Source organism: Plectropomus leopardus, chromosome 16 (genome assembly GCF_026936395.1).
Source record: "Plectropomus leopardus strain MGB_pleo_1.0 chromosome 16, ASM2693639v1, whole genome shotgun sequence".
In the NCBI taxonomy this organism is placed as follows: domain Eukaryota; kingdom Metazoa; phylum Chordata; class Actinopteri; order Perciformes; family Serranidae; genus Plectropomus; species Plectropomus leopardus.
Genome location: NC_142191.1, coordinates 12,247,813 through 12,391,991, shown reverse-complemented (window position 1 = coordinate 12,391,991; position 144,179 = coordinate 12,247,813). Strand labels below are relative to the sequence as shown.

General features: G+C 40.0%; 4 protein-coding genes across 7 annotated transcripts; 1 reads left to right on the top strand and 3 right to left on the bottom strand.

Annotated features, from left to right (window-relative positions):
• Positions 1–55,244: 55,244 nt before the first annotated feature.
• rps6kc1 (ribosomal protein S6 kinase B1) lies at positions 55,245–89,476 on the bottom strand. The gene is made up of 16 exons (XM_042503254.2): positions 89,290–89,476; positions 87,611–87,646; positions 85,726–85,846; positions 85,294–85,409; positions 85,118–85,211; positions 84,962–85,015; positions 84,460–84,882; positions 82,733–82,857; positions 82,201–82,299; positions 79,473–79,520; positions 78,673–78,805; positions 74,196–75,845; positions 71,579–71,668; positions 62,959–63,041; positions 60,297–60,392; positions 55,245–58,500 (listed from the first exon to the last, which is right to left on the bottom strand). Exons 1-16 carry the CDS (start codon positions 89,389–89,391, stop codon positions 58,399–58,401), a joined length of 3,372 nt encoding a protein of 1,123 aa, XP_042359188.1. The 5' UTR covers positions 89,392–89,476; the 3' UTR covers positions 55,245–58,398.
• A 281-nt stretch (positions 89,477–89,757) lies between these two features.
• moxd1l (monooxygenase, DBH-like 1, like) lies at positions 89,758–98,731 on the bottom strand. The gene is made up of 13 exons (XM_088089419.1): positions 98,447–98,731; positions 97,814–97,960; positions 96,179–96,331; positions 94,900–94,983; positions 94,539–94,694; positions 94,302–94,401; positions 93,172–93,341; positions 92,994–93,082; positions 92,530–92,626; positions 92,329–92,388; positions 91,773–91,867; positions 91,576–91,684; positions 89,758–91,143 (listed from the first exon to the last, which is right to left on the bottom strand). The coding sequence occupies exons 1-13, from the start codon at positions 98,714–98,716 to the stop codon at positions 90,985–90,987; spliced, it is 1,689 nt and encodes a 562-aa protein (XP_087945545.1). The 5' UTR covers positions 98,717–98,731; the 3' UTR covers positions 89,758–90,984.
• A 1,823-nt stretch (positions 98,732–100,554) lies between these two features.
• snx9b (sorting nexin 9b) lies at positions 100,555–120,715 on the top strand. Of its 4 annotated transcripts, XM_088089324.1 has the most exons (20): positions 100,555–100,863; positions 103,441–103,527; positions 105,704–105,778; positions 107,543–107,665; positions 108,341–108,418; positions 110,182–110,344; positions 111,794–111,829; positions 112,639–112,777; positions 113,246–113,330; positions 113,572–113,697; positions 113,811–113,928; positions 114,024–114,154; positions 114,251–114,354; positions 114,761–114,864; positions 115,046–115,123; positions 115,322–115,398; positions 116,402–116,491; positions 117,777–117,891; positions 117,982–118,073; positions 118,180–120,715. In XM_088089324.1, the coding sequence occupies exons 1-20, from the start codon at positions 100,852–100,854 to the stop codon at positions 118,225–118,227; spliced, it is 1,881 nt and encodes a 626-aa protein (XP_087945450.1). In that variant the 5' UTR covers positions 100,555–100,851; the 3' UTR covers positions 118,228–120,715. The 4 variants fall into 4 exon arrangements, with proteins under 4 accessions (XP_087945450.1, XP_087945451.1, XP_042359165.1 ...); XM_088089325.1 differs by lacking the exon at positions 108,341–108,418 and having other exon boundaries at positions 100,556–100,863; XM_042503231.2 differs by lacking the exon at positions 111,794–111,829 and having other exon boundaries at positions 100,556–100,863.
• Positions 120,716–124,784: 4,069 nt separating this feature from the next.
• LOC121955101 (techylectin-5B) lies at positions 124,785–132,887 on the bottom strand. The gene is made up of 9 exons (XM_042502902.2): positions 132,736–132,887; positions 131,074–131,326; positions 129,388–129,603; positions 127,337–127,456; positions 127,118–127,232; positions 126,874–127,011; positions 126,441–126,657; positions 126,123–126,318; positions 124,785–126,043 (listed from the first exon to the last, which is right to left on the bottom strand). The coding sequence occupies exons 2-9, from the start codon at positions 131,227–131,229 to the stop codon at positions 125,897–125,899; spliced, it is 1,305 nt and encodes a 434-aa protein (XP_042358836.1). The 5' UTR covers positions 131,230–131,326; positions 132,736–132,887; the 3' UTR covers positions 124,785–125,896.
• Between the last annotated feature and the right edge of the window lie 11,292 nt (positions 132,888–144,179).

Here is a 144,179-nt window from a genome sequence, read left to right as displayed (position 1 = left end):
GTTCTCTCCCCGACACTTCGTCTCTCGTCAGTGTCATCGTGATCTCTTCCTTTTCATATGAAGGTGCATCATATCATTCGTGTCTGAAAGTGGCAACGCTTGGCATCTGCTTGCGCCATGGGCACGAGCAGATGACAAGCATCCACTTCCTGTGTTGAAAACACACATTGTACACTGCACTCCCTGTTTAAAACCAGTTATTTAATGTGATTAAAGGGGCCCTCCTCTGATACCCAACTCAGAGTTATGCCAACAGCATCGGATTTGGCTGTTCAATATGAATATTTGCTGATTTTTTTCTTCCCATATAAAATTTTAAAGTTTGAACGGGGTTCAATGTGACAGCGGCATTCATGTAATATAGTATATAGTAAACAAGCTAATGGCGCTAACAACAGATCACAAATGCAGGACTTTTTTTTTTTTTTTTTTTTTTTTCTAACACTAGATATCAAACAAAAGCCAGAGAATGTGTCCCATTAAGATGCTATGAACTGTAAATTCACCACTTTTAGGCGGAAGAGGAGATAATGTTATCTCAGAGCCTTAAATTACAGAGTTTCTCTTCCTCTGTGCCGCTGCATTGCGTCTTCTACCAAAGAGAAGTGTGACAGTCAAGAGCGCTCACTCTGCAGCAAAGTCTGGGGAACAAAACATCTTCAGAAGCAACAAAAAGCACTATCTTTAGTCAAAGCTATGTCAGTCAACTGAGGGGTCTCCGACTGATTATTAGAATCTCTGAATCTCAAGGGGCATCCTTAAACTTGACCCAAGCTAGCAACTGAGAGTTAGCTTTTGGTGTACCAATTATAACCACCACAAAGAGTAAGTATGCTTCAAACAAAGTGGCAATTTTATTAATTTTACAAAACTGACAACTTGAAAAATATGTCCGTTGAATTCAATTGGCCAGGTGTGTGAAGGTGTGACAGTAAGCACGGTTATGCTGTAAAAGAAGTAGTTGGTCCAGCCACTCTCTCAAAGAAGATATTCACAATGTTGAACTTGTGAATACATTGAACAATGAACAATGTTTGCACTCATGAAAAGTGACAGAAAAAGTTACATAAAGAATAAAGAGAGTAAACTTCAGTTGAAAATTCAAACTCCGCAAACTGCGGACTTTCATGCACACCTGCCAACTGCAGTGTGAAGTGGGCGTGAAGCAGTATTGTAGTCAAGACCACCTAAACTAAGACCAATCCCTAAACCAAGACCCGTATACTGTGAGTCAAGACTAAGGCCAAACAAGTGCAAGACCGACTTACGATAAAATGTGGAACATGTAAATCATAGGCACTCAAACTGATTTGAAAAATTCACATTACCATGAAAATACCCACAGAACACAAACGAAAATGAATCTTCCGTCATCTCCTTTATTGCCACATACATATGTGTTTATGTACCAATGCCATGAGAAATCTCTTGATAAAATAATTAAATGGCATTACAGAATCTTCCTTTGTGTTCTCTGAGCAACGTAATAATCTTTATTGCACACAACACTTTTTTTTCACTGATATCCCTACAGTTGTGGACTTGAAAAAAAATCCTGAGTCCTATTTGTCCAAGACCAAGACAAGACCGAGAAAAACTACGGCCAAGTTGGAGAGGAAACCAAGGCCTTCACACAAACTACATCTAGCACATGGACGGGGGACATGCTCCTGCTTTTGAGGACACACTGTCTTAAAGTGTCCACCACTTTCCCCAAATGGAAACCATTTTCACATTTTTGCCTCTCTGTACGACAGCAGGCATTTGAACTTTTGGAACAGCCATAAACACTTTTGCCTTTCAACATGTTCAGACAACAAAAAGTACAAACCAACTTTTTTCAAACATATTCCAGCCTTCACAGGTCTCTCAGCTTTTGAAAATGCGGCACTAAATCACCAGGGTGCCCAAAAAGCAAAACGAGAGAACTGGACTTTCTGAACCTTGGCGGCAGCTGATCGGAGCTGCACAAGTTAAATTCAGTAAACCAAAAATGGCTCGCATCCTCCACACTGAGCACCTTTATAAATCCTAAAGCCTAATTATTGTGTACAGTTTCTCTCTCTGCCTTTCTTTCTGTTTTTATTTTGTTTTACCGGCTTTGTTTACCTATGCTTTCTTGAAACGCAAGGAGCATTGAGTCATTTTCTGGCAGCCGCAGGAGATGAGGGCTGAAATTGCAGGAGCAGACACTTCCATAGCCAAGTCTCATACGGCAGCACAGCTAGAAATTAATTAAAACAGGAGATGAGAGTGAGAGAGGACAAGAGAGAAAGAGAGGGGGGGTAAGAGAGAGAGCGAGAGAGCGAGAGTGACGGGGGTGGGCAGACGGGAAGGGATCACAAGAAAAATACAGACACACACAGTAAAAGGATGTTGTGCAAAAGCATTGTTACTTGTGTGTGTCTGCGTGCTGGCTTGCATGTGAACACCAGTTGTCCTCTCTCGACTCTGCCACAGACAGGCGAGGGGAACAGTGCGATCCTGACACAAATCCTTGGTAAGGGTCCTTTTTCTGCCCTCCCTCCCTCGCCCTTTTCTCTTTGCCATCAGTAAATCCGGGTTTCACTACAACTTAAGCACTTAGCTGTAATCCCCATGAAGAGGCGATAGCCCTGCACAAGTCACTTTTCCACCATTAAAGGCATACAATAGGGGCGTGTTAGGGACTCACTTAAATGGATTGAGCACAAAGCCTGTGCTTGATAAGTTTTTAGCTGGGAAGAATCCGCCGTTTACACCCCTCCTTTTGTGCATTCTCTTAGATGTACTTGTCTCAACAGTCTAAGCCGATTTTATCCCTTTTTTGCGTTTGTTTAATTCCTGCAACACAGAAAGGCTTTAGAATATGTCCTATTTCTTTCTTTCTCCCTCTGCCTTTTTTTTCTCCAAACAAATGTCACAGTGAAAGATTTACAATGGAGGATATCTCTGTCCACTTCCTACAAACAAAACACAAGGGATGATGGCCTCTTCTTGATATTTCCAAAGCTCTCCCTTCAAATTAAGCCGCTGTTTCTAATCTTTTAACATGGCACATCAGCCCGGACTGAGGGGAAGTGTTTTGATACGCTTCTTGTCTCCCTTGGACGAGGAGGAAGTGGACTCCAGACTCTTCAGAAAACACTAATACCCATCATCCTATGGGAGCGAGGAAGAATGTGCTCCGATACTGCTTATCAAAGCAAGAACACTGAAACACAAGCAGCCGAGAAAAGAGGCCAGGGACAAAACGGGGCATTGTCGCTGCTTGTCATTTGCACACTGGCCATTGAGGAACATTTCGGAAAGACAATCCACAGTTGTTGCATGTGAAATCAATTAAGGAAAGAGCCCGTGGAAAACCAGGGTGGAGGATCGCTCGGATGGGGAATCAACATAAACTAGTTCCAAATCTTTGGAGAGTGGGAATTTTGTATGTTCAAGGACATATGAGTTAGTTTTTTGGATAAACAGAGGTCATTAGTTAGGACAAGTTCTTGATTTCATGTCCAAAAACACCTACACATCTCACTTTTTGCAGTGAAGCAGGACTCAGGTGTAGTTTTGTGGTGGTCCAGGTTTTAAAAAGTTATCTGAATTAAGTTGTTGCTCAATAATCCCGCTTCTCTGTGGAAAAATCTGATGCTATACATCTGTTTGCACTAGCATTTACCTTAAGACTCTTTTAAAAGGCCTCTAAAGAAAGTGCTTTTAGTCCGACAGACAGATAAAGCCTGGCAGAGAGCAGGGAGAGAGAAAGCGAGAGGGACGCCGCTAAGTCGTTGAGAGCCGATCTAATCCAGAGGTTTGAGTGTTTGCCACTGCCACCATGTCTTAAAGCAGATCTCAGTAGGAGGTGGTGAGATGCTCCTCAGGGCTCAGGACTCTAATGGTTTGATTAAGCTCATCCAGCCAGGCCTGCGCAGCAAAGACTAAACCTCCATTTAAAGGACCAGACAAAGACAGGACCGCCGGGACGGATAAGAGTATTAAATCTGACTGCCAGGCTCACAAACACACAGATGTAGATTGAACACAATGTAAACACACACACACACACACACACACACATTGCCAGTAATGGTAAGTGTATATGTGCATCACACACAGCAGCAACTATAGTGTTGGTTAGTTTTTACTAAGTTCTGAGACGGGGTTGCTAGTTATATCCAATATATATCCGATATATATATCCAATATATATATCGTCACATTAAAGTTCAGGATTTGTTGTGAAGATGTTTTGGCTTCACTTTTGGACAGATTCATCTTCCATCTTGTGGGCCTCCACGACTAAAAGTAAACTCAAAAGGAAACAAAGCATTACTCGCTCAGTCGTGATTGGGCTTGTCACTCTACCCGTGGCTTCCAGCCGTGGATGAGGGTTTCGTTTCAACATTATAGATAGACACATATGAAATGGGGGTTTTGGGGTCCTCCCCCAAGAAATTGTAAGTATCACACACTTATTTTCCTGCATTCTGTTGAATTCCATGCACCATTTTGTGCCTATTCTGCATCAATTCATGGTGGAAATGTCTTTAATTTCATTAAAATAAAAGTCCTGCAAACCCGACGCCAATGTTTTCACATCTGCAGCTCTGAACTGTATTTGGAGACCTTATGTTTTAGGCTTTTTTTAGTTGACACTTAAATGCCATTTGCTAACTCCCTCTTCCCAATCTGGACAAACTTCAGAAAACTGTACTAATGTTAGTTAAATAGTTTTTTTTTCCTCTTCTGTTGCAGCAATTACAGAACAGTCTTTCAGTAACTATTTAACCACAGCGTGAGTTTATCTACACACTTTATAGCTGACTAAAGTAACTACCTTGAACAGCATGAACTGTTACGTGACTGCGGCAACGTGCTGCTACTTCGCTCATAAACTGGGAAAGACTTTCACATCAAACCTGCGAGACTCCTTCACACACACTGACAAGGTCACCTTCCATAAAAAGGGGCAGGCTCGGCCAGTAACACACAGGTGCAGTTAGACTGTGAGTGTGCTAACCAGAGGTGGAAGAAGTATTCAGGTTCATTCCCTCAGCAAAAGTACAATTAGTAAAATCTAGAACTTACTGAGGTAAAAGTATGTAAGTATTACAGAAAGACTTACTTAAAGTTTTCATAGTGAAGTAAAAGGTTGTGTTTTAGTACATGATGTTTTTAGATTAAGGAAACAGCTGCATTAATGTGTATGGTGAATTTTTACAGCTGTTGACATTTCAGGTTGTGCTTATTTTAACTCATAATATACTGTTGGGTAGTTTAATCTACAGCAATGCATCATATTATGTAAAATCATTATATGTTTGAAGGATCACTGTCCTATGAGAAACTCAAATCCTAAAAAGAATCACTATTTAAGAATTTATGGTATGTTCAGTCAGAGAAAATGTGTACATAGATTTAAATAGCCAATAAAATAGCCTAAATTCTCAAGATATTATTTATAAGCCATATCACCCAGCCCTGGTTCTGAGATATTCACATTAAGGTTAGATTACTTTTTGAAGTATTGAATTGTAAGTACATTGCTGAAGCATTATAATTTGTTCTGTCATGTAGGTTGTGAGATGTGTGTGGTTTTAAAATGCAATCCACAGCCACTACTGTAGACTGAAAACAGAAATCAATTACAAGCTGTATAGTCTTATTTTCTTCTATTTACGTGATTTCTAATAGTGTGTTCACACCCGATGCAAAGCAAGCATTTTGCACAGCACAATTACACACAAAATGAATGCAGAGACGTGAAAGAGCTGGGCCACTCTTGTATTTGCAGGAGTTAAAAAAAATTGACTTGTGCAAGAAATTTGTGAGGGGACAAACTTATGTGGGCACCCTGAGCTCTTCCATTCAACTTCAGGACTGTATAGGGATAAAACAAAAAAGGAGAGGGCTCTGTGATTTGTGAGCGGAGCCAAAGCACCACACGGTACGTTTTGAAAATATGTGTTTGTGAATTGTGTAGGCTATTTCTTGAGTTGCTTCTTAATGCTGTGAGTAATTTAAGTACTTAAGTACTTAAGTACTTAAGTAAAGTCTTTTGTTGTTGAAAGTAAAGAACGGAAAGAGTAAAACAGTAATGATCTGCTGGTTCAGAGCATGGAGCCTCCGTTATTATCATGTTCAAATCACTTGATTTCAGCCATGAGTTGTACTTTACTACGAACCAGATTAGCCTTTAGCTGCCTTCCAAAAGTTAGATAGCACAAACGTGAGCACAGCTGTTGCAAAATCTCCCAAAAAACACCCCAGTAGCCATAATGCAAGGTGTAAACTTGTTTGGTGTGAACGCAGTAAAAAAAAAAAAAACAATAACAAGAAAAACAGAGACATATTAATGTAAAATGATATAGTAATTTTTAAAAAGTTACATCCTATATGATACTGATCCAACACTGGAATCACCCACACACAGTATAAAACTCAACGACACCTACACACACAGCTACAAAGAAAACGCGTGTTTAAATCCCTAGTTTACTGCCGTACATTGAGAAAAGTAATACTGAAAAGACACATCAGCAGGCATGAGAATAATGGTACACACACACATACACACACACGAAATCACACATGTCTACACATGCCAGTGTATTGTCCATGTTTAGCATTGTTTTGGAACATAAAGGGTTAAGTCCGCCAGCTCACTCTCCCTGACTTTGCTGGCTGGGCTGTAAGGCTACTAAGTAGCAGCTGTCCACCTGGCGAAGGAAGACCCTTCTACTGACACACACACACACACACACACACACACACACAAAGCCAAACACAAACACACAAACATAGACATACACATATATGCCCTCTTGAGGAGAAACTGCTCTCAAACTCTCGCTCACACACGCGCCTGTCTGCATGTGCGCGCGCACACACGGATACAAATACACACACACGCACACACACTTACACACACTCACACTCACTTTCGTGGAGGAGAGGCCCAGATGGTCAGGGAGGGGAGCAGTGCCCAGTGTCAGTGAGAGAGAGAAAGAGAGAAATGGAAAGAGAGTGAGAGAAAAGGGAGAAAGCGAGATAGGGAGAGAGTGAGATCGTTGGAAAGAGAGAGACGAGGGACGGCAGCCAGCGACGAGTGGAGGAGCTGAAACAGGAAGACAACATCACACCAGCTCAGCAGCCAGAGCTGCAGACAGACAGAAAAAGGGGCCATCTCTGTTACCAAACACACACAGTCTGTAATCACATGCCTCCACTGAACTGTAGTCTCCACCAGCACTTCAAGGTCTCAGTGGCAACACTGAGTCATTTAAAGGAATAGTTCAACATTTTGGAAGAGTTTTTCAGAGACTTACATGTAGTTAAATGTAGAGTTAGACAGTACTGACCGGGAGGAGACTACCTTCGCTTTGTAAACAGACCTAGCCAAGCTCAGTCTATAGTAAATTATACCTACCAGACTGCATTTTTTAGGGAGAACTATGTAGTAAGGCAGGGAATCCTGATACCAGTAGAGCACTTCATTCGATACCCATAATGTGAATAGTATGATGTGCAGTACAGCAATACTTTCTAACGTTTTGGTGGCATGTTGGCATGCTGAACTGCCAAACTCTGTCAAATACACCACAGTTAACTTCAGAGAGGGGTGTAGGAACAGTCCTGGATCAAGTCCCATGCACAAAATTAAATCAAATGCAAGTATTTTTTGACTGGAGGAGTTTCAGTACTTCTTGGTCCTGGGTTATTTCGGTCAATAACTTGAGGTACTGTGTACGGATAACCAGCTGTAGCGCACCTATCTCTTGATGAACAACAGTTCATCCATCTGCCGAACATTTCTCTGCAGCAACATCACACTTTTCTTTTTGGATTTTCTGTTAAAAGCTTCAGAGGGGCTCAAGATCCATTCCATGAAAAATAAATCCTCTTCAGAGGTGTTGGTACACATGTTTTTCAACTTTGGACAGAGCGAAGCTAACCATTTCCCCATGCGTCCAGTCTTTATGATAAGCTAAGATAAGCATGTCCTGACTCCAGCTCCGTACTTAAAAGAATACCTCACAAAATAACCATTTCTAGGTCAATTACTTACTGCATGTTACTTTGAATTTGTAAAGAAAACTTTATTTTTTCTGGCATGTCTCCATAGTGAACCAAGAATCCATCAAACTTTCTTTATTAATTTAAATCATATGTGACAGCAAAACTATATTAAAACATTCATCTACAAACTCTCACACAACTAGCACAGTATGATCCTAGTCTTATTTACCCAGTGGTATGTTCTTTAAAACTCATGCATTTTTACTAAAATGTTACAATATAAAACACTGCCTGTGAAAAGCGCACCCTGAGCATCTGTGTGGAAATGAACTCTGCAGAGTTCAAATGCTCAAACTAGCAGGAGACTGTTTTTTCTCACCTTTTAAACCCTAATAGTCTAGCAAAATGCTTCTGTTTGGGGAGTACGGAGGATGTGACTGGATAAATGAGTCTTGGATTATTCTGCATGAGTTGTGTGAGAGTTTGTAAACAAATGTTTTGATATAGTTTTCACATTGTTCAACATGGTCCCCATTTACTTCAAGTCATAAAGAACATCAGACTTTTTTGGATTCCCGTTCACCGTGAAAAACAATCTCATCTTCACAACTTAAAGGTAAAACTCGTATTTAAATGATCATTCAGTGAGTGAAGTATTCCTTAAAGCACACAAGACTGTAGTAAATAAATGTTTATCCTAAAGGTTGAACCACTCTACTGTTGATTGTTTAAACTGAAATCATTTTATCCATGAAAGCAACAGACAGCAAAACAATTTCAAACAATGAGAAAAACAAACTCGGGCAATTGTTGAATCTAGTTTAGCCTACATACCGTAGAAATATTCAGCTGATGGTAAAAAAAAAAAAAAAAAAAAAAAAGAAAAAAAGGGGAAAAAAACAAAACAAAGGCAGGCATCTGAGCAGTGAGTTGTTTCTGGGATGTGAAACCCTTCGTCCAGATGGCGATATTTTTTTCCAGCTTTAATTCATTTATTTCATGTCACAGTTGTGCTTTGATCGCTCCTCTCTAATAATTAATGTGGTTTTGCTGCGCACTGCTCTTGAAGTCATTGTTCCAGTCTCCGCTGTACCAACGCGAGCTGGCTTTGACTTCTACACCTGATGGGAAAAGCGGCGCCCCCCCCAGCTCCTCCTCCTTCCCCCTGTCTATTTATCTATCTCTGTAGTACTTCTCTCTTTCTCTGCGCTTTGAATCGTCTCGAAGGGAGTCTCACTGCTGCTTTCACACATTTGTACTGACACACACACACACACTGGACTGTCTGGTGTCTCTCCAGAGTGGTTGGGATACAGTGGTTGGCATGTGTCACTCATCCATTATTGATTAGATCCAGCTGCCATCATCTACAGATCACTTTGAGATATGCCATTGTCTCTGTCTCACTCACACCCAAGCAAACTTGATCGCTCACTAACTCATCTATTTATCTTCGCTCAGCTCATTGCCTCGTTATCATCTCAAAATTCATAATTTGTCTTTACTTTTAAGTAATCCTCCACTTACTTTTGATTACTTTACATTATCCACACAAGAAAATGGGATTGCTTTCCCATCCCCACCCCCCAAAAAACACAGGATGTAGTAATTTAATGAAGTTAAGTCAAGTAAAGTAAGCAAGAAAATAAAGTACTTTAATGAAATGTTTTTATTATTATGGTCACTTGATTAAAAACCAAACCTCAATCACACTTTTTTGCACAGTCACACTCACGTCATTACGTCTGTAACTGCTCAATAAATTATGTCAAAGATAGCACTAACCAAAACATATGTCTCTGTCTCAGTGAAGTGGAGGACGGGCTTTCTCACACAAAGGGGTATATAAATCATACATTATTGATGGTTAATAAATTCTTTATTGGTGCTTTATAGATCAATAATAAGTCATTATTAAAGACAACTTTTGGGTTGCCATGTTGTGAAAATACCCTTTGGCTGGTGTTTCATCTCCCCCAGCATGACAATTATTTTATATTTTTAACTCTTTTATTCATCAGAGAGAGTTTTTTTTCTGCACTTTTATATATTAAAAAAATAAAGATTATCAGGCTAAATTTTCTCAAAGGACCATTTGTCTAGTTACCTTTAAAAAAATATGTTGAGAATCTAGAAAAATAATTGCCTATATAATGGCCGAACTATACAGCATTATGAATGATTAGCCAATAAAGATACAGTTGGTAACTTTTATGAAAATATTATTTTAAACTGTCATTATTTCGACACAGCTGTACATGAGACAGAAAGTCTGTGAAAAAAATCATGTTACTCTGCCTCGTAGTGCTTCCAATGGCATTACCACAGGTGAAAAAAAAAATCTCCATTTCTAGTGGGGGACACTAGAAATGGAGATTTTTTTTTAATTCAGCTTTTTGTAGTCTTTCTAATTACGTACTTACGTATACAGAAAAAAAATGTATACATACATTTTTTTCCAAGTTTCAGCACTTTTTTTCTGGTAATTTTCTTGTTTGTTTCTGTTTTAACTTCTCTGTTTTTGTCTTTACTTCTTACTAGTTTCATTGTACTTTTGGGCCACTTCTTGTTCAGTTGTCCATTGCCCTCTACCCATGTTTTCAGAAGAAATCAAACTAATTTACTCAAGTTTCAAAGGGTTGAAGATGCTAGAGAAGCTCGCAGAAAAAAAACCTACAACTTGATACAAGAATTCAATGTAAGTATTGACAAGTAAAGGTGCCCCATGGAGAAAACTTAAATGGATTAATGTCAAATCCGAGTAGTGCTTCTCCCATTGTTTTTCATTACTTTACATTTTGTTTGCTTTTTGTGCGCTTTGTACACTCGCCCCACGAGGGAGGGAGGGAGAGTGAGAGAGACAGAGAAAGAGGGGGACAGAGAGAGACATGCACTTGTTGGTTGAAGGTTTAGGGGCGTAAGAAGAGGGGGTCTGAGAGAGACACGGAGGGGAGGAGGGAGCTTTTGCCCTCTGCAACATATCCACTCAACCATGTCTGTTCTCAACACCCCCTCTCACTCCTCTCTGACTCTCTTTTCTTTTTTTCCAAATGCAAGTCACCGTGAAAAATGTGCTGGTCCAATATTTGCACAGAAGTGGTGCTGGGACAGGCAGATAACCTATCAGTATTTGAGTTTGGCTTCCCATGCTCCAAATAGCCATCCTCCGCCTGTTTAGCTTATTGATTGGCTTGGCAAGAAACTAGGTCCCCTCAGCAGTGACCAAGGTCATACAACACATGGACTCTGTGCCACCCATCCGCCCCCCCCCCAACACGACTACCACCACCCCTTCAACACCCACCACAATCTCTTCATCCTCCTCATTTCTCTCTCTGTCACACACATGATGTGCACACATGCATGTATGAGTGTGTCAATGCATTCAGTCTATCACATACTTGCACAAAGGGGACGGTATTAACAATGTAATGAAGATTTAAATGTGGAAGCTATAGAAATGAGACGCGGCATAAGAACACTGTGGGCGGTTCTGGGAATGGTTGAAAAAATAGTGTGTATTTTTTTATTTGCAGACATTTTAACTCAACATGTTTACTTTGGTCAAAAAAACTGTGTGGGGAAAAAAAGTCCTTTTTATGCAGAATTTTCACATTGCATCTATTACGAGAAAAAGCCTGAAATGCATAAATGTAATGAATGGTGCCCCGCTACTGTACTGTATTTTGTGTGTGTGTGTGTGTGTGTGTGTGTGTGTGTGTGCATGTGTGTGTAATGACTCAGGGTATGGACCAGAGGCAGCGTCCTCCACTCCTCTGTGGGAATCAATGAGATTGAATTCTGAAGGTTTTCTCAGGGGCATCAGTCCTGCTTGTCAATACAGCTCTGTGTCACAAGTGCATTTTCTACACACACATACACACACATGCATAGACACACACACTTCCAGTTCACTGTCCCAAGCCAGACCTCTCCCTCCTCTTCACTTCATCTCCCGCTCTCCAGTCCTAAATTAAACTTGCCCCATTTTTTCCCCATTTTCACATCCCCACCTTTATCTGCATCACCACATCTTCACACTATGTTTTTACCTCAACCCTTTTGGTTTCAGTGCTTTTTCCCCTTTCTACTTAATACCAGGAATGTTATAGTTAAACATCAGTTGAAATTCTTTAGTTGTATGTCCCATATGGCTAATTTCAACTCACTAGTGCTTCTATGAGCTGCATTTACTTATGAAATTCAACTTGAGTTATTTTCCTAATTTCACAATTGTAAAGTTAGTGGGATAAAATATTTGACATGTTGATTGGAAAGTTCATACTTAACTTTTAAATAGTGGTTTTACCAAAAAGAAAAAAAAACATAACTCAAGGTCCACTTATCTATTATCTCCATGACAACTGCGCAAACACCATCTGCTGATGAAGACCAGTCAAAAGTTCTTGAAAAAAACAGCAAGTGGAGCTTAAGTTCAAACCCTCTGTGTTTTCATTGTGATCTTATCAGTAGTTAAGTTTTGTTTAACTTTCTTAGTCATACTGCCTGTAGTTAAACACGGAGTCAGCAGTACGATGAAATGTATTGGATGAGAGAATGGGTGAGCTCAGCAATAAACCACAAGTCGCAATAAAGATGAAAAATTACTTAAATAAAATATAATGTAAAATGTAGCACTACATTAAGATAAAGATTGTGTGTAAAAGTATGTCACTAAACAAATGTAATGAGAAAAGAAAATGAGATATGAATTGAGCACTTTAGGGCCTGCACACATGCCACGTTTTTTGGGCTCTTAAATTAATTGTTTTTTTGGAGAAAACACATGGAAGACGCATTCAAAAGCAAGAGCGATGCTGTTGCAGCATACAAGAATTCCCTATGATAAACAAAGTTCAACAGTGCAGCAACTCACACTGCATGTCGTGTGACGAGGATCGACTAGAAAATGAAGCCAACGTTGGAGTGCAAAAAAATGCAGTTCCTCGAATGGCCACTTGAGGCTGACACCAAAAGTGAGTCAATTCCCATAAACCACCAAGTTAAAATGTTCAACTTTACATCAGAAATACACACGTTTATGGCCTGGTACAAAAGATTTTTTGGTGACGGCCAAAATGTTGAACTCAAAACGTGAATCCACAAACCAATGGGTGGCATCACAGTTGCTACGTCCATTATATTTATAGAGTCTACATTTTCAACCTTGGGCTCATAATAGTGGCCTTTTCTGACAGCGAGTATGCCACCTTGCATGTGCCAGTCCTGCCATACAAACACATACTGAAAAAAAAAAGCCTTTTTAAAAGCTCTAAAATAACCTTAACTTTCACAAACACCACTGCAAAGCAAGTTTGATAAAAATGAAGAAATATTTAAAAAAGTAAGGTGGCAACTTGCTGAATAAACAAATAAAAAACACTACATTTTGTTTAAATGTCTGGCTCCTTGCATGAAGGTCAAAGGTCAGTTGAAGAACAGCATCTCTAAAATTGACAGATATTCAGGGCCTTGCTCATAAATGATTGAAAACAACAGGATATTAGTTACTTAAACCTGATTGCTGCAGTGCAACATCAGTCTCCCTTTTATATTCTATTGTATTCTATTTGTGATTTGTCGTCACGTAAAACTCAGACGGTGTAACCTGTGGTCGGTGGATGATGAGCGGGACAAGCTGTGTGATTTATGGCCGCTGCTGTGATGTTCTGCCGTTTTCCACTGTGACAGATATTCCTGATATTCCCAGAGTCCTTGCTCGGAAACCCACAGGGCTCGGAGGGGAATTGGCCAAACCCCTCCCTCCTGCCCCGTTTCTAATTTGAAAGGGCCCTTGAATACCTGCTGGCTGCAGGCTAAAAGTCACACACAGACACACAGATACAGTTGATACACACACATAATCACTTCGTGTTGCACTTAAATATGGCTCTGGGGAGTTTGAGTGTCATTCTCCGGGAGGAGTGAAGGCCCCTGGGCCACAGCTGTGTGTGTCTGAGTCCGATCTGGTATCCTGCCACACGGAGGGAGGCCTTGGAGCCCGAGGCTTGCCTGGAGGCTACAGCCAGGCCTTGAAGGACATGAGATACAGAGAGAGGAGACGCTGCCTCTTTTCTGTGCCGGGCCAACAGATTTTGACAAGCTACTAACAAAAAAACAGACTCGTCTACAGTGGAAGGATGAAGAAGATTCTTTTTTGATTTCTGATTTTTAAAATCCTTTATATTCACTCTATCATAAATACATATTCACAGGTTTTTTCACCTGTCTTGCAGAACCACATTGCAGCCCCCTCCACGTATGCATCCCCTGCACCCTCCACACACACACAGACACACACACACACAGACACAGACACACACACTTAGAGTGTTAGCCCCCGTCGTTAAACAGCTGTCTGAGATGTGGCAGTGTGGCGCACCCATGCTTCATCATTGTCATCTCCCCATCACCTGCGTTCTTTCTCCTCCTTCGCCTTCTCCTCTCCATCCCTCCATCCATCAGCATTTTCAGACACAGGGCTCTGACAAGGGCACATCCATCCGCTGGTCATACATCACCTTTATAGGGGGATGGTGGAGGAAGGGTGGAGGGGGGTTAGCTGTCCCAAACTCCTTCACAAGTTGGGACGGAGCCAAGTGTGTGTTTGTCCCTTTCCCTTTTTCGTTTGTGTCTGAGGAGTGGGTTTCTTTGTTTAGTGACACCCTAATCATTTTTCTGTTGGGTTTTTTTCTGCTTCAACTTTTGTTTTCATGTCTCCCCAAATCCCCCAAAATGTTATTATTATTATGAACATCTCTCAAGGTCTTAATTTAGGTTTAACATTAGATGTTAAACTATCCATCAGGCTTGCAAATAGTGCAGCAGTAGCATTAATGGCTCTTCACATCAGCATTTAAAAATGTAAAATTTCATGGGGAAATCAATTATTTTATACTGGATTCACAGTAATCAGTGGATTTCAAGGCCAGATTTTGTTAACTTTGACCCACAAGTATCCAACATTGACCCACAGCAAGCCCACTTTTCAGCCCTGACAATTAAGTTAGCTGGAAAGCCAAAAATGGAGGAAGCTATCATAACTCATTTGCTGTGTTCAAACATCCACTTTACCTACCCTCCTCTGTCAGAGTATAAACTGCTGCACAAAGGAGTTTGTAAAAAGTTATACACAGAAGTCGATGCTACAAATACATCTGCAAAACAAACCGTAAGAAGTAATAGTCCTGTTTGTGACCGAGCTAACAAGCGCGCTACTCATTGAAAGTTGAAACAGAAATCAGTCCCTATTAGTCCCTATCCAACAAGATTGCTATCAGAAATTAACAAGCAGTCAGTCATGTCATTATTTATTCTATTATTATTATTTATTATACTCTTTTTCAAAAGAAATTATGTACAGTCCTATGAACCTAAATGCCAGGGGTGAGAAAACAACAGTTTAGAGACAGCAACAAGTAGATGTGAAGTTATTATGACGAGCGTATTCCTGGCTGCCGTGTTGGCGGTTAGCTCGCCAGCTACAGAGGGAAGTTCACCAACTAACCCTGTGAGTAATCACTACATTCACATTACAGGGCTTAATGCTCAGTTATTATTGGTTATTTCCCCAGATCCGATCTTTCTGTATATTCTGCCTTGACTGAAGTGACCACAGCTCACATCAGCGTAAATTCGTCTCTGCCAGGAAACACCTCACATGCAACCATTAAAGTCACACTCAGGGTGGGGGGACGACATAGGGGTGCAAGCTTCACCTCGGAGGGATCGCCATAGTAGGAACGTCCGGTGAAATCATTCTGCATAATAATAAGCTATGTGCTCCTTTTTGGGAGAGCGTGGAACAAATTTTCGGAGGCCTTTTGGAGGCCAAAGGCTGTCATAAAAATGGACTTTGGGTCTAGAGGAGTCAGGAGTATTGGGGCCACAATGTAGACGGTTTCAAGGAGGAACAGTTCCTCAAAACCTTAGGATGTCTGGTAAAACATTCCAATATTTCTATCTGCACCCCACAACAACGCTGTCACTACATGTCTGCACGCTGTCCCAATCACAACGCGTCTGGCCGTCAGGCTCTATTGGCTGGCGACTACACAACAGAGATGCAACCACCGCAACACAGTACGGTGCGTGATCTGCACTGGCACAAGTATGACATGAAAAAACTGTGGATGTATGGGAAAAACACACATTCATTCTGATATGACCCTTCTCACAGCAGTCCCTTAACCAGTGTTTGGATATGTATCAGATAGGACCACATACGAAAGTGGCCCAGATCTGATTGGAAAAAATTAAATTTCCGCATCCCCCCCTTCTCTAAAAGAAACAGGTCTGTTTCACATGAGAGAAACAAAAAAAAAAAGAAGCAGAATGAGGCCACATTTGCTTGCTATTTCATCAAGCCTCCAAAAAACTATTTTGCAAAGAGGAATAGATAAAAATTGCTGTGCCACTTTCTGATGTGACCAGTATAAAGCACTAAGAGAGGACCACTATGAAAGGCACTTTTTCAAAATATTACTTTTAAACACAGTCCTATGGTAGCTCTTTGTCTGAGGAAAAAAATCACATCTAAATTTTCCATAAATGTTAAGATTTGCTAAGCTGATAGCTGATGCTAAGCTGTAGGGCATACCGTTTCTGACTTCAACTTCCATTACTGCTCGTTGCACAGCATCAGCATCGTTCGTTGTTTCAATGATTTTCTAAATCTTAAGAATCAGACAGTAAATCTCTAAATTTCTCTACACCTATTGTTTTCTTTCAGTCTGCTGCACGGTTTTAACTTGGAGGACACCTCCTGCCGACCCTGCTTCGCTCCTCCTTCAGCGCTCTCCTCTATCACGTCCTCTCTCTCCCTGCCTCCCTCACCTGTTTCTTCACTTTTCACACCTGGACTCTATTCTTGGCTGTTTGTTTACTGCTTCTGTTTTCCAAAGTCCCGTCCTCCCTTACTTCCTCTATTTCCCCTCTCCCGCTGCACCATCTATCACTCACTCCCTCCTTCTCACCTCTCCCTCTCCCTGCTACCTTCTCTCTGTCTGTCCTTGCTCTGTTTCTCCTCTGGCTCACCTCTCATTAAGCCCCTGTGCCTATTGCCACCATGCCCAGTGTCCACCCACACGTCTCACACCTCTCTTTCTCGCTTTGTGTCTCTTATCGCTGTCCTTCTTTCTCTTTCCATATTTCCATTACACCCTCGTGCAACCTTCCTCGTACTCATGCTCGATCTCCTTCTGTTGTGTGATTACTTTATACCTTGAAGTGATATCTCAAATCTCGACAGATGGTGGTGGATAACATAAAATTGACATTAAAATGCAGATATGATATTTCTTGCTCCAGCGACAAACTGCAAATTGTCACTGAGGTATATGCTGGTTTATAATATTTACATCATTAAAAAGTGTCAGTAAACACCTCATCTCTCCTCTGAAGGGGAAAACAGTCCTGTAAATAATGTGAGAGTGCACTTCTTTAAAATCACACGGGAGCCGCTATTACATTTAGACTACTTTAGATAACATTAATTAAACTTACTATAATATCAGTGCCCTACAGCCATTAATGATATGATGTAATAGATTAGCATATTTTAGTGAATTTCATGCATGTTTTGAGACAGTATAGCAGCACTAATGTTCCTGAACGCCTTCAGCAGTGCATGTTTTGACTGTGTGCTATAACATTATCATGCAGGGATTTCCAAACTCCAAAACTACAGGTTCTTATAGAGGCTAACAACTTTATTTATCTTTTTTTTTTTTTTTTTTAACCAAACACTGTTTGAATAGTGTTGCATCCTTTTTGTTTACCCCAAAAACAGCCCCAAAATCGCTGTCTCCAAATCAACCAGATTCCATTTAAATAAAGTTGTTTTAGCCTGTATACAGACCCATTTTTAATTATTATTTTCATGGCTAACTGGGATAATTTAGGGTTTATTTTGACCATCCCAGAGTTGATGATTGTTGGAACAGTGGAAAGAAAAGACGGAAACCAAGATGGTTTCTGTGAGTTTTGCTTCTGTTAACTTTAAATGAAGTGTTTTTTACGATAATGAAATGACAGTATTTAAATGGAGTCTGGTGGGTTTGATGATAGCGATTTTGGGGCTGTTTTTTGTTTTAAAAAAAAAAAAGATCTGACTCTTTAACAAAAAAGTCTATCTCTGTAGGGATCCTTTCAATAATGTTGCCAGACACTTAAAATAACATGCTTAGACCAGTTTTCTTCAAATTGTGATCTATATTTTATATTTTAAATTTAACTTTGTTATCATTTTAACCCACGGTACCATACGGTTAACCCATCATAATAAACTTGTGATGAAGCACCAAACAATGTTTCTACAGTTTCCTATCTTAATCTGTTAACAGAATTTGAAGAGTCGTGTAACAGGATTTTAACGGACACCTGCCAACCAATCAGAAGCAAGTATTCTCCCTTGTCGGGCTATTCTCAGCCTTTATGCATACAATAGATCATACATTAGTATCTTACTCACAGCAGCCCTCATCTCCCTTCCATGAACGTATGCGTTTAGATCACCCGGCAGCCTTACCTTGACCGCACGGCTCCTCCATTGATTACTGCCTGTACTTCTTCGCTCAAAAACACAATGCATCACAAAGACCAAACTGTCCGTGAAGGGCTAAAATAATTGTTTATAATAGACCCTCCACTTGCAATGACAAGAGTGCTATGATGTGTTTTAGGGTGTAGACAAGAGCTCCCGCTTTGTGCTCAGGTAATTTTCTTTCCAGGCGTAAGTGGTCAAGGTCTGGCGTTTTTAAACGCATGTGAGTGATGTGGTGTGGGGGAACCGTATTGTTTCAGGAGATGCGCCAATGTCCATTTGGAGAGCAGCAACACTCGTCTCCCCACTTGAGGAACAATGGAATACACTTCAGAGATGCTGTGTATGAAGTATGTTTATGAGTGCGCTCGGACAATGGCGGACGATGTTACACAACACAAGAAATGGGTTTTGGCTCCGAGAGAAATGAGGTGGACCCGGCAGACATCCTTGACATTCACCGCTAATTAAAACCCGTTGACATGGTGAGAAAAAGACTGATTCACTGGCAGTGTTTACAGTAGCATATGATTGCAGAAAGAGCCGCGACCACTTTGAGAGCAGGAGAAAGTGGGCTGGAGTCATTTGAGGGTGGGGAATTGTTGAGGTACAGTGAGAGAGAACACAATGTGTTGGTGTTTTGTTTGACATAAAAGCCTGCTAACAGCTACTGTAAACCAGGAGCTCTGCCAAGGCTCACAGGTGTCATCAGGGATCTGGCTACGTGCCACAGAGAGTAGACCCAAAGGCCCCAAGGCTTGCCTGGAGGTGTCACCCTGCTGCAAGATGTAGCAAAACACCATGGTGATGGGAAGAGGTCAGGGGAGGATGGAAAGTGTGAGCAGGATACTGGGTGTTTATTTGTCACTGTATCTAATGCTTAGAGAGGTGAAAAGAATACGGGAAGGAATTTTTCACCCTAATTTAGGATGATATAATGACATGTTAATGATCCCAGCATCTGGCCATTCCATCAAAGGTGTATATATTTATACTGAGAAAAAGAGGGTAAAAAAATACAGCATGCAGAACAAATGCCTTTGGTTAGGTCAGAGTGTCTTCTAATGACCTCATTTACTAACAACAAACCCTGCAACCAAGCAGGCAAACACACAGCACAGCAAGACCTCTCCTTTATCCCTGTGTGACAGTGGACGGAGGGAAAGAAGGATGGAGAGAAGGGAAGAGGAGGCCAAGTGGGAATAAGGAAACATGGAGACAAGGGAGGGAGAGCAGGAGAGGAGATAGAGGTGGAGAAAGTGTTGGCTGAGAGGGAATAAAAAGAAAGTGGAGAGAGGAGAGATGGAGACAGCAAGGTAAGAGAGCCTAAAGGAGCAATGCAATCAAACACCACAAACACAGTCTCCTGCGTGTGACTGCTCAACCTTGCCAAAGAAAATAGGTTACCTCTGTTTCTCCTGGTGCCCAGGGGAGACACAAACTGGCAAGAGTTGTGCCCCCTGTGTCATCCTGTAAACATTTAACCACAAAAAACTGCCCCGCAACACCACTGACAACACTCCACAATAACACAGGACAACATATAACGTGTAATGTAAAATGTGTTGCACACAATGACAAACTGAAAAGACATGCCTCTTTTAGCCAAAAATTTTAACCACACAATCTGGGCGGAGCGTCACTTTCACAAAAAAAAACTGATGATAAATACTCATTGACATACTTTTTTTCCAAAATGAAAATCAGACTAAAACTAGATAAAGTAATGTAAGTAGTATGTTGTGTTACTACAGGGGGATCTGCTCAGTGTGCGTGTCGACAACCACTGTTGAATATAAACAAGCAAATGGTACCTTGTCTGTTAACCTTGTGGTCGACTACACCTGCAGTCTGCACCATACAAGGCTACAGCCAGCAGCTGGTTAGCTTAGCTTAGCATAAACATAGAAAACAAGGGGAAACAGCAAGCTTAGCTTTAGCTCAGTCTAAGAGTAACAAAATCAAACATCACTAATGAAACCAAGATATCTTGTTAAATATTTTCAAGAAATTGTCCTGCACATTAACCTATGAACAGTCGATTTCACATTTTTGTTTTTTACTGCTAAAACGAACAGGCTATGACGTGTTAACTTTTTTTTGTTTTTTTTATATTTTTTTGACATCACCAAATGCTGTTTTTTTCTTTAAAATGTGTATGTGTCCCTTTGTATCACTCTGTGTCCCCTCTCTAACTTAGGCATTTTTCAGGTCCGTAAACGCAGCTCCGACAGAGCCCTAAATTAGTTTTTTTTTTTTCCTGAGCAGCAGTTTGTAATCACAGGGTGGATAACTCATCTGTCAATCCCTTCAGGGCTGATCAGATCAGATCGATGGATGAAAGGAGCAGCTGCTGCAAGTGAATGCAAGTTTCACCTTCAATGCGCCTGGCGTTCTGCTGCTCCATCTGTGCCCAGAGTACACTCTGTGCTCTGAGAGTGTGGTACAATGCATAACCGATTATGTATATATATATTTCAACAACACTCCTAATGAACAGTCAAGCTTCAAAAATAGTAAATCTATTTGTGGCAGCAGATTTTTATAATTTTGGTTGGCCGCCACAAATAAATTAATGTGTGAAAATACCTTAAGTTCCAGAGATGACGTGGATACTCCAAATAATAATATAGATTTTGTTGTGAGCATTTTCATGTAGGAACTATTTTACACTACATCCACCAACTATGCAGAAAGAAACATACATCTTCTCACAGATGAGAGGCTCATGCTGGAGACATCGCCAGATGTAAAAATTAATGGCATCCTTCTTAAATGAGCTTTAATTTTAGCTTGCTCAGCAGTGCTAGTCGAGCTAGCAGTAGATGCACACTTGGTTCTGCCTGGTGATATGGTTGGTGGGTGTAGTTCAGCAGCAAGAACATAGTTCCTACAGGAAACTGCTCACGACAAATATGTGGATTATCTTGAGTAACCGGGTTATGATTTCTGGAAAGACGCATTTCTGTTAAGTTTGAAATGCATTTTTCACACTCAGAAACTCACACCTAAACAATCTAGACTGATAAACAGCACTGAAGGTTTTGATTTGAGGGTGAACTGTCCCTTTAGATATGACCACAGCTGTAGCCTCAGATTGCTTAGAATAAAAATGAGACTAAAATTTCATCGTTGAAAACTAACTGAACTCTAATTAATTGCCACACTGGCTGGATGCAGTTCCACTCGGCTCAAATGGAATAGAGGAACAGATTCAACTGCAAAGGTTCACTTCTTTTCTTGACAGTAAGCATAAGTGCATCCAGCCGTCCCTCCATCCCTCTCTCCTTCCATCCATCTGAGCATCACTAAAGCCCATCTTAATCTCCCTCTTCCACAATCACGGAACAAAGAGCAGAGTGCTGGCAGATCCTTGTTTTTCTAACTAATGTCGATTGCATATTTGATAAACATGCATTTGCATTAGCATTAGCCGAGGTCAGGATTAGCAGCGTTCATCCTCAAACTGCTCTGTCTCTATGCTTCGCCTGTTTGTTGATCTTTTTTTCTGGTGGTGACATTTTTTTTCCTCCTGTTGTTTGTGGCCATCTCAAATCCTAAAGGACACGACTCCACACAAGCGACGGCACAAATATTTGAAAGGGTGATTAAAAATCGTTTGGGAAAACAGATTATTGACTGTTTCTTTTTTTTTTTTAAATCAATCTGTAAACACAAACAGGGTGCTTTAAGGAGTCAAAGGGGGTCAGAAACAGTTAACATTTTATCTGTTCGTTCACATTTCGCCTCACTTTAAAAGTCATGAATAACGTTAGTCATCATTTTGTGTTTTATATCTCAGATTTATTTGATCCCTCCGTATCATGGATCCCTTGATATGTAACATTTTTGCAGCTAAATGCACCAACAAGTGTTCAGGCACAAAAAAAAGAGATTTGTAAGTATTTCATAAAGTCTTTTCCTCATCTCTGAACAAAAGCACTAAAAAAAGAATTAGCTCCAGACAGCTGGGGCTCACGAAAAGTTTCAAGTGCCTCTGTTGACCGCACACAAAGACACTGATCTGCTTAGCAGGCTTAAAACTCTCCCTCTCTCCCTCTGTCCTTTCTTATGTCAGGCTCTTCCTAAAACCCCTCTCATACCCCCCGTACACACCACACAGACACACACACTCTGAGATGCCTCGAACACCGCGGCGGCGCCAGATCGCTCGTCCTGAATGAGGATCTTAAAGACCTCTTCCCAACCACCTATTAAACAGCTTAGAGGCATATAATTGTCAGCCAAACGCTTCTCTCCAAAATGGGTTTTTAAAAGCCACATTGTTCCTCTCTGCCACCAAAGGTTGAGTAATCCCGAGGCTTAAGCAGCCGAGAAATGGTCCGTCTCATTCTGTTTTCCTCCAGCTAATAAGATCCTTCCCTTTATGAATACTCCTGCTTTAATTGTTTGACATGAATGCTAATCAAGCTTTTGTCTTTCTTTAACTTCTCCGCCAGACTTACAAGTCTGTCACATTTCCCCTCTGTTCTGCTTGATAATTCTTAGCGCATTTTACTTTTAGGATTTATTTTAGAGAAATATTTCTTTTGAGAAAAAGAGGGCAATAGTAATTGGAAGTAATTACGGAACATTTAGTAAAGAATATGTGGATGCTGTAGTGATGAAACGAGGAGCTGCATCCACAGATGGACCTAATTACATTTGCGGAAAACAATGTCGGACAAGAATCAATCAAGGAGTCCTGTGGCCGCTGCTAATCTGATTCTATTAGTGTCCTTATTGCTCACTCATGGATCTCAAACGGAAAAAAGAAAATTAGCCGACGACTTTCTCCGACGGTCTTTTTAATTGGAGAAATGACAAAACAACTGCTCTGGAAGTCTTGACATCTGGAAGATAAATTAAGGGCTGGAGAAACCAAGTGAGGAGAGGGAAAAAAAGGATCCTTAATTAAAACATTTTTGGTCTCCTTCCTCCCTGACCAGACAATTAGAGACCTATTAACTGTATCAATGCAGGCAGAAAGAGTTAGAAGATTCAGCCTCTGATAAAGCAGGATTATGAGCCCCAACGAAGATATTTGGTTGATTACACAACATGGATGCAACCGTGTCTTGGTTAGTGGACTCATTAGTCTCTGTGCAAAACACTGGGTTTTCTGAGGGCGCATTATATTTAAATTCAATATGTGATCACATTTTTTTCCAGTTTTATTCAAGTCATTTGGTGCAAAAACTAAAGCAAGTTGACCGTTTTTATTCCTCCCTAAGAATCAAAGCAGTCCGTTTGCTCCGGACGACTCAACAATGACATTTTTTTTCTTCTATTTCCATAAAGGCAAGTGCACCTCCAACGCTGTTATTTCTGTCACCGAGAACTTAAACCAAATAAAACGATTGGAGAGATTAGAATTGTTCAATTAGCTTTCATTGAAGCCAAGTGATTGGTGGAAATGAAATCAGGGCTCTCCTGCTGGATCTCCGGGGTCGAGGATTCGTAGAGAACGTGATTGGTTGCTCGTCCCTCCGAGAGTCGTCCAAGTGCTGGTCCATGCAGACCCCTCTGACCCCTCCAGCCTCTTCATACTCCCAACTCCATGGCTCCATTTAGCAAACAGAAGCTGCTAAAGGACTGCTAAGTTGTACTTCAGCGGTCCTCCAGTCCAATCACTCATTTACCTGAAGTGATTTTATCACTCTCCAGAGATAATCATGGAGAGTCCGACACAAAGTGCTGGGTTATTGAACTGACAACGAACAATTAACAAAGTTACAAACCTTGTCCGTGTTCAGGCTCTGTGTTAGAAGCATCTTAATAAGATATTACTGGGGTGAGTTTGGGGCATAAAAATGTGCTTTATTTAGATGCTATGATGTAAATAAATATTGCTGAGTTAAAACTAGACATTAGTCTCTAAGTAATGGATGGTGGATATCCTCTCCAGATGGATTTCTCTCTGTCAAGTAGCTCTAAAAGGTTTTGGGATTTGTGGAGTGGGCATGGCCACTGGTTTTTTTGCATTTTGGGTCCTGCACTCGCAGTGGTTGGTCTGAGGGGAGATTTTAAGAGGGGAATTATCTGGGAATGGAGAGGGAGGAATGAAGGCGATTTGTGTGTATCTTTGTGTGTGAGTGTGTATGAGAGAGAGAGAGAGAGAGAGAGAGCATGCTTCAGTGGTCCCTTTGGTCAGTGTGCAAAAAAACCCACAGAGGGGCCTGAACGCATGGACCGTTTTTTGAGAAGGCTGCCTGCATCAGCTTTGCTCAGATCTCCCTAATCCTTCCCACTTGAACCTTAGTCCACCACAATCTGCATGCCAACAGATTAACACAATACGCAAAGATAATTCAGCCGGCCCGCGACTGACAGTGATCTCGCAAATCTCTGAACGGCCAAGGGAAGATACCTTCCCAAAACCCAGATTAAGTCCACAGATCTGAAGCCTTAGACCCTCTTAGGGCATATATTAGCATTACTGCTGGATGCTTTATTTATATATTTATCTGATTTTAAAAAGAGATAATGCTGCCCGGTCAGCTTGAGTGTCACAAAATCTGCCTTGGGTAGGATGGAAGGATGAGATCATATCCCAGATTGAGGGAGGAAGAGTGGGAGGTGGGGAGAGAAAGAGAGCGCTCTGTAATCCATATTATATGATGCAGAGAGCGAGGGAATTATTTAAGAAGCTCTTTGTTGTACTCTTTTTGGATGTGTCACTTGGGGATGGGACGAGGGCGGCCGTTTCTATTCTGTGGCAGATTATGTGATTTCAATTAAGAGGCTGAAGATTGAAGATTGGAGAATTATGATTTCCATTTTCAAAAGATTGAAAATTGAGAGATTTAGAGGAGAGAACAAGTGGCAGGGAGAGGAAGACAGAGGAAATGTGAGTCTGGATGCAACACTGTCGTATGTAGGTTGAATGAGTTCTTGGTAGGGATGCACCGATTTGTCATCTGAACATCGGTATCAGCTATTCAGTAGAAATGAGTGTTTGGCAAAGGTAAATTATAATGCTCTCATGATGTGTTCAATTAAATCTTGAATAATTACTTTTTTGGCAGGAAACTTCAATAAATGCAGCTGTTTAAAAGAGTAATTGTTTTTCAGTAAGATAAGATAAATATTAGAAAAAGAATTGTGATATATTATATATAGTTAAAAGGCTTTTGAAGTAGGTTTTTGTTGAAAATATTTTTCATGGGAAAGAAGGTTAAATTCTATGGTTGTTTCATAAATGTATATGGTTGTGTTTTAGCTTATTTACAGACAGTGCTATGGAGGACTAACTGACTGCTGTTATTTTTTCAAAATTGAAGATTTCTTTGTTTTGCTGGCACAAAAGGGGAATAAATGACAACAAAAAGAACATAAACTACAACAACAACAAAAACCACTGGTATCAGTTATCAGAAAAATTGGCATTTTAAACATTGGTATTCGCAATAGGTTCATCTATAGTCTTTGGCCACTGTAATCACTCCTCCTCTCCAAAGGGTTTCAAAAACATCAGTCCTGATAGTTGCATGTAGGTTTGTTGCTGAAACAAAGCTGGCAATAACCCGTCACACCAGGATGAAGATACCGTCCTATTTGTTCAAATCACAGTAGCTGTGCCTTAAAGGTATGATATGTGAACATTTAACGTTATTGCCAGACTAGACCACTGATGCTGAGTGATTCTACAAAACCCTGGACTACACATTGAGTGACATTCCCTGCTACAATGTGTGCACATTTCAAGTCAATTTTATTTATAAAGCCCACACATCACAATTATCCTCAGGTGGCTTTACAGCATAAGACATCTCTATGTGTCGTGATCTGTAGTTCTGAAACATCAGCTTTTCTCAAATCAACATGGCCTAGTTCAAAATTTTGTTTCAAATGTTAATTCCAGGTCTGTGACAGGAAGTACATTTAACATTCAGACTGACTTTAGTCCTGTGGAAATCATTTAATAAGACAAGTCCACCAACACAGCTAAAGCCAATGCAGAGGACTCCTACTAACTACTGTTTCACCTTCAGCCTTATTCATCTGTTACTCAAACCGGCATCCTGAAAGATGTTATGTCTTAGCAATATCTAAAATAACATGTCTCCTGCAGCACTGGAGTGTTAAGAATAAATTATATTGCAATTACTTAAAAATAGCATTGCAACTGAAAAATGCATATTTTTGCTTCAAGATCAGTGACAAAAGAACTGCAAAGCCACAGCATGTTAACAGGCCAAATAATACAAAGAAAAAGGAAATAAAATAGTTGTTTTATTGAAAAAAAAAAACTGCCACTCTATGGCAGGAAGTGGCACATCGAAAAAGCTATGTGCCAAAAATTCAAAGTATTTCCCAAAAGTGTGTTTTTTACAAATTTGACATGTTTGTGATTTATTTGTGGTCTATTCAATATGAGATCACGACCCACTTTTGGACCACAATCCACCAGTTGGGAATCACTGCAGTATATGACTCCCTGCATTGGAAACATTGGCAGTTTACTTAAATTGTGATGCTGCATCGTTCAGTGTGGACATATTTGGAAGGACTGAATATTATATTTAGACAGATGTGAAAAAAATAATACCTCTCCTTAAAAGAAATTCAAAAGTATGTCTGGGATTCATTCTGCATATGAGCTAAATAGACAACATCCAATTTGAGCAGCCCTGATTTGCATCTCCACTCCCTCAACTCATAACTTTTTTTTAATTTTTGGGGGAGAGGGTGGGGTGGGGGGACGAAGTTGCCAAACTCCTTCCCCATTGTGTTTTTCCCAGTGCGGTGCTGGGATAGTTTGGAGAGCTCGCTGTGTTCCCGCGGCGACAGACTGCGGCCCCTCTCTGCCGCGCTCAAGGGCCCTTGAGGCGGCCATTATCTGGACGCCCGCCTCGCTGAGGCATATGGGTAATTACTGAGCTAATAGAGTGATGGAGGGAGAGGCAGAGGCAGGAGCCTAGGCCAATTAGATGATGCATTAGTGCTCTGTCTTTTGTAAGCACCTAATGTGTGGGGAAAGGATGGGGTAGATAGAGAAAACGTGTCATTTCTGAAGGGTCAGGATCCTTGAGCAAATGCAAACAGTCTCTCTCCCTCCCTCACACACATGCACACACACTTACGGGCCTCACTCGTGCACACACATTCACACAAGCGCATGTGCGTGCAAACACATGCAGACACTGAGACCACATTTGCACAATTGCACTTAGAATGTACCAAACCCCACACACACACACACACACAAACACACACTGATTACTGCGCTTTGTTTTGCTCTTTTCTCTAAGTGTCTGAAGAGTGTGAAGTCGTAATTATTGCACACTCTGGCTCTACCTCATGCCTGCATGCGCACATACACACATAAACACACACACACACACACACAGACCAAATGCAGATGAGTCCAAATAAACGAGGAGACCCTGCCCAGTCTATTGAGGTCTGCTATGAGAATCCACTCCATCAATTACATTAAAGAGGCTGCCTAATGATGGCCACAGCTGTAATCACGCTCAGCTGAAGCATTTTACACCCCGCTTCTTTGTTTTCACCTATTATCATCCATCCCACAAAGGAGAGAAATTCTATCTCAAGCATCGGCACAGTGTTTTGAGTTAAGAATGTGCTTTTTGTCATCATCCGGTTTTGTCAGATTGTGAATCAGTGTTTTGGCAGTTGCAGCTGGAGTCATTGAGGTTGGCAGGAAAAGGGAGCAGCAGAAAGTTGTCAATTCGTTGCAGAGTTTTAATCTTTTAGTTTTAACTCACACAGGTTGCAGCATGAAATCAAAAAGGCCTGAGTGTAGATTAACTATCAGGGTGTTTCTAATACAGTTTCTGCTAGAACTTATTTTGCTTAAAAGTCAAGCGTGTAACATTTAGGGGAATTTAGAGACATCTACCCATGAGGACTGTAGATTGTGACTGGCTGAACCGTCTCCCAATTAGAATTCGTTCAGTGTTCATAGTTCAGGAGGGAGCTGAATTATTCTCAAAGGTCTTTTCTCTCTAAAACAAACAAACAAACCCAGTGATTTAAACCTGTAAAAACACAGAATAAAGCAGTTTCACATTACAAATCAGTGTCTCTCCAGCGCTGTTTGGCATGTTGGAGGCAGGCTGCCAGCCAAGTACCTGCTACTGTGTGCTAACCTGTTTCCTCTGATAACTTAAGATCCAGATGTTTGAGAGGTTTTTACCAGGAGCCAAATTATCTTAAGAGGTCTCCTCCTCTCTAAAACAAATGGATCCAGTGATTAAAACTGGTAAAAACACTGAATTAAGGCTGGACAATATGGCTTTAAAATGATATCGCAATATATCATATCACAATCTGTTTTTTGTTTTTTTGTTAGATGTCTGAAATAAGGTTATTAATTATTGAACTAAAATATTCCAAACTCTGTCTGAAGATTTACAGATGCGACTTGTACCAGACCCAGTTCTAGCACTGCTGTGAGAGAAGCTATGATCGAGCTGACAGATAGCCAATATAACATGATAGTCTTGGTTATATTTTTGGTACAAAGACTGATTTTGTTATTGAAAGCAGAAAAACCCACCAGCCTACCTAACTTTACTTAACGGAAAAAATACATTTTCATTGCGAGGAAGTGTGAATTTGCTCTCCCTGACATGGCAACCCTTTACGACTTTCAATAAGATAAACCCATGACCAACACTTGATAACACTGTGTTACCTACAATGACATCTCTGACGTCCTTTTTTTTAAAAATTTATTTATTCATTTTTTATCTATTATTTTTTACATTTCTTTTTCTTGTTTACCTGTTTGTTCTTTTATGTGTGTATATAGTATGTATAAGTATACGTATGCTCTTTGCACTAATGTACATTTATTCAGAAGGAGATTCTGTATGTGTATTTTGACCCCCCCCCCCCCAGAAGTTTTTAGATAAATCACAAAAGCGGTGTTCATTCTAAAGCCTCTTGCTGAACAAAACATATCATAAACATTTGTTTGCCACAGAGCTTATTTTCTGCAATTATCCAAAATCCAATGGAAAAATCCCATAAGCTTTTTCAGGAGAGAGCCATTACAATGCTAACTTTTGCATTGGCCTATAGAAAAACGTCATCCCCAGGGAACTCTATTATATTACATTTCTGCCAATACATCTACCTTAATCCTACAAATTGGACCTTTAATGTCCCTATTGCAAGATTTACACTATAATTATGACAGTGAATTGCGATCTCGACCTCTGCCGACTTTTGTAAACAGTGAGGACTGAGTCACTCATTACAAGTACCAGTCTTTCTCAGCACCGCAAACATGTTCTCCTAAATGTTCATGTCATTAACTTAATTATTATTCCACAGTACAATTAGCATGAAAACAGTCCCATCAAAGGGTGAACACAGCCAGGACTTTATTGCTGGACTAAAGCATATGATTAACACTCCTAATCGACTTCATTGTTACACCTGTAACAATAACTCCAAGGACCTTTGCTTTCCTCTCCGTGTTGCCTGACCAAGGTGGCTGGCCACTTCAGTATCAACCCCATAATTACAGACGTACAGAATGTGTGTTTGAGTGTGACGCAGAGTATTGCACGAAGCATTGTTATTCATTCAATCCCAACAGATGAAACTGTAATAGCCATGTATTATTATTCTCTATCAGAAATAGCAGCTCTCATTATCAAACAAAAGACTCTATTACTGATATCATTATCAAAAGGGGAAATGGAGAAAGAGGTCTATAGCTTTCAGCGTTCGAATGACTTTGTTTCACAGCCCCTTAGTGGGATTTTACTGTTGTCGTGATTGGCATGTACGTTTTTTAAAAAACAGGTCCACTCCACATCTTTGACCTTGTTGCTGCTGAGTGACAATGTGTGAAGTTAGTGGGCGATTATTGGTAATGGTGAAGCCTGCGCTCTCCTATCATGTGGTTTTTGTTTTATGGTGGCTGTGGAAATACCTTAATTGCACCTAATTCAAGCTCATCTTTGATGAGTGGAAGAAGGGAGGGGGGCGTGGGGGGTAAACTCAACTGTGCTTGCATTTTAGCAGACGCATTGATCTTTTGTGCAGGCAGGCGTAGCTTCAGGGAGGTTCAAAGACATTCCCAATCTGAATCACCTTGAGGAGCTTGCTTCAGGCGGTCTTAGCTCCGCTGACTCACAAATGAAAGTGGCTCATGGATGGGAGCTGGCATGAAAATATGTTTTAAAGACCCTTGAAAAGATATTGTGACCGCTGAACACAACCTCAGCCACCAAGGCATGTCTCACTCATGCAAATTAGGCTCGGGCGGTATTTATTTTTTCATACTCTCCTGACATTTCACCGCGCTATAAGGTATATCATGGTGTTTTTGTAAAATTAATTATATATTTTTTTTGAAAGACAAAAGCTGAGCGATTGAAGTCATTGTTGCATATTGACACTGGCTACAGTTACGTGCACATTAGTATTTCCCTATTATTCCACATATGATAATATTCTGAATTTGATGCAGGTCATATAAACAGCATATTCCTCGTGAATATTCCGGATTAGGCCACTTTCCAAATTATGCATTTTCCAATTAAGACATGGGCTGCAAAAGTTTTAGGAGTATTAATTATACATTTGGAATATGAGTCTGGGGTTTTTACAGCAGTTTGAGACACACATCATCTCATCTGTTTATAGGTAGCTCTGTGAGTTACCATGGATACATTGTACACACACCAATTTCCCAACAATTTGCAAAGCTGTGGGGTAGAGATGCATGCAAAAGAAAATCCCCCATTTCTGGTCAAAAGGAAAAACACTCCTGCTTTAAAACTTTATTAAAAACTTGGATATCAACAGGTTTTGGGATATGCAAAAATATCTCAAAACCAACTTTTTAAAGGTGAAGGGAGGAAAGAGGGAGCCCAACAAGTCTACCACTGGCGGGAAACTGTGTGATGCAAAAGAAGCAAAATTTCAAGCGGCTCCAGCTGTTCTCCTCCTCAATATTTTGATGTGATAAGCAGCATATGAGAGTATGTTAATCATAATATGCAGAACTGAGAATTTTGTGCATGTAAATGCACTCGTCTAGCCTACAATGCTGTAGTTCTAAGATGCAATTAGCCTAATTCGTCAAGTCTTACTCGCTTTGGCCCGAAGAATGGGAAAAAGTGCCCTTCTTCCATAGATTGTTGCTGTAGGACTTCATGACACAAACATTCTTGAGGCAAAGAGTGAACAAAACTTCATTTGTGCTGGCCAGCTCATATTTATCATCTGGAGTAAACACCAAAAGTACTCCAAAACAGGGTAAGAGACCTATTTCTTTTCCACTAGTCCTGTAACATTATCCCCACAACTCAGAACCAGAGGGCATCTTTCTCCACTCCGCTGTCCGTTCCAAATAACGTCGGTACTACAGATTACCATTTCTCGTTTAATCATGTTTGGGGCAAGTTTCTGTACCTAAGAGTGCACCTGTGTAAGAACACAGAGTTCAGTAAAGGTACAGAAGCATTGTAAAGTGCTCTGAAGCCGAAAAAGCTGCCTGCACAACTCCATGAGCGATTTCAGGGCACTTCCCTGCAGAGACAACGTAGCTCCATTGAGATATCGGGTTCAGAAAGGAAATAGAAGTGTCACAAAATGCCCCGAAACCAGGAAGCCAATCAAGGATCTCCATTGGTTTTCCAACGAGCTGAAACTTTCACTAACTGGTTTATTTTCTTATTTAATTTTCAGAAAAAGCCCAGTATCACTTTGTGATTGTGTTTTTTAAATTGCATACTTGTTTCATGTATTTGTCAGTTGTGTCTAAACAGAGAGTGAGAGAGACGAGTAGACACGTGCACATACACACACACACACACACACACACACACACACACACACACACACACACACACACACACACACACACACACAGAAGAAAGTAGATAGAAAAGGAGGCAAATGGCTTTTTGACTCCAACTGAAATTACACTGATGTTTTTGCAGAAAGAGTGAGTACAAAAAATAGATAACACTACTGAATTCAAGGTAGTCATTTGAGGTATAGAAGTATTGTTTTGAATGCCAGTGGCACCCAACTCAAACTACTGCACATCACCTTAATACAGCATTTCTGTATTAGTTCAGTACAAAGAGGAGCATGTATTTTTGGCAGTTTTGAAAATCAAACCTTCAGGATTTCTAAGTACCCCTAGCATACCATATTATCATGATATGGCTGAAGCCAAATGTACAATTGCACAACCCAAGTTAACTGATCTGGGGAACCAGACAGGATGTTGCAGTACTCCCTGATTATCAGTGAACAGAAATGATGGCTAAAACTTCAAAAATAAGACCCCAGTTCAAATGAACCAGGGGCCTAATCAATTAATTTCTTCAGTGTTTCTTCTTGTGCTTGTGCAGGATATATAAACTACAAATATTCCAGACCAGGCATACCAAAAATCCCCTGGTGATTCACAAGTGTAATCACAGTTCAATTACAGACACAAAATCCCCAATACTGTCAACCATGCAAGCCTAATTTATGGATTATTGTCTACTACCTTCCCTGAAGATGAAACAGTTCTTCTCATGTGAAATGATGCTGCTAATGCCTTTGTTTGTTTGATTTGTTTGTTTCTGAGTCTGAGTTTGATGCATAACGTTTAAGACATCTAGAGGATCTGCCAATGATATTCAATTTCAGTTGATCTGCATTATTTATGAACTTTACATTGTGGTAGCATACATTTTGTGATTTAATGTTATAATACTTAATATTACACAGAAAATGATGCAGCGTGTAATACAGCACAGTTTTATTAAATTGATTACTGGGATGTCCCTGTATCAAGTTTTCATGCTACCATTATTAAGGCCGGAAATAACATGGTAAATGGTATTATCGTGACAATCGTCAAACTTGTCTTTACAGTTTAGTTAAGATGGATTATATTTAGTGCAATGGTGGTTGCAACTACAAAAGTGTTACCAGAGACAAAGTATGACATCATACAGTATATTTATAGATCACAATGGGGTAGAAACATTTTAACCAATCCCCTGTTTGCGCGGTATAAATGTGTGTAAGAAAGATTTACATACTTTACATAAGCCTAACACGCTGTGCAAATACTGCTCAGCAAACAAGACAGCGGCTTTACCCTCCTCTACATCCCCCTGGTTGTTAGTGATACAACTGAGTAACGGACTCTGGGACAGCCGAGCCGAAAACAAAACACATGCTAATGCGTGACCTGGCTCTCCAGTCTCACCTCCTGCGATAGAGAACCATAGTTCTCAAGTACAGCCAACCTGGTCCTTAATCTATCAATGGGAGGCCCTCCTCTCCCAACATTCAGACACATAACCATCCTTCCATCCTCCAGACAGAGAGCCCTCTCCTTTCCTCCTGAGCCACCACCTCTCCCTCCCACACCCACACAGTGGCCCCTGCCCGGGGTAAGACCATTCCCCATCTCCTCTGGGCTGAAGGGCCCTTCAGACGTCTACTGAGAAAGAGCAGAGGGGTGGGAAAGAGAGGCAGAGGAGACAAGCAAAGAACAGAAAAGACTGGAGAGAGGGGAGAAAGTGTAGAAAAAAAGAAATGACAGAGAGGTGTGAAAAGAGAAAGATTGAAGGAGGAGATAGAGGAGATGAATATTGCATTGGGCCCCTGAGGGTTATGGCTATAGTTCATGTTGTGTATTAATGTGTGGCGCGCTAGTATTCTCTGTCATGCTAATCTCACTGTGTTTCTTTGTTGTGTTGGCTGGTGTCTGCTAGTGTCACATACACTCATCTCTCCTCTCTTCCTTTGCTTTCTTCTCTTTATGCGCTCCCCTTTTGGAGTGGACGATCAGAGGGAGTAATAGGGGGTAAACAGTGCTGTTGTCTAAAAGGATCACATTTGAATAACTAATACATTGTTAGCATTAGCATACATTAATTATTCAGCCCTGCAAAAGGTGCTAGCCATTTTCCAAATAAGCCTCAGTTGTTTTGGGTTTTTTTTTTTTCAATCGTTGTTTACAGAAGGAATGCTTCCAGGAATCAGGACACATGAAAGAAAAAAGAAAAAAGGAAACTGTTAAAAGCACCTCAGCTTGCTATCATCAGCTCTGTAGACCCTGGGGCTTAACAGTGCAACGTCCGTCCTCGTGTCACATTTTTTATGCAACAATCGAAGTGGAAAAATTTCAGTGCTGAATAGTCAGCAAGCTGTTTTTTTTCCAGTTTCCTCCTGATTACTTTATCGGTTTGAAATCTTGGATGGGAAGAGAAATTGTGAGAGCGAGCAACGCCAGAATTTCCTGGAGGTAGCATATCTCTCAAGTCTCAGTTGGTGTGGATGGAGGAGAGGAGGGGGATCTCCTCCTGCGTGTTTATCCACAGTAATCAGGAGTCTGTGGAGCAGGAGCGGAGGCTTGGCAGTGGGGGGACCCTGCCACATTAGAGAGGAATGAATAGAAATGTGCCAAGCCTGGCACACCAACACTTTAGACACAGCATCCTTTCTGATTTGGTCAAAACTTTAGGAGGGAGAGAGCGAGCGAGAGAGAGAGACGTTGAGACTGTTAATCTGGAGCAAACTGGACCAATGTTTCAGTTTTGTTGTGTTGTTTTTTTTTTTTCTTTCCCTTCTATCCGCCCATGAACTTTTGCAGCAAAGCAATGGGGAGGAACAAAAGAAGCCGTTCTGGGTTGACAAAGAGGAGAATAGATGGTATGCGAACGACAAGCCGCCATCTGCTCTGGAGGACGACCAAAATCTTGACACACTTCAGCAATCCCACAATCCCCTGCTCCAGGAGCGTTCCAGGCGCCCCATTCATACTCTCCCCTCCGCTCCCAGAGTCTGTGTGATTTCCCCCTTTTCTCTCCTCCTCAATTAAGTCATTAATTCCTTTCTTCGCCCCCCTCTTAATGACCGCAGAGGCACAAACAAGCCTTGGTTGCTTCCTATTGAGGCCCTGTGATTGGGCATAATTGCTGCGAGGGCCTAAGTATGGGGAAGCGGGAACAAGGGAGGAGGGAAGCATTGTTTTTTGGCTGAGGCTTAGAGGGGAGCAGAGATGAAGATGCACATTAGGTAGGACCCTTCCTCTCTTGACCTGCGCCACATTAGTGTCAGTGAACATTTGCTTATGTGAGACGGAGGGGCGATGACAATGAATTGAACAAATCCAGACTAAAAAAAAGGGAAAATGCTAGAATTTAGCTTCATAGAAAACACAGGGGACTGCATAAATTTCCATGTTAAACAGCAGATCCTTTGTCCACCTCCTAATTATTATGACACATCATGTCTTCATCATGCAAGTTTTAAGTCTGCCATGTGTGGAGTGCTTCAGGGGGAAAGGTGCTTTTGTTGGCAGTAAAGGAAACCATCTTTTAGAAGCAGCCCCAAGACTGAAACTTGGGCTGGGCAATAAAACGATAATTATCACAGTATATTTTTTCTGGATAGTGATATAATAAATGTTTGATAAATCCTCCATATAATTAAACCACCCATATGCTCATAGAGGGGGGCAGTAATGCACCTTAAATGCCAGTTACCACCCACCATTAACCAGAAGGGGAAGACTGAGCAGCAAAAGTAGTAGAAGAAGACAGTAGGACCAGCTGACCGTCCAATAAACAGCACGGCAACGTTACAACAACATTCAACATGTGCATGAGGTCATTTAGTTATAACATTACTTTGATTATAATAGTTTTTTTAATCTACCTCAGATTTATGAAATGTTCTGCCGGTTATAAAATGTTATGTTCTGACAATAATAGTAGTTTAATGCACATTGAACAGTATGGTTTCTTTAACATTCACTAAAATTAAAATTAATAATGATTTGATTATTTTTTTTAAATTATCGATATCAACCAATATGAAAATTTTTATTGCAATAACACTTGTAGCCATATCACCCAGACCTGACGGCACATCAATTAAAAATGTGTTAACAAGATCATCATAAAAAAGGGGGGGTTATTTTTTGCAAGATGTGTGAGGTAATCACCTGATATATGCATGGCACCCAGCATGTCTTTCTGCAATCCCACTACATTGTTTCAGGCAGGCAAGCTCTTCCTCGCCCCAGTTTTTGGACTGCAGCTCGGTCCAGTTAAGGGAAGATTCGGAATTGGTTGTGACTGGTGCTGGCTCGCTGCATACAGCTAACATCTAATGGCTTCTAGCTTGCAATGTCCACCAAGGATGCCCTCCAAGGGAGAGGGAGTCCAACATTCCACCCCGAAATCAGCCGTCTTGTTTGGCTGATTGTGCATTATGTGACCATCTGCAAAAAAGAGTGTGTATCTGTGTGTGCGTGTGTGTGTGCGTGTGTGTGTGGGTGTTGTTGTTGGGCATGGTCAGGGGGTGGGGCTGGAGTAGCTGAGGGGATGTGAGGGGAATTAGACAGTCTTTAATAACACATTTTGGGGATAAATGCATTTTTGAAATACTCACAGATTGCTCCATTTATAGATGTTGAGAAGTAGAAACAGAGAGAAAAAGAGAAACAGAGGGAGAGGGGAACAGATATAGTAAATCTCCAGATTAGAGATTAGCCATAGTAGCAGATTTAAAGGGGTGTCTGGTCCTCGGCCAGCCTGCTCAGGCATCTATCTGGCTTCTGCTGGTCGGGCCTGCCATGGCCCTTCTAAGTAGATCACTCAACCCTTACTGGGGACGCCATGTTACCACAGCTATCTCCTATGGTCTCTCTTTCTGTCTCTCTCTCTCCCTGTTGTCGCTCGGCTCTAAGAACAGGAGACAAAAGCTTCTGCCTGAATCAGACAGAGGATGGAGATGGATGGATTTTGTCCACTCGTACTGGCTTTTTGGTCGCTTTCACATGATTTTCCCTTTCAAAATAAAACTCCAAAGCCCCCCTCACTAATGTCCAGATCAGAGGAGCAGTTAAGCATCACCACCGACTGCTAGTTTCAGGAGGGGTGGAGGGGATGGAGGAAAGGCGGTAGAGGGGTATTTACTCCTTTTTAACGTGTAATAGTGTGTGTGGGTGTTTGCGTGATGCAATGAGTGATGTTCCCCTTTGGCCTAATGATTATCTTTGGACGTTTTTAGGCCCTGTAAGCAGTTCTTATTGGGAACTAATTCCTGTTTTTACATGGGTGTAAGTAATCTGCTGTAATCGGCACATTCACCCAAACACACTCACATATGTATACACAGAAAAAGCAGTGGGTCAAATAACTATTACACTCACTCTTGGTGTAAATCCCATTGAGGCTAAGCTTTACGGGTTGGGCGCAGGGGGGTGGCTCTGAAAGTTAGAGGTTAAATTTGATCTGTGGGAACTTTTACCGCCTCAGTCATTTAACCCTTTTATATCTTTTTAATCGGTTTTAGAATATGTTTAAACAGACATTTTGGGCATCTGTTTACTTCCCAAATCTCTTGAGCATACGAGCTCATTGTCAACAGCTGGACACAACTGCAAGTGCACTGATCCAGAGACTTCATTTAAATAACAACACTATATTTTAGAATTATCTGCTGTGCATCATTTTCTACAAAGAAAGTGTGTTTAATGATAGGCGCAGCAAGTGCATCCAATTTTCAAAAAAAACTTTTGAGGGGGCGAAACATCAAGAGTATTCAATTACTGTCTTTATGTGATATTTAAATATAAAACCTCTGTATTAGGGATGCACAATAATTATGTAACATCATCTGCATTGGCAGATGTTGGCTTTAAAATGAAATATCAGAACTGGCTGATTTCTGCTAATATAACAAACCAAATACACATTTGGTGAACATGTACAAAACATTGATCTTAAGTTGAAGCATTTTTTAAATAAATATTGCATACACTAAAAACCATTATAATTTATGTCACCATCTGCTGGCGGGCCATCAGGATAAGAGTATAATATGATGTGAATTCCATTACAAAAGACACTTGATGATCACTAAAATTCAATGGGGAAAAAAGTAGATATATCGATATAAGTATTGGCCACATAAGTCGTTATAGCTATCGGCATATCGGATATCAGCAAAACATACTATATTGTGCATTCCCAATCTGTATCTTAGGGATAGACAATATATTAAATATACTCAAGGTATCATGGCTTGTTCCACGAAAGACATGAAATGAATATATCACTAATATCAAGTATAAATTGTTGCGTTGTTTTTGTAAGCCACAGCACAAGACTCACTTTGGCGCTTTGGTTCTCTTGTATTTCCTACTGCACTCTCCCTCTCACAGACACACACACAAAGCAGGGCTTTTGCAGAGCTTCCAGACCATGTCTATTTAGTCACATTTTGCAACCATGTTTCCAGCTAACACTGAATGAATCCTCATGGTTAAAGATGCTGCAGTATGTGCTTAAATCTCCACTAATGTTAACATCCAACTGTTGACCAGAAGCTCAAGGGTCACAGCAAAAGCATCAATACTTTCAGCCTGAGACAAGCCAGGTCCTTCAAAATAAAAGCACCATGGGTCCAGCTTTGAGTTAGTTAACTATAACAATACTTTTAAGTCTCATTATAAAAGTACTTTATTTAACTTCCTTATCCCCATATTTAATTAAAACGTCATTATAACAGTAGTGTATTCAACTTTATTTTATGACAGCAGCTACTTTATTTAACTTGACTGTAACTGCAGTTCATTCAATCATTTTGTATTAAAGCAGTTAACACTGGTTTAAAATATCGAGATATGTATCACAATACAGCCTTAAATTAACGTTATTTTAAAGCCATATCGACCAGCCCTAGGCAGTACCTAGTTTTAAACATTATTTTACCTTCAGTTCAATTAATAATTGCACAATTTTGTAGTTAACATTAGTTTTGGGAAGATTTCAAACTATCGAGATATATATTGTGTATCGTAATATAGCTAAAAATACCACAATATTATTTCAAAGCCATATTGCCCAACCCTAGTGTATCTCACACTTTTAACAGAGCCTTAAACAAAGACTGAGCTGCTATATCTTGCCCTGCATTATTCTTCTCTAAGCTGCTTACAACCCAGTTGTGGTCTGATACAGAGATGAAATCTTGGAGAGGCGTGTCTCTGGACCCAGGAAGCGGTGGCCGCTGATTGAAGAATAGAGCTCTTGGATGGAGGATGTGCTCTGGGGGTATCACACACACCCCAAAAGACGGCGGGACACAATGAGAAATCACAGCTCTTTCACTTTCCGTCCATCTGCCCGCCATGGAGCGTGCTCAGTGTGTGCCACTTGGCTTAATTCTGTCCCATCAGCCACCACAAAAGCCCCCCCATCCAATCGCAGGGATCAGACCTGGGCCAAGACCATGAGACGGGGAGCCAAGGAACAGACCAGAATCAACAGCCCATTCTCCCAAGATCACACACACACATGCACACACACACACACACACACACACACAAATAAGGGAGCTAGAGGAGACAGAGGGAAGAATATGTAGGAGAGAGTGGCATGAAAAGTGTGGTCAGAAAAGTGAGGAATACTTCCACCTTTAATTCTTTAATTTTAAAGTTCAGCTAGCTCCAACTCTGCCTCCAGGAATGGATGAAGAGATGACAAAAGTCAAACAAAACCAGAGAGGAAAAGTTAACATATGTTACAGCTGGTACGCTACTACAAAAAAAAAAAGGGCCAGGAGATCAGGGTAGAAAGATGAGGGCAGAAAAATGCTTTTCTCAAATACCTTACATTCTCTGTACCTCCCTCTCTCTCGCTGCTTCAGCCTCTCTCACTCTCTCACTCGCTGACTGTTAATTGTGTGAGAGCAGGTCATCAGTAGCAGTGCATTAGAATAATGGAAATAGATGGCAGAGACCTACGGATGGCAACACAAGCCATCTTCCCTATTTGCATGGCTGTGTGCTCCGGGACAATTATGTCATTATCACAGACCTCTGTGTGTGTGTTGTGTGTGTTTTGTGTGTGTGTGTGTGTGTGTGTGTGTGTGTGTGTGTGTGTGTGTGTGTGTGTGTTGTGTGTGTTTGTGCGTGTGTGCTGGGTGACAGGTGGGCAAACGAAGCCACTAAGTGCCAAGGAAATCTGAACTCAAACTCTTTCACTTTCTCTGTTGCTTTTTAAAAACCACTTTAGGTGGTATGTTCTCTGTCTGTCCTAGCAGTTTCTTTTTTTTAATTATGCAGTTTCAACTCAAAAACATTTAATTCTTTTCTCTAGTTTCCTACTTTGTCTCCCAAAAAGTGGCATCCCTGCAGCGAGCATAAGCTTTTGTCTTGCTTAAAGAAATGCTTCACACAAAACAGTAATTACCTCACTGAACATGGGAGCTGCAGGTCTACCACTGTAATAGGGCTTTATTCATTACATATTTAACATTTTGATTTAAACTGGAGCACTTTCATTGTTTTATCCTTTATCTTTTATCTTCTTGTCATGGTTAATGCTGTATGTTGTCTGTGGTGTCTGACAACTGCGTCAGTGGATGCCTTGCACTTTATGCTGCAAACCAAATCTACCTATGGGTTAAATAAATAACCTGAACCTGAACCTGTACCCGACTCAGAATTATGTCAGTTGATTTGGATTTGGCTGATTCAAAGGAATATTTGACTTTTTGCTCCTTTCCATGTCGAGTTTGAGAGTTTGAACGGGGTTCAGCCGAATGTTCAGTGTGACAGCAATGCTAACTGCCCTAAAGATGGATCAGAAATGTGCAACAATATTTTTTGCAGACGCTAAATATCAAACAAAAACCGGAGAAAGTATCATATTAAATTGCAGTGTGTTGTAAAATTCACCACTTTTAAGCAAAAGGCAGAAGATAACGTTATCTTGGAGCCTGACCAGGAAAAGCCTCTCGTCCTCTACGCAGCTGCCTCCATCTCACTCAGACTCACTCTGGGTCTGGGTCCACAGCTGCCTGTTTCAGAGAGCAGCGTGAAGGTGAGGAGCACTCACTCTGAAGCTAAATCTGGGGATCAAACTTCCCCAGAAGTACATTGTACACTGACTGACAAATCACCAACACAAAAAGAACACTGCTCAAGTTGAAGGAGTCACAGTCAACTAAGAGGTCTCAGACTGATGACTACAATGTCCGACTATTAGGAGGCAGCCCAAATCGGTAGTTTGTTTGCTATTCTGTAACTTTGATGAATCCAAAGTAACGCTTTAAAACACCAAGTCTCTCAGAAATACAAACTAACTAACTGATGAAGGCAGTGATAGGCCAGCAGCTTCAATGTTCACTGAGGAAAAAATTACTGTTTTTGTCAGAGGAGTCTGGCCTTAAATAGAGCACAGAAATGCTTTACTTTTAGCTCAGAAACGGCTGTCTGTTAGTAATGTACCGAACATATGACTGAATAATGAACATTTTTGGATTATTCGTTCACCAGTTATGCAAGAAAAACATTTTCTTTAAGAATTCATTGTAACACAAGGTGAGAAATTGACTCTCATGTCTCTTAGTTACATATGAAGTTGGAGCCAGCTAGTTTAGCAAACAGACTGGTAGCAAAGCATTTCAAACATAACCCCTGGTAAACCATAATGAACTGAACCCAAATGGAGGGGAATTCCACCTAAAGTCTCTTCCACCTTGTGACCCGGTCATGCTAAATAGGGCTCCAGACATGGCCTTCCTCCGTTTCCAGGATGCTGGTAAAAAAGCCCAGAAAGGCTAAAGAAAATAGTAAAAACTCATCAATGACAGCGTTTTCCCTCCTTCCTCATGTTCCCCCTCCACCCCTGAAATGACTGAGGCCTTTTAAATGTGGCAAGACCTCATCAGGGACCCCAGACTTAAGAAAACAGTCCACAGAGAGAAGAGGGATGACCTTTGACTAAAACAAGTGTCCTCTGCCTCCGCTGTACACTGCGGACACTTCCTGTACTCATCAAGACAGGGAAGAGAGGGCCACCTGCTAACCATGCGCCGTCACCTCTGTTAAGGGCGGATGCGGTGTGTGTTTGTGTGTGTCTGTGTGTGTGTCTCTGCTCTGTTGCTACTTAGATTTGATCCCACTAAAACAAGTAATAACCTATTGAAATCACCACCAGCCGGGCGCTTTTCACTCTAGTTTCAAAACAGCGCAGAAACATACAAAGTACATGTTTTGATGGTGGCAGCCAGATCACAGCTCCGTCTGAATTTAAAAAATTAGTATTGACATGACAAATCTGAGCAGTTATGAACATGGACAACAAGAGGCCATTAAATCCATCAGCAGAGTCTTCAGGCTGTTTCGGTAGCGTCAGAGATGTTGGACAACATGCATTTATCTCACTAGCAGCAGGCATTGTGGAGAAAAGGTGCGAGGTCTTTTTTTCTGTGAAACCTCTTAGCGTCCCATAATCAGGAGTGATAATGTGTCTCATTCTATGCTAATGTGTGTGTTTTACAGCAATCAGGCGACAGGTGATGATAGCGCGCGCTGAGAGATGTTCTGCTGTGTGCATGTTGCGGCGGGTGTGTGTGCGAGCGCGCAAGTGTGGACGCAAGGCACCATTAGTGACTTCCCAGGTCCTCTTCAGGAATACAATGGGCGGCGAAATTGCTTTAATGGAAAAAGGCTAATGTGAGACGCACACACACACACGTACACATACACACACATGAACACACCGCCTTAGCAAATCACTCAAGCTGGTGAGAGGTAGAAAAAGGGAGGATATTATCACTTACACTTGAAAAAATAGAGATGGAGGAGAGAGAATAGACAGCGTGGAGAGAGTCGGTGCCGCTCTTCTTCCACTTGCACATGCTTCCACCCACTAGAGTCAGTAGTTTTCCAAAACACAGGCATACATTCTCAAGTTAAGATACAGAGGAGGTTTTTTTTCTAACCCGTCTACCATCCTTAAACATGCAGACGTGATGTATGAAGAGAAACAGGAATGGAAAGACAGAAAAGGATGGATAAAGAGGAAAAAAGGCTGTTAAATATAATAAAATCTATCCTTGCCATTGCTAACGCTGATGGTCATTGCATCCTCACATTTTCAAGTCACTTTTCCTTTTTGTTTGCAACATGAAAATATTTTGTTGTTTTAAAAGACAACTCTAGAGCAGTGGATCCCAACAGGTCCAGCCACTGCATCCCTCTTTCTCCATAGTCATTAGTTCAAGGTCCACACTTTGGATAAATTATCACATATTTGATTTTACTTAATAAAATGTAAACACTTTTGCTGAGAACACAAAAAATAGAGCATATTGCAAAAGTAAAGACAAATGGCACTTCAAAATAAAAGCTCAGTGCCAGATATTCTGTGTGTTTTACGGCTCCAAAGTCACTTAGGGTCCATTCAGAATAGACCCATGACCAATTTTTGGACTGTCACCCACCAGTTGGGAACCACTGCTCTAGAGATATAGTATATCAAATATGGATGCATTAGAGGAAAATAAGAACAGTCAGCTGACATCAGCACAATGTCAGGTCTAATTAATGTGAATGAAGTGAAATGAAACAATTAATCATCAGGCTAATTCCAGAAAACCCCAATGACGTCACTATGTTTTTTTATGAGACTTAATCAAATTCCTCAACAGCAACAGAGGACATATAATGTTTTTTTACAGATAGGTTTGTATTCCTTGTCAAGTAAGCTATATATTGATGTGTAAAATTGATGGATTGCCCCATTACAGTAATAATCTTGTAGATTCTCATTCAAAGAAATATTAAATCAGTATCTATGGCCGAATGAGGAAACTACTATGTAATTATTAAGGTATTGCAATATTTAAATATTTGCAGAATTGTGATCTTGGTGTCAAGCTAAAATTCACAGAAAAAATGCTGTATTCAGTTACTGCGATGCAAACTGAACATTTACTGCCAGGACAGCTTTACATTTAAAGCATTTGATTGGCAAAACACTGGTTGACTTTTATATGAAGGGGTCACATGAAACTTTAGTGAGCCTCTGTGAGCTTAGCACCATTCATACTCAAAAATACATCTACAAAACAAGATAATGGTCATTTGTCCTTTCTTGACAGCGGATCAGCTTGAAATATTGCAAGGAGCAACAGAGGAGAAAGGTGCAGCCACAGTGAGGCGTGAAAGGAAAAGCTGCAGGTGGCAGGCTGCACACCCCCAATTTACGAGGGTTAACCAACTTTCACTTTCATCGTGCCCTGCTGTCCATGTACTCATGCCGTGTGCAGCATAAAATCAAATCACTGTTGCTCACAAGATGATGGAAAAAGACCCCAACTTAGTGCCTGACTTCTTTATAAAAACAACAAAAGTCTGTTTTACTGCAACCAGAATTCTGTGATCTGTATTAAACTGTTAACACAGTAACTACAGGTGTTGCCAAAATCAACCACTTAAACCTCTGAGGTTTGTCCCTGTTAGTAAAAAAAAAACAGCTCCTCCTGCTTTTTTTCCCTGCTGTTTTCTTGCTGTTTACATGTCCTCCCAAAACAGAAGATGTGCATTAGCTAAGATGAATGAAGATCCATTTATCCAAATGTGGGCCAGTTTTGAGACAACAATCACACAGTTTTTTTTAAAATCTGAACCTGCTCAACCAGAACCTGCAAGGAACACTTCTTCCGTTTAGCAGCTGGGGCATCATGGTCTAAAAATCCTTTGAATATACAATCAACTGAAGACAACTGATGCGCATTAGCATAAACTCAACAAACAAATCACGCTCTCTTTACTTTGAGAGACAGGTCCAAACACACACACTCACACACACACACACACGCTCCTGCACTGCTCGGTAAGACAAGGCACGTCCCTCCTTTGCTTCTAAATGGTCTCATCTGTGCCCTGCTCAAGGCTGGCAAGGCCTGCAGCATCTGTTTGACTGCAGGCCATGCCATAAGGTGCCAGGACTCCAAGGATCCTCCACACTCCCTCAAGAACACTGCTCTACGCCCCGCTAACCCCACCCTTTCACCCGCCTCACGCCTCACCCCCAGACGTAGCTCTCTACACTGCTACCTTAGACACCAGGAAGTCCAGCTGTGGCCACTGCTTCCAAAAACTGTCCTCTCTCACCCATCACTCGTCACTTTGGTCTTACAGCTTCCTCACCACATCAAAGTTAACCTTCCACCTGGCTCGCTCTGCCCCCACCCTCCTCCTCTGCACCTCCCCGACACCCCTCCGTCCTCCCCTCATTTCCGTTTACTAACCCCCTGTCAGGATGTGTGAGATGTCATCTACCTCCCTAATCTGCTGCCCCTTTTCCCCCACCCCACCCCCTCCTCCCCTCTCCCTCTGAACCTCTTCCGTTGCTCTCTCCCCCCTGAGGGTAAGTGAGATGTCGTCTGGCTGGGACTGCAACTGTAAAGGCTGCGTGTGTGTGTGTGTGTGTGTGGTAACAGTCTCATCGCCAGAAAGATTTGCGCCTCGGAGGAACAGACAGATTAGGGGGTAGATTCTTGCTCCCAGCCTGGCGTTGAAGCTGCATTCCCAGGAACGTCTCCTTAACAAGCATCACATTCCCCTCCAGGTCGCCCGTGGCGGCCCCACGACCGCAAGGAGAGCAGAGAGTGATCTGATGGCACTCTCTCTATTATTTTTCCTTATCTGTTTTTTCTTCGCGGGTAGGCTTGGGCGGTATCACTTTTTTCATACCTTCATACCTTCCTGGAATTTCTGTGGGGTATACAGCATACGATGGTATCAGCGAACGCGAACCCCCAACCCCTCCAAACACCGCCGTCCAGCAAGTTTGCTATGTTCAGCAGGCTGTCTGTCCATTTTCGCTCTACTCAATACAAAATACACTCACGAGATGTCAACAGAAGGTAATATTCTTAAACCCACTTTTCTGACTGAAAGCAAAAAGCCCATCACACACAAAACAGAATAAAAAGCTGCACACAATAGCATATCGCAGGCGAATGCTTGTCAAATTAAAAACAAGTTATAAAGTCCAGACCATCAGTGAGTACAAAGCTAAACAGCTCTCAACCGTCTCTATACCACCTTTTACTACAGTATCAATGTATTCATCTGTCACAGACATTAGGAAATGCGAATTAATATGTATTATTTTCTGTTTCTATTTCAAAATAAAAGCCCTCTGACAATGTTTCTGTTGACAGAATCCCATCAGTTGTTGACACAAGGCATTTTACTGTGAAATATTTGCAGGACCTTGGTGTTGACAATGCAGTAGCTCGCACCGCATCATAAATGAGTGGAGTGTGTGCTTTTAATTGAAGATATACAGTAGTTATAACAGTAGGCATCTCTGCAGCAGCACCGCAACAACAAACTCTGCCAATTTAAACACACACTGCTAACACATGTAGTGCGACCCCGGCATAACCTCCTGAGCATGTGATACACACCGCATGCAAAACATCCTCAACACAGCCTCTCTAGTATGAAGTTAATAAATAGATAAAGGTCCATATTTTTGGCGGTATTTAAAATCACACAGTCAGGATTTCTGTGCCCTGGTATACCGTCATACCGAAACACCGCCCATGCCTATTAGTGGGATAGTCGAACGCCTTTGCCCCTGAGCTGCAAGCAGGAGATGTTTCTGCATGTGTGTGTGGCACAAACAGGAGCCCCCGCTGAGGCCCCTTCAAGCCTCGAGAGAGAGGATGGAGTGAGTGAGAGGGGAGGGAGAATACAGGCCTAGAAGGAGACATGATCCGGGGGAAGGGGAGGGTGGTCTTATGACAGAGGGGGTCTGCGGCTAACAAGCCGGTGTGGAGCCACAGAAGGTGTGTGTAGCCAAGCGTGAGGAAGCAGTTGAGACAGCACGAGCCCACTGAGATGACCGTGGAGCTAATGCTATGTTAGTGAGCTGCTAACGGCATGCCTGGGCCCTGGCGCACCGCCCTTCCACACAGATCACAGAGGCCCACAGCACAACGAAAGGAGACACCTCAGGTCTGGGGGGGAGGTATTACTAGTGACACGTCTTTTGGGCACCGGTTGGGACTCCTTTACCATCTGAGCCTCTCGAATCATGACTCACACGCAGGCATGTGGGTTATATAAAGAGACCCCTAAATCCAATGTGGCGGGGAAGGTGAGGTAGAACAATGCTCGGAGCGGGGAAAATAACCGGCACTTCGAATCGAGGTATACGGAGGGCACTTTATGGAGCAAGGCACCTTGGGTAATTCGACTTGAAGGTACATCTCTCAGGGTTAGCAGGCATTTAAACTGCACTTAGTCTCCCGCTCCCTTTCCCTTGAATCTGTTCTCCTTAACTGTTGTGTCAAAAACCATCCTACAGTTTAACTAGTATCACTCAAATCAAAAACACAATTCAACATATTCAAAAACGAATGATGTTCAAGCAAAAAGAGGCCTGAAGTTTCAGATTTTTAAGAACTGAAATACAGAAAATTAAGAGAAAACAATGTGTAACCTAATACATTTTGGCTTAAGTAAAAGTGGTAGTAGCAGTAGCTGTTTTAAAAGTACTGTACTGAATTTTTACTAAAGTAGAACTAAATTATTTTGGTAAAAATTAGGGGTGGAAATCACCAGAGGCCCCTTAATTTATCACAATACTTATACCGCAATTCATAATTATTGTAATTTTAAACATTTGCAACATGCTTACTACTGACATACCATATAGTGCAAGGTATTTGTTGTCATCATTTGTTATATCTTTTGCTTTTATTGTAACAAAACGTTTGTCGTGGTTTTGTTTGTTTGTTATTTCAGTTAATTTGTACCTGTAATAAAAAAAAGAAATCGTTACGTATCGACCACGTATTGATAAAAAGACAAACACAAAGTAAAGAACACATCTCGGGTGCGAAATAAAGACAATTATTGTAGTAATAATAATGTAATAAGCCTAAAACTCGGCATTTTGTGTGTGCACACTAGTCTTGCTAGCCCAGAAACAACAACACAACCCAACAACAAAAGTGACCAACAAAAAGTAACAAGTGGACACCAGCGGCGGGTGTAATCAGCATTAGCAGTTAGCCAAAAACTTAAACATCAATGCAGACAACACTGACATCAACAACACTGTCTCAACTATTAAAACAGCAACTGCGACCACAAACACACACAAAAACAGCTGCACCGTTTTTACACAATGTGAATGAGTAGTGCAAAGCAGGCATACAATGCTAACATCACGTTTCGTAGTAACAATGTCGTTAGAAATACGTTTGTTGTACTCACCTGTGTGCAGGTATCCCGTGAGTCTGCCCCAGGTTCAACAGTCCACCGGGCGTCTCTGGTCCCACGGCGCTGCTCAAAGTTTTCACACATTTTAAGCTAAATGAGCTTCAGTAGTGTCAATGCATCCTCGAGTCTCACACGGAAAAAAATCACAAACGGCAGAAAGTCCCCACACACGTCACCGGACGCAACAGTTTCTCGGTTCACGCAAACATCCCGCACCGGCGTGCTACAGCTAGCATTTTTAGCATGTTAGCTAGGCCCACAAACCACAAACGCAACGTCATGGGCGTGTTTGATTTGAGTCACGTGCTACCTGTGCGTAACACACATCCACGTGCGTAAAGGCTTCCAGCGTTAAATCAGGAGTTTTTGTGGCTTTTGTATTTCGATAATTAGGATGCTACTATAATAAATAATAAGTAGCCTACATTACTGGAGATTTTCATGGATATTTAAGTAAAAGTAAAATCCCTCTTTTTTTATAAAAAAAGTAGTTTGATATAGGAAACAATAGTAAATGCAGTTCTTTATTTTCACCCAGTCAATGCTGAATACCCAAATACAAGAAATAAAATCCCCTTAATAATAATAATAATGATAATAAAAAAAATAATAAATACAATTAATTTGTTCTGTTTACTTATATTTGGTTATTTGTTTTAAATTGTACTCCTAATTTACATTTGATTTCATTTGTTTGTTTGTTTTGTTTTTTTCTCATGTCAGTTATTAGGTGTCTAAAATGTGTTTTTCTCTCAGGTGTACAGGTGTCATTTTTTTCCTGCTGATTATTAATTGCAATTTGTGCTGTTGCTATATGTTACAAATTCCCCCTTGAGGTTGGTCAGACAGTTAAACTAAATCATCAGTAAGACATAAAGGGATTTGGAAAACAAAAACAGACTTAAAAATAGCTTCATGTAACATATTTTAAAACTTTTTTTTAAGTGACCACCAGTAATTAATTATTATGCTGCACTGAAATGGGGTCATGTTTAAATTGTTCTCAAGAAGAATCCATATGAACGCCAACGCACAACCTCATGAGTGGAATTTTTTTCTAAGAGCTCTGAGTTTACAAGTTTCATTTGAACACAGCATTATTCAAGGGTCAAAGGTCATATGTGTTAACCACAAAATCTTTAGTTTGGCTTTATATGATCTCATGTTTCCATTGACTCCTCAATGACCTCGCTGTATTGTCTTGAGGCAGGAGAGCAGAGCATCACAGTATGAAACCACACCGCTAATGAAGGCCCCTCTGCAAACGGAGGGAGTGTGGTGCACCAGCACACTGTGGGTCAATGACCTGTTTGTAAGATCCTTGGACCCTTAAGGCCAATTTGTGGTTAATTTTGGGGTTATGTTTACAGACACTGATATTTAGTGATTCTGCGACCGCACATGAAACGTCTTCTGCATTTACCTCGTCACCACTGCAGAGGAGCTGAGGTAAGAGGCTGAGCTGCTTTGCACGATCTGATCAGATTAAGGCGTGAGACAGCCCAAGGCATGAGGGCACTGACAAGTAGTATTACAGCAGTTAATTAACGGCAGACCAAGAGGAGATTTAATTAGACCTTTATTTTTATCTGGAACTCATTTTTGCCAAGATGTGCTGTGTAGCCTATTACATTTTTTTAACTCAGTAATGTCTGCATGTTGTTGTGTAAGGACTCTTATTCAGAGTCACTATATTATCAAAGGTATAGAAGATATTTATGTTTTGATTTATTTTTGTATTTTTAGATATAGGCCCTTTTCTTACAAGTGGCAGTAGATTTTATGATATATTCGGAAAAGACACATTTTTGCTGTGTGTGGTGGTTGGGTTTTGTTTATGGCTCTGTTTTTCTTCTTTTATGATATTTTTTTCCCTAAGGTGAACACTGGATGCCAGCTGCAAGTGCTTGTTAAACTACAAAACTACATTTACTGCTATAAAAAGTAGATGCAAGGGGCAGAGAAACAAAAGAATGTATTTTTTGACAGGACATTATGTGGGTGTTTTAATCATAGGAGGCCATTGTGCATTTGGTTGTGTGTGTGTATACCTGTCTGTCCGCAGATAATCCAACAAACCACTGGACCAATCAGCCTAATATTTTGTGCGCACATGAATGACAGTATGCAAAAAACAATTGGACTTACCGTCCGTTAAGAACCACAGTTTGGCCTTTGTTGTGGCTCAAAAATTGACATCCAAAGAAAAATTTGTTCTCATTTAGAAACAGAGCATCTGCAGATTAAAATGTTATTATCCACTAAAGTTAGGCGTAATACCTGATGAATTTATTACTGTTTTTGTTATCATCGCCACCATCTTGACTATAAGGGAGCCAGGAGGGACAAATCCACTGACTGTCCTGTCCACTGCTCTACCACAAGTGTTTCCAAAAGCGGCCCAAATTTGTAGATTGGTTGAGTTTAATAGATTTTGGTCATTTTTCCTTGATATTTGTGCTTGTGTGTAAGTAAGTAGGCTACGTTTGTTAAATTGATTGTTTTTTTTGGTCTGTTTTCACTGTGTTTATTGATAATTCCTACTTTGTTGTGCTATAGGCTATAGACAAAAGTCCCTTTTACACTGCCTGTTCAACGTGGAAATATCGTGCCATTATGCTGCCTGTATTTGAGGTACGATCGCAGCATGGAGTGAAGGAGTTGTCTCACCTTTAGGCCAACATAGTAACAGCGCCAAAACATTGCCTGTATAAACAGGACAGCCAGCAGGATGGGACCATGGGCAGGACATCTGTGATGTTTCGACAACACGTCCTGTGTGCGACCCACCACAAGTGATTTAAAAAACAGCAGTTAGCAGCATACTCAGAGATAAAGAAAAACAGCTGTAAATGTCCGAAACCGGGAAAACAATGAGATTCAGGAGCTCCTCACCCTCTGAGGAGCAGACATGACCAGCCACCATATAACACAGAAGGTTAATGATTGTTATTGACATGTTATGCCATTGTTATTGTTTATTAAGCCCTGCCTACACACATATTTTATGTCACATGAGAGGCCAACATGGTTGTGTAAAAGGTCATGCCTGTCAAGCCTCTTTTGGTTCTGCAATGCCAGCATGCTGTCTAAAATCACACACTAGAGTAGCATGATGCCGTGATTTTTTGGTTCTGTGTAAAAAAGCAAAGGAGGCATAAAAAAGGACTTAATACGACCTATAGCACAATCTCTCTGTAGAAAGGACCACGGTTTATACCATTAAAAGTCTTGTTATATGACAAGAGTCAAAGATTTTCATTTGTGTTTTATTATAACAAATACAGTAGTTTTGTTAACTACTTTGTAGACTATATGTTGTGTTATTGAGACACAACATCTTGCAATTAATAGAACTTTTTTTTTTACACCTTTACCTGTTTTATAGTGCTGCTCCTAATACTGTGGACCATGTAGCTTGTGTGTGTGTGTGTGTGTGTGTGTGTGTGTGTGTTTGTGTATTTGGGGGGGCGGGTAATGAAGAGGCATTGTGTCTCTTCATAATGACATCATGGCTCTGACAGAAGCTGGAGAAGACGCCTGGGGTCTCAGAGCGGAACTCTTCAGCTTGGCGCAAGTGTGTGTGTGTGTTTGTGAGAGTGTGTGTGTGTCCGTCCCTGGGCTATAGGAGTCCTCCTGGGCTTTGTGAACGAAAGTCAAACCGTCAAAGACAAAAACAAAACCTGACCAACAGCAATATGAAGCAGAGGGCAGGCCATTTGGCTGCTGCCCGCTCGCTGGTGCCTCAGTGTGAAAGCGATGGGTGCGAGGGCTGAGGGGAGGCGCGGTTGAGGAGAGAGGGAGAGGTGGGAAAAGACTACAGAGAAAGAGAGAGGGAGGTCCAGGAAGTTGCAGATGGGGTTCAGGGGTCAATTCAGCCTGCAGGCCTGAGTGACGCTTTAAGGGCTCTGGCCTGTATTGCATCATGGGAGTCCTTGGCGTGTCCTCTTAATCTTGCCTCTGACCAGACGGATCCTTCCCTGTGGCTTTGCACACACACAAAGACACACACATATACAACACATGCACCTTGGTTCTTTGTGTGTGTGGAGACAAATAGACAATGGTGGGAGAAGTACTCAATTACTTTACTTTCAGGACTTTCAGGACTTCACCTGAAAAATGAGTGTATCAGTGTCTCACCCCATGTTACCTTGAATTGGTGAAGAAGCCTATTTTTCTCACATGCCTCCACAGTGAACGGAAAATCTAAAAATGGCACTGGTGTTTAACGACAGCAAAACTAGATCAAAACATCAGTTTACAAACTCTCACACAACTCGGGGAGTACAACCCAAATCTCATTTATCCACTCGTGTGCTCATCACTTCCCACAAACATGCATTTTGCTTAAACATTATGATTTAAACATGTCAGTACAAACAGTCTTGTGCACTGCTCAGGGCTCCCCACTCTTTATATTCTAACATAACGGTGAAGACCATGTGTTTGGGACATAGACTGTAAAAATGATGGACTGTAAGCATGTTTATTTCTGCTAAAAAGTGGGGCATTTTAACACGGGGGTCTATGAGGAATTGCTCTGTTTCTGAGCCAGCCTCAAGTGGCCGTAAGAGGAACTGCAGTTTTTGGCACTTCTGCAGTGGCTTTATTTTTCAGCGTCGGAGGTTGTTGCTTGGTTTGGAACATACTTTGCATACATCTGGAGAAATGACACTTGGATTACACTGCACAAGTTGTGTGTGAGAGTTTGTGAAACAGATTTTTTTAATGTAGCGATGAAACGTGGTTTACTTCAATACATGCACTTTTTTTGGATTCTCCGTTCACCGTGGAGCTCGCAAGAAAAGTTTTAGAATTCGATGTGACTCATGGCGAGTGATTACAATACAGATGGTCAGTTTGCAGGTGAAGTATTCTTTTAAGTAAAAGTGCTGGGACAACAAAGTACAAATATTCCATTACAAATTAAAATCCTTTATTCAGAATCCTACCAAAGTAATAGTACAGTATTATTATTATTATTATCAAATAATATCAAAAATAAAAGTACTTGTTTTGCAGATGGATACCCCGTAACGGGATTTGTTACAACATTACATCGCAAATATTGATGCATCAGTAGCATTTTACATTATAACTGATCAAAGCGGAGCTAGTTTTAAAAGAATACTTTAGCTTTTAAGTACATGCTTATTCACTTTCTGGCGAAGAATGAGATGAGATGATTAATACTATTATCAGACAGTGGAAATACTGAAGTAAAGTGCAAGTACCACAAAATGGTATATAAGTGCAGTTCTTGAGAAAATGTACTTTCCACCTCTGTAAACAGTCCGTTTTGTTAGAGATATTACAACTGTAGGGCATCATGTTGTGCTGAACCACATTACACAGGAATTTGGATTTTAGGTTTTTCATGCTTGCCGTTTTAAGCCCATATCGGATCAGTCTGAAGCATGAGTGGAAGAACTTCTTCATGCACTGCAGCATTAAAATATGCTTGGAGGGATTTTGCGTCTATTGTGGACACACTGAAGGCACATCTCGTATCTGCGCTGAGTAAGATTGACAGGTTTCTTCTCTGAGCTGAAGTGAACCTCTCGCCCTGAGTGTGTGTGTAATGAGAGACAGGTCTTATGACAAGCACTAATCAGCCCAGACTCTTGACCCTGTGGCAGTGAGGCTGACACCAAGGGGATACACCCCGACACCGCTAACAACTCCCTCGACCCGTGTGTGCGTGTATGTGTAGATAAGCGTGTGTCATTTCAGGTAATAGAGGACTTACTTCGTGTTGCAGATCATATTCAGTTGAATCATGCACTGGTGTAAATTTTCTTCAAAATGGAAAAATATTTTAATAATGAAAAGTTACTAAATCGCTTTTAAAGCGATTAGTGAAAAGAAAACATGTTTGGTGATCTTATTTAAAGTTAATTTATTTTTTAAGTGTTTAAAAAGCCAGAGCCCTTACAAAATCAGTAATGTTGCTAAAACTAGTTACTATCAGTTAACCACACACTACACACTGAAGGTAAGTCTGTCAGTACTCAGTACTTCCCAGTACATGCATTTTTGCTAAAAAACAAACAAACAGAAAAAACTGTACTGGAGTCTAGCTTTGAGGGGGGCACAGATAAGTTTCACTTTTAGATCAGTTTTAAACAGAAATGTTTTTATTCTGAAGGTGAAGTACTCCTTTAATTACACCTGTACTTCAAGCTGGCCTGGGTATCACAAAGATGCAACATTAGGGGAGTCAACTGTTGTCAAGAAAAATGAAAAATGTCATCAGTAAAAATAAAGACACTCTGCTTAATGTGAAAATGGAAATATGGTTTTCAAGAAGTTTGTTGCATACTGCACTTGTTTGCCACATTTTCCAAACAGAATTTCAAACAAACCAAGACATTTTTAAGACCTGAATCTGATAATACCACAACGGCACCAGTTAAGGTCCCATGTGTATCAAAGAGTGGTCTGGATTTACCATGTTTAGTGTGTGTGTGTGTGTGTGTGTGGGCTCATACTGTATTACCGTCACGGTGACACTCAGCAGGAGTGACAGCAGCTTTCTATGAGTATCATCCGTCCTGCTGATAAGAGGGGCCGTAGCCTCAGAACAAACACGACACACTCCGAGCTCCTTACACGTAATCTGTGAATCTATAAAAGAAGCATCACTTAATGTTCTCATCCAGGTAAGTTTATTGTTATCCAGAGTGCACTGACAGACCAGTAAAAGATATAGGGCACAGACAAGAGTGAGCATTCAATAGAAAACAGAAAGAAACCCCACTGAGATGGTTATGTATGATAAAAACGGTTAATAGTTGAAATATGGATCTATAGTTAACATGTATCATCCCGCAGTGCAGCGGAGTACAGAGTGCAGCATCTACAGTGAAGTGATTATCTGTGTGTTGTTACAAACATGTATTAAGATGATATATGCTCTGGTAAATCTCATCTGATTATACAGAAAGAGATACATGGCATGTTATGTAAACATGGCAATGTTTACCATATAATTCAGTCATAGTTACAAAATCAGCATTAAGATCTGTGTGGTAAGTTAGCAGATGTGTTGCTCAAACATAAAACAATCAAATAAAAAGGATTTGATTGATGAGGCAGTAAGTGATTGACATGAGTAAGGAGGCTTTGAGACCTCCGTCAGTGTTCCTCTCACTCAGCACAAAGGTTTAAAAGGTATATTTACAAGACACACGTTATTTATTGATCGACAGATTTTCCATCGTATTAAATATATTAAGTAAATCATATCCTCCCATGCAGAAAATGCAGTGTTGTACAGTACAGAGTTCACTCTGTTATTTATAAAAACAATCTGTAAAAGGGCTGGTTTCAGATGTGCGGTTCAAGCCTTGTCCTTCTTTATTCTTTCTTTCCTAAATAAATGAATGAAACACACTTACTGTCCATGGAGGCTCTCGGCCCTTTTCACAGCTATTATCTATTAAATAACTCAATCTTCATCTAACTAATACTTCACTAAACAACAAAACCATCTCCGACCTCAAAATATTTTGTTCATTGACCTTGTTTAGTGTCTATCTCTATCACTGTCTGTGAGCTGGTTGGCTGTAAAAAAATGGATTGGCAAAAACCTGTAGGAAATTACATCTTTTCCTAGATCAGCAAAACACAACCCAAGCTTCAAATAAAATGCTCAACCTGTCTCACTCAAAGCTAATCTCAGTGGGCTCCGTGAGGAATGATTAAAATGTTACAGATGGCAACAAACTGAGTGTATTGCACGTGTGTTTTCAGGAAAGCTGATTTAAAGCTGGGGCAGGCAGTTTAATTTTGGCTTCACTGGGTGAAAAAAACGCGGTAAACTTTGATCGTACTGTGATGCCTCGAGCAGACTGAGAGACTTCTGCACCTTCTCTTGACTCTGTTTTCAGGCTTTAGGAAATCTACCTTGTGACGGGAGACTTTGGCCAATCACAGATCATTTCAGAGAAAGGGCGCTCCAATTGGCTGTTCCACAAATGCAGAAGCACATGCACGTCACTTCGGTGCAAGCATGATTCAATTACGGAGAATCCAACGGAGAAAGTTGCTATTCCAGCATTGGCAAAAACTGCCTACACTGCAAAGCAACCCAAAAAGGAAGATGGACTTAACAAAAAGAGAGTCTGATGATAAACCAAATAAAACCTGTGTCAGTATTGGCAAAGTGTTTCAGAGATGCAGTGCATGAGTAAATGTTACCAACAGTTTAGCCTTCTCCTAACTGAGGCGAGAAGCTCATGGCTGTGGCATCAAGTTCACCTTCATGTAACTAACGTTGGACAGAGCCTTGAATCAGCGCGTCATTCGCACATAGATTTTAATGCATCATTCGCACATAGATTTTAATAATATCTTGACATCAGGCCAAAGATGGCGCCTATTCCACTCTGTGGAGCAGCTTGCCTGGCACATACATCAAAAAAGTGCTCTAGTTTCCGAGTTTACCTCCGTGGTACGAGGCCTACTGAATATGTGCAGTACTGTTTCTCACAGTGGCCTTGCCTGTGAGCTACTCAGTTCATAGACTTTACACTGTATTGAGTCAAGGATTTTCAAATTGTTTTTTTCAGGTAAGGAAAGTTTTACAAAAATATATAAAACCACTGTGGCTCAAAAATTGATAATAGAGAGATTCGTAATTGACTTTGTTTGCATTGTGAGGAGTTCTGTCAACAGATTTACAGACATGCCTCTTATAATGTTGGCTTATGTGGAAAATGTTCTCTGGGCCCCCTGGCCACCACCTTGCTGGGAGGACCACGGGCAGCAGCTCTGGAGACTGACTCCCAGTTAGCGGGCACAGCAACGTGAGTACCGTCAGCGCAAACACCAGCAGTCCAGGGGACAGAACAGTCTCGACTCCTGGCAGGATCAGCAAGCTTTCTGTTGCTGCCTTTACACAAATTAGACCTAGCACTGCCACTGGCCACCAACCCCCTGTGACAACCAGCACTTTGGGGTTTGCACTGTCCAAATTCAGCTCACAACAATTGTTATTTGGAGGTCTGTCTCATGAGGTCTGTGTCTCTCCTCTCATGGGACTAATTCACAGTGGTGGAGAGCGAGGCGGAGGAGTGGTAGGGTGGCTAACTAGCTAATTCTTGACTTATTTGTGGGAGAGGGAGAGAGAGTGAGGCAAGCTGTGAGCAACTGCAAAATGAAAAAAGATTAAATAAAACACTGGGTTACTGCATGAAGCTCGTGCAAAAGCCCGTGGTCGTACTGTGAGAGGAGCTTAGGACAAAGAGGGGGCGCAGCAGGAGGAGGGTGTATTTTCAAATTCCTCCATTTTTGTTGTTGTTGCCACTTCACAATTTCAGCCTACCCCACCTTTAAGTCTTTGTCAGTTTGAATGTGTAACACACACAACTTAATACATGCAGTGAAAACACAAAAATGTCCCCTTTCACTTGTGTCATTTGGCTTACAGCTAATGCATGAGGAGTGTAAAAGCAACAATGTTGTAATGGATCATCACTCGGTACCAGCACTTATACACATATAAATTATTGCACCACACATGTTGTTAAGTGTTCCCTGCACCAAAAAGTTTCCACAGTAAACCCTCTATGAGATAAAGACATGAGCAATTTACAAGGAAGGTAATACTGCTTCTTGGCAAATTTCGTACAAAAAAAGTGAAGTACGTGGGGACTGAATGGCCGTACACAAAATGAGAGGTGTGTACAGAAATGCATAATCTGTATATCTACTTGTGTGTCCAGAGGAATTAATTCAGGGCAGCCAGTCTCCCAGCACGCAGCTCAGGTTCCCGCAGTCCCACAGTGCACAGCGCCTATTTGGGCCAGTCCACACTGGCAAAGAAAGGGTGGGATTTGATATCATCCACGCCTCCCACACCTGCACCCAGTCTCTCCGTTGGGTTGTACTGGAGCAACTGCAAGACAGGACAGAGACCATATGAGACACACAAACATTTTTATTCAGCAGAATCATTAATAAGTGATGCCATAGCGTCTGCATTTCCACTCCTTTACGGCATAATTTTTACTGGATTCATGGCAGATTTGTGCCACGTTAAGCAGAGATAAATCCATGCTGACCATATTAATATACATCTAAAGATTACCCGTGTTGAGGATTTGCAATTAGCTTTAAGATATTAGCATGGTGCAAGCTCTGTTATTAAGGAAATGTGCAGCATGTCTAGGTCAGATGTGTTTATCTGTTATAATCCGTCATCATTTTAAGTGGTCTAAGTGAGGTCTGGTTTTTTGTAACGTCTTTAGAAATGCGATCTCTCAGAGATCACACACCTATCTGATAGTGTTTTCAGTACTGTGATGCGTTTTACTTGTGTGTTTTGCCAGTGAAGGCACCGTTTTGGTCACCACTGTAGTAGTGTAGTCATGATACTGGAATTTCTATGTTAAGTACAACACTTTGAAAAATATAAGTGTTTGATATCACTAATCAAAAGGAAAAATTGACATTCAGGACATACAAGTTAAAAATTATATTAAAAGAGAAAGATTAAAAGGCTTTAACATGACAATGAAGACCTCTCTTTTCTTGGTCAGTAGTAGAGAACAGCATAATGATTGTAGTGGGCACTAACAGTAAGAGCGGGTAATGGTGAATGTATCGATACTACACAGAAATTAGTATTGAAATATATATTATAGTATTAATATAATATTAATATTTAAATATTCAGATTTGATATAGATCGATAAAATATTACATTTAATAACACTACACTGTAACAGACTGTGCCGATTTCAGATCTTTTTCTGTATTTTTCTTTCTTCTTTAGGAAATTACTTATTGTGTATACTTAAATTCCTGCCAAAAACTGGGTATTTTAAAAGATCACATTTGAACACATTTTTGTCCACATTAAATTATTGTTTCTACCACCTGTGAGAAACATCCGTAACTTGAATCTACATAAAAATGCAACAGATAATTACTGTAACATTATCGTGGGACACCTCCGTATAGAAAATGCAGCAAACATGGTGTTATTTATGTTTCTTCTTTCTGCACATTTGCAGAAAGAAGAAACATAAATAACACCATGCACTTCATGACTTTTGTAAAGAAATGTGAACACAGAATTACAACTAAAAAAATGCTCTTAGAAGAATGCAGATCTACGCCGGCTACCTGAGCTGATCACAGCCACTCTAGAAAATTTCTGGTGTTTACAGCAGACACAGCGGGCCAGTTCACAAGCGTCCCACGAGTTTACCAGGAACTAATAAAAATACATGCATTTTCAGTTTTTTCTTCTGCTATGAAGATGAATGTATTTTTGGATAACTCAAATACAGAAATCTTAAACAGTATTAATTTGGTCTGTGGGCTACAGCACCACAAATCAGACATTAAAACTATAAAAAATCAAAATAGATGATAAAAAAGAAACATTTAATTACATAGGCTTCTTACTTATAGTAGAAGCACAAACATCAAGCAAAAATAATCAAATCAAATAAAAATGGCAAATCTACAAAATTGGGCAGGCAAAACCTTACGCATTTGAGATGCACCCCGTGTATGACACTGTGTCAAGATGATGAAGATAACAAAACATGGGGATTTAGTAATCTCATATTGTATCTTTTTAGCTGGGGAAAATTTATTTGAGTGCGCCACTTAATTATATTCTGTGCACGGTATGATGAAAATCTCAGCAAACTTGATACCAGTAACACACTGGACTCTCACCTGCTCCAGCAGAGATCTGGCCTCCTCTGAAACAGACTCGGGGATGTTGAGAGTTGTGTGGCGACCAATTCCTGCTGGATGGCACCGCAGCAGAGACTGCACAGAGGGAAGGAGGGGTGGAAAGAATAGATAACTATCAATCAAAACAAAGAAAACCTGACAGACTGAGAGCTAAAGGGACAGATATACCGACACCCACAGAGCCTCGGTCAATATGAAAACACCATGATGGGACACATAGGAGGAGACCAAAGAGCCGAAGCACCTGAAACAACACTGATCACACCAACTACAACAAGGTAATGACGGAACTACTGTTGCTCTTTCTTAGAACTGCTGTGTGTGAGTCAGACACACTGCAGTGTCACAGAAAAAAATGACATGGAAAAGTTAATTGCTTTTGGTTAGTTTGTTCGTCATGTATAAAGAACATTTTTACTGGAAGAACATACAGTTAAAGGAGCAGTGCAGGGTTTCCCACACATTTATCTGTGGCAGCTCGCCATGCTTAAAACATATGCACTCTGGGCACAAACGGAGCAACAGAATGTCAGGCTCAAGTGAAACTTAACTGCTCCAAAATTCTGCATTCGCTCACCGCAGCTGCTCCTCTCATCCATCGATCCAATCAGCTTTGAACGAATCAGCATTTCAATTATCCACCCGTGAGCCACAAACTGCTGGAATAAAATAACTCATGGAGAGCTCTGCCTGAATACAGCGGTTTCGTGGTACTAATCAGTGTCTCTCTGATGCTGTTTGGCATGTTGGAGACAGTTCACTAGCCTAACACCTGCTAATGTATGCTCACCTTTTCTCAGATCCAGACAATAAGAAAGATTTTTTCCATGAGATGAATTCTCTGAAGAGGTCTCTTCTCCAAAACAAACCGACCTGATGTTATAATCCGGTAAAAACACTGAATAAAGCAGTTTTACGTTAACTAATCAGTGTTTTTCCGATGCTGCTCATTGTGGAGGGCCTGCTGACTACAGTGGCTGATGCAAAAGTGTGGAAGGCCTTATCTAGAGCCAGTGTTTGTTTTGTCTTCTGTGGGCTACTGTAGAAACACAATGGTGCAACACGGTAATCTCAGTAAATGAAGACCTGCTCCCTATGTAGATAACAACAGCTCATTTTAAGGTATGATAGATTAAATTATTTTTATCCAGTGCTTATACATAAAAAAACATACTTATTGTATTTTATTCAATTTCATCCAATATATCCCCCTAAATCCTACACAAAGGACCTTTAGGTAGCAGTAAATGTAAAGCCTTTTTATTTGTTTTTAAGAGTAAAATATAACAAGGTCAAACTGCCAATTACAAGGAACTGCTGTACTCATAGAAACTAAAAAAAAAACAGAAATAATCTCAGAAATGAGAGAAAGGGAACACAAGACCTGCAAGTGCTTTTCCAACTGCAGAATGCAGCCCCATTGTTAAAATAATTGACAATAATGACCGTAATCACTCTATGTTGCAACAGCACATCTTTCAGTGCATCTACACCCACAAACTGAAAATGCTAGAACAGAACGTGCGCAGCAAGAGAGAGCCCGTCAACTGTTTGTGTTGGGGGACCCTGTGTGTGTTTTTTCCATCAGTTAGGTCAGCTGCCTCTCTCTTGCTTTCTCTTTCCCTCCCGATACGTGCTGCAGGAGTTCTGGCTGGGTTCCTAGCTGCAGTCAAGACTGCTCCAGGCAAGATCTTATCCTGCAAGGATCAAGAGACACTATGTGTGCCTGTGTGTGTGTATCCTTGCCAGGGCTGTACCCAGACATAATCATCAAAGGAGACATCTGTGTGACTGAGTTGTTTTTTTCCAGGTAAGTGGGTGTGTATTGTTCAACATAGGAACACTAGCCTAACACCCCGACTCATGTTTGGGGCCATTGATGGGAACCGCTGATATGAAAATATGCCCACTGGCAATCAGTTAGACTTTATTCAAATTTAATAGACGATGAAAAATTGAAGGGACGCTCTGCACCTGTGCAGGGTGTCTGTGCGTGCAACTGTAGGTGCATTTGTCCTTCAAGAGAACAGCAAGTTATAATTAGCATGTGCATGTGTAACAGCTGAATGTGTACGTTGCCTTCCAAACAAAAAGGCTCTGAGATGCTCCCCTTCCTCCCAAGCCTGTCTTAAAAGACTGCACCTCAGACAGCCCCTGATTCTGGACCAGCCCAGTTGCAGCACCTTGAGAGCTGCCCCGGTCTTCACCTTCCACGCCGACCTCAGATCGGCGTGCTCCAAGCCCAGCACTGCTCCAGGAGCCAGCAAAGGGGGGCCCGGGGAGAGCTGACCCCCTGGCCCAGCAGATGGAGCTCAGGCTGGGGGAGAAAGTCACACCGACACCCCTGGCACTCCCCGAGAACCAGAGTAAGAGACGGCAGCCAAGACGCGCCTCTCTCTCTCACACACACACACACACACACACACACACACACACACACACACACACACACACACACACACACACACACACACACACACAGAGAAACAAACTCCACCTGCAAACACATGCAGACACGCGCAGAATCATACACAACCTGGCACGACCATAAAGAGTGTGTGAGAGTTGAAAGCCAAGACACCTACAGACGTCCCACAACACCTTAGCAACAAAAGTAACGCTTACACACTTTTTGACTCACCATGCTTGTCAGGAGCTCAAACAGGATGGCGCCCAAACTCCACCAATCGCACGCTGCCGTCTCCTCACTGATACCTCCCACCTCTGAAACAGGAGCGAAAAGGAAGGAACAATTAATCAGTAAATTAACAATCAGAAGAACAGCTTATGAATTTGAGAGGAATAATCATCTAGTTATAGATGAGAAGAAAGAAAATAACTAAATATGTATAATTAAAATCAATGTCTTTATCTTAGCTAAGTGCATTAAACCCCTTCAGTGATTACATCAAATAAAGCCTCAAAATTCAACAGTTTCGCACTGACATATTAGATCACTAAATATTTCATTGAATTGATACAATCAATTCAAAATGAGCACAAAAACATGGACACAGTCTCACACACGCACACAAAAAGTGTGTGTCTCATAAAAGGGTGATTTGCATAATAAAAAAGCAGTTAAATTGAGGAAACCGTCTGCTGCAACTTCACGCCATCTGCATGACCTGACCTCAAACACAAACACACACTCGTACGACATACACACACACACCAAGAAATGTAAAGCAGGACAACTGAGAACAGCGCAACATTTTCATTCAGTGTTCTTCAGCCCTGCAAGTTTTTAAGCTTCTAAAAACACGGCAGACTTAGGTTTACCAGTACTTACATCAGTGATTAATCTGCTGATTAATTGTTGTAAAATATCAGGAAATAGTGGCAAATTACTAAATCACAATTTAGTAAAGCCCAAAGCCATTTTGATCAAACGTCTTGTTTTGACTGTTGAACAGTCCAAATTCAAAAGATTTTCAATTTAAGGCAAATTTATTGCTAAAGCACCTTGTATACCCGATGGCAACCAAAAGTGAGTTGATTGCAGGTAAAAGCACAGGAAACCAGTGATAAAAACAATAAAAGCAAGCAAGCAAAAGCATAAATATTAAAACAATATAGCCACACAGACAAAAGCAGCAGAGTAAAATTAAAAGAAAATGAATTATAAACAATAGTAAACAGGTAGGTCTTTAGCATGGATTTGAAAGTGGTCAGCATTGTGTTAAGTTTTAGCTCCTCTGGCAGTTTTTTCCACATCTAAGCAGTATGGAAGCTAAAGGTAGCTTCATCTGGTTCAGTTTTGACTCTGGGAACAACAGCAAGCCTGACAAGTCTACTAGGTTCACACTGGGGTCACAGATCTGTTCACTGTTTTGTGAACAAGCAATAGAAATGGGAAATTTACAAAAGAAATTACAACGTAGCTAATCTTTACCTTGAAAAATAACTTAACTACGTCAGATTGTCGGCAACAGTTTTCAGCTGTATAGGAGCCATGTGAAGTAATTGCCAATGAAAAATCAACTTTTTCAACAATTCAACAATTTCCTTATTTTGCTGCTCCACAATAAAAGCATAGCTACCTTTTTATAAAACTCCAACCTCACCTAAGCACTATAGGGGTACACGCACATAAACATTTCCAACACAGAAAATAAAGAGAAAATAAGAAAATAAAGGCAGAGGGCAGAGTCTGCAGAAAAATACAAAATCCTGCATAGTATATCTAAAAAAGATTAATCCATCACCAGATCGGCTAATTGTTGCAGTCTTACCAAAGACCTGATGCTTTCCCAAATATTCATGCGTATAATATGTGTTTGTGGTGGCCCACCATGATTTTAAACATCTGCCGCCATAAATACATTTTCTATTTCTGGAGCTTGACCATTCATCAGGACCCTTATTTTAATATTTACAAGGTTCCTTCACATTTTCATGGACAAAATTTCAAAACTTTTCCATGACTTACCCATAATAATTTTTTGCCTTGTGATTATCAGAATCAACTCTATTCAGACATAATTTCAGCTGACAATAATGAATGCAGCAACCTAACGTAAGAATAGAATGAATGTACAAGATGGCAAACAAAACATTATTATTAGAGCTACATCACGTCAGCCAAAGAAAATCAATGTGGCTTTATGATACATTAGGACTTATCCCACCAACAACAGTTTAATTACACACACAAAAAAATTCCATGACTTTTCCAAAACTTTCAACAATTCTAACTAATTCCATGACTATGATTTTTACTATTTCAATGACTTTTTCAAAGCCTGGAAAATGTGACTGTGAAATTCCATGACTTTTCCAGGTTTTCCATGACCATATGATGCTGTCATGGAGAAGCAGACCATCAGGCGCATTGAAAGTGGAACTTAACCGTTCATTCTGCGGGATCTAAAATCTTCTTTTACTTCCAGCAGCTGCTCCTCACTTTTATCGATCTGATCAGCTGTGAACGGATAAACACATCACTTACGCAGCCCACAAGTCACACACTGCTGCTGAGGTAAGAATGAACTCATGAAGAGCTCTGCCTATGCTGCATTCACAGACCTGCAAAAAACTCAACCGTGACAACAGTCTGTATTTATGATTTTTAACTTGACCCAAACTAATCACAGGCTCTCAATAATTACAGACATCATTTACCAGCTCCTTCTTTTTTAAAATCCTTCCTCTTTAGTTAGTCGATCTTTTACGTAGACATGTATGGATTAACAAGTCCTCTTAAGACAAACATTTCATTGAAAGTCTGTGCACTATCGAGCTCATGGCCACATTCTGCAATATTCTGATCGCTAACCAGTTACACGTCAGGCTGTTAGGCCCCACAATATGTGTTAAAGTAAGACAGAGAAACTACGAGTGATACTCGTTTGCTAAAGTCAAAAGTGTACACATGAGAGTGTGTGTGTGCTAGCTCCACTGGGTACCAGATGGCCTCTTGTGCCGCTCAGCTTCCCTCTGCTCTCTCCAGAGGGCCGGGACCCAGGGTCACGGCTGCGTGTGCCCAGAGACCAGGCTCCTCAGCTGGGGGAACATAAGAGACAAAGACCCCTCATCTCCTGGAGGCTGCCGGGGACTCCAGGGGGCCAGCGCAGCTCTCTTGCAGCAAAGGTTAGAGAAGGCTATGATACGACTTCCACACACACAAACACACACACAGCCAACTGAGCAACCAGTCTTCAGGGCTCCCCAGGACTACTGTTTTGACAGCCAAGGAGAGAAGATCGTCATTGAACGGACTAGTGATACCTGCGTAGTTATGAGCTGGAAGGGAGATACTGGACACACACACACACACACAAGCACACGTCTCAGAGCAAGGTCGATGTCATCACAATGGATTAATGTCTAAGGAGCTGCAGGGAGAGTACAGTGGAGCTGGCTACACTTACCGCTCTGTCAGAGCGAGGCAGGGAGAAAGGGAGACAGAGAGAAAGAGGACGGGAGGGGAGAATTAACCGCATCCACAGGCCATGGGTCATTCAAAGCGCACTGTTACACTGTGTCATGTGTACACTTTAAAATTTTACCTCCACTAAAGCTTTTCATTCTTGAACAGCACATGAAAAACTTTAAGAATAATAATGAAAATTCAAACAAAACAAAAGGTGGGAGTTCAGATACACCAGTACAAACAATGCTGTGCATCACCTTGTGGCCTCTTCTTCTTCCCTTTCCCCTCAACAATGCAGTTACTTCTTGGTTTGTATCTTAATCACACTCCATCTCCTCTCTCTTGGGGGCCATAAGGAACTTTCTCTCTTCTCCTCTTAGACCGACTTCCCTAAAAACTTAACCGACAGTCATTGTTGAAAGGGGAAGTAAAAAGGACGTGAGTAGGAAGTAAGGAGCGATCAGGACTGAGTGTGTGTCTTCTGAGCAGGGGAGGCTCTGTTGAGTGGTGTTGATATAACCAAATAAGTTATATATTCAAAAACAAAACCATCCCATGATTCATTTTCACTGTGATGACAGAATATTTGAAAATATTCAAATAATAAAGCAGAAGTACTTTCAAGGTCTTAGTTGAAACACTTTTCAAATGAGATGAAAACTTGTGTCAAAAGAGGAACTAAATTTTATCTTCCATGAGATCAGACTATGGCTGAGCAGGTACAAAGGAACACCAAACAAATAGCTACTATGATGACGACTCACCAGTAACTGACTTGTCACCTCAGAGGGGAAGAAAACTGAATTTCCCTTTTCTTAGACACTGAAGACAATTGGTCCTGGCCTTGCTTCCCTCTCAGCAGAACAATAAACAATTCCCATTTCTGCTCAAACCAGATTGCGGCACACTGTCACTCAACAGCTTGTTTTTTTTTTCTTATTAGAGAACAAAACAATAACCATCTGATGTTTATCGGTAATGACAGAAATGGTGAGAAAGTAAATAAGCAGAAGTGCAGAATAAATAGATTAATACCCTGCTGCTGTATTTTCCGAATCCACTCCCGTGTTTTTTTGGGTGTGAATGTGTGCATTTTTTAAAAACATGTTTCCCTCCGTCTTACACACACACACACACACACACACACACACACACACACACACACACACACACACACACACACACAAACACACGCACATACGGTCACAGCAGGCCCCCTGCTAGCTTTCTGGCAAACAGTCATAAATCTGTCATCAGGAATGAAGCCATCGCTGGAGCTGACCCTGTCTGGATAAACAGCAATACATAACAAGGGCAGGAGAGACACACACTCACTAACCTCTGCTGAAGTGTGTGTGTTTGTGTGTGTGTGTGTTAACAAGCACACATATCTACACACATGCCTGTACCAAACATAGGTGTTTGCAGTTATAAAATAAAAGCATGTAAAATAAATAGTAGCTGCTCCTCAGTAATATATGTACTCTCAAATTTACAACAACAGCAGAGAAAAGTGGACATAAGAGACGCAGAAGGAAAAGAGAAAAAGTTGCCAGTGTTTGAGCTGAGTGCGACAGTCAATGATGTAGATGTGGTTCTGTGTTCAACAACAGCATAACACACCCCCTGCTGGCTGCTAATATGTATTACATCCATTGATCCACCTGGGATTCACAGTTGTGTAACTAAAAAGACCTTTCACACCTGGGCTGAGGTCACTTCAGTTCCACTTCTTTTCACTAAAGCTCCACCTTTTCTCCCCAACATTTAACTTTATTTTTAACTGAAAATTTCTCTCCTTAACACAGTTGTAATTATTTGTATGAGCTGAATAAACACCACCCACATGTGACTCAAGCAGCACTGCTCTAATGATTTTTTTTATTGTGTAAGTCTTTATATAAAGACAAGTTTCTGGTTTTATTGCCTCCTCCAGCTCCTCTGATCATCCACAAACACTGTGTCTAACACTGGTTATACTTCAAACTAAACTGCATCCACATCCAACAGTGCTGAAAAGATGCAATGATTTGTCAATGAATCATTTACATTATTGTCAACAGGGCATCGACACATAAACTAGCTAAATTTAAGACTTTTTAAGACCTTTAAAATACGTAAGTAAAATTCAAGACCAAACTTGTAATGGAAATACATGCCAAAAGTGAAAATATCAACTTTCCATCACCAAGTAAACACACTGATGTCAGTTCAAAATGTAGTTAAGATAAAATGACACTAATGACACTGTGTGCTCGCTGCTCCGCACAGAAAATTATAAAATAATAAGCTGTCTAGAGAGCAAAGCCTTCGTTTAACGATGCAAACTCATTGCATGATCTATGCACAGAGGGGGCGGAAACAGGAGCATAGCATGCACACAGTATAGGTGCTGTGTTTCAGGCTGTGTCCCTGTTGAATATTTTTCCCTCCTATTTTAATGTTTCCCCTAGCGCAAACAATGGAAATTCTTGCAAAAAAAAAGAAAACGAAAAAAAAAAAAACATCCAATCTGAACTAAAGACAATTTAATACTTTTTGAGGCCTTTCATCAGTAAATGTGAATTTAAGACTTTTTTTAGACCTCTCAATGACCTGCAGCCACCCTGGTCAAGTAAGAAAGTCAAACACTGCTTGCAGTTTTCACAGTTTCATGTCAAGTGAATACCTTACAGTTTTCCGACTAGAAAATAAGACATTTGAGGATGGAACTTTAAAAAGTAATCATTAATTTATTTGATAATTAACTGAGTAATTATTTGATAATAATCTTGATTAAAGCCCCAAACTTTAGCTTTACTGGACTGATCCAGAACTGGATTAACAGTACTTTAATAACTAAACTGTAAATCAAATTAGGGCTTTATATATAGACTCAGTGAGTGAGGTAGAGGTTCAAAGACTTGTGGAGTCATGGATAACCCTCCTTAAATTTCTATTTGGAAATCTCTGAGGTTGTGAATCTGGGAAAATGGGACATAATATCAGTTCTAGAAAAATGTCTTAATTAGTGACACTGGGTATGATTTGCTCAAACAAACATACGCTATTTACCATTCAACTTCACAGTATCTTTAATATCTTTTCTTTTTTCTCCTTTATTGACCAGTTTTGTGATTTTACTGCTTGCACGCTTTCTTGTGAAAAATTGAATAAATATATCATTAAAATAATAATAATAATAATCATGAATGCAGTATTGGATTTTCTCCACATTGCCCAGCCCTTAACAAAAACCCTTTTTTCCTTTTTTTAAAAAATTTGAATACCAAATTCATCTTTAAATAGACAGTAGATTCTTCAGCATATTACAGGTTACCTTTCAAAACTCCCACCCACACTTTTAGACAAGTCTTAAAACCTCTTGCTGCTTATATTAACAAGAAAATGACTACATTAAATACACGATGACTTAAGCGGCCAAACATGTCTCGGTTTAGCACTTAGATTTGATGCTACATTATGCATAAAGCTCCTTGCGCGGAGCTTTACTCCTGTGTGTCTTTAGGTCATCTGCTGCTGGCCACTGAACATATGCCTCTATGTGCCTCTATTACCATTAGTAAGCTGTTGCTAAGGGAATAAAAATGCACACTTTGGATATTAGATGGAGCATTTGTTGCTTTCAGATTTATTACAACAGTGGCATACTGTATGTTCTAGTCACAAGGAGGATTTAAATCTGAAGTGACCTTCCTAGCTCGAGAGAGAGGATGAATATAAGAGAATGGCTTAATATAAGTGCACGGGAGAGTGAAAAGAGGTGAGCGTCATTGCCTCGGAGTGCGTCCAGAGTTTTCAGCTAAGACTTATCTGTCCTTCGTATTTAAGAGAGGTGTACACACTGAATCTATCCAGCAGCTTAAGAAGTATGAAGCCATAGGCTTAAAGCAGCAACATAATGTAAAAGTTCTCCGTCTATAGATGTCAGATGCATGTGCACATGTGCACTTATACACACACACACAGAGACGTCCCCTCACACACAGAAGTGCTAAGTAGGGACATGGTGCTTTAGTCTAGCAGCAGTTTGTTTTAGGCAGCTTGTAAACAGCATGCCAGAGCTGCCACAAGCCTGCTGAGGGCAACACGCGGGGTTACAACACGGCTGGCTCACTGCTGCACAACAGCACACTCTACAGGACAGAGAGAGAACTACTACACGAGCCAGACTCAAAACTGAGGGCAAGAGTAAAAAACAAATATTCCTAATTCCTCCTCCAGATGTTAACCAATATGAGTGTTAATCGAAATATAAAATAGCAATGCCATGATGACTCCTTTAAAGTGCTACTTTTCCAATTTTCAATCAGTTTTGTATCTTTACAATGTGGATCGTATGTGTATCTCACCAGAGCCCAGATCTCCCTGCTCATTTCTCTCTAGGACTGTTGCTCAAACTACAAATTGTACTTCCGCATTTTTGTATGCCCACCACAATGGACACAAAGAGTATAAAAGCAAATCGAGAGAATGAGAGCAGCCCCTCTCTCTCTCAAACTGAGACCAAACTCTGATCAAACAGATAACACTGTGTTACTGCACTGCCTATTTCAAGTCTAAAATGTCTTCAGCGACGTATCTAGTGCACTGTTTGGCTGTAACAATAATAATTTATGAGACTGTATTTACTGACAGAGTTTATGTTGTAACACAAAATGTTAAAGTCTCTTTACCTTATTTCAGGCGTCTAACCAAAAGCCCATTCAAATGCCTTACTTCTCACCTAAAATGTTTTCCAAAACACATTTAAGTGCACTTTTTGGCTGCACTACAAGACTGTTTGTTACCAGCCGGCCACCATGTTGTTTCCTGTGTCAAAACAGCAATGCTCATATTACATCACTGACCAGCAGGGGCTTTTATTGGCCTAATGTGGTGCAGTGCATTTTGGCAGTTGTTGGTTTTATTTTTAAGAGAAAAAAATGCTGCAGTCCTTTTTTTCTTTTTTCTCTGGTCAAGTAGCAGCAATTTCAAAAGTACTTTCTACTGCACTGAAGTTACAGTTTTCTGAAAAGACCATCTTTTCAGCAGTGAAATACTTCTTTAATGGCAACAAAGCAAAAGAGCAGAATAAAAAGAGAACCTTTGCATATGAATATCTGTTGATTTCTGAGTCAAGAACAATCAATGTCAATCTGTTTCTACTCTCTCGAGAGGTTTGTATACACTTGGATTGTTTATTCATGTCTGGCTATGAATGAGGGTTTTGTGACCATGGGAAAGTGGCCTACTTATGGCCCTGCATGCCTGCATAGAATTAACCCCACATAAACCCCCTAACTGACATGCAAACACAAAATGAGGCTCCCAATTAATAAATATAGAATGAGGACATGTGTCACATCAGAGATGAAGTGAATCTGAATGTTTTTGTGTGTCTCACCTGGTGCACAGTACATATTGGCAATGGCCTCTTTGTCACAGGACTCCTCCACATCATTCCAGCTACAGAAGTAGGTAAACTGAACATGACCTAAAGAGACAGAAAGAGAGGTAAAGTGTTGAGCTCAAAGTGTAAGAAAAATCGAATGCTCAACCTCAGTCAAGTGTCACCCCGGCTCGCTACTTTTCAAACTGTTTACTCACCTTTAGAGCACTTCCTTCCTCCGTTCCTTTCTGCCTCTCTACATCCCTCCGCGAGCTTTTCAAGCACACAGCCCTGGCGATTACTCCTGTTTAGCGGCTACCCGTTAACGCTATCATTAGAACTAATGGTGTCATTAGGTAGCCGTGGCCATTAGCCTGGGCTAGCCAGACTGATGCACCACACTACGCCGTTGATGGGCCCTTTAGAACAATAATTACCACCAGGGAGACGAAAACAGCCACTCAGCTAATTAGACGCTTGTTGATAACGAGGTGGAGAGAGATGACTGTAGGACGACAAAGGAAGAAGTTGAGGGGGAATCTGTGACCTCCTGGTAAAACAACACTTTTGCTTCTACAAGAGCCGTCAATTTAGTGAATAGCTTACGACATGGTTGAGTGACAGAGACAGTCCTTAAGTCAAATACTATCTGCTGCTCTAAGAGACGAATAAGCAGAGATCTCTCTCTTTTTTTTGCTGGAGTACTATGTGGATTACATCCACAGTACTATGTGGATTACATCCACATAGTGGATTATATCCACATAGTACAGCAGCTCACAGTGATGTAGTGAATCACTGCTGTAAGAAAAATATGAGCAGATGTAACCAAGAGTTTATAGTATTTTCATTAGGTATTTACTGAGCTATTTACATCTGAAAACTCTCAAAAGGCCACCTGATAGGTCTTAAATTATGCTCCCGTTGCAGCCTCTTTTCAGTGCATTTCTTTGAAGTTAACAGTTAACTTTCACAATTAATAAGATTTACTTCAAGTTCCCTGGTTTCTGTTATCCATCTTTGCTTTATAAGTAATCTAAATGTTATCTCCACTAAGAAGTGACAAGAGTCATGTGTTAGAGTGTAACAATAATAAGCAGCAGAGGTTTGCATTCTCTCAGCCTATTTTAAGTTAAATGAGAGTCACAGATTTATCTCTCACTAATTTAACTTTCTGTAGCTAAAATATTTTGTAATGCTGCCCTGATATTATAGCTCACAAAAAGCAAAGTAAGTTGTTTGGCAGTATTACAGCTAAAACTGCAAGAAAGTAGTGTAAATTCGGTTGTTTTTTAAAATTCTTTTTCCCTACACTTGAAAACATATGCTGTCATCTCTGTGTGCAAAAACCTAGAGCAAGATTTAACCTCTTCCACTCTGTAGAGACGCTGGTGTTCCAGGCCAAGATGACCGTCTTTAAGATGCTGTAGTGGGCTAAGTTTTGAGGCCACAATGGAAATACTGCTATAATACCTAATCTTAGGAAACCACTGGTATCAATAACTCCATGCTAACTTATTGGGAAGGGGGTTAAATAGCCCTCCAAAGTTAGGCTAAATTTTTATGAGGGAAAAACTGGCATTGATATTTTCACAGGATCCCTTGACCTCTCAAAATGGGTTCTATGGGTACCCACAAGTCTCTCCCTTAACAGACACGATCACTTTAATATGTTAATATTCAAAGGTTTGGGTAAAAACCATACAGTTTTTACAGTACAAATGTGTTATTTTTGCCTATTGTATTTGAATATTTCTGCATACTGGTGTACCTCAACAGTCTTGAAGTTCCATAAATTTGGAAAGCTGAGACTTGTGGATTCAATTAATCCAATTTTAGTCATGTGGGATGATACTAACCCCCATACCAGCAACTTCATTGTAGTGAGACCATTTTTCTTAAACAGACATCACTGTATAAATGACCTCTGGGATAATCAGAGCCTCATGAAACTTTACAGCCACAATCTTGAGACTTTGGGTATTCAGAAAATGTGTGGCTTTCATAGGTATACTGACAACAGAAGTACTCAACTTCCAACTGATAAAAACTGTAATCTTCAAATGTCAAAAGTTTTTTTTATAGTGGTGTTCCTCAGTGTCTGTGTATCTTAATGTGGTATTGTGGAGGGATTATTGACTGCTTTTATTAAGTCATGATGGGGACAAAAACTCTTAAATTTAGCACTAAAACTGGTGAAAAAAATCATATCAACCCAAAAATTGTAGCAACAACTTATGAGACTTACTTGAGCATGTGAGGGCCGTTATAAACGTCTATCACAATGTTCTGAACCCCTAAATACACCAAACATTTAAAGTTTGGATAGGTGCCGCACCAAAACATAATGTTTATTACATATTTATGACTAATAAAACTTGACAGACAGGGATGAGCTGCATGTCAAATTTACCCTTTGGCTCCCAGCTTTCAGATGATGTACACCACTTCAATGTGACATATACTCTGACCTGCTATCTCCCCAAAAAGACCCCTCCTAAAAAAGACAAAAATGGGTCTATGGTAGGAAGGGGTGGAGTAGAAGTTAAGGGAGAAATGAGCAGATAAGAACACTGAGGGATCTTAGTGAACAAAACTTGACAATAATCTGTGTTGATAATGGATGTCTAACCTTGGTGGTCCAGCAGGATGTTGTTGGGGTTCAGGTCTCGACAGATGATGCCTTCTTGGTGCAGAGAATCCAGAGCTGTCACCATCTCCACAGCCCAGCATCGTACAAACTCCTCCGGGATGCGAGCTTGGGATGCGGCCAGCGACAGCTCGTCTAGCTCTGCAAACAGCCGTGATACTTCTTTATCAAATTCGCTGCCACCTGTATTACTAATAACTCTTGATGATTCACCATCAAGGCCTAATAAACTCTCAACTGCTGCGCAGGCCTCAGTCCCGTTTGTGGCTGGGATAGAGCCTGTGATTTTAGGTTCTGGAACCACCTCGGTACTTCCTCTTGCACTGGCTTCTAGTTTCTCCTTAAGCGTGTCAGTAACTGGAAGGTCAAAGGGAAGGTCGTCATTTTGGCATGCAGGATTAACTTCCATTTTGTCAGAGGCCTCTTGCCCAAACGCCAAGCTGCAGTCCTCCCACAGTGAGTTGAAAGGAGAGGAAGATGCAACACTGGTGTCACAAGCTGCAGAGGCTGTACAAAAAGATGAAAGCTCCTGCTCCAGTGGCTGCTCCTCCTCTTCCTCAGGCTGGCTGGGAAGCTGTAAAACATCAGGCTGGATTAACTTCTGAGGAGATGCTGTGGCCTCGAGGCCCAGACACACCCCTGAAGTGTCGAATTCCTCTTGTAAAGAGTCTACAGTCCCCCCCATCACAGGTAGGTTGACCAAAAGGTCTGGCGGATGACCCTCATCCTCCACTACTGCCTCTTTAAATGAGATAACTGGCACTGACTCGTTGGAGCCTTTATCACTACAGTCAAACCCCCAAAGCTCCGAGCTGTGGCCCCTGACCTCCTGAGCCAGCTCTGGAAGATCCTCAGTGACATCCGATCCCAAGTCAGACGTAGAAAAAAGCGGGACCTGCTTATGAGAAGCGCGCTGCTCTCCTGAGTCAATACAGGTCACCTCACTTGCACTGTCTTTACTGTCAATGCGAAAAAACTCCATTGGCGTGTGCTTGGACTGATCCAAAGACAGAGGCACTGCAGGGGAGGGCAAAGGACTGAACACGTCGCCGTGGTCCTGTCCCTCGCCACGGTATTGCTCAATGTCAAGAGTGTGGCCGCTTTTCTCGGACGACTCTGTAAAAAAGCCGAGTTCCTGAGAGCTGATAGGTGAGGAGAGGCTGTCGTTGCTGAGCAGCGAGCGGCTACGTGAGGAAGTGGTGGTCGTCGCAGCGGGTACTTCCAGCGACAGCATTTCCTGCTCGCTCCTCTCTTCCTCTTCTAGTGCATCTGGTTCTACTTTGTCTTGTTCGTACTCGTTGCAAAGTGTCAAATAACTGTTGGTGCACTCCTCCTCAGAGGTGGCTCCAGAGTCCGACTGGGCACCAATTTGTTCGATGCGCCTGGGAGGGAGAACGTTTTTCTGAGGTGATGTGCTGAGTTTCTCAGCTTTGCTCTGCAGCCCTGAGACCGCATCAGAACAAGCAACCGGCCCAGAACCAGAACTGGCTGAACCCACATCCAGCTGTGGCACAGCATGTTGTGGAGAGTGGACAGCTGCTGTGTGGCTCTTCTGGATGAAAGGAATGTCAAAGCTCTCCTCCGGGCTAGAGTTACGCAGGTACTTTCCAATGTGAGACCACAGCTTCCCACCTGAAGATGAAGGAAACAGCGCATTAAAGACAAAGAAAAAAGAAGGGTATTCAGGGCTCCTACAGCTTAAGCCAAGCTGAGTTTAAGACTCTTTAAGACTTTTTAAATGCCTTGCGGAATAAAATTCAAGACCAATTTTACAATAGACAAAATTGAAGGGTAAATAAAACATCAACCTACATCAGTAATTTAGGATTAAAGACAATTTTGCCCAAAAGTTTAGTTTAACATTTAACTATTATTATTATTATAATTTTTTTTAAAACTTTTTATTTTTTGGTTGAGTCAAAAAGTTATCCACTTCAAATGTGGAAATTTTTTAAAAAACTTCCTAGAGTGAAACACGTGGCTTTAAAAAAAAAGCTTGTTCGTTTGTAAGTTAATTGGATGTAGTAAATGATTGTGATTGTTGTTGGTTCCTTTGTCCTGATCTCCGTAACCTCAATGCGAGAGGCATTTGGTAAATTATTTTAAAAATAGATATTACCAATTTGAGATTTTACAATGCAACATCAGAAAAGAAACCAATACCCTACTTTCCATATGTTAATATTTTTTAAAGACTTTTGAAAAGACATTTTAATGCAAATTAAGGCATTATTTTAGATTAATTGATTTAATGTCTTTTAAGACTTTTTAAGAATCAGTGGGCACCCTGGTGTTAAGAGGACAAATTATGAATTACAGAGTAAGCGGTGCAATGTCTTAATAATTACAGCATTTCCACTGCATTAACTTGCAGTAATGTTTTTAGGAACCCCTGACATCAGAAATGGACTGTTCAGTGGACCGTCATGCTGAGGAGCTTGACTCATTTTGAAAAATATTAAAAGGAACAGATAGATAAATGAAATTAGATAAAACATTTGTGGCAATTAAGACCTTATAAATTCTTCACTTTTTGAAGACCTTTAAAGCCTAATACTAATAATACTAATAATAAATGAAACTGAAGACTTTTCAAGACGTTTTATGGAACTGCAGATACGCTGTGTCGCGTCGCTAAAAACAAATGTACAAAAAGAGACTTTTAGCTCTTGCTTTTAGTTTCCTCCTTAGTAACTGAGACTATTTGGCAAAAAGGGTCATTAGTTTCCACTTAGGAATGAGTAACAAAGGCAAACGAGAGCAGTAACGACTGAACCCAGTTTGGCTTAATGAGGTTGGGTGTGTGTTTTAGGTTGCTAGTGTTATTTTGGTATTTTGACTTCTCTCTGTCTTACACACACACACAGACATACAGATACACACACAGCTGTAGTGTGAGCAATTGGAAGCCAGCATCTGTTGTGTGTGATGAGAATGGATAGGGAGCTCACAGTGATGATAATGATAGTGGGGCAACTCGATGGCTTAGAAAGTAAAACCATCCACATGTTGTTTCGTCCAATGTCACTCAGGTCACTGCCTCCCCTCTGTCTGCCTGTCTGTCGTCATTCAACCCATCAGCTGCTAACAGCATACTAAAGAAGCAACAAGGAGTGACCCTGGATTTTGTGAATCACAGAGGTGGGATGTAACAGCGCTGAAACTCTGCCTTTTCTGGCATTTGATTGGCTTTATTAGATTATGTTCATATGATATTCAATACTGTCCACTAATATTAGCGCAGGGCGGTTATAGAGAGCACCAGATTGAATAGGTTACAGGGCATTAAAAAATATGGCTGCATTTCATTGTACGCACTCACCCACACACATGAGCTACGCACACATCCTAGAGTGAGTGGGATGTAAGGAGGCCCAGGTGTTGGCATAGCTAATGAAGCATGGCGCCACCTGGTATTCAGAATAATGACCTGTGACACACACCCATCTCTATCAAACATCTGTCTGGAACAAGGGCAGAGGGGGGGTGGGAGAAGAGAAGAGGAGGGATTGGGTAAAGGAGGAGAAAAGGCAGTTGGAGGTAAAAAAAAAAAAAAAAAAAAAAAGTAGAATTATTGCCTCGTGTTTGGACGCCCCTCCAAACCAGTCAAGTTTACATCCATGTCTGTCCAGAGTCATACGTAGCTTTGACAGCTGACAATGCTTCATGTATGTATGTTGCTGCAAAGAAGCTACATGTTTGAAAACATGGATGCTGCAGAGACCTCTTCAACCCTGCAGCACAAAAGATCTTAAAAATCAGCACAGTATCAAAGTGGGCCCCCAAGATTAGTGTCACCAACTCTGTATCGGATCAAATGCCTCTCCTTCTGTTCCTGAGTTATGATACTGAATAATAATTAGAAATGTGTTTTTGCAGAACATGATGAAGTTCATCATTTTATCCTATTAGATATGTGTGAATTTTTGTCATCATAAGCATATGAATTCTTGAGTTACAGCTGAAACTGTGCTTTGTGAGGTTACAGTTACCTTGACATTTGACCTCTGAACACCAAATTCTGATCAGTTCATTATTGAGTCGAAAGGGATGCTTGTGCCAAATTTGAGGAAATTCCCCCACAGTCTTCTCGAGATAACAAAAATAAGATGGGCACAAGATCACAGTGACCTTTAACCAGCAAAATCTAATCAGTTCATCATTGAAGCCAAGTGGATGTTTATGCCAAATTCCGAGAAAATCCCACAATATTGCGTCCACGAGAATCGGAGGGACCGGGTCACATTGACCTTGACCTTTGAGAAGCAAATACTTATTAGTTCATCACTGAGTCCAAGTGGATGTTTGTACCAAATTTTAAGAGATTCCCTCAAGCAGTTGTGAAGATATCATGTTCGCCAGAATGGGAGGGACAGACAGTAGGACACAACTGCCACTGGTGTGGAGGCATAAAAAGAGGGAGGATGAAACTATTGAATATGAGGTGCATGCGTCTTACCTTCAGCATACTGTAGCAAAAGAAAAACTGTGTCTTCAGAGACGATGAACTTCCTCAGCTGTACCATGTGGGGCACAGAGTGAGGCATGATTGTCCTCTTAGTCAGTCCACAGTCGCTGCTTTTCCTCAGACCCTGCAATAAGAAGGGAGGTGAAGAGGAGGTGAGTAATTAAAGCTGAAACAAGCAAGGAAATCTGCACTTAAAGGTGAGAGGAGAAAAGACAAATTAACCTAAATATGGAGGGCATGGGTGGGAGGGGGAGGAGGAGGAGAAGGAGGAGGAGGAGAAAGGTGAGTGTTTTAGTTTGTGTGAGGAATAAGGTGTAAAAAAATGAGGAACGAAGTGTGGCAAAGGAGAAACCTTCCATTAACGAGGTGCCAGCTTTGCCCCATGGCAACCCAAAGTCACTGGATTCATCAAGCCACATACAGCGCGTGACTTTAAAAGAGCCACACAAATCTATCAGCACTACACGTAAAGTTCACATTGGCTGCGTGTGTGTGTGAGTAGGGTAAGCGTGTGTGTGTGCGCACGTGTGTGTATTCATCTGTGCCTGTGCTGTGCGTTGGCATCTGGCACACGTCTCACACCTGAGAGCAGAGGAGCTGACAGGGACAGGCCCATTAGAATCAATTACACCGGTCACACACAGGGGCTTCTGGCACACTTCACACTTACACTTACAGTCAGGACGACGAGGATGCAGGGAGCGTGCGTATGCGCACACACACACACACACACACACACACACACACACACACACACACACACACACACACACAAACATATTAAAACTTACTTTGAGGATGAACGTCTCCTGTGTTCTCTTGTCCATGACCAAAAGAACCTGTGATGGAAGAGTGCCATTAATTGCCAGGTATGAATAGACATACACACGGTCTAAGATGATGTAGTGGCCGTGTCCTCCAGAGCAGTGTTTTTCAACGACTGGGTCAGGGCACACATGAGGGTCACAGCAAGATAAATGTAAGTCCCTAAATTATACCAGAAAACTGGCATTAACACATCGGATCCTGCTGTGCGGACCAAGTCAAGCCCCTGCCACATGACAATGACTTAAAGGAATCTATAGATGTCTACAGTGTAATAACAACAGAAAAAAAAGGTCTACAAATGCAATACTAGCTGCGAACCACCCCCAAAACAAAACAAAGAATGTGAAAGTGAGAATTAACACATATTTTTCTAAATACCCCTGGATCAATTAGTTCATTAATCAACTTGTCAACTGACAGAAAAGTAAACTTTTAAACTTTTAATAACAGGGCTACCACAGTTTCATGGATACAATTTTAAAACTTTTCCATGACGTTTCAAGGAACCATTAAAACTGTATATGAATATTCCAAATGTATAACACAAACAGGAGTGTATATTAAACTTGAGCGTAACTGTACATTATTCCAATGTGCGCAGCAGTGGCGGGGTTCTCCCTCTGCAGTATTTTCTTAGATATTTTTTTAAGTTAAGTGTTTGAATGTTACTGGACACAGAGCACAGGTGAGGTTGCAAAGGAGCGACTAGGTGTCAGACCATAAGTGAACATCTAATAAGAGGAAGCTAGAAAAATCATGGACACTGCACTGGAACTTACACAAATATAGAGGGGCAACATGCTAAAATGCTAAGCGGACAAAGCCAATGTGGCTTTCATTTTCGCTGGCGATACTGTTTACAAACAGAAGCAGACCATTCCTGAATAGTATACCTTCCAAAAGGGGGAAAAAATCTTTTTTCCCCCCAATCAATACTAAGAGATCACCTTTATCTTAAACATTTTAAACTTAACAATAAAAAAATATAACTGACAGATTAACAACTTTAGAAAAAAATCTCTATTTACCGTTCTAATATTCACCGTAAACTGAAATATGAGCAACCTAAAAGCCAAAGAGCTGGTTATGTAAATTTATGTCCATATGCTGGATGCAAAATGTATTTTCTTTTGCTCCTACATTTTTAAACTTTGGAGCACATGTGTTCCTTGAAAATATTTTACAGATCAATGCAGTGCTTCATGGTAGACACAATCATATCTGGCAGTGCCATCTCTAAATCCCTCTCTTCCTTCCATATCTTTGGCTAAACTCAGACAAAAAACTAGCTCCTATCTGTCATTTCACTAGCCTCTCCTTTTTCCTTGTATCTTTATTTCCTCCCTCCTTCTCTCTGACATGTCCATTGCTCTTCTGCTCCCTTAGCGTCTCAGGGGAGAGCTTGAGCATATGTGTGTGACCGGCATGTGGTTGTGCGTAGTGCAGTGCGCGTGTATGTTTTGTGGGTGCGTTCTCTCCATGTGACCCTGGCTGGGACCAAACAGGTGCAGGCTAAATGGATATGAATGGAGCTGTGAGTAAACAGAGTGGCGGTGCTAGCCAGGGCGCTAATATAATTAAGACACAAACATCAGGGAAGGGGGGAGGTGGAGAGGAGGGGCAGAGGGGGGCAGTAGGGTGAGGAGCTCTCTCCATCTGTCCCCTCTGTCCCCATTAAAAGTGAAAGGAGGAAGGAGGAGGAGACAGAGGAGAGGAAAGGCGGGTCATTTCTGAATAGCGCAGTTTGAACTTATAGCATTTTTTTTCTTTTCACTGCGCGTCTGATGCGTTTCTGACATATTGTGGACTTTGCAAGCACCTCCGTAGAGTAACACATGTAAGTATTGTGTCAACATTTTCCTTAGGGTTTTGTGTGTGCGGAGGACGAGCATCATTGATTCAATGTTGTGTGCCGCTCCCTGAGCTGCTTGCCAAGTCATTTCATGGCTGAGTGGTGAAGTTGCTTCGCCGGCAGCTGGTTGAGAGGACCAGCAACCTAAACTGACCTTGTGGTAGTCATAACTGACGCTGAACATACACACACTCAGCCCTTACCATGCCATTCAGTAAATCTATTACGCTTTATTGCTTCGGATAAAAGAGATGGTCGAAGAAGGAAAGGACAAAAGGAGGGGAAATTTGACACATTCACATTTATCTGGGGGAATTATTATATAAATGAGAGTCTGCCGGACACAAGTGTTATTAATTTCTTAGGACCTTGATTATTGTTGTCTCCTTAAAAGATGTCTCTCACCAGTGCAACGCAAAAAATGCAATGCAGGGGTATGGAAAATCCATGTGCAAATTTCAAGCTTAAAATAAAATTATGAGCATCTACATCGTTTGCCAGCTGCAGCGGAAACCAGTTATTTCGAATATTTTCCCCCCTGCACACATGTTTCGCAGCAGTACAAGCATTTATAAGAACCCAAAAATGGACTTTTTGGATCAAAGTACATCCTTGGTGTGAGATGGCTTTAAGACTTTTTCTCTTCAATATTACCAATAATATTCAGGAAGATTCTGTCATCAAATCAAATAAATGTTATTTTTAACAGATTTTTTGTCTTTTTGTGTCTTTTACTCACTTTCTTAGTGGGAAAAGATAAACTGATTGTAATTATAAATGAAGCAAAGCTAAAGTCAACTCACAAAATGTGGCTGCAACTTGCACATCAGCATACTGACCTTATCTATGACCCCCAACACCCGGTAAGCTCTCAGCTCCTCAGATGGACTCTGCTGGCCTCCTCTGCTGGTGGACGGGCAGCACTGTGCTCCCAAAGCCTTGGACAAATAATATATCATAGAGCTTCAGTGGTTTGCAATTTTATCATGAAAACATGGTCACATTCATTAGCAACAAGTAGCCCAAGTATTATGTGAGGAAAAGTAAGTCTGTGTCTCAGCTGGAAATAAAAAGAAGAACTCCAGACTTTGATCATCAGATCCAAGAAGCTTGAAGTGGCTTGTTTTAGCGCAGTTGCCTGCTTTAGCTGAAAATGATTATTTTTTTTACTATTATTGATTATTTTTGGTGCATTATAATGTTTTTCAACACAGACCTGCTTAATTTTTTCATCTGTAACTAACCCGACTGTACTGTGACATACTGCGTCTCAAGTAATTTGAGAACCCTGTTGGATGTATGCAAACAAAGCAGATGTGCATAATCTAACATACACTCTATACGGGCCAGCGGCATGTCCCTCCCACTCACCACTGTCTGCGTGGACCCTTGACCCATGCTGCTCCCCAGATGCTGACTGGATATCTGTTCTGCACGCATCAGATACTCAGCAGTCTTCTTCTTCACTGCCTCTCGTCGCGTGGGACTGGGCTCACCTGAAAAGAGGTGAGTGAGAACAATCATTTTTCTTTACGAAGCAGTTTTTGTAGTGCAGGGTTAAAAGTTTGTGTACTAGCATTGTGTTTATTGACATAACAGCATGTTATTACTGTCATAAGAGCTAGAAGCGAACTGGTCACACACCCACCCACGCTAGTGTGAGCAACCACTCTTTGCTAGCTTGCTGGTCTCCACATTGAAAAAGGTTGACAACCTCTTTTCTAGGGGATTGTTTTCAAAGTTTGTGTCATGGCCTACAGACCTTGTGGCAATGGAAGATTTTTAATGGGTCTATTTGCAGTCATGGCAAATACTACTTATCTGTGAAAAAAAGTTTTAAAATGTCCTCTGTGACTCTGGAGGAAAGTTTCATCATTTCTGAATCTGGACTTGGGCACAGAGCAGGGTTTCCTAGAAGATTTCAATGTCCTGGAAACATGGGTGGAAATAAGATAAAATATTATCTGTGTAAAATGTAGTTTCCTTTAGCTTACTTCGTCCTAACTGAAATTTGATGCGAGTGAGCATCAGGGTCAAATTAGTTTGGATTGGTTTCTATTGGAATGGCCTGATTGGCCTTGAGCGACACAGTGCTGTGCAGTGTGCTGAACTTTTGCCGGACACCATGTTTCTATGTCATCTCCAGTAAATATCACAATATAAGATATGTGTTTTCTGTTAACAAAGTACAAACGTCAGAAGATATCAAATCCTCACCTGTCTTTTATGGGGTTAAATCTATAGTCTGATCTTTTTTTTAATTTTCTTTTTAAAGATTATTTTTATGGGCTTTTTTGCCTTTATTGATAGGACAGATAGAGAGTGAAAGGGGGAGAGAGAGAGAGAGGGGATTACACATAGCAAAGGGTCGAGACCAGAATCGAACCCACGGCCGCTGTGGCGAGGACCAAGCCTCTGTGCATGGGGCACCAGCTCTACCAACTGAGCTTCTGGGCACCCCTACAGTCTGATTTTGAGCATGCAGCTGAGATGCATAGGGTTGTTTACATTACATAACAGTAGCGCATATTTAATGGATGCATCATAAACAGAGAGCGACGCTCACATGTTGTTAGGACACAGTGGGCCTATTTAGGCAAATATGTCACACTTCACATAGACTTTCCCAGGAAAAACAAAGAGGAGGAAAAAAAAATTAGCAGAAAGCCTGCATCGCAATTTGCGGGCATATAGTTTATAGTTTATAGTTTGAAAGTTTGAAAGTTGTGAGTGTTTACCAGGCATGGAGGGCCAAATGTAAAGATGTTACTGAGTTACATTATGGAACATGCACGATCCACAGTTTTTACAACTTGAACCAAACTTGCGACTAGAAATCAGGATATCTCAGCCTCTGCTGCATTGATTTTAACCAATCTCTATTAATCTGTCTTTCGTTGCCGAATCTGTCATTTGCGCTCTCATATAATATAAATGTTGTCAACTGCTGCACATGTGTAGGAAAGTTCGATAAAAAAGTCGGTATGAAGATATGAAAATAGAAGTAGCTCTGTAGAGGATTTTGGCAATTGAATAACTGTCTCTTCCCTTTTTTTTCAAACTCTGGGCAACCACAGTAAAGCCACAGAAAAACTGACCTTGCACTCCTTGCAGCAGCAGGTCCACTCCGCTGCGATAACAGGAGAAAGCTGCCTGGAAGTCCTGCTCTTTCTCCTTCTGTACTGCCAAACAGATGAGCTCACTGGCTCTGTCGAGGTAGTCTGACTTCACCTCTTTAGAATTGCCAGCAGTGGCTTTCTTCAGGCTGCCGGAGAAGAGTGGTGTTCGGCCTGGCCAGCTGACCTCTGGGTTAGGGGCTGAGGAGGCAGGGACTGGAGCTGGAGATGGGGTGCGACGATCATGCAGGGACGGTAAGCGAGGGCTGCAGCTGCTGCTAATGTTGGTGGCTCCCCCTTGTGGCTGGTTTGGGGAGGTGCGGCCTGAGGCCATGCCATCATCCAGCCCAGCCAAAGAGTCCGTATCCACAGCCAGGGAGGTCAGGTCGCTGTCACTGGACGGGCCTGGGGAGGAGTACAATGCTGGGGTCGATACACACTTTATAATGAACTTATGTATTAGCTCTAATGTAACAAACCTTACCTCCATACTCAGATGTGATAGTCAAATCATCAGCACCACTGATGTCTCTTTGGACTGAAAAACATGCGCACACATCTCTGAGCAAGTTTAAAGGAACAGTTACTGTAAATTAAAAGCAAGTTGATTCAGAGGAACAGTTAATGTGTGTAAGCTTACCGTCAGAGCTGCAGTCTGATAAACTGTCTGCCAGGAAATCAGAAAAGGGCTCAGCTGGCCCAATGAGCTCTGAGCCGTCGTGGACCTCACCTCCCTAGGAAAAAAAATTAAAAACACTGCAGTCCACAGTTTGTCTAGGAGTTTGTTTGTGTTTTTGCGTGTATATATTTAAGTACCTTGAAGAAATCTTGGATGTGTTGGCTACTATAGAGAGCAGGGATGTTAGCGGAGAACTGCAGCAGATCCTCAGAGCACTGTCTTCTTTCCTCAACTACTGAGTCATCAAAACGACCTGCGCATGCATACATGGACAGGAGGATACACACATACACACATCATTATGATATTGCCTTAGTGAAAGTGATCATGCAAGTAAGAGTAGCGCTTACAGGCACAGAGCTGCATCAAGAGGAAAGAGTCATCACTATCTCTCAAGTGGTCAGAAGATCCAGGATTTATTGTCTTGTACTACAGCAGTCTATGTTTTTTAGTTCTTCATTTAAGCAACCTTCTTTAAAGCAAAAGAGGAACAACGAAAAAGTGAAATGCAAGCAGAAAAAAGAAAGAGAATGTTTGCTACTAAGGCACCAAGGTGATTTGTTTCTTACCAAACACTTTGGCCTTGGCAAAGGGAGGAAACAGCTCTGACTGGCTACATACATTCTTGTGCAGCTGCCAGAGGTTCTGATGAAGCTTCCGGAAATCACTGTATCTCTTCCATACTGTTATCTGAAACAGGAGAGACAGATGAACCCCCACAAAACAGGATTGGATAGATACAGTAAAAATTATTTATGTTATGGAAAAGATTACTTTCTCTCTTCACCTTCAGGAAAGTGAGTTCATTGGGCTCTGGACCCAGTAGGTAAAATATGTAATAGCATTACAGTCAGATTTTGTGGAGGTACTGGATAAATGACCCTATTATGTTGTTCTATTCTGACTGCTATTCTTTTTTTCTCTCAAGTCTCCTCCTGAAATATTTTACAAAGCTTTAGTGCACTTAAGTACACTGTAGAAAGTTCTTAAATATTGGAAAATCTGAACAGCAGGAGAAACTAAACTGTCTGTCTTGAGGTATCGGTACAGAGTACAAGGTGGATTTATTGGTCTTTTTTTAAACCTTGTTTACATTTTTTTTAGATGTTACAATTTGTAATCTAGTAGTACCATAAACTGCTGTCCAGAAAAAATAAGAATTTAAGAATTAAAAAAAATAAAATAAATAAGAAATTATATATATATATATACACACAAATAATTCAAATATTAATTGCATTTTATCAAATTTAACAATGTTTAAAAGTCTTAACAGCACTCCAGAGCCTGACACTACTATGACTCAAACCTAGCCTGTCATTCTTATACCAACATATGCAACAATGAATCTCAAATGACATGTTAAATTCCTAAATAAAATATATAAAACTTAAAACACAAGAAACATATACACAAATCTTGATGAAGTATTTCCTTACTGTGTGGCATAAAGCAAGGCATAATGACCTAATGTTGAGATGAGAGTTCGCTTAAAATCCTGGCCCGCCTGCTGGTGTGCGGGAAACCAGCAAAACAGGAGCACTGCTCAGTAATGAAGGTATGTGTCCAGGCAAAACTCTTTCACTTTGTCTCTCAGACACACATGCAGTAATCGACATCATGCCTGCTTCATTAGGGCTGGTTCCAGACTAGACTGGATTCCTCAGTGTATGAGAGCACACATACAAATTTTGAGAGCATGTTTTAAGATGCATTATGAGAAAGGAGAGTAGTTACTCGCTCTACTTCCACTTTTCTAACTCAAGGACAGTTAGCTTAAAATGTAAAAAAAAAACAAAAAAAAAAACACACAATAAAAATAAGTAAATGAATGACAGCAACTCTTCACATGTAGACCTAATTCTTGGCCTTTTTTAATAAATTGTATTTCACAACTAATTTTCTGGCCAAAAAAAGCTTTGCTTTATAAAATCTCATGTAAAAGGAGGTGGATAAGGAACATAGAGCCACACACAACTTGCACAACATCTTACCACAAGTTTAACCATGTTACTTTCAACTTTTCAACTTTTTACTCTCAACATTTCTGCATTGTAAATCTCAGAAATATAGACATTATTATATTGTTCTTAGACTGTCTCAAACATCTGAGTCTGAGATAACAGATCGCTTAAACTATATAGAGCAGCAGTGCTTATCTTCAAAACCTGCAGGAAAAATGAATTCCAGAAATATTCCATTAAACTCCTGCCTAAGCTTTAAACACCCACAAAGTCCCAATCTAGGTTTAGGTTTATATTATTTAATGGACAGGAGACTATTTTTCATCCATAGTCCCTTGGCCAAGGTGTTACATAAGGCTTTCTAAAACACAAAAAAAGCAAAAGAACAAAAAATAGGGCATACAGTTTAAATGACATCTTTAAAGACATCAACGAGAGAGGGAAAAAAAGAACAAGACATGCATTTAAGAATAAAAGCTGCATGTCTTACCTCTTGGACATCCTCTGGGTTCTTTCTGGAGATTATCTGTGTGGAAACAGGAAAAGAGAGCCTTAAAACTTTAGACCCTCTCAGTGGGTGATTTCTATCTGGCTGCAGACTTTCTTGTGAGGCTGGCACAAGTATGAGCAGGGTCACAGCTCTGACAGTGACAATGAGTGCATTATATGGAAGTCTTGAGTGTAGGAACGAGACATCACCAACGATCATAACAAGCAGGATGGCAGGCAGTGAGAGACGAAGACAGCCGGCATGTTCTTTTCCTTACTTATTAAGAAGGTAACTGAAGGTCTGACAAAAGTATAGATAAATTATAGGATATGTATTCATTTCCTCATCACAGGATTTATTTTTCTTCACAAGCACTTGATCTGTGAGTTGATGTATATTATCATTGGAAACAGGAGCCCATGCTTACAAATAAAAGCCAGGGTTCCTACAACTTAAGGAAAGTTATCTTTAAAAATGTTTAAGACTTTTTTAAATGCCTCTTTGAATTAAGTTTAAGACTAGCTCTCTAACAACCAAAATTGAACAATTTTATTTTGCCCACATGTTTACTATAACAAAAACATGACATTTTTGTCCAGTGATAAAGTTAAATTATCTTCTTATATGTTTAAAAAAAATAGGTATTTTTAAAGTGAAGCACACTGAAGACAGTGAATTTATTATAGTGTGATTAAGGTGTCTTTTTAGTTTACCAACAGAAGTGGGAAATATCTGGCATTTCTGGCCTGTTTTCTGGACGATTTTGTATTTTTAAATCTCAGTAATCATGATGGGTTTAAGAAAAGGAGTTAGTTAAATTCTTCCCCAAAAAGAAATGTTCCCATTTATTTTGAGATTTTACAATGCAATGTCAGAAAAAAAATCCTACTTCCCATGTCTAAGCAATTTTAATACCAATTAACATTTTGTTTTTAGATCAATGACTTCAATGCCTTTTAAGACTTTCTAAGGAACCCTGAAAAAGCATTATGGTCAAAACCTGAAAGTGAAATTTGTCCAGGGTTTGGTCCTAGCATGAAATAGTTTCAGTGTACAGCAGCATCTTACACTGAGAGATAAATACATGAGATTTAAGTAATCGACAACTTATTGTCATGAAGTCAACCCAGGCTTTGACATTTTTTAATAAAGGTTTGGACTGATAAAAAGGGATCCCCAATGAAGTTATTATTTTTCTATTTTAAGACATTTACTCTGAGATGCTTACCTTAAAAAATGCAATGATGATATAAATCAGCTATCTGGTTATGTTTCAACTTAAAGATGCTTCATATCATCTTCTCAATGCTGGTCTATCGTAACGCTTACTACACACAACACTAAACTAGCTCCTTAGCTATTATTATTAGCGGTTAATAGCAGGTACATTGGATTCAATCAGTATGGCTAATGTTGCTAATGTAAATTAGCATCCAGATAATCCACTTGGGGTTAAAAATAAAAATAAAAACCCCATTTTAAATCACAAACATGTCTGAATGTAACTGTTGGCTACTTAGTCGGTTGTCACAAAAGCTGTTGCCACTGACAGCTAATTTTCCAGAGGTTAAAGTACCGTTTCTTGTGTTTGCATCATATTAGCTCCAAGCTATACAGCTAGCTAATAACAGCTAGCATTAGCTTTGCTGCCAGAGTGCCCATCCTCGTCCTTTACTTACCCTTGCCGTGACTTTGTACACAGTGTAGCCTTTCAGGTGCTTTTTAGGATCTGTAACAGTATAAAACCGAGCCAATTCTCCTTTGTCCCGCTGTGATATCATTCTGATAGTGACAACATTGCCAAAGCTACCAGTCGGTTAGCCTTACACATTCATTCCCTGACAGCAGCACAGTGACAGGCGGACAAATAACTGAGAGCTCCTCCCTGTGGAAAGACCGTGAAACTGCATGCCTTAAAGGGACAGTTCACCACAAAATCACAAACATATTTTTAAAACGCTTGCCTATAGTGCCCTTTATCAGTATAGATTATTTTGGTTGGGAGATGGATGTCTTCCTTTAAATATAATAAACAAGATGAATGTATTTCTTAAAGAAACTATTGTCTTTTAATGTCAGTGGAAAAATGCTGCACATGTTTTACTCTGCTTTTATTGAAAAAGTTCTGATATTCTGCAGTGACTACAGACAGTAAACTGATGGGGATTAAATAGACAAATATTGAATGTACTTACAGAGACAGAGAGTTATATAAAGGCAAACATCATGGTAGGTGACGAAAGGTACCACATGGCCTCGTTATTTAACCTGTTTCCATCTGGACGATGTTGTTGCCCCCTTCTTTTTTTTTTTTTTTTTACAAAAAACAGATCCAAACTTTCTTTACACCACAAGCTATGAAATGTGCATTGAGCATTAAGCAATATCCAGCTGGTCTGGTAAAATGTATTCCCCTGTTCTGTCTCATCAAATTCCTACTTATAGTGCAATGTACATGTACATGAAACTGCTCACAACAAGGTTGCGGTGGATTATCTTGAGTAACCGGGTCATAATTTCTGGAAAGAGACATTGCTGCTGAGTTTTTTAAATGTATTTCTTCAGCGTTTTGAGCGCCACAAGCTGAGTGCCCTCTAGTTCTTTTATATCAAGAAAGAAAGCAGACATCTCTAAGGCCGATATCTCCAACACTCTGCAGCTCACACTAAAACTATCTAGACTGATAAATAGCACAACGGGTAAGAGGGAAATGTGTTTTTAATTTAGAGGTTAACTGTCCCTTTAATGTCACTTGAATACGCTTTTCTTAAGATTTTAGCACTAGTTTTTATCTGTTATTCAGGCTGTACATATATATATTTTATTAAGTGAGAACTTGTCAAATGATTGGCATTTTTATATAACTTCATACATGTAAATATCAGCAATAAGGCTTACAGTGCTTGAAATGACCACAATCAAGTGCTTGTTCACAAACAGAGATAAGTGCATGAGGGTTACATGCCATACATAAAACATAAACATAGACTGAATGAAAAATGTAATGTAGAGTTATGCAATATAGATAAAACCTTCTATTACAGTGTTTGTAAATGTGCATAAGCACAAGTGAAAAAATTAAAAACTAGAACTAGTTTTATGGCATCATTCTATAGGTATTAAGGCATACATTTGATCATGTACAGTGAAATTAAACCAGGATAAAACTGTGTAAAACTGTGTAGTTAATTGATTTGTCTTTAGGAAGATTAGGCCTAACCTCTTGTCCTCTGACAAAAAAGTTTATTCAACTTAACAGTCTGTCCTGTTATGTTGAATATATTTAGTTGGATACAATAGATATTTTCTTTTAATCAACGGCGTCTTCCTTTCTCAAGATTGCAGTGGTTTGGATCTGTTGCTTATGCAACCATTCACATCATTACAATCCAGAGCAGCAAAAGCACGACTCCTGCTGGGTTCACAATGAAGGAAGTTCTCAGTCTGCTTGCCGTGTTGCCACTCTGACAAGTGACTTTTGGCGTCTTCGTCATCTCTCTGACAAAGCCATGCTCGTAATGACCAAAGTTGTACTGTAAAAAAAGCAAAGATGATATAACAATGAAATACCTCTGTTTATGATACACGGTGGATTATTTTAGGTCCTTTTATGCCTTTATTTTGACAGGACAGTCATAGTGTGAAAGGAGAAGAAAGATGGGATGAACCTGCTGCCTCTGCGGCAAAGACATAGCTTTTGTGCATAGGGTGCCAGCTCTACCAGTAAGGCTACTGGTCACCCCATTAGGTAATAGAAAGGTAATAGAAACACACTAATTCTTAGTTTCACATGATTATACACTAAAGAAAACATAATTGTTATATAATCCTGCATTTCTGCCAATGTATCCCCTGAAATCCTACACACTGAACCTTTATAAAGACAAAAATTTCTCAACAAAACGGTCATTATTAGACTGGAGGTAGTAAAGAAACTACAGTGAAATATTCAGACTGTTACTTACATTGTCATCCGAAACAAACTGCATTTGCTTAACACTCTTTAGGAATGTCTCCTGAGCAGCAATGTCTTCCTGCTCTGAAGTTGTGCTCACCATGGACACTCTGTTAGAGCTACTTAAAAAGAGCATATCAAGATAAATAAAGCATAACATATATAACCAGTCTCAGCAGTAATATTAAGTAGAGTCGTGCTTGCTACCTTGTATTTGGGTGGCTTTCACATAAGGTAATCTTGATTGCAGGGTAGTAGAGTAAGAAGGCCAGGCACATTTCGTCAGTGGTTGCTAACCCCATCTGAGGTAGGAAAATGTGAAACATGGCAGCAATAATTGTAATAACTAGAAAATAATTGGAAATATCTAATTATGCTAATTACACATATAGTTTTTCCCTGGCTTTTTTTCAAATTCCCTGAACATTTCTTCCTTGATTTTTTAAAATAACTTTCTAAATCTACTTATTTTTGTTTGCAATTTTTCTTGCAAACTATGTGGACTTTGAACTAAAGACTAAGGGAATATCTGGACCCATGTCTGGACCAGGAGAACACTGCTGTGAATGATACAGGTATTTATGTGAACCATCTCAATTACAATTCCAGTTTGACCAACACATATTTCATCAACCTTTCTGATCTCTCTGATCAGATCGATAAAATAATTCACTGCTCACGTCTTTTAATAAAAGTCCTTAAGGTGTTTTTTGTTCTGGGATAATTTCATTTAAAGAACACTGTATGTGTAACGTGGTCATACCCTGGTTACTTCAGTGCGGTTGGTTGTATTGTAGGTGCACTCCACTGCAATCTCATCCCCCTGTAATGGGAGAAAAGTTATGTGGTATCAGATATTATAGAGAGCACAGTTAATATTATACAGCTTTTAACAGCCAATCAGCTAATTACTCACCAAAAAAAAACACCAACATATTTGGGCATGGAGGCAATAGAGACTTACCAGCTTGATGGTTTTGATGGTTCCCAAACTTATGCTCTCCTGTCTCTGAAAGTCATAGTCCGCATCTGCGGCCAGGTGTTCGATCAGCTTTCCTCCTCTGAGACAAAGAAGTATGAAATAACATCACGTTTACAAGGAAACACTGGAACACAACCAGGGGCGAATTATGAAACAATGGACCCCGGGGCACAGAAGGCCCCACCCCCTCTCTTCCAAGACACACAGACTTTGTGTTTTGTGTCTCTTTGTGTGCATTTCATGTGTTGTTCTTTTTTTTTTTAGTTATTTTCTGTCTTCTTGTAGTTGTTTGCTATGTCTTTGTAGTCGTTCTTCCCGGTCAGTGTATGTAAACTTTAATTTTTTTTTCAGGTTTTCAAGGGTCTCCATGACTGTGGGAACCTTGTAAACTCAACTCCTCATCATAGATATTGACATAAATCAAACCCCCACTTTGTCTCTCTTACCTGTACAGAACAACTCTGACTTTTCTTCCAGCTGTGTGAGTGTGCAGCATCACAGCAAACACATGAAGGTCAGGCACAGGATTCATAAGCTGGGGGTGAAAAGGAACACCAACAGAGTAAAAAAAACATTACCTCTTTGCTTGTCTCTGTTTGAAATCCATAAAGAACCACTACAAACCTGAGAAAAGAGACTTGTGTTACACACGCCGTAGGAGTGGAATTGAGCGGCTTTTGGAGGTATGTTGTAGGCCATATGTGGAATTATCATCAAACCTGTTTGCAAGGTGGCCACATCATATTTCCGGGGGGCTGTATAGTGCAGTTTCAGTCCTGAGCTGTCTGTCCTACCTGTATGGAGAGAGACTGCACTGTGTAAAGGGAAATTTCAGCACATCACTTCACAGCCTTTTAAAACAGGCCCATAATGTCCTCAAACAGTGCTCCTTCAGCAGCCCAGTTGCGAGAAGAAAATGTGTGTCTGCAAACTACAAATACGTTACATCTGTATGTTTCATACGTATCATGTCAATGTTTGTTTTATATTATATTATTATATTTATTATCTGACTTTGTCACCGGGAGGTGGAGGGGATGGTGGAGGATGTGTCATCTTGGCAAAACACTTGCTAAGCAGCTGACCACTGCAGACCAGTGTTCCCTGTAGGTTTTTAAGCACCAAATGTGGATGTTTTTTTTTTTACAAAGACAGCACAGCTTTTACTCTTTTACAGCTTTTTTTTCATTTAGACATTGATACTTTCCTTTTGGGATTGTGGTCCAAAAAACTTCAGCAATGCTACAGAAAGCTACAGAAATGTGGCCAAAAAATATTTGTTTTTTGCTGAGGCATTACTGCTTTTCCTATTGGGACAGTGGCCCTAAAGGTGATTGTTTTTCACTGAGACATTGCTGCCTTTCTTGCTAGGACAGTGGCCTGAAAAGCAGTTGGTTGTTTTTTATTGAGACATTGCTGCTCTTCCTCCTGCAATAATTATCCAATAACCTTTTTTTTAGCATCAAATAAAGTGCAGTGTGTTTTTGGTTGTTCTTTACAGAAACATTGCTGCTTTTCCTTGAAATACCAGGAAATAAATGCTTTTACTACCAACAATATGCCCCTAAAACAGAGTATTTTCACCCAATACATGATCTTTCCTTACCATTACCAAGTGATTTTTGTGCCTAAACACACAATAACCACAGCTTTGTTAAAATGTCAAGATTCAGCTTATCCACTACACAATATGTGTAGTGGATATATGTGTGCCATATATAAATATATAAAGGGAAAGGATCTACCGCAAATACCTGCTTCAGTGCCGGGATTATTGTAGTGGATTTCCAGCCGAAAGATTTTTTCATTGTCCTCCCCAATAGGAATACCTGTATCTTTTGGAAACTCAAAGACCTGAGGTTTCAGGAATAAACTGTGGATCAGCTTAAGCACAAGCATAACATTGACACGTATGTACACACAAGAACAAACAACACAAGACAACAAAATGAATCTTAACTTTCAGAGATAGGCACTTGATTTTCCCTCACCCCTCCTCCCATTCCCCACGCAGCCACCACTCCGAAGCATACATCTCCTATGTCGCCCATGTAGCATGGCCTGTCATACAACTCCGTCACATAGGAGGGGCAGCTGTACAGCAGCATGTGATGCACAAGGTCAACGTTTTCAATCACTGGTTCAATCTGAGGAAGAGTGAGAAGAATTTGGGCACAGAAGGTTAGAAATAAATCTGGAAACTACTTGTTTTGCATTTGTAACCCCAACTTACTTAAAATCCAACAGTAGTTTGATGTGTAAATCGAACATCTCATTTAAATAAAAACCTTAAATAGCTGATTTTGATTGGCGGTGAGTGACGCGTGATGATGGTCACATGATGATGATTACCTGAAATATATGCTTTTTTGCGGTTAGGGTTGGAAACTTCATGAGCTTGCAGTGGTAGTAAGTATGAATAGGAGGGATAGCGATCTGCAACAGAAGAAAAAAAGATAAACAAAACACAATTTGTATTGGTTTGGATGACTACTTGTCTCAGAATTGTTATGAATTTTTATTTGTTTTCCATCAAATCATCCGCATATTTTAAAAATTTAGTGGATGAATGTTCCTAGGTACATTTACTCAAGTACTGTTCTTAAGCACAATTTTGAGGTACTTGTACTTTACTCGAGTCTTCCCAGTCAATGCAACTTGATAGCCCTACTCCTCTACAATTCTGAGACAATTATTTACTCTAATACATTTCTCTGACAGCTTTAGTTACTAGTTAATTTGCAAATTATATTATTGATACCATATATAAACAAACTTATTAGTTATAATACATAATTATAGATCAAACTACCTCGCTGTACACAGACAAGTTAATTTCGATCCACATAAACCATCTGCAACATTAATGAACAGATTAATGCATCAATAATTATAATTCAGTATCATTCTAAAATGAGCCATTCTGCAGAGTCATTACTGTTACTTTTGGTACTTTTGGTATATTTTAAAGGGGTGGGGGGAAAAAATCAATAAAACATTGTATCGCGATATTTTTGCCAACATTGTATTGATAAATAGACGCCATGTATCCATTTTATGTAATTTACATCATTAATATTACAAATATAAATTAAGCTTTTGATAGCTTACTAAACCAAAACTTTTAATTGCTCTTTTAGTCCACTAGATATAATAAGCTGTAGTAAGAATAATTGATGTTAGATAAAAAGGCTGAAAACTATCTTATTCGATAAAACAAAGGTTGACAAAGTTTTCTTTTGGGGACATAATTTGCAATAAAAAAGGTAAGAAATCCCAATACGTGTTATCACAAAACTCAGCATATAACAACATGTTTAAAATCATAAAGATATTGTTTCATGACTTATGTATCCTGATAGTATTGTCCTTTGGTGATTCTCTCCCTGACCTTTTGATGCCATTACTTTTGTATTTTTACTAAGTAATCCATTTTGAATGGAATACTTCTTGTATCAGAATATTTTACACTGTAGTATGGCTACTTTTACTTCTGTGAAAGACCTGATACTCTGCCTCATTAGATAATCGAGCTATGAGGTAAGATATTTGGAAAAAATGTACATTTTCCCACAAGTCCCACATATATGCATTATCTATCAGTGACATGACTGTTAGTAATGATTCCTACATTCTCCACTCTGGCACTGATGTAGTTGGGGCTGGTTATAGTCGTCTTGGGGTTAAAGTTCAGCAGGTTGATTTCCTTGGTGCCTCTTAGGGCCCCGTGGTAAACGATGTCATCTGTGTTTCCGTAGGCATAGATCACTTTAACGGATTGAGTCTAAAAGAGAGATGAATGTTGGTAAACACATATATATCTTCACTGGAGTTACTGCAGTCCAATCAGCTGTTAGTCTGACCACAAAAAGCATATTCTGTTTATAGATATTAGGGTTAAAGAGGTGTGGTGTGATTCTGTTTTCCCAAAACTGACAGATCAACTCTATATTTACTTTACAAAACTATTTATTTCTTGAATTCAAATGATAAGCAGAGAAAGTTCAATGTTCTGACGTTGCATTTTACAATACGAATGCACAGATATCAACACATACAGCCAGTGATTCTGATGAAATTTGCAAAATGTATAGTTTGCTCCTTCTTTTGTTTTTAATTTGATCTGTTAATAAATAAGTGACAACCTGAGCATCCTGGTGTGCGCTAGAACTCTAATTTCTTTGAGTCATTGTTACCCTGTACCGGCCGGCACCCCGGAGAGAGACACAGCAGTGCACAGGGCTTTGTTTTTTTTTTAAACATACAGCCAGGTTTTATAACCAGAAAACATATAGCATTTCAAGTGCTCAGCACAAAACAAAATCATGTGTGCCTCCTTCTTTTGTTCCTTTTGTCCTCATATCTGAAAACACCCAATTCAATGCATGAAGGAACATTCAGGTATGCCTAACAAATGAAACCTTACAACAGAGTTTACATGAGAACATGCAGGAAACTTGAGCTTTACTGTACATAGAAGAATCAGATCGGCTAAACAAAAGACTCTAGCGTTACAAATGATGAGCCACAACAGTGAAGAACAAGGAAAAGTTTGTGCCCGATGATTTAAAACGACAATAAAAGTTTAAGTGCAGTATAATTAGTCAATGAGGGATGTTGGCCTGTAGGCATGTGATTGTTGCCATGGATACAGTAACCTCCTAAAGGGGGTGATTTTTACCATTCATACAAAACAGTGTTATTTAACCCTTTGAAACCTGAGCAAAATGGCTTGATTTCTTTAAAAAAAAATGGAGAGCAACTTAAAAAGAAATTACCCCCAAAAAATCCCTAAAAATTACATTTTAAAAAAATCCCAACAACAATGAAAAAGTAGAAAATAAAAAAAAAAAAAAAATCATCCTCTAAAATATTATTAAAAACAAAATAATGGCCAATGTAAATACAGGGTTTCTTTTGAATTTTTTTTTCTCCAGGGAACCACCAGTTTGGACCTAAAGAGCTGTAGTTCTGGAGCTGCATGATATTGATTTCACAAGTTTGAGTTTTAGCACTCTGGTTTGGAGGATTTAGGAGTAATATTTTTTGGACTGGTACATCCAGTAGGAATTATACATAGGATTTTTGAAAATGGCCTCAGTTCCCCTTTAAATCCAAATAATGGATAAATCACTCAATACTTAAACATTTTTAGTTGTATCAGCAAAAACTGAAGTTGATACTTTACATATACATTCTCTGCATTTAATACCACACATTCAGAATATACTGTCAGAAGCTGAGAGATAACATCTGAATGTCTTACAGGTATGTAGAAGTCTTGGTCATCACACAACTGGATGGGCCTCTGAACAGTCATGATGGTCTGACCGTCACTTTCGTTCAGAGAGAGGAGAGTGTAGCTCTGCTGATCGTCCACCACGGGCATGGTGTTCCCTGTGGCGTGACGATCCTGATGGACAAAAGACAAAACCTTTAGACAGCCCCATGCAGAAATGTAATGTCTGACATATACGAATGTCTCAATATCAAGAGTGATGTTGCCATATTGTTATATATTATTATCTCAAACATAAAAAACACAAAAAATACATATATATTCTATGTATGACTAATTATATATGTAACATTTATGGCAATAAATGAATACACATATATAAAAATGCTTATTTGTAAAGTCTAGACATGCATGTCAATATATGAAATTGTTTCAATTTCTTACAGGTTTCATATATAGTCATATATAGTTTGGGCCAATGTTTTCATGTCATGTGCATATATTACATTTTTGTAAATTCAGTACATGTAAATGGATCACAAAGCCTGATATTGGCCTAACGTTGCATTACGCTTGCTGTTAATAATGAAATAATAAAACTCAAAACATTTTTGCCTTGTAATTTAAGATAATGGAGTCAACATGTTGTTTTTGTCTTACTGAGAAGTAGGTTCCACTTGATCCAACTCCCCCGATAACGATATCTGACCCCTTCATGCCTCCGTTGGGACTAAAGCCAAAGCTCACCCAGCCTGTTGTGTTGACTATCAACTTAAATGTTATGTTTCCTTGGTGGTTATCAAAGCCCCACTTCAGGCAGACCAAATGGTTCTGGTCCAGGTAGTCCATGAAGGGCAGGTTGGAGTCCACTGCTCCTGCTCCTTTTGTCCAGACCAAGAACAGGCAGAGGAGAGAGAGCAGAGAGAGCATGATGTCTGTGTGAAATTCTTCAAACTGAGCTCCCTGTCTGTGGGTTTTGTTGCCAAATACCCTCCCACCCTCCTCAGACACACCTGCGTTACTAGATGAACTCAGGTGATACAGGCAGAAATTGCACAGTCATTTCACATTTGCCTGTGTAGAACAAAACCCCCCACTATTTGTCACTTTGGCCTCGATCACACTCAGATTCAAGGATTTCTTCTAAGCTTGTTCTTTGGGCTAAATCTGCAAGTTCACCGTCTCTGAGTCAGGTCTTCACGTTTATTTTCTCTTTCTGTCTCTCTCAAAAAACTATGGTCAGAGGGGCTGCACACTTCACCTACGATATTCCTGCTCAGCTCCGCTCTCATTAATATCAACCTGTCCCACCGTTTTTTTCACAGACCACTCAAGTGTTTGATATATGAGGAGGTGACGAGAAGGGAGCAGGAATGAGAGATGCACCTTTCATTTTGGCCTGAGTCAAGATTGGCAATATGTTGCCTCAAGCCAAACCTCTAACTTAACTTCTCATATATCAAACATTAAACATTTAGACAATTTTATATTACAGGAACATAAATAGTGCAATATTTTTTTGTGTTCAGATGGGCCTACTTGGCACTGAAAGTCCAAGATAAAGCACTATTATTATAGCATTTCTATACTGTATATATATAGGTATGTATTCCGTATTTAACATCCAGAACATTAATGTAGCACAGAAATGTCCAAAGTCTGGCCTAGGGGCCAAATGTCTGGGGCTCTGACTGATTTTAAACCACTTTTGTCTTGTTCAAAATATGCTCTGTAGCCTCACACATTATTGTTTAATAAAGCCAGATCACCTCACGATGGCAGGACTATCACACAGTTTGTAGACTTACATCAAGTAGAAACTACACAGGTGGAACTAATGTGTTTTCATGAACAGACAACAAACAAGCAAATGAATGATAAGATATCAATGATAGAAGTTTCTTTTGTGGGAAAGCATCTATGAATATTTAATTTTCCCCCAGTGTTTATATATGATCACTGTGTTGCATTTTATTTTATTGCTGCCTTCTGCCTTGTTTGCTGCCTTGTTTTTATCTCCTGCTTTTCTGCAAACACTATAACCTTTTCAAGAAAAATGAAGCTTATTATTATTATTATTATTATCATTATTACTATTACTATTTTAGACCTTGCTTTGTTATAGCACACTGAGCCCAGCAGAGGTCGACTTTAGCATTAGAAACAGCTCAGGGTCACTCCCTTCCAGCCGTTGAGCCAGCTGTGAACTGTCCACAACATTTTCAGTAAACACATCACAAGATTAAAATGTTAAACCGGAACTTTGCACATTGCTGGGGCTCAAAATAAAATCAGCAAAACCTAACTGAGTCGGAACCTCTGAGTTTTATTTTGGAAAATTGCCTACAAAAAAAAAGAAAAAAAGAAAAAAAAAGCCTACAATGCATGACAGTTTGACGAATTTCTATTTCATATTGTTATCATTATTATTGTTATTATTATTATTATTATTATTATTATTACTACTCTTTACCGTTTCTTATACTGTAAAGATGTGGTCTAAAATGGTTATGAACGTTATCATAAAGTAATATTTTTGTGATTTTAAACATTTCCCATGTTAAAATGTACATAAATTATGTTTTTTCTTCCTTACATTTTATTTAGGGAAGCCAATTTGTAATTTCATATGTATATATATATATATATATATATATATATATATATATATATATATATATATATATATATATATATATGTATATATATATATATATATTGGCCATGTCTTGGAGGGCCATGTCGGACCAAGACTACCTTTCCGGTTTCTCTGCGCGGCGCAGGTCACTCCCTCCGTACTGACAGCAGCTCTACGCGGTTCAAACTTGCAGCCGCACTGAACCAAATAGTCTATCCATACCGTCTTTTTTCGTGTTTTTGAGTTTTTAAGTGACAAACTGTTTTTAAGGAATGCGTTAAAGTGTGCGTTGCGGCGGTTCTTCACCGGGAGGAATTACCCGTTTCGTCTTTTAGTTGAAAAGCAGCGGGGGAAATGTCCAGTTGAGGATTGGAAATCCTGAAAACCGCAGGGCCTGTTTTTGTAATGATTGATCAACGCTTCGACAATGGCGCTAAAGGCAAGTCTGACAACTTTTCTTCGTTGTTTTAACGTCAACATTAACGTGTATCGACTCCTCCAGTTTCCCCTGACAGCTGTATTTTTTACTAATAGTGCGGGCTGTGGACTCGCAGGAGCTCACCCAGAGTTGTGGTTTCTTGCTTTTAGGTTTACAGTTCAATCGCTAAGCTACATATTAGAGTCAAAACTATTTTAATAATCCGGTTAAGAAGCGTGTAATGGGCGTTTATGACGCATTTGTGTGCAGTTAATGTGACACGATTGTTTTTGCTATACATGGAAAATGTGCCTCATTAAGAAAGTGTCTTGTGACATTTTACTACCTTTCCAGTGCGGGTCATTCCTACCTCCGTGGAATGCTGGGAAATGTAGTCTTCAGCGCGTGTATGGTTTACTTCATTCAGTACACTATGTGAAAAGAGGGATATCAATCCTCATCACAGACTACAGTGTGAAATGCAGGTAGTTTAAGTATTATTAAAACAATCATTTCAGGGACTGTTAGTGGTAATGGTATTAACATCTTATGAGTATTACTATTATAATGACAAGTATTAAATGGGCAGATTGAGGCTTATTTTGATGATAGTTTTGCAATTGTGGTTGTATATTCCTGCCGATTTAAATTTAAAAATCCCATCCAGAAAATAAATAGAAATTTGAAGAATAAGTTAAAAGTCTAGTCTCTGAAATCTATAAATCTATTGTTGATTAATCTGTTTCACAATCATTTGATAAATCATTTAGCCTATAAAATGTCCAAATAATGTAAAAAAAAAATGCTGATCACAATTTCCAAGAGCACAAAGTGATGTGTCCTCAGTCCTCAGTCCTCGTGTGTGAAGTGTCCTCAGATTGTATCTTTGTCCAACCAACAGTCCAAAACTAAATGACTCTTTGTTTTCTGTCATAAATGACAAGGAAAAGCTGCAAAATTCTCACAATTAAGAGACTAGCACAGACAAATGCTTGACATTTCTGCTTGAAGAAAATGACTGAAACCATTCATTAATCATCGACCGATTTTCTTTTCATTGACCTGTCGATTAATCCACGAATCGTTGCAGCTTTATATGCAAATGTTCTTCATTTCAAAAGTGTTACTGCTTGACACAAGATGACTCCTGTTTGACTGAGAGCTGCATTTTCAGTGTATGTGCGCATTACACATTTCCACATTACAGTTGTTACAGTGGCATATTGGACCACAACTGGCTTCTAGATAAAAACATCCTTTTTGATGCACGTGTTAAAGTCACACTTAAGGAGATAACAGTGAAACTTGCCCCCTCCTGCAGATGAATGTGAAAACAGATTTCTAGCGTCAGTGTGTCAAAGGTCAAACATCAAAGTGAAGTAACAATAAAGCTGCACAATATACGCAAAAAAGAGATGGTATTGCAATTGCGATACGTGTTGCACTTTTAGTTGGAATGGTCATTTTTGCATTTCATTTTAGCTAAAAAATAATATAAAAATGATGCTGGCGGGATTTTTGCTGGGGTCTGTACCGAACAACATGTTCCCTTGTAGGCCAGGGCATCTCTGGTATGTTTTAACACAATTTACCTTTTTTCCAAAATTGCAGCCTCTGTGATTTGGATATTCCACTTTACCATTTCAATAATATTTCTATTAACTGTACAGCCCTAAGTCCCCAAGTTACATTTCCACCTTTTTGATTAGAGGGGGACTTTAAATTGAAGTAACAAATGTGTAAATCACATCATGCCATCAAACGAAGAAGATCTGGAGCCTCATTTTGCCAAGAAAACATCAAAACATAGAGAAACCGTTTTTAACAACATAAAAATAATAACCGAGGCTGTGTTCAGAAACATGCTTGACTCTTTCTCTTCTGTGTTTCCTGTTTCAAAAGATCGTCCAGCTTCCTTGACTCCAGGGAGGTGCAAAGCTAACACAAAAATAGACCTCTGTTCAGCCAAGAGCAAATAGCCTTGAATTCAATTCACTGGTTAATGAACACGTTAGTCAGACAGTATTGTTCACACATGGCATGCTGATTTTTTGTTGTGTGGAGAAGAACTGACAATCCGAGGTAATTTGGATAGTAAAATATATGAAAATAAAGAAGTGGGTAGGCCTAAAAAATCAGCCATGAAGTGAACTGTGAAATGCAAAGTCATATTTAAAATTGTTTTCACACTTTTATTTCTCACTGTTGTATTTATGTGTTGGGTGTGTGTGTGTGTGTGTGTGTGTGTGTGTGTCTGGGGTGAAGGGGGCAGGGCAGAGAAATGGATGTGGTTCAGTGTGAGAACAACTGCAGACTCCTGCAATAAACTGAACCAGGTAACATGATGGTTTTGGTATTGTTTTTGGTTGAAACTGGTGAGTAGCTGAGAGTCAGCAAAACACGTCTACAAGAACAAGTTTGTCCTGTTTCACTGCGCCCGAATTTAACTTCACAAGAGTTCAGATCCCGAGGGTAATTGTGGGTGTGTTGGTGTGTATATCCACGGAGACGTGAAAATATATGTTCACGTGCCATCTTTATGAAAGTGTTGATCAAACATGCACTAAGCCTTGTGTTTTTTCTCTTAATTGTGTTCAGGCACAAGTTTTATATGACTTCACTGCTGAGGCTGGAAACAACGAGCTGACGGTTAAAGAAGGCGAAACGCTTACCATCACCAATCAGGTAAATTATACCTGCATGCATCCGCCTTTCTTCTATCCATATCCACTCACAATGCTGTGCACATAAGTGCAGGATCTCAGTGTCTACTGCTTCTTTTTATTTTTGTTCGAGTTGTTTACGTGAAGTTTAAATGCCTTTGGTTTTGTGGATGGTTCCTGTTTTATGTGCATCATGAAAAATGTGCATTCAGTTTGTTGTATTATGCCTCATCTGATTATTAAGAATGAATCTGGGCTTAAGTGTCTGTCACCAGTGACACTTGCAGAAGAAAAAAGACTAAAAATCAAATTTCTTTTACATTTTAAGTAAGGGTATTTTCTGCCTAAAAGTTTGGTATTAGCTAGCTATTATATACTGGAGCTCTGTGTGTTGTACCCTCATGTTAATGTTCATGTAACTCTTCTGTAACTTTGCCATTCAAAGCAACAGTCCTACAAAGACCCAACTCACATGATCTCCGGTTGTATATAAATCAGGAGTGTCATTAACTCATACAGAGGAAGGAAACAAAGTGTACACATGATGTCATTGCAACCAGTCGCCAACAGTTCAAAGGTCACTCACTGTGTGCTGACCTACATAGTTTTCTAATCAAAGTCAGTCCTAAGCCAATCAGTACCTACTGTATCAGGAAAACAGACAGTTTTTTTTGCTCTCTAAATAAACCGACTGTGGAGGAATTTGTCCTGGGAGCTTTCAGTGTGTTTACAGATACTCATGTAACCTGGTTATTGTCAGCTTAATAAAATGCAAATGGAAGAGCTGGTGTCCTTAACTGCAAAAACAAATTGAGAGAAACAGAGTTAGAAAGCGGGTGGCACAGTGGCTTTGTTGTTAGCACTGTTGCCTCGTAGCAAGAGGGTCCCTGGTTTAAATCCCAGTTGGACCGGGGTTCAGTCCAGGCGGGGCCCTTCTGTGCAGAGTTTGCATGTTCTCCCCGTGTCTGCGTGGGTTCTCTCAGGGGTCTCCGGCTTCCTCCCACAGTCCAAAGACATGCAGCTCAGGTTGATTGGTGACTCTAAATTGCCCTTAGGTGTGACTGTGAGTGTGTATGGTTGTCTGTCTATCTGTGTCAGCCCTGCAATGGTCTGACGAACTGTCCAGGGTGTACCCCGCCTTACACCCGATGACAGCTGGGATTGGCTCCAGCCCCCCCTGCGACCCTTACAAGGACAAGCGGTTACAGAAAATGACTGACTGACAGAGTTAGAAAGCAACACAGCATCATTTTTATTCTGGAGAAAAGTGTATGTGCGCGTCAAATACTTCATTCAGTCTTTGAATGTACCGCTTTTGCAGCAGCTCAGCGGGATCAAATGGAACATCACTGCTTGTTGCAATGTGTCCATGTACAAAAGTAAATGAGATCCATGCATTTGAACTGAAAATTATGGGTTTTGGTTATTTTTGGCATCAGAACACGGTTTGCTTTTTTCATTTTCACTGTCCTCTTGCTTTTAGAACAGCAACAAATAAGTGATTAGTTGTCAACTATTAAATTATTCGTCAACTCATTTGATAATCAACTAAGCATTTGAGCAATTTTTAAAGAAAAAAAGTCAAAATTTCAGCCTCTTCAATGTAAGTATCTTCTGGTTTCTTTTCTTGCCTATTACAGTAAATTGAATATCTTTGGGATGTAGACAAAGAAAGAATTTTGCGGGCGTCATCTTGGGCCATTTTATAGATCAAACACCTGATTGATTAATTAAGGAAATAACAATGAAAATTATTGTCAGATCACCACCTTAGAATAACAAGCTTCTGTCTGGTTTGAGTGGTTTTGACATTTTGAACTTCAAAGTTTTGTATTCCAAATAGAAATAATGATATTAATCTTTTTGTTTTCTAAATAAAAAGCCCCAAAATGCATATAACTTAAAAAAAACAACAAACCTCACACAGTAATAACAAGGCACCCCAGAATAAGAATATATGGATAACTCAGTTTTGACAAAAACTTCAGGTAGAACCTTATAATACTAAGGTGACGAGATGCAGCCCTACTTGCTATCACGCAACATTTTTCACATTTTAACATTTCCTTTTAATGGGATTTTTCCCAGCAGCCTGTTTTTTTGTGTGCATGTGATGCAGACACCTACTCTCTGCTGGCCTGAGCCAGTCCTGGGTGTTTAAGCTTACATGTTGTTTTTTGGGTCTCGCTGTATTTCAGAATATTGGAGGCGGCTGGATTGAAGCGCAGAACTCCAGAGGGGAGGTTGGTCTGGTGCCAGAAGACTACATCGAGGTAAGAAAGAAAGAAAGAAAGTCACTTAGTGTGTGATGGCGAATTCACACTAGAAATTTATGCAGCAAAGCCATCTGCTATCATGCTTTGAGGTCAGGATGCACAGTATGTACTATCTATATCATAGTACAAGCAAATATTTAACATTTAATCGTCCAAATGCCTCTGAGAGTTAAATCTTTGTTGTTATAGTCAAGGATATACTTCTGTGCTCTGCAGACTGTGCTGCTGCCTGAGACTAAAATCACGACAGGATGTGCCTCCTTCAGGGTTTTTGCTGATTAGGGTGTTTATGTGTGTCCAGTAACTCTGATCTCATCATGGGGATATGATTCACTCTGAAGACATGCACAGAGAGACACAGACTGTTTGATTAAAAGTCTGTGAAGTGTGTTTAACAGTTTAGCCTCACTCTAAACAACACTCTGTGCAGCATTTAACAATGCAGAGTCTGTGTGTACAAGGGAGATTGAAATTATCCGTCCGCTTTCCTTAGAAAACAAGCTCATGTGGACGTGTGTTTGTTTGACCTTAAGTTACCTCCCCAGCTGCCCCCAGACTGTTACGGATTTGTTTCCAAATCATAAAAAAAACTTATTGATGACAGTTGCATTTGTTGCATGTAACGTCAAATGAAAAACAGCAGGACAAAAGCTGTTTCTCAGGCAATACTTTCTATTTCTGTGGACCCTACTGGTAAAAATGAGATCTGCAAAAACAAAAGTTGAGCCACAAAAATAGCCGAAAGAGTTGAAGGGATAGTTCAGATCTTGTAAAGTGGGGTTGTATGAGGGGCTTATCTATAGTCAGTGTATTACATATATTGGATGTCAGTCAGCACGCTGCAGTTAGGAGAAGCAGGAAGGAGCATTGTACTGCTGTGGAGGGGGGTTGGGGGGGCAGCAAAATGTATTTTCGCCACCTAAAAAATCTATTTTAGTTTGAGTGTATGCTACATTTAGAATATTTTCACCCCTTTCCCTTGATGGAGATAGCCCTTTCAGACAGGGAAGCCCTGAAAAGCTTCATTTCTCCATCTATGCTCTCGTCACATCCATTAGACTCCATTGAACAAAAGCTTTAGCTCACAAAACACCGGAGCTGCTGGTCTACTGCTGCTGTGATCGGTTTGTTTATTTGTTTGTGTTATTGTGTGACTTTCATGAATCTGAATGAATCCTTTTAAATGCCAAAGTCACACAATAACACAAACAAAAAAAACCTGATTGTGGCTGTGGTCGACCAGCAGCTCCTGTATTCAGCAATGTTAAATCACTGTTTTTCTTAATGGAGTCTGGCTTTGTGGGTGACAGCAAAGTAAAGCATTGAAATATTCTAAATATAGCATACACTTATACTGATGGTTTCCTCGTCCACAGCAGTACATTGCCTAGTTTTCATGTTGGTACTCCTGCCTGCCGGCCCCCATCTACTGCGTGTAATACACTGACTATGGATAAGTGCCTCATACAGCCCCACCTCAAAAGATCTGAACTGTTCCTTTAAGTGTTGTATCTTCATACTGACTACCGGTAAAGCAAAGCTAAGTGTCACCAGCAAGTGCTATCTTTTTTTTTTTTTTGTTTTATAAACTGAGAAAAAGCCAAGTTTGCAAAGCCAGGGAATGCCAGGGAGACATGATCACATTACCACAGAAGAATGTACCTTTAAAAGTCATTAAAATCACACCGGAGTATCTGGATTTATTCACCTAAAGGAACTGTTTTCTGTCTCTCTCTCTGTCTTTCATCCTTCCATTTGTAGCTCGGCAAGTCTTTACCTATATTTCCAGCTGCAGCACCTATTCCAAGTGTAGGGAATGTTGCAGCTCCAGACCTGTCCATCTTTGATTCCTATGCTCCCACAGCAGCACCTGCACAAAACCAGGTAATGCACTCACCTAAGAAAGTATTGAATTCACACTGGTGTCATATCAAATGCCCGCCCTTTTTTTCTATTTACTGACCTTTTGTTGAAGTTGTAGATTCACATACAACCTTAACTTCTCTATATTCAGCAGCCCAAACCAGTGCAGGGGAAGTGGGCATAACCTACACATTACCATGAACAATGCCTCGGTGCTGTTTTGCATTTTCTCCCACAAAACTGTGTGATGGGGTGACGCTGAAGATAAAGCAGAAAGCAGAAGTGAGCGATGACCGACTTTTTCTGACGTTTCAGCAGCCTGTGACATTCCCAGAGATGCAGAAGTGAGAGCAGCTGCTGTGGAAGATACTTACACCGCACTCATGTCATTTATAACTGACACGGATTTTAGCTCTAGTAAAATAGAACCAAGAGGAAATAAGTTCAGTTAAATCTTTTGTGCAGGGCTATCAGGAAGTTCCACAAGTATGAGCGTACTGCTGGATCAGTAGAAATTTGGGCAGAGTAAGTGGTTGAGTCAAGGCAGGAAATGTGTCAGCCATCGTCCTTCATGCTCTCTCTTTTCACCCACGCAAACGCATCCATATCCAGCATCACTTTAACCCATCCCACACTGAGTTTAAACCTTCACTGCTGCCGCTTTGTGATAATGTCACCTTTTTTTCCCCCCTCAAGGTGGATGCTGGGGGCTTAAGTCCCCAGCCGGACACCCCTGACACCCCAGTTTCCCCCTACCTTTCGTCCCCTGATGAGGTAACCGCCACTTAGGGGTGGTGGATGAGGCCAGTGGCATGAAACCAAGCCCACCACCCTCACCCATTCTCTGCCCCAAGCCCCCCTCCGCTCTGATTGGTCTGCTTTGGCAAATTCCCCCTCCCACTCTACTGCCTGCAGACAGCATGATCTCACCCTCTCTGTGCACCTTGCACTGTAGTGCACACATTCACAAGTCACCAATCAACTCCCACACTCTTATTTTCAAATGTGTCAAAACTTGAAAAGCTCAAAAATCAGAGTCAGTGTATCTCACATATAATTGACTAATCACCGGAAAATCACCACAGAACAGAAACATTTACCATGATGATCAACATTTCACAAATAGTATTCAAATTGTTATCAGTGCCCTTTTGACTGACTGTTGTATGGATTTGTATCTATTTATGTGCGATGAATGTGCTGCTAAATCTCTTAAAATGCGTCTGGGATGTCTTTTCTCATCTCACTGCTGTGTTCATTTGTCTCTGCAGCTTCTTGGTGAAACTGCTGGTTCATTAACAGAACTTCTCTGTGTGTCAGTGTGCATGATGTGGTGTTATAAGTGGCCATGCACTAGTTCTGTGTTCAGGCTCAGGACTTCATTAGCAGACATCAAAGGAATACTTCACCCCCCAAATACCCATTTGTATATCAGTTACTCACTCTGTGTTACTTTGAATTTGTAAAGAAAACGTCAGTTTTTCTAGCATGCCTGTGGTGAACAAAGAATCCGAAAACTGAGAAATGTTTGAGTTGAAGTCACAGGGGTCTGAGTTTCACGACAGCAAATCTATATCAAAACATCTGTTTACAAACCCTCACAATTCATGAAGTGTTATCCAAGTCTCATTTATGATCAGTACCTTCGATACAAACAGCCCTGTCCGACTGAGCGGATCTTGAACTTAATTGTTCTTTCTTAACAGCCAGGCTCAGTTGGCCAGAACAGTAATTTTACCTTGCTGAACATGGGAGCTGCTGGTCTACCGCTGCATCAATCGATAGAATGTTTTTGTTATTGTGCTACTTTGGTAAAACTGAGCTAACTCTTTAAAACACATAAGTCACACAATAACACCAAGTAACCGAGGCATTTGTAGACCAACAGCTCCTGTGTTCAGTGAGGTAAAACTACTGTTTTTGTCAATGGAGTCTGGCTTTGCACACAGCGTAGATTAAATTTTACTTTTAGTTCAATTCTCCATCAGTGCTGACATGCGAGTGGATAAGTGAGGCTTGAATTATACTGCGCAAGTTGTGTGCAAGTTTGTAAAGTTTCTTCACAAAGTCAGTGTAACATGAAGTGAGTAATTGGTACACAAATGGTTATTTTTTTTGGGGGGGGTGTCCTTCAAACACACTACACTCTATTGCATGCCTTTGCCCATGAGTTTTCATAGTGGTCCACACAATGTGTTGGTTCTGCAAGCACGGCATGTAGTTGCATTTTCAGCATGCAAGTACTTCAAAATGCACATTCAGCATTGTATGCAAGTGTCTTTTAAAATATGTATCATTTTGTATCATTTTGATAACTGCATGTGTTACCATTTATAAACTTCATTGTCACTGTCAAGTCTATTATCTTAACAGGTTCTCTGTCAGAGGCCGGGTCTGCGTCATGTGTTTGAGATAGCATGTTGTTTGAAGACGACTCGACTGGACTCTGTGCTCTCTCTTTCTATATATCCTCTCCCTTTCCATACGTGATCTGTTGTTCTTTTATCCCTCACATTTTCTCTTTGTGTCTCTTCCAGGCTAGTAACGGTAATGATCCCTGGTCGGTGTGGAACGCAGACCCTTCAGGGGGCTCCAACAACAACTGGGCGTCCAATCCAGAGGGCACCCAGACTGGGAAAAGTGCCGCTGACCCCTGGAGCTCCATATCACAGGGCCACCCTCAGGCTTACCAGGGCCCAGGTAAGAACAGCAACAATGTGTGGGCCTGTTAGAAACATATGTGTCAGTGCAGTAAAATTACTGCCTATGATCTTGTCCCACTCATGAATTATGGTTGTACTTAGACTAATCAGTGCTGCTAAACCTCGTGACAATTTAAATCAGGACATAAAGACTGTGCAGCATTCTAAACGTCTCTGCTTTCTTTTCAAGTTATTATATGTTTGCTGTCTATTGTGTATCACAGGGATTTAATTTTATTTGATTGTAAGATTTCTAAAGTAGCAGACATGATGATCTGGAAAATGTGGTGCTTAAAACAGAGATTACAGAGACTGCACATCATCTTATTGTGGTTGCACGCATGGGAAGGTCACACACTGTTTTAATCGCTTGGCACCATCATCTTGTTGAACAGTTCAGCTTACTGTTTGCAGATAGCTTGCTTTTTAAACTGCCATTGTGGGAACAGAATGTACTATATGGCTGCAGTTGATGGGATTGCTCTGGAAAGCCAGGTCTTACTGCTGAACCCTCTGGATGTGTGAGCTTAACTCATCAAATAATCAAAGCTCATGATAATGAGCAACACTGCAACCCAGTCAGATTCTGTGTTCTTCATTTGTAACAGCCCAGCCTGTTGTCAGAATTAGCTTTTTTGGCAGGATTAAGGTTACAGTGCAAAACTGGCTTTAAGGTAGGATGTAGTCTTTCTGAATAAATGTTTGATTTTTTTTTTGTTACCACAATCCAGTTCTCTAGACATGTGTTAAAAGGTCTCTGTTTCAGAAGAGTAAGATAATCTGCAACTTTGTGTCTTAATCATATGACAGAAGATGAATTAAGAATAAGTATTTTTAAATGAGCTTGATGTTTTGCTTGTTTCCCTTATTTTTAATGTTGAAGAAAGACATTTTCTGTTCACCAGGGAGACTTAAAATCCATGTTTCACAAGGTGAAATATAGGCCAAGTAGTCCTGGCAAACAGTGCTTAAAATCAACTTTCTCGGAGTACCAGATGGGCTTTGCATCAGAGAACAATATAAGAAAAATATTGTTTATGCTCAGGACAGGGTGCTGTTTCCCGTGCTTCATTGTAACCTGATACGAAGTCAAACAACCTTTAGAATATACAGAAAACCCTCTCTTTGATCCAGTGTGTATTATTTGCATTTCATTAAGATTTTAACAGATTTGGAGTTACTTAAACTCCCAGATGTGGTTCTGCTCAGTCGCCTCTCTATGGCCAGTCCCTCCACAGAGACGCTCCAGCATGTGGACAGTACAATCAAGCCATGACTCTGTTTTTGCCAGACTATGGAAAAGTTAGCCTCACTCATGACTCAGAAGAACAAATTGCTTGACCTGTTTTTTAAATTCTCCAGTTGTTATGGTAGAAATGGAACTGGGGAAAATAAATGGCAAGGACAAATATTAACAAACTTTTCCTTTCTTTCTCTCTTGCCAAAGACATCTACCCGTATCCTTACCTTATCGATTACACAGGTATCCCTTGCATCGCCTGCTGGAAGCTTTTTCCACTTTTTCGTGTGTGGGGAGTTTCCAGCAAATAGATTTTGGAAATTACTTAGTCTCTAAAGCATGTGTGTGAAGCATTTGATTTGTTCCCTGATATTAACTTTGTATTAACTTTTATGTGATGTGGAAATGTGCTAGTTGTGACTGACCGGAGCAGTGTAACTGGTTTACAGTGTACATCCGATAACATGCCATGTATTTGTGAGCTTAAAGCGAAAACTTTGAGAGCTTTTTGACTTCTGTTATGATCTGTGTTTCAATGAGTGTCAAAATGTCTCACAGTCACAGCATGCTTGCCCTGCAGCAGAATATATAGGCGAGTGCTGCATGCCTTCAAACTTGTGCATTTGTTACCTGAGGAAAAAAACTTTATAATCTAATGTTTAGGGCCACAGAATTGGTATTTTTTTCTCACATATGAAATAAGAACAGGAATCATATAAAAATATTCTTTCCTTTCATCTAGATAATATAAATCAGACTCATGTTTTCACATGTAGTTGTCTCTCTTTCCAAAATCACAGCAATAAATAATGGGAACAATTAAGAATTGGTTTAATTCATAGATTTAAAATTCTTTTAATGTCTGTCTCCACTAGTTGTTAATTTATATAAAAGAGCAAAAGCTGCTGTTTGTATCAGTTTATCTTCCCCAGCAGCTATTTATATTTGACACAAACATTTTCACACGTTGCACAGTGGCTTGTTGAGCACAATATGTACTTTCTGAGCCTGTGATTTTAAACACAACAACATGTGCATGTATCTTTGCTCAGGAGCGGAGGATGATGAGTGGGATGATGAGTGGGATGACATGAAGTCCACCGGAGGTTACGCCGAGTCAGAATCAGGAGACAGCGGAGCAATACAGAGAGGGGGAGCTCATGCAACTTCTATGAAAATCTCCCTCAACAAGTAAGATTTGAATTATTGAATTTTGTAGAAAAATAGAACAATTATGGTTCTAAAAATTGTGTCAAGCACTGGGTATGACAAAACACATCACTGTCTGAAGAGGAAAAAAATAACAAAAATACTTGGATTTAAATTATTATATTGAGCTGAACTGAGAAAAGCTGTTTTTTTTCTAAGAGTTTAAAAACCTGCATGTTTACTTTTATTGTTACTAGAAAGTATTCATCTTTGTTAGCGCATTGCTGCATATCTTGGTGTGTTACCACCACTTCTGCTAATACAGATAAAAAAACTTCACTGGAAACCTTTCATGATGGTTAAAAAATTATATTTGACTCCTAAAGCCCCCCAGAAAGCTGCCTGAAGCAAAAAGTATCAAAAAAGTGTCCTGACTTGTCCTCCCGATGATGAAGTTAAAGAGAGTGAAAAGGATCATCGCTTATCAAACTTCTCTCTGTCTTTGAGCAGGTTTCCTGGTTTCTCCAAGTCTGGACCAGAGCTCTACCTCCTATGCAAGCAGCTTGCTAAAGGCAAAGAGAAGCTGCCAATCTATGTAGGTTATCTCCAAATAACCATTAATATTGTTTGAAGATAATCATCACGTCTTTACTTGTTACATCAGTGATCGTGATGCAGCCATTTCACCTATCTAACTGAACTGAATACAAAATACTGTTAGATGTACATTATTTTCACAAATATTACAAGTTCCTATTTTTGCCGTATAAATCTATGTTTAATTGCAATAAAATGCAGAGCATTAGGTTTCTCAACCTTATATTTATTATGCAAAGGTTGGAGAAGTTGGTCCAGTGTGGTTTTACCCAGAAACACAGCTGGACTGTGTGGTGGCTGATCCCAAGAAAGGCTCAAAGATGTACGGCCTCAAGAGCTACATCGAGTACCAAATCACACCCAACGTAAGTGTCTAGAAGCATTTAACCATTTTCTTGTCATATTCAGGAAAATAAATACAACACAATGTGGTTTCTCTATTACTCAGTGTCTCTAACTCTGTGTTATTGGTTTTTAGACCACAAATAGACCAGTAAATCACAGATACAAGCACTTTGATTGGCTGTATGAGAGGCTGCTGGAAAAATTTGGCTCAGCCATCCCCATCCCCTCTTTACCAGACAAGCAGGTGACAGGTAAGTGCCTGACAGTCTATCCAAGACATAAAAGAGATAAACTGATGACCACATAGTAATATTTTTTTTTCTGTGTGTCCTCCTCTCTGTTCCAGGGCGATTTGAGGAAGAGTTTATTAAGATGCGTATGGAGCGATTGCAGGGCTGGATGACCAGGATGTGCAGGCACCCGGTTATTTCCAGCAGTGAAGTATTCCAGACTTTCCTCACCTACAAGGACGAGAAGGTTCGCTTCACTTCTTCTCCGTCTCCCCTTATATGAAGCATTAGAAAGTCCTGATTTTATTACTGCTTAATTAAAATGAGTCATTCATTGGTACAGGACTGGAAGACGGGGAAGAGAAAAGCAGAGAAGGACGAGACAGTGGGAGTGATGATCTTTTCCACGATAGAGCCCGAAGCTGCGGATCTGGATCCCGTAGAAGTGTGAGTTTTATCAAACTTAATTCTAAACTGTCTGAAAAGAAAAACTTACTCAAAAAGTACCAACATTAAAGCAACTTTCTGTTGCTGGTAAGACAGAGTGCAGCCTGTCTCTGGGGTCTCCTGAGCTGCCATCAGCTCTCCTCCCAGCAAAGTCACAAAAAATCAATGTATGTCAAACACTGTACATTTCATTAATAGCTACACACAGCCACACACAGCAAGGGCTGTGAACAAACGTTGGATTTTCTTTGAGCGCACAGAGAACAGACAGCTAGTGGAACATGAGGAGTATATATTAGCTGAATTTGACAAAAAATTAACTGGATTAGAGTCACAGACTCCACCTTTAATTGTTTGTACACCTGCTTGTATTTTATTGTTTGTGAAACGTGTCCCGTGTCCACAGGGAGCAGAAATGTGAGCAGTTCAGCAGGTTCACTAAAGCCATGGATGACGGGGTGAAGGAAATCCTCACAGTGGGCAACGAGCACTGGAAGAGATGTACAGGCCGTACGTACACACTGCGCTGACACTGACTAAATGTTTCCCACACACAGGCCACACCTTCACTATGTGCAGTAATTACTGTTTCTATTGAAGAATGAGTCATTGGGTCGAGTATTTTGTCAATATGAGACAAAAATCATTTACACTGTGTGTGTGCGTCTGTTTCATTTCCTCCCCTCCGCAGCTTTGCCAAAAGAATACCAGAGAATCGGCAAAGCCTTCCAAAATCTCTCCTCCGTCTTCATCAGCAGTGGATACCAAGGTACAACAATAAACACAAATATGACATCAAATGTTGATTTGAGTGACACCCTCAAAATGTTAACACATGCAATCATCAGAGTGGTTGCAGAAGTGGATGTAAGTAAGTCTGCAGTCATTCATTATGTGAAAGTTGTTGTTTTTTTTTAAACAAATTGGTACATGGTGATGACAAAATTTAACCCCTTCTCTGCTGTAGGCGAGTCAACCCTGACTGACGCCATGACCGCAGCAGGAAAGACATATGAGGAAATAGCTCAGATGGTGGCAGAACAGGTAGGTATAGCCAAAAATACTTTTTTATGTTTCCTTTTTATGTTTTTATTTGCACTGAGTTTATTTTAGACTCATTTATCAACAACATTGTTTAGTATTCACTCTCAATAATCATAATATCTCACAGCGTCCGTGAACATTTCCTGCTTGCTGTCAGTGTTTACATCCTAGTTGTGGCGTTTTTACGACCCCTTTAACCCAGCATCCTGTTCACAAAGTCTGTATTTGTAAAAGAGGAAGCCCAAGCCATGGGCAAAATTATCTCTAGTATTTCCTAAATCTTGTTTTGACCTACAATGTGTGGCTTTTTCTGATAGTTCTGCGTAGTCTGACTAGTACGGTGTGTAATAAAATCAAATTTTGGCCTTTTATGATGTCCTAGCAGCTGCCAGAGGGAGGATTCATCTGGTAAGCTTATTACTACAGTGCTACTGTAGTGTTGTTGCCTTTAGTAGAAGAAAGTAGAAGGTAGATTCATTGGTCATTTTTTAAACAAAGTTTAAAAAACGAAATTAGATATGTCTGTGATAGTTTGGACATGGATTCATCGCAACAGCCCAAAGTCTAAAACATCAGTGTATCTTCTGCATTAAGGCTGCAGACAGCTTTCCTTTCAAGAGGGTTCAAGGATAGGCAAAAAATGTAGGTGTTGAATTTTATATACATATAGCCAGATGTGCTTCAGGATATTTGGATATATCAGATAAATATTATTGCCTCCTCTTTGACTGTACATGTTTTTTATTTTAGTAATATAGCAACTCTTTGTTGTACTGTCTGCTGGTCGCTGAATCCGTGGTCCCTTAATGAAAATCTGCATTATTATAAACTTGAATCACCCCTCCTTTAGGCAGTTAGGCTGCTGTGTTAAAATTAAACTCCTGTGACGTCACATTTCCCCGTGTTTTGTCTTATCACTTTCAGAACTGTGTTATTTCCTGTTTTTGCTTTTTTAGTTTAACATTTATCTGTTTTTGTCTATCTATCTTTGCTCTTGTTACAGCCCAAAAAAGACCTCCACTTCGTCATGGAGACCAACAATGAATATAAAGGCCTTCTGGGATGCTTTCCGGACACCATTGGAGTCCACAAGGTACAGTGGGAAAAGTTACACAGAGCTTTATCATATATATATATATGTGTGTGTGTGTGTGTATATATATGTACACCCTAAACTGAAGTTGTGAAGGCAGTTTCTTTCAGAGGCATGTGGTTCTGCAGTCGGAGCTGGTTGCATCACCTTTTTAAAAGTCCCCCTCCAGACATGTTTTAAAATATGTACTTTGCTATGATTAATATTTTGTTAAACAGAATTTTACCACATAAAAACCTTTTTAAAAAACCCTGAAAAGAGACTGGAAAGAGATCTACTCTTTCTCTGTCATTGATAAATTCCATATCTTGCCTCTGCCCTGCTCACCACAGCTGCTTTTTTTTAAAGACTATTTTCTTTGGCTTTTTGCCTTTATTGGAGCGAGGAAAGTGTGAAAGGGGGAGAGAGAGAGGGGATGACATACAGAATAGGGTGGAGGTCAGAATTGAACATATATGTTGGACATAGCCTCTGTACTTGGGGTGCTCGCTCTACCAGCTAAGCTACTGGGCGTCCCACCACCACCACTGCTGCTTGTGTTAGGTTTCACTCTGCGCTCTCTCAAGCGTTGCCATGGCGCTATTTGGGCCAGACCAGTGACCTGTTTACTGATAAAAGAGCAGTGTGCATCAAGATGGCTAGTGTTAGTGTTAGGACAAACATTGGAGAGATTCGGCCATAAATATTTGAGCCTCAGTGACACCCAGACTCAGATGAGGAGGCTGTTCTGCACCAACAACTAGCAGAAACATCAGAAGTGTAGTTAGCATCTTGTGTTTATGGCGCTTGTAAACTTGTAGGCTAACTGGCAGTGGCTGATGCAGAGTTAGTGGTTGTGATACAGGCAGTATTATCTGCTCATTGGGGTTTCTGGTAGATAGTGGAAGGAACCTCCAAGATTCGGTTTACATCCTGAAGCTGCTCACTCTACCATGTTTTTGCTTTCAAAACTTTCACAATGTTAATGCAAACTTTCGCTCTCTGTACTAACATTTCCACTCTGTGCTGGAGGATTCAGGTTTCTTTGTCGGTGTTGTGTCGAATTTTGTTCCCTCATTGAATTGGGGAAAGCTATTGGCTTTAGTATTAGTGACGTACTAGCTTGCCCTGCATATGTTTGAATTTCAGATTTTAGGGAAGTATATAGACTTTGCCCCCCTTCAGTGACAAACTTTGCACAGATACAAGTCCATTTTTTAAAGTGGAGGGGGACTTTAGATGCCTTTACCTAATCTGGATTAGATAAAAACACTTGTGTTTTTTTGCTTCTTTTTAAATCTTGCAGGCAGCCATAGAAAAGGTGAAGGAGGCTGACAAGCTGGTGGCCACCAGTAAAATTTCCCCTCAGGACAAAGTCACCATGGCGAAGCGAGTCAGCACCATGTCGTACGCATTACAAGGTAACACGCTTATTAGGACACACAGAAGTGTTGGAGTTTATCGTAACATGAAATCTGATTCAAGTGTTGTTCCCATCTTATCTCCCACAGCTGAGATGAACCACTTCCATAGCAACCGTATCTATGACTACAACAGGGTCATGCAGTTGTACTTGGAAGAGCAAGTCAAGTTTTACGAGACAGTAAGGGCATTTTTATCGACCATCTATCACAGTAAATTGCAGTCTGTTGCCTTATTGCTTGGGGATAAGTTGTGCTCACAAGTTTTTTCTTCTTTTGTATCTACAGATTGCTGCAAAGTTGAGACAAGCACACAGTCAGTTCACTACAATGTGAAAGCAACGACCTTCAGTCTTGCACTACAAGACAAGAAGAGTTAAACCAGCTCGACATCCAAAATATTCTTGCTTCCATTGCGTTCTTTCCTCTCTCTTTAATTTAAATTTCACTTCTCTCTTTCTCTCACTCTCACCTCTTTCCCTTCCTTTGCTGCTCGTGCAAATAGTCCGAGCTCACCGTGTTACTTTAACCCGCCGCTCTCAGAAGTCTACGAACAGTTAAAGAGAATTTACAGCAGCTGAAAAGGCTTTGCAGTTTTTTTAAAGAGCAGCAATGATAGCTGAACAAGGCACACTCATTACGCACACCCTTCCCTTTGCCCGAGGTCTGCAGCTTGTGACACAGGAAGTAAACGCCATGAATTGCCACATTGCATGAGTCAAACCCCAGAGTTTCTCTAATGTGATGCAAGTTTTGTACAGCTATAGGTGCCAACATGCCTCTGCTCACATTTCATCTACTTATTTTAAAGCAATACTCTGCAGTTTTTCTTTTTTCCATGGTAAAAATGGTGAAGGAATGGATTTATGTGTATTGAAACCGAGAAACCAAAGCCATCCTCCTCTCTGTCAAAAGCAGGGGGGTCGATTTCTGAATGCAACATTGGCAACAAATCAGAGCTTTACTGTCTTTTTCTTCAGCCAATATTTTGATTATGTTGCTACTCATTCGTAGTTTTAACCAGTCCCTCCAGGAATTTGCAGGCTGATTTTGGGATTGTTGCAGCAAGAAATGCTGATATCATGGCAGCTTTTCTACAAAAATTGCAAAGCATGTTTTGATGTTGAAAGGCGTTGTTTTTTTTCTTTTCTTTTTTCGGCAATGAAATTGCAGGGCAAATGAATATTGCCAAAATAGTTGTGATGCTGTCTTGTATTTGAAGCCTATTATTATGAGCATGTACCACAGATTTAAAATCTATTTTTTGATGGTGAGGGCGTGGGGGGGTACAACAGCTGATTGCTGATGATCAGCTGTTGCTGCCTTTTGAAGAAGCACTAAAGGTCTGTCTCAGGCGCTCCTCCTGTTCTCTCTACCTAGTTAGCACGAGCTTACATAGCAGCAGCGCCTAACATGCCATACAGAGCCGTTAACGAGTCCAAACAAACTGACACCGAAATGGTTAAACTCTGTTGTTTAACACGTTAAAACTGTGGGTAACATCAGCTGTGTGATGCCAACCGTTAGAATTTGCATCAGTAGTTGCGATCGCAACGTCCTGGAGGGACTGGTTAAAGGAGCAGAGTGTAGGTTTTAGTGGCATCTAGCAGTGGGGATTGCAACCAGCATGTGCTAAGTGTGAACTGCTGGTTAGAATTCCTTCAGTGTTCATCATTGAGGAGTTTTGTTTTTTTTTTTTACCAGGAGCTGAATGATCTGCTGAGGTCTCTGCTTCTCCAAAACAAATGTACCTGCTGATTTTAATGGTAAAAACACTGAATGAAGCGGTTTCATGTTAAAAATCAGCGTTTTTTTCTGAAGCTGTTTGGCTCATTGCTGACCGGCTGCTAACTACAATGGCTGACGCGAAAATGCACATGGCCGTTTCGAGAGCCAGTTACTTGGTTTGTCCCTTTTTGGTTAATATAGACAATGGTGGACTCTGAGGAAGAGCACCCACTCCCTATGTGGATATAAACAGCTCTTTTTAATGCAATGAAAACATGACAATTCTTATTTTCAGGTGATTATACCCTAAAGAAGACACATATATTATATTATATTCCATTCATGCCGACACATCCCCGTAATTCCTGTGCACTCGACCTTTAATATTTGTCCTAACATCTTTGGTAAAAGCAGTAGAGCAATCCTTTTATAAATCCAAGTGTTGTCAAAGGCAGAGTGTGTCCTCTGTATGTCCACTGCTGGCAGTCCCTAGCCCCCCCCTTCACTCTGCACTTCCTCAAAAGCTAACAGGAAGCTCCACCTCCTTCCTGTCTTGCCCCTTTGAGGAAAATAGAAATGGTGGACTGAGTTGCCCCCCCAGCCTGCGAACCGTGACACTGCAGTTTACATTTCTGGAGAGATAACAAAATAGGGGATGATTGATAGTCAAGCTGGGGTTCAACTATTGCCTCCCTCCTTCTCTTTCCTGGTTTTTCTGAAGAATATTTGTCCTTTTTTGTTCAGATTATGGTGTTTTATATGAAGGTGTAACAGCAATATGAGCTGTAAGAATCTGTACTATTAGAAGAGTTCAGGATGGAGCCACGGATTTTGTCACGTATGCAGTTTTGCTTTTCACTGCCCAGTTTTCAATCAGTCTCTAATCTTGTTCACTCTTTTTCTTATCTCTTGATACATGAAAAATATACATATATATATATATATAAATATATATAAATATATATATTCTATCTGACCTATCAGGTGCTTCTTGTCATTGAGATACTATTTTATGTATAGGAGTATTTTCAATACAGTGTAACTCAAAGAGGAGCAAAAATTCTGTTTGATTTATTAAACAATGATTTGTACTCATCGCGACTTTGTTTCTTTGTGTGTTTGAAAGAAACCTTGTCTGGTTCTCTGCGTGGTTTCAGAGTGCACAACACACAACGCACTCTCCGACTCACTCACAGTAAAGCCCTTATTCGCTTCGGCAGATTCTTGCGTAGAGATGGAGAGGAATGAGAATGAGTCGGCAGCCTGTGCAGAGGGTCAAAGAGTGTGTTTGTGCAGTCCTGTAGTGGAGGACGTGAAAGAGCCCTTTTACCCCAAATGCAGCTCTCTGCCCCCATCAGGTGCAGCTGGATGTGTGTGGGACACACAAAGTAAAGATCTCATACAACAGATAGCACATGCATCCTCATGTTAGTTTTGAGTTTTTGCATTCTCGTGTGTTCAGGACATCATTAAATCTCGAAGTTTTCATTTTAAACTGCAGAAAAAGTTTTGAAAGGATAGTGAATTTATTAATGTCGTTCACATGCATTTGATCCTTTGAAACCTGAGCAAATTGGTTTTTTTTTTTTTTTTAAATATTAACTGAAAAGCAGTGAGCAACTTGCCAGGAGATGTCCCACAAATTGCAAGAAATTAGGAAAAGGTGACAAGAAAATGAACCGGAAAATTAGTTTCAGAAGAGAGAGGGGGGAAATATTAGATGGTTATAGTAAAAAACACAAATGTCCAGAACACCATTTAAAATCCTATGAATATAAAGTAGTTATCTGGATTTTTTTTTTTTGTTTTTATGAAGGTTTTTAAATCTTTTATTCTCTACATGTTTTGGTAAATTTAAGGTAATTTTCTCGTAACACAACTTGTAACTTATTCCTGTGTTTTGAAAGAAATTAAGAAAATTTGCTCAGGTTTCAAAGAGATATAAACCTAAGGCCTTAAGTGGTATCAAAAAGTCTTAAATTAATCCTTTAAATGCCACTGTTCACTTGTTCAAAATCATAATGAAAGTGGTAAAAGGTAACAAGAAAATGACCTAAAAGGGAGTTTAAAAGAGAGGAAAAGAGAGTGACATTTTTTTTTTAATTTGTCAAAAAAATTTACTTTTTTAAAAATCACTTTTTACAGTAGCTTTTTTTTTCTCTTTATGACACCGTGCTGACGATAGCTGAGGCCAGAGGCATTGAGTTTTTGGCTTGTCCATCTGTGCAGCACATTCTTGTGAACTTAATATCTCAACAACACCTTCAGGGAATTTCTTTAAATTTTGCACAAACATTCACTTTGACCCAACAGTGAGCTGATTAGATGTTGGTAGTCATAGATCAAAGGTCAAGGTCACTGTGACTTCATCAGTCTCATTCTTGGAATTACAGTATATTACAAGGACACCTTGAGGGAATTTCTTCAAATTTGGTGCAAAAAGAGGAGACTCAAAGATGTACTGATTAGAATTTGGTGTTCAAAGGACAGGGTCACTGTGAATGCCATGTCTGAAGATGGCCTTGAGGAAGTTACCATAAACAAATATGTTTAATTGTTTAGGGTAGGGGTTATATAGGGTGTCAGTGGAAAAAAAACCATAACAAAATCAATATATGTAGCCTGTGCGTGTTAGGTGATTGTGATGCAAGCAAACTCTTGCACAGACAAACCAAGAACAGCTCAGATGCAGGTGATGTTATGTTGAGGGGTTCGTAAATATTCTCTCCACTGAGGTTTTAGAAAGCACAAAAAAACCCTCAAACAGGACATCAAAAGACAGAACTGAAGACTCAAAAGAGCAGAGAGATCAGATAATAATGTCTGCTAACATGAGGTCTGCATTCGATTGAGGAAGGATCAGAATACCCTGAGTGTGTGTCTCCTCAGAGCTCTTAAGCCCTCAGAAAGGGCGTCATCACACACACAGAGGGGAAATGCACCAAGCTGCTCTCAATTCTTAATTAGGAGTCAGTCCCCACACACGGCACAACAGGTGATCTGAATAACCCTCCAATCAACTCAGGAGCATTGTGACATCCAGCTAAAATGAATTGGGGAAAAAAGAAAATGAAATCAAGGACCAAATAAGAGACTGCTACAGGGTAAAATGTAGCCCTTTAAAAATGGTGAAAATTGGCTTTATTTCTTTCCAAAACATGGGTAGAAGGAAATGAGTGAGAACAGAAGAAAAGACCAAAAAAATAGCAAGAAATTAGAAAATTGTACAAGAAAATTATCTGAAAATTTGTAGACAAAACAAGATTAAATAATAAAAAAATTAAATAATAAAAATAATAAATACTGACAAAAGGGATTAAAAACAAATTATAACATATAACATATATATAATATTAAAAACAATTATCTAACATAATTGCAAATATGTAAACTTAATTAATTAGCTATAAATATAGTTGTTATCTAGCTTATTTCATTTGTCCTTTGACATTTTTCCTTAACTTTTTTTTTGCTAAATATACAAATTTCTTGCAGTTTTGTCAAACATTTGCTCATTGCATTTTCCCCCATGTTTTTAAAAGAAATCACACCCATTTGCTTATGTTTCAAGCACAAGTAAAATGATGTAAGGGTTATACTAATAGATATCGCCTCGAAACATCCCCTGTTGATTACTTATTAAAACAATTATTTTTCTGTATTACAAGTTTAAGACATTTTATCCTTAAACAAAATGAGGTATCATCGAAATAAATAAATATGCAGCAACATACATTTCCAGAAAAAACATCTGAACATTTGAAAAGCAAGGTTAAATATTTTTGTTCATTTGTTGGCTCATTAGAGTGTATGGTTTTTACAGTGGGACTTTTGGATATCTCTTTTTATCCCTCCATACATCAGAAAATACAGCCATTAAAAACCATTAAAGAAAAAAACAATAAGGAAACCCCTCTATAAAAAACTTAAGAACTAGAAAACTTGGCATATATAAGTGCTACTGATGTGCAGAAGTCTTCTGGCTCAGATGAGGAAACCCTCATTTCGAGAAAATAGCCTAAATTAAATACATGTTAGGACAAAAATAAGACCCTAGGTAATAGGGTAAAAAATTTAAGGAATGAATTTCACCATGAAACATTCTCAGTTGTGTTATGATGTTAAGACAATTATTTTTTGTACAACAGGTTTTCTGAAATGTTATGTTTAAATAAACAAGAAAAAAAAATATGTTTAAGTTTCAGAACAGAAATATGAACTAAAATAAACACCACAATGTGAATTTCCAAAGTTCTCTTTCCACCAGTCTGAAGAAGACATGTTAAAGTTTTCACTATTGTTCTCCTGTAAAGTGAACTGATTACAAACTTGCAGATTTATTCTTCTGTATTATTATTACCTCTGCTCAACACATGCCTGCTATATTGACACAAACCTGCCAATAGGCTAAAGGCTGTGGAAACCCATGCGTGAAGTAATTTGAATGTAAGTAACACTTACTTACTGGATGCCACAGATAAGCAGTAGCGTGTTTACTGTGTGATAAGAGATATCTCTCGAGTAGTGGAGGAGGTGCTCAGATCTTAATTAAAGTAGCAATAATACAATGTAGAAATACAAGTAAAAGTCCTGCATTTGAAAAGTTACTTAAATAAAAATAGTAAAGTTTGAGCATTAAAATATAGTTCAAGTACCAAAAGTAAACAGTCATTAAACAACTGCCCATTTCAGAATAATATATCTTATTGTATTATCATTACTGAAGCACTGATGTACATCAGTGTTTGTGAATTTCCCTTTGAGGATCAGAACATCCTGTTCTAATCTATTACATCATCATTTATTTGTTTTTAATAATTTGTATTATTAATCTGCAAAAGCTATGAAATATATGAAGTGAAGTAAACAGGCATAATATTTCCCTCTGAGATTCAGTGGAGTATAAGTATAAAGTAGAAAAAAACTGAAATACTCAAGTACTCAATACTCCTCCTGCAGGGAGGAACTAGAACTGAAATTAAAAAGTAAGTGTCTGGGCTGTTTTAAATTAAATTTTAATTAACTGAATTTCACAAGACGAGTTGGGGTAATTTGTAATGTTTAAACTTGTCTTCTCAAATTCAGTCAACTTAAAACTTTAAGTTAAATAAATTGTTTGTGCTCTTGCAGAACTTGAACCTTTGTCTTTATATGAAATAGGGTCCTTTGTATCACATTTTGTATATATACAGTGTTTATTGTACAATCCATACATATTTACACAGTCCTCATATCTTCTCTGCCTGACTCTACACTGTGAGACAGCATTTATCGAAGGGTTGTTATAACTAATATAATTGAGTATTCTTTAGTCTGACTTGTTATATCAGAGGTGGGACAAAGTCTTTTTTGCAAATTATAAATCTCAAATCCCTGGTAAGTCTTATGTCCTGAGTCAAGACTGACAAGTCCAAAGTCAAGTCCTAAGCTTTGAGTTTCGAGTCCTAGAAGTATCATAATGTGCTCTCCACCAAATGTGATGCCATTTAAACAGCAGTGTAATAATATATAAATTTACAAAAAATTAATTAAAAAAAAATAGATTTTAAAAATTGTTTTAATATTAGTAGTGATAGTTTGTTAGAAGTATCTGCAACCCACACGTTTTGCATACTACAACCTGTTTTTGTAATTTGAGTTGTCAAATTTGTGACTCGAGTCTGATATAAGTCCACACCTCTGTTATAGTATAAGAACCCCTTATTATTTCAATAAAAAGTTTACACAACAGATTAAACTCATATTTGGCTAAAATTCAAAATGGATAAAATTGGATAATAGAGTGATCATAAATATGCAACAAGCACACACTGGATCATTCAGTAAAGTCTCACCTGATCTTCCTGCCATTTGCACGTTTCTCCTCTGTGAGTTCACAGATTACATATCATGTAAATGTACCTTTTATTTGGCTGAGTTGCTACAGTGTCAAGTGTCAAAGTATCAAACTAAAGGTACAAAATATAAGTACAAAATAAGGAAGAACTCTCTTCCTCTGTGATTAAATGAAAAATGTCCATGTCCCAAAAAGAACTCCAGAGTATAAAGTTTGTGTTTTAAAAAAATATGTAGCAGAAAATGAGTCCACAGTTTTGAGAATATCGAGCTTGGGTCTTAAAAATAGCAGACGAGAGGCCACTGTTGTTGACATTCAGTTCCCTCTGGACGATCTTTGTTGACAAAAACATCACTGGATGTCGTCATCATCGCCGTGTCCCAATGATCCTCGCTGCCAGGATTGTCTCTGTGCCCCAACCATTGTCATGGTAACAGCGGGTCAGGGTGACAGACGGGTTCGGAAAGAGCGTGGTCGGATCATCATGCTGACTTTGCGTAGGGAGTAGTAGTCAGAGTCTCTCCAGGAGTACCAAACGATCCCATCAGGACCCAGCGGCCCCCGACCTTTAGGGGTGTAATGGCCTCCCTGCAGGAACGGGAAGTAGTAAACACGCTCATATATTTAAAAGCATGAAATGAAGTCACGGCTGTCTGTCTGCACTCACCCTGTAGTAGACGCCATTAAGGTTGGCGTAGAAGCACTGGTTGTACCACCAGCCACCGTGGGAGATCTCAGCACAGATATTGCCGCTGTCTGGCGTGCTGAAGCCCTGCTTGTCGTGGTACCAGCCGAAAGAGTCCTGGACTGTCCCACTGAAGCCGGACACATGGAGACGGTACTGATGGTCCTCATCTTCAACACTAAACACACACGCACACACACACGAAGGGGAACAGTTGAGAAATTATGCAAGAGGCTGTGCATGTTTTGCAAAAAGTACATGTGTTTGCCAACTGTTTGGGTGCATTTGTAAGACACCGACCTAAAGCTCTGGTAGATTGCATGTTTATGCTTGTTGCTCCAGTCCTCCAGGTCGATGCGGAGGCTGTAGTCTCCCTGGGTGCTCAGGTCATGTATGTGGTTATTGCCCAGCCAGAACTCTGAGTGCAGGTCACCAAAACCGTCCCTGTAGTCCCTCCAGCTGCGATCAAAGCTCAATGAGCCGTCGACACGCCGCTGGATCACAGTCCAGCCGCCACCTGAGGCAAACACAAGGTATGGCACTGGAAGGTGAAGCATATGCCATGTCTAATGTGTTATATCACTTGTTGGCCAATTGAGGAATAAAGGTCAACTGCGCTACAGCCACCCTGCCACAGCCAGAAGAGTGTGTGCTTGTCACCACATGGACTGAAACTGGGAATTCAGCTAAAAAAAATAGCTTAGCCAATTGTGTGACTGTGTTTGTGACTCACCATCTGTGTCCATGTCACAATAGACCTCCACAGGCATGCCAGCCACTGATGGCACTACTGTGTAGAGACCTGATCTCCTCACTCCATTGTAGTAAATAGAAGCACAGTCTATGGGACAGTTTCTCACATGCGGCATCTCTGAGGGAAAATAATGTAAGACAAGAGTGAGGGCAAGTAAATCAACAAGTGGAGTTTGGTGCCCTCTGCTGGGATATTGTAGAACCTGTATGTTACTGGGAGGTACCTGGGTGCAGAGCTTCCTGAGCACTCATCAGCGGGTTGGGACGGACGACGTTGATCAAGCACCCAGGGCTTCGTTTTACGTTATCCATCATAAGTGTCAGATTATGGAGCTGGTTCTAAACAGAGATACAGTGAAACTATCAAAAGCAGCTCAGCACACATAGATTCTGAGGTTTTTGTTTCTATAACACTGAAAGTGAATTACTCATGATGGCTGTACCTGGAGGTCAAGGATCAGAGTGCCCTGTAGGTGCAGCAGAGTGGTGGCTTCGGCATAATGATGCTCCAACTCATGGAAACGATGCTCCAAGGAAATGTTCAGGTGGGTCCTTTCTTCAGTCTGTCAGTCATATTACATGAGCATGCACGCAGACAAACACAGATCTGTGTTAAAAACTTGTTAAAATGGTCTAAGAATACCTTAGATGTCTCTCTGTCACCTTTAATTCACACTATCTTTCAGACTGTAGGCTAGTTTTTTTTGCAAAACTCACATTAACCACAAAAAACACCAAACCAGAGAAACAGTATTCTTGCTTTACTTGCAAAAACAACCAATTCTCGCAAAAGTCTTCAAACTCTATAAAAAATTGTGTTTTTGTGTCAATACAGTGCACATAAACCATGACAACAACATAACAACACATAAAGCACTAATTACGCACTGATTGTAAAAAATGAAAAACACTCGCAGCTTTTGCTTTCTTTGTGTGCAGGGTTTACATTTTGCAATAAATTTGTCATAAATTTAGGAAATACATCAATCCATTTTTGTGTTGAAAAATAAATATTAGGCAAAAGTTTGCCTTCTTTGGGTCCCGCCAGAAGGGTCATCCACATCACATGTTTTACTAAGCTTGACAGCACATGTGTCAATGTGGACAGGCAACTGGCAATAAAGTGCAGCAATGTAAAGACCAGTGTTTACAGCTTTGCAAAAATTGCTATAAAAGTGTAATGCAGAAAACATGCATTCAGTTTGGCACACTTGGTACATGCATTAGCTACGAGTTTTAAGTTTCAGTTCTAGTGCTTCAAGAATCAGTGTTAAGCATTCAGAAAAAAATTGTATAGGACCAGCGTGTAGACTTTAATGACATCTAGTGGTGAGGTTGCAGATTGCAAACAACTGAATACCCCTCCCTCCCTTTCCAAGCATGTGCAAAAACTAATAGTGGCCTTCACTTCAATGTAAACAAACCCAACAGGTCCTCTCTAGAGGCAGTGTGAATGTTAGTTTGTTCTGGGCTACTGCAGAAATGTAGCAGTGCAATGTGGAGGGCTCAGTGGAACAGCACCCACTAGATATGAAGCACTCATTCTAAGCAAACAAAAACACAATAATTATTAGTTTCAGGTGATTATACACTCATGAAAATAAAGTTAGAAACCTTATATGCAATTTCAGCCAAAAGATCCCCCTAAATCCTACACATTGCACCTTTAAAAGATGCCAGGCCTAACTGACCGCTAGTACATTGCACTAGTCTATTTCTATGCACACATTAAAACTCAAACACGCAATGTCTCCTGGTGCTCATGAGACAAAAACAACCCCAAAACTGTCTTCAAAATCAGACACTTCAGCATGTGGTCTATTCTGAGCTTTGACATAGAGGATAACGCTAACTCCCATTACCACAAACCCTGGACCTCTTCACCCCCGCCCTGCTTTCGTGTAAAACACTGTCTCCACCGTCCACCTTTAGTCACTGACCCGTCCAGCAGCTGAGAGTCTGTGTTTGTATAGGCTCACTGCCTGAGACACACGCGGCAACACGTGGAAGAGTACGAGGCTAATCCTGTTAGTGGCTAAGGTCAAGGACATGCTGGGGGGGAGCCAACTTGATGACCAGGCACCACGTTACAGTGCAGAACTGAACACAACACATGTGTTTCCTGTACTGAGAAAGTTGACCCATTTTTTTTAAAATTAAAAGCAAAAGTACATAGGCAACTAAATCACATCTAATAAAATATTAATGCCTGTCTTTCAACCAAATGAAAAAATACAAAAAAAAAGTAATATATATTGAATGAAAAGTCTGGCTTTGAAAAGTTATATTTAATGTGAGACTCATAGGAACTGAATAAATTTACTTTCTAAATGAATAAAAACATGAGTTTTGTCACATCTCGTCTGTAAAATGGAGCAGTCACACTCACAACATCCGGTCAGCTCCAGTTGGACTAAAGTGAGCACTCAAAGCAGTTGAAAGGATTGTTGTTGATGTTTGACCTAGGTCTGCTAAGTCGATATGGAGCTCAAACCTGCAGCTCGAGGACTCTGATGCGGTGCCGGTGGTTCCTCAGCTCCTCCTGCATCTCAGAGATGGTCTCCTTAAGCGCCACTATTTGCTGCTTTCTCTCCTCGTTCTCGTGCAGCCAGTAGGAGACCTCGTCTGTGCAGCGAAACATATCTGGGCATTTCTGCTCGTCCAGCTGAGGCAGTGTGGCCACCAGCCGACACATCCCATCCTCCATCACCTGTTAGATGACAAATGAAGTTTAACTTTCAGACCTGCTGTTGCCCAACAGTGTCAGAGTATCCCCAACAGCCCAGCAGTGATTTTCCCTTTGGCAAATCAATAAAGTCTACATCTGTTAGATTCAGAGTTTAACTGCAGTGTGTTGGGTCCTGCCAATAGCAGTATTTTTATTTTCTTCACACCAAATATGCAGAGATGCCAAACATGTTATTTTTCCCCTAAATTTGTGCTGATATAACCACCTTGGATAATTACATTTTTTAAGCATGCCAAAAAAATGTTGGCATTGTACAGTTTTGCAAACCACAGCACATAATTATGCAGTTTAAAGGATATGTTGAAACTTAACATTTAAATAATGCTGTGGTATCAAGTGCAGTTGGGTTTAGGCAAAACACCACTTGGTTATGGTCAGGAAAAGATCATGTTTTAGATTAAAGTACTTGGTTTTGTGGTCACAGTCCTTGCTTGAAAAGGGTTAGGGTTAGGATTAGGCATATCTCAGTTAAAAACAACTGCTTTTGTGGGACTATCCACTCTGGAAACACAGTGAAGGGTCACTACCAAACACCCATTTTTTGTGTCTAAAAAGCTGTTGCAAATACAGCAATGGGTTATTACAACACACCTAAATCAAAACTAGTTTTGTAATTCTCAAACAGTGATCTGCAGCAGCTTTTACGCCATCTATTTCCTTATGACAAAGTCAGATCATACTGTATGTTATATCCCTTTAGAAATGATGATATGATACGTATGCGCAAACATAAGGCATCTGTGCTCTGCCGAAACTTACAATGCCAAAATTTTCCTCTGGCAACAAGGCTGAAATTGCATGAACCATAACAGCAGATTTTAGGGAGTTGATATAGCTACAGTAATTATATTATTCTGAATCATAGTTGATTGCTGTTTGTCATCGTTCTTCAGATTAAGTCTCAGCATTGAACAACTTTAGTAAGAACAAAGTATTAGATAGCCCAGAGATGTAAAAGTATCCAATATTTCACCCCCAAAAAATCCCCAAAAGAAGATACAGAAAATGATGTTGTTTGTTGTTGTTGTTTCTAAGGACTACTATCATTTGTCTCGTGACCATTTGAGGGGGGACCTGACCCTTAGCTTGGACTGTGCTAAACTAAACTAGATGCAACTTGAGCACATCAGTGCTGCTCTATTCCTCAGTATTAACATGTAGTGATGTAATATATAATAATACATTTGTCACAGGCGCCAATTTTCTGCAGAACATCTTCTGCCACTCTTGTATAATAAATTATGCATTTCTGGCAGAGCACGACATTCATTAAGATTTTATGTAAATGTAGTTGAAACATCACTCTGTGTGACTCTGGCAGACATCTCTGGAGTAAAAGTAGGAAACAGACGGCAGTAATACGGTAAGTCTCTCTCTGTCTCGCTCTGTAACATCCCTTTGGCTTGTATTCAGGATGTTTACAGTGTTTACCTGGTTAGTGTACTCCCCACACTGGGATCCCCCACCATTGCGCTGCGTGGTTGTGTTCAGGTCGTCTGCTTTGGCCTCTGGGAGCAACACTATCAGGATACAGAGAGCAGAGCACACGCTCCAGCCAGGAGGGTTGGTTAGGGACAGGAGAGACATTGCTGCCACTCAGTTAGTCTGTCCCTGCCTTGTCAGTGAGAGCGAGGATGGGACACGGGAGTGTGTACTGCACCATGTGAGGCTCTGCTGGCTCTCCCTACAAGGAGAGAAACCGAGAAAATCAGTGTATTATCCTCCCACAATAGAGTATTGTCTAATTCATTAAACCCTCAATGCCTCTTAGCACACAAAGTTCTTTCTCTCGCTCTCTCTCTCACACACACACACACACACACACACACACACACACACACACACACACAGACACTTGTCTCAGTACAACTAATAGGACATAAAAGGAGGAAAGTGAGATTAAGTCTATCACATTACTGTAGTTTATCCTCTGGTAACTCAATAGACACACACACACACAAGCTTGCACACGTCACCTGCTCTGAAAGCCAAACTGAGGTTTTGACTTAATCAAGCTTAATTAGAGCAGGGCTAACAGTTCATGTGTTCTAACTTGGTAACATTTTATCATAACCATTATCAGGGTAAATTAGTTAGAGTAAGGGATATAAAGATTAAATGGACCAGATATTCGATCTATGAACATTACTTGGATAGCAAAGTTGCAACTGACCTTGTCCAGTGCAGTCTGTAAGATTTAGGGGTATATATTGGCAGTAATATAATATAATATAATATAACATAATATAATATAATATAATATAATATAATATAATATAATATAATATAATATAATATAATATAATATAATAAAGTGTGTATAGTGTATAATATATGATGTATAGTGTGTCTTTAGTGTATAGGCCTCTGTATTTAATAATCGTTGTGTTTTCATTACCTTAGATTGAGCTGTTTATATCTACATAGGGGGTTTGCCATATTGCAACCGGCCATGTTTCTACAGTAGCCCAGAATGGACAAACCAAACACTGGCTCGAGAGATGGCCACTCCCATTGGTCACTGTAGTTAGCAGCGTGGTGCAACAGTGTGGTGCATATATAACATTATTTGGGTGGCCACCATGAAGTTGCAAATGAGCTTTATAACACTTAATTGCTTAACATAAAACTTAATATGAACATTATATGCACATTTCTTTTGAACACAGAAGACTTGAGTATCAAACACTTAATTTCCTGCATTCTGGTGATCTTTTATGCACACTTTTATTCCTTTTGTGCATCAATTTATGGTGTTAATGTCTTTAATGTTGTTCATATAAAAGTCCCCCGCTACTTCTATGTATTGTCAAATGCACGTGTTCTAAAATTTAAGGGGGATGTGTCCCCTATTTCCTTCCTGAAACCTATGATTATTTGAATGGCTGTTATAAAGCTGCAATTGATGACATAAGCCTCTAAAATATCCAAACCAGTAATTAACCAATAACAATTATCATTTCATTGTTTTTTTACATTAAAAATAACTTAAGTTGAATTATCAGTGTACTGCTAATTAATAATGTTATTTTAAAGTGTTTTTTTTAGTTACTGTCCTCTAATAGCTAACGTTGTAAATGGTGATGTACTCACCCCAGTTACAGAACATCTTCTCCCCCACTCCCGGCCCATTTCAGGCTGAGGGGTTCTTTCCATTTTCTTCTAATCCTTCTCTGTATCTCCTCCTGTATCGCTCTCTCTTGCTCACTCTGTGTGCTTCATGCTCACTCTTCTTTTCCTCACTCTCTCTTCCCCTCTCTCTCCCTCTCAGTGTAGACATCTTAGTCCCATAATCCACCTCTAAGAGGATTCACCACCAGTAAGGGATAGAGGGAGGCAGACAAATGGAAAGGCAATAATAAAATTATTGGGTAAAGGGACAAAATGCTACAAAATGTGTGTGTGTTTTTTTTTTAATCTACCAGTAATATACATTTCTTTCATGAAACAACTTTAGTACCAAAAAACTTTACATCAAATGTGGTGGCAGTGTGTACTCAATTGTATTTCATGGTTTTAATGCCTTTATTACATTTTACTGAATATGGTGAGGAATAATCAAATTATGTTATCAGATCACAGAAACAGAGAGATTTGCAGATTTTTAAACACAGAAAATAAGAAAATAGAATCAGACTGTTTAATCAAATTGGAATAAAATGCACATAAATATATGCATCAGCAAAGCTGCAACACATTCCTGCACCTACAGTGAACAAACATCACCTGCAGGCACAGTAATCCCGCTCAGAGCGAGTGGTAATGAGGGCTGATGTGAGTGGGAGTACGAGGGGTGTTGATCCTATTACAACAGCCAAGCCACTCTTTACATCTTCATGCTCTTGACTATGGCTCTGCATATATCGCCTCCTTTTTTATAAGAAATGCTATTTAAAGTCCAAATATTTGTTCTAAATATGTTATTACACAACTGTTATAAAGGTTTAAATATACTGTTAAAAACCTTTCCAAGACCAGCTTTCTGCACTCTGACTGTACTAAATCAATTCAAAACTCTTCCTGAGGGAACTCTGTCACACTTAAAGAAGTCCTGAGGAGAGAAAAGTCTTAGCAGCCATCAGTCCTGCTATAAAAAATGACTCTGTACATCACACAGAAGACCGGGCAGCGTTTCAACTTGAGAAACTGCGTGTGTAAGGCCACATGGTGGCACCATGTAACAACTGAATTAGCTGCTGGCTTTTACTGTAGCGATAATGAGCTTCCCTACAAGAGGAGGCGCTGATTTCTAACAGATGACAATGTAGCCTTTAAAGAGCAGAATGAATGCAGAGAAGTCTGCTAACCTGATGGTTTGTTGGATCTAAATGTTGTCATGAATACTTGTATGAAGATGTATGATTCACATGTGGATAATCAAAGTCCCTCAGTGACTCCACTGTGTCTTAATGTTAAGGTACTGCACAGCAAGACCACACAGATGTTTGGACTACAATGATAGACACGGCTAAATGATGTGTGAAATGTGCTTTATAAGAAGAACGACGTTTTTGGCATGTCTTGTCCATGTTCGCGTTTTACCAAGAGCTTCTCAGATCCAATTTTAGTTGTTATTTAACCCATATTTTAAATTAAACTGTGGCTCCTCCAGTTCTTTTTATTATTCATCAAAATGAAGACTGACAAGAGTAAACGTTTTTTTTTTTTAATCAGGATCCCAACAGAGACAGGGTATGTCTCGGGTATGTAAAGAAAGAAGTCTTTCACTCTTTTCTTTATTTTACCTGGTGTGCTGCTTCACAGGATTATAGAACGAGAGAGAATTTTACTAAATTGAATACTTGACATTAATAAAGTGAATTGAAGTGAATGAAAGTGTTGTGAAGCAGACTTTCAAGGTCACCAAGGTAGTGGACAAAACTCAACAAAGAAATAATGATCAATTTGAGCCCATATTACTGCAAAACACCATGGGGTTTTAATTAACTCACTCACTGATTTTCAGTGGCAAATTTTTGTGTTTGATAAATTGCTTTAAAGATTTCACAGTGTACAGTCTCTGCATCGACTGCAGAGAAAGACTCAGTACAGACATCTGCTCAAGGATTTATAACTGCTGCTGATGTTGTGTTAAAAGTTTAGGTGTAATCAGAAAGCAGTGTAAAGAACATTAAAAAAAAACTCTTAGACAGCTTTAAAGCAAAATTATATCACTTTTGCTAAATAGTGGCCCCTGTAGCTATACAACTGGCAACTACAATACAATCACATCTTGAATTCATGACAATAGGCAATACATCACTTTCCTGTTGTGAGAACGACCTTGTCCCTTTCGGAAGTAAACAATCGCTTTAAAAGTTCTGGTGCCACATTGAAAAAGTGGTGGCTACATGCCTAAAAGCTGCACAATTTTAACAGTAAACAATTAAAGAAAAAGCAGTTTCCAATTCCCTTTACCTTCCCAAAGAGTGAGGAACAGTTAAAGAGAAAAATAAGAGATTTGTGGTTTCAAGGCACTCTCTATACGGGGTTTCACCCAGATGGGCGTGGTGGATGGACTTAGCAGTGTACACTTCATTGTGCTGAGCATGTTCATACAGGATTTGATAACTTGCGTGCACCTTTTTAAGAAAGAAGTCTCCTCAAGGTTTATGTTTTGGGCTAGGGCAATTAGGTGTATTAAATTTATGAGAAAATGGCCCTAACTCTCACTTGATTTATTACTTCAGTAAGCATTTTTCTAATGAGTTTATGGCCTCAATTACTAGTTTAAAGTCTTCTTCAATACAGCATGATGTTCATGTGTAAATCATGATCCCATTTAGCATAAAAACAATACATAAAGCACGATGCTTTAGGCTGTGGCTACCTTTTCATCAGTTGCTTCCACTGGCTCTTAAAGACACACCAGCTCCTCCCTCTCAGTCTTATGAATTCAGCTTCACATTTGTAAGAAGACGCATGCCTTTCTCATTCTGAACTCGTCAAATAGTGCTGCTCTGTCAGTGCTTATGGCGTAGGAGTGTGACGCCAAAAGCCACCTTCTGTGTCCACATGCAATGTGCACAGGCAGTATCACTTGACAACACGGCCGGACAAAACCGGTTGAGTGCACCTGAAACTCTGAAGGACAGCGTCAGGTAATAACGCTGCTGGTAACCACATAATATAAGGAGTGTGAGTGCGCTCTTAGGGTTGGAGGGTGGTGAGGTTGATGAGTCCCACAAACAACCAACTTTTGTGCAGTGTGTTTTTTTCTATATTCACCATCTGCCTCTTTTTCCAAAACTTAACCATCTGTGACTTTGGTGCCTAATCTCAACCGTTGTGCGCTGTTGTGTAAACATAGGGACCAATCTGCTTCATCCAACTCCATCTGCATTCGCTGACATCATGATAATGGGTTGTGTCATCCCACCATGACGTCATCCCACTACATGCTTTTGTTGACATCACCGTAACGGCATCCTGGTACATACACTGAAAATGTAGGTCCACTGCTGCAAAGGCAAATTAATCATTATTTCTTCATATACAGCTTTTTCAAATCACTTCATGTGAGTGACAACATAATGAAAATTGAATTATTTGCATTGAAAACCAGTCAGTTCACTGAATTATTCACGATATGCGAAAAAAAGCAGGTAAGCATTTATTACAATGTCAAGTGGCTTTTTTCCAGCACACTGACACTGAGCTAAGAGCTGACGCTGAGTGATGTGACAGTTTGACAGGATGCAGAAGGTGGGAGGTGTTTCTTTGCCTTTGTTGGGAACATGACGCTTGTGACGAGCACAAACAATGGAATTGACGAACACAAAATTGAGTTTTGAATTGATTTCTCCAGCTCTCTTCCTCTGACTAAGGATACAGGATCTTTTGTTGCCTCCAGCATTGTACCTTGAGACCAACCATGTGTAACTAAGGGGCAAAAGTCCATTACACAGGACAAAGCAACTGTTACTAAGGACAAAGCAGCTGCTGCTTTACAATGACATGAAATGATCCAGTGGATGAGACTGTATTTGAGTTTAAATAGACTGCAGTAAATACGATTGCTTCCTGAGACTCATTCATAAATGCATATTTGTATAAATGTCTGTCTGTGTGTGTGTGGTGGTAACAAACCGGGTGAAATGTCTGAATTCACTCACAGCATGCTTCTTCTTTGATCTGACACAGCTTGCTCTATATTTTCTGAATTGAATGAGGAGTTACACAAAGCCCTCTCACCATGGCAAACATCTAGGGCTCCAGTGTCTGCCATGACTGGAATATTGATTTTGTGGAAACACCATGAAACGCTTTTATATTCATTATACAACTCCTGCAATCACTCAGTCACATACACATGGGTAATATATTTTAAAAAGGAAATAAATGTGTAAAGACACATAAGGAATGCTGATGCTTCCATACAGAGCACAGGGCAGAGGTCACTGAATGGCTTTAATGGTATGAAAATTATGTGAATCCTAATGATGCTGTGACCGCTGCAGTCACCACATATCCGTCCTATGGGATTTTCGCACAATCTGCGAGACAGTGCATCAGAACCCCAAATATAGGAAGGTCTGTCAGGAGGAATGATGTTAAATTCTGCTTATAGTGTTCCAGAGAGCTGGAGAATGCCAAGGAGCATTGAATCTGTTTTTGCTGTCCATAGTGGCTCAACACCTTTATGTATGGTTTTTCCAATAATTATGCCCAGTTTATACGGATGCAATTTTTTTAAACAAAAAAGTATTTTCAAAATCCTGTCTGCACACACTTTCATAAAAAGATGTCTGTCCAAATGAAAACACAACTGATTTGTGCATCTCTTCCTCTCTCTTTGTCTTTCCTTTTTGTCAATTGTAATTCAATTGTAATTTATGACATCTATTGCATGTTTGTCCATCCTGGAAGAGGGATTGCTCATAATCCCGTTCACTCTTCCTGAGGTTTCTTCCTTTTGTTCCCCCTGTTACAGAGGTTTTTCCTCAGATGTGAGGGTCTGAGGGCAGAAGGATGTCGTATGCTGTAAAGAGATTAGATTTCCTCTAATTTGTTGGAAGCGTATGACTTTGACAATGTCTATTTTCCTATAATAAGCAAAATGACATACAGTATTCTTTCCAGGAAACCTCCTAGTAAATGTATGTTATTAAAGACCCATAAATAACTTCAAAGTTATTTAATTTTACATACAGAGCATGTGCTCTTTGCATATGTATAAATTCAACAGCAAATCAGATGATTATATCTGCTGCAGAACACAATAAATTACCAGCAGGACCGCAGGGATTCCCAAAAAGCCATGATGTAAATGCTTGACATCTGTGAATAATGGAGTTAGCATTCAGAGGTGTGGCTGAAAGGCTGACTTTCTCTTTTAAATGTCATGACATGCAGGAAAGAAGGACCATGCATCAACGCATGACAAGGTGCTTTTGTCAATTAGATGCTAGTGTGAATGAAAAGTGCAAAACATACATACAGGTACTTGATATATATTTATCCACTTATCAGTGCCATAAAACCAGATGTCTGCTAGCAGATGGATTGTTTACCAGCACTGACATGAACGCTTAACCTATTGCTTTCCAATGAGATCGTTTTGCTACACCTTAAACACAGATCACAAGTCATGCCACCTGTTTGTGATGCACTGAATGCAGTGATAAGCCCCGAGCATCTGTCAATCGATCAATCAATATTAATCAGTATGCACTACCTGCCTGTCCCATTTTCTGGGTGGATTATATCTATCTGCAACACATGCTGTTTTACCAGGCAGCTACCCATAATGATGCAACCATTTCCATAAGATTTCAGTCTTGTCTCTGTCTCTCTTTCTCTCCTTCTCTCAGATATCAAGTTCTATCTCAAAGCTTTTCGGCTGTAATAAATTTGAGGAGACACCAGACTTAATCTGCTCTATTCATCACTGTGCTCCCCTTGGTAACATGTATCATGTCAGCCTTATTACCTGAGTGCACCACAGGGACATGCCAGACTTGAACTGATGTAAGTAAAAGGCAGAAACAGCTAGAAGAGGTGGCTTGGACTAACTCAGACAGACTACTGTCTTTGATGATAACAGCTTCAGATATCATCTTCTGAGATTGAAGGGGGTCACAGAGCAAAACCGCATGAGTCAGTCTGTGGTGATGCATTTTATTTGGTAACTTACTCCTGGTAGGATTTATTTGGAGAGGCAGAGTCAAAAAGTCAGGGACAAGAGGGTCATGATCTGTTTCTATCTCCCTGTGTAGGAATGCCATTTTTATTTTACAGATACTTGAGGTAAGTTTGACACAACATGACGTTCTTTTCCACATTATATTCTCCTGTGCTGCCTCGCTGAATGATTTATAAGAAAAATCCAGAGGGCTTCACCTTCCTCTGCAGCAGGTACTAATTTCAGTCAACTTCAGAAACAACACGGGCCCTGATTTACCATGTCACTGGTATGTTGGTAGATTCATCAAGCACACGGCTGCCTGATTACGTTGCCTGAGGAGAAACTTAACCTGCTCCTCCATATTGCAGTATGTTAACTCCATTTATACAGAATGTACCATGCACTGAACTTTATGCTAGCTATAATGAATTCAGGTATCCACAAAATAATATGTTGTCAAAATGTAAATGTCAAAAGGCTTCCAATATTGTGTAAATGTACATTTAAAAAAGAAAACTGACTGCAAGCAGAAAAAAACAAAATACTAGATGACATCTGTTTAAGATGACTGCAGTTTCAAACTGATTTTACAGCTAGTTGGAGGAAATGTAATACTTCATTGATATGACTTTTGAAGTTGATATGATGAACTTGTTTGCTAACAGTTGCATATTTACATATCCAGCAGAAATTGAGCAACATTAGCATTGATTCTGAGTCAAGACTCTATAGATACTTTGTCCAATATTCATTCTTTTAGCTCCGTTTTTGGTCTCTACCAACTTCTGATGAAAATTTTAGCTCTTTAGCTGCTCAAATGCTCCACTATGTTCATTATTTATGTTTATTGTGTGTTATCTGTTGCTTGACATGTAGCGTACAGTCAGTTTCTTTGACATTTTTGTCTGGACACCTGGAAAAGAGCACCAAGAGTAAATGTGATCTCACAGAAATACCTGAAATGACCACGACCTCTGAACACTGCATAACCCGATGGTGGCATGTGTTCTGTTGAAATTACTTGTTGGCAGCATGATTTTGCTAATGCACTAAAACTACTTGGTTAGGTTCAGAATTTCTTTATTTTTGGTTAAAATAACTGACAAAGGGGATGTAATTATGTATTAAAATGGTATAAAGAATGTGAGGAGGATCCTAATTGACTCTCCATTGGAACCGTTTTCATGATGCTGGCACATAATTTCTACACAATATGAGCCACTACCATATAATATGGTGTTAAGATCATTTTATGTATTAAACATATTATTATATACATACATACATACATACATATATATATATATATATATATATATATATATTGAAAAGAACATTTTATCACTAAGATCATAAAGCCATGTGTCAGCCGGACATCTTGGGGTCAAAGCTTGTCTGTTGTGTTTTACATCAAGCTGACAGATGCATCATAAATCCAGCAGAAATCCCTCCTGCTGCATCCCTCCCCTCATCTCCTCTGGTTGTGCTGTTTGTCTCCAGAGGACAAAACCACCTCGACCTCCACTTCACAGGAAACAAACAGCTTTTCACACATACAGTAGTGCTCATCCTGAGCTAGCAGACAACAGGGAGTGTGTGTGCGTGTGTGTTTGCGCACGTGTGTCTAAAGCACACCAGGGGGACGATGTAAGTGAGAAAAGGCAGGTTTGGCAAATCGTATATTAGCTGGACAAGCAACACTGGCTTTATATCAACACAGTCATTTTAAGTCCACATGCAGAGGTACACGCAGCCTAATATTATCACAGAATACAGCTTCGAGGGCACCAAGTCCAGAAAAACAAAGGTAGTATTCAGCACATTATAATCCCTCTGCAAATGAATAGTGAGTGGACAGAATGTATTTATAAGAGAAAGACACCAGTCCAAGTAAAACCACTCAATATGTAAGCAGGATCGAATATAGTCCCTCGAGTAACAGGCAGGTCCTCAAGGTTAATTGAGTGTTATTGTTAGAATAAAAATCAATATTCTTTTGAAAAGCACTTTTGGAATCTCTCCAAGAGAAGAAAAAAATAATACAAACCAAAACTGACTGAATAATTGATATGTATCATCAAAGGAGCCTATTATCAGACTCCATTTACTGCTGATGAATTAATAGGTTTCAAAAGAGGGAATTTCTAAAAGTGTCTGCTTTCAGAATCCCTTTGATTCATTTTTGTTATAAAGTGATTAAGCGAGATGTTTTTCCCATCACTTCTCAAATAAAGACATTGTGATTTGAAATTATTGTTAATCTTACATTATGATAAGGATTTATTAATAACCAAAAGGCTGTGGTACCAAGCAAATAACTCTGTAATCCACATTTTCATCAAAAAAGTGACTGTGGGGAAAATAAGCTTGAGTTCTGACGAGTTAGCGGAAAGCATTCCTCCAACTGACACATCTTGTTTAGTTCAGCAGTTGCATTTGTCACAAAAAGAACAAGTTGTTTTGTTCTTTCTTAAGAGTTCTCTGGAAGAAGTGCAATCAAAAGCAAGAGGAGAGGAAAGTTAATTTAGCGGGGTGACAGAGAGCAGCAGCTCACCGAGGAAAGGAAATCAAGAATCACAGTCTACAGTAATGCGATATTGGAACCAATCAGCAGGGGCTTGAGTATAACCAGTAGATATCTGGGCCAAGGCTTCCTCTTCCATGTGCCAGTCATTTTGGCTGATCCGTGTAAATGTAGATGTATGCATATGAATGCACATAATTAAAAAAAAAAAAGCTAACATAAAGCTAAATCATTGTCCGACGATAACTGATAGGTTCAGAGATTGCCTCCTTTGCGCTCCAACCTCGACTGTATCTGCCATTCAGACATGATTGGTCAGTACTGCCTGGATTAAAAATGGAAACCAGGATGCTTCTGACACCAAAATATTGCTCCGTTGCCTCCAGATTCTGTAAACATATGCAGTTATCTGTTTATAGAGATGAATAGCCATGCTAGCAGCTCTGTAAGGCTGTATTTGGTACTTTGAGATAAATGCTAACATAAATAGTGTGATGAGAACTACCTAAAATGACAAAATCCATCCTTGGAAAACAATTTGACATCAGTACTTTGATTTTTAAATTTGGTCCACATTCTTGCATAGAGTGGACAGGATTTATGACCTGTACTTCAGCAACCCACCAGGGGCTGATTGAGAAGTTTTGGCTTCCTTTTTGGAGAGCTGTCATGCCGTCCTTAATGTATAGTGTTTCACCCTCTGGGGACCATGAATGTCTGTGCAAAATTTAGTTGTAATTCAATTAGTTGTAGAGATTTCAATCTGGACCAAAGTGGTAGACAGACCAACTGACAGACAGACATTTCTATCCCCACGTGGCTAGTGTAGCCGAAAATACATTACCAATGGCTTCTCAACAACCACACCTTATTCTCCAATTCTTAGAAATGGGTTATTTTCAATTCCTTCTATTTTTAACTAATTGAAAATTAGATGAAGACTACTGATTGAATAAGATGTTTCTGTTCCCACTTGTTGCCTCCTGTGTCCACATACATTCTAGCTAGGTGTAACATGGGAGCACTTAAAGATCTGACAAGACAAGAGCAACACGAGCCAAGAGAGCACATGCACACAAATTCAGCCTGCAAGCAACTCAAAAGAGATTACACACGCGTTGTATGACCCTGATCACAGAGACAGATAATAATATAGATTAAATCGTTTTATGTTAGACCTCAGGCTTTTCCAGGTTTTAACTGCAGTGCATCAACTGTTGAGTCACATGAAATTAGTGACCTGTTGTTGTAAAATGCAGTTACTACTTAGTGTCATGAACTCAGCTGAAATCAAAATATTTTGCCCGGCATGAATATCTTCAAGGCCTCTGCTACAAACCTAAAAAAATGCTCCAACCTGCACACAGTAACATACTGTATTTGACATCCATACTGTATTCAGAGCATGTGGCTCCTCTCCAGCAGAACGGAGCACTGAATGAATGTTTAATGAATGTGGAGCCTCTTAGTGTCCCTCCTCTCACCCTGCTCATGACGTAAAAGGGAACTGTGGTTTTCCGTCAATTGCATTATCCATTCTGACTCTTCCACTGTTCACCCATGCCTCTCCTGATTGTTGAGGAAAGATATGGCCACCTCGGTCACAGTAACGCACACATAGATTCACTGATGGTGTGGAAAGGAAAGCCTGAAAATAGATTTAATCCTCTGCATAATGCATCCCTTTAACCTGAAAGTCATGCATTTGTAAATTTGTTCTTGTTGTTCTATATTTTACAGTTTGAAATAAAGAGACTTGCAAACCTTTTACCAGCTCTTCTCCTAACTTGAATGTCAAACTATAAAAGTAACGCACCAGAATTCGTATACAACACACATAACTGGGAGGGCTGCAATCACATTACCAGTATGGTGACAGGAGTAAGGAGGTTGTGTAAAAACTATACTGATCTGTATCCATACTAATCTGTGTGCTGTTTTTCACAGATCTCTCTCTGATGTCAGACTGACCTCACTGCATTTCAGTCCGGTTATTGAGTGAAATTGCCTAACCACACTTGGTGTTTTTTGTCCACATTTTTTTATGTTCTTGATCGGGCCGAGCAGTGACAGTGACTCACTGAAGAGTTTTATGTAACAAAGTGTCGAGTAATTTTATGTATTGTGAATGAAAATGCTGAATCACACACTTAAACACAAGCTGAATGTGCTTAATCACACTTCAGTGTTTTTCACACTGAATTAGAGCAGCTGTATTAGCAGAAGTGGATTCTCTGCAGGCTCTAATCATTGCATCGAACATCCTGCTGCTTAAAATGACATTGTAGCACGGTGAAAACCTTGTATCTCCCAGATGTCAGATTGACCAGTGTGCATGTTAGGATTTATGCAGTGGGTTTAACAGCAGTTTACATACCTAAACTGGAAACACACAGCATGTGCATGAGTTCACAAACAGGTGTCCTGACCAACCTGTTAATATGCTAATGCAGCGTAAGGTCATGATCCATCATTGGCTTCCCACCCATGAACACAACTAACATTCATTAAGCCCGACCTAAAAGCTGTGGTTCTGAGATTTTCACACAAGGATCATTTAAAATGAACAGTTTGCTTAAAACAATTTATGTATTAAAGAAAGTTGATTTAATGAGAAAAGACTAAGTCATTTAATTCCATACATCACTTTATTCAAGTTTAGGATTTTGTTTAAGGATATTTTTTTTAATCTTTTTTATGGTGGTGGTGACATCATAAAATATTCCTCATACCTCAATATAAGCTTCATGTAAAACATAAAATAAAATAAGATAAAATAAAATAACTTTTGTTACAGCTTTATCTAAAATGATCTCCCTCTCATTTGTTCAGTGTGTTAATCATATGCATTTTCACAACTAAGGCTCAGGTGATGGGGAAAGTCTT

What these genes read in the sequence shown, in the direction of transcription:
- moxd1l (XM_088089419.1), bottom strand. Translation starts at nt 98,716, where the DNA reads ATGCTCTCTCTGCTCTCTCTCCTCTGCCTGTTCTTGGTCTGGACAAAA. An exon ending in CGTGGGGAATGGGAGGAGGG is followed by an intron (nt 94,402 to 94,538) that starts GTGAGGGAAAAT and finishes CTGAAACCTCAG; the next exon opens with GTCTTTGAGTTTCCAAAAGA. An exon ending in TAATCCCGGCACTGAAGCAG is followed by an intron (nt 93,342 to 94,301) that starts GTATTTGCGGTA and finishes CTCTCCATACAG; the next exon opens with GTAGGACAGACAGCTCAGGA.
- rps6kc1 (XM_042503254.2), bottom strand. Translation starts at nt 89,391, where the DNA reads ATGATATCACAGCGGGACAAAGGAGAATTGGCTCGGTTTTATACTGTT. An exon ending in ATCAGACTGCAGCTCTGACG is followed by an intron (nt 85,016 to 85,117) that starts GTAAGCTTACAC and finishes CATGTTTTTCAG; the next exon opens with TCCAAAGAGACATCAGTGGT. An exon ending in GCTGCTGCAAGGAGTGCAAG is followed by an intron (nt 82,858 to 84,459) that starts GTCAGTTTTTCT and finishes ACCTCTTTTCAG; the next exon opens with GTGAGCCCAGTCCCACGCGA.
- LOC121955101 (XM_042502902.2), bottom strand. Translation starts at nt 131,229, where the DNA reads ATGTCTCTCCTGTCCCTAACCAACCCTCCTGGCTGGAGCGTGTGCTCT. An exon ending in TCAGAGTCCTCGAGCTGCAG is followed by an intron (nt 127,457 to 129,387) that starts GTTTGAGCTCCA and finishes TATGACTGACAG; the next exon opens with ACTGAAGAAAGGACCCACCT. An exon ending in TTAATGGCGTCTACTACAGG is followed by an intron (nt 126,044 to 126,122) that starts GTGAGTGCAGAC and finishes CCGTTCCTGCAG; the next exon opens with GGAGGCCATTACACCCCTAA.
- snx9b (XM_088089324.1), top strand. An exon ending in CTGGAAGAGATGTACAGGCC is followed by an intron (nt 114,865 to 115,045) that starts GTACGTACACAC and finishes TCCCCTCCGCAG; the next exon opens with CTTTGCCAAAAGAATACCAG. An exon ending in CATGTCGTACGCATTACAAG is followed by an intron (nt 117,892 to 117,981) that starts GTAACACGCTTA and finishes TATCTCCCACAG; the next exon opens with CTGAGATGAACCACTTCCAT.